Source organism: Topomyia yanbarensis, chromosome 2, assembly GCF_030247195.1.
Source record: "Topomyia yanbarensis strain Yona2022 chromosome 2, ASM3024719v1, whole genome shotgun sequence".
NCBI classification, from domain to species: Eukaryota; Metazoa; Arthropoda; class Insecta; order Diptera; family Culicidae; genus Topomyia; species Topomyia yanbarensis.
Genome location: NC_080671.1, coordinates 368,263,514 through 368,386,561, shown reverse-complemented (window position 1 = coordinate 368,386,561; position 123,048 = coordinate 368,263,514). Strand labels below are relative to the sequence as shown.

General features: G+C 38.1%; 1 protein-coding gene across 2 annotated transcripts; it reads right to left on the bottom strand.

Annotated features, from left to right (window-relative positions):
• Positions 1 to 1,409: 1,409 nt before the first annotated feature.
• LOC131684467 (alpha-tocopherol transfer protein-like) lies at positions 1,410 to 56,733 on the bottom strand. Of its 2 annotated transcripts, XM_058967377.1 has the most exons (4): positions 56,389 to 56,733; positions 43,240 to 43,386; positions 2,806 to 3,110; positions 1,410 to 2,737 (listed from the first exon to the last, which is right to left on the bottom strand). In XM_058967377.1, exons 2-4 carry the CDS (start codon positions 43,294 to 43,296, stop codon positions 2,116 to 2,118), a joined length of 984 nt encoding a protein of 327 aa, XP_058823360.1. In that variant the 5' UTR covers positions 43,297 to 43,386; positions 56,389 to 56,733; the 3' UTR covers positions 1,410 to 2,115. The 2 variants fall into 2 exon arrangements, with proteins under 2 accessions (XP_058823360.1, XP_058823361.1); XM_058967378.1 differs by lacking the exon at positions 43,240 to 43,386 and having other exon boundaries at positions 56,389 to 56,732.
• Between the last annotated feature and the right edge of the window lie 66,315 nt (positions 56,734 to 123,048).

Genomic DNA, 123,048 nt, shown 5'->3' with positions numbered 1-123,048 from the left:
GTCAGATTCTCGTTGGACCTATCCGATTACTTGTCATCGGGTTGGTCATCCAGGAACAGGTGCTATGAATGCTTGCGTTAAGTAGATATTGTCCGCTTGCCTTTGTGAAGTTTGGTAAATATTCTCAGTAGGATATTTGGTCATAAGCCGATGAGGAACGACAGAACCGAAATCGTATGTTCCCCATGATAGGGGCGGTTCTAAACGGCATCTGTTGCAGGTGCTTCTAAATGAGAAATTGCCTTGTAATCTGTACCTACAACTGTCTCGCCAATGCTATAGAATCTTCAATCAACAACTCTAAAAATGCCAATAAAGGGACGATCGGAAAAAGACAAAAAAATTTTTAGCTATAACGAATTGGAAACTCAGAACGAGAAATGGTAAATTCTTGTAGGATACCACATGTACTGCAGTGGCGATGAATAATCAGAGGACAGGGTCGGTATTGCAGTATATGGTAAGCAGAAGTGACGGATCAAATAGAAGTCGGTTAGTGATCGCGTGTTGAGGATAAAAAGTAAGTTTATGAATTACAGTTTGATCAGCACCTAAGCGCCAACGAACGGCAAAAATATGAAAAGTATGCCCTCCACTTCAGACTATATGTAGTATCTACTGAGCGCGAAAGAATATTCGGAAGCATGTTTGGGGATATCCGAATGGTGAAACGTATTTCCAAAACGATCATGTTTAGAGCGACGATTTATATTTCTTTGATGTCATCGATGTTAGGATCTTCTAAATATCGAAAGTTGATTCGGGACATGGTGTGGTGGTGGGCTAAATTCGCGCTAAACTGTCCCAAAACAAACTGTAAAATTTTGTAATGTCGCCCAGGACCAAATCCAGGATAGTTTTCAATTTTACTGAAGAAGGTTCACGCGAAAGAGCCATAGTATTATATATATATATATATATATATATATATATATATATATATATATATATATATATATATATATATATATATATATATACATTTCAGTTTGGAGTCTCTCCTGATATTCATCGCAAGCAAAGCAGTATTTAAACAGTTACTCTTGACTGTTAGATAGTTAGAGATTCTCAACGATATCTCCTTTTAGAGGATATAATCTCTGTTGATAATTAGGTTTGTGGCTGTGCATGTTATGAACATTTATGATAAACGACTTTTTCAAATAACATGCTAGGTTTTCTCCTTGGCTTGTCTTGTCAAATCAATCAAATAACATGTAAACATGTTCTTGTTTGACAAATTTCAACCAACTGAGTTTTCGAAACGAAAATACAAATAAAAAGATTTTTAAGGATAAAAATGCAGATTTCCTTTGGCAACTCTTATAACCGGATGAACATAGTTTATTACTAGTGTGCATTTTTTGAGGACATTTCTTTCAAGTTTCCGTCAAACAAAAGCCAGCCTGTTCAGTTCCTTTTAAACAAGAAAGTCTTTAATAGCAAATACGTACAAAATATAAAACAAAACTGTTACAACAAAAACTGACTGCTCTAGATAGGTTTTTTTTCGCGATGAGTTACAGAATCTCAATTCTCGGTATGATATGTTTTTAGGCCTTCTTTCGGACGGAATGATGACTGGATGCATGCATATATAGAACAAGCTGCAGAACTAGGCACACTACACAAACACAGAGCATATATGTATGCATTATCAACTATAGAGCGCTATCCGAGACCAAATATACATACGCTCCCGGAATGAAATGGACCTAGGGTCCTGAAATCTACCATGTGTCCACCATCTGTGGCGGGGATCAACGCTTTCCAAACAATCGAAAAAATATATATTAATTTGGATGAAGCAAAATTTTGCTTTCGGTCACGAACAGTCCAAGGCTTTGGTTTCTAGGTAGGTTTCTAGGGGCCAAAAGGACCAAGGATATTCTAATTTAAATGGAAGATGAGAATATGGATTCTAACTACGTGGGGTTTTGAGCGTCCTATTGTAATTTGAGTAATTCGGCTAATTAGAAGTATGAGAAATGGAAGAGGTGAAATGTTAGGAGATGAGATTGGTTACCTGTTTTTTTTTTGTTGTTGTTTGGAATGAGTGTTTTTTTGGGAGGGGGATATGAGCGGTATTCGGTGGATTGCGGACGGCTTCATCATTCAATCGATGGTTAGCTGTCTGAAGGTTCCGTCCATACCGAAAAGCTCGTCGGCGGTCTTTGGGGCGCCTGGTCTGAGTGATTCGTTGGCTTTGCTGGCTTCCTGTTCCTTGAACCAGCCGGTGTATTCGGCCAACTTGCTGCGCCATTGCTCGTTCAGGTCCTTGATCGATCCGGCATCGCCGCCGTACTCGGACGGCAGCATCGACTTCGGTACAAACTTGTACAGATCATCCATGCTGCTGTGGATGTGGATGCGCTCACGGATCTTCTCCTTCAGGAAGGGTTTAACAAAGTTGACAATGGTGTCGACGATCGGCGAAACATTGACTACATGGACCTCCTTCAGTTTAACTGGATATGCCTCCTGGACACAGATGAGGAACTTCTTGACCAGTGTGGGAGTGAATTTGGCAAAGTGTGTCGGAGTGGCCACGCTAGCATCCAGGATGTACACGTCACCGGCGACACCGACGGCTTCTTCGGCAAGTCGCACATCGCCGATCATCAACGTCAGCTTCATCGATTCGATGACGTTCGGGGTGGTGATGTCCTTATCGGTACCGCGGAGCATCACCACACGGCAACCGGCTGGGGTCAGTCCTGGTAGTGGTGGCATGTGACTGAAATTGCGAAAAAAGAAATACGTTACTTATATGTTTTCAGCTGTAATCACTATCTGAATACTAACATCACATTCAAAATTTCGGCCGTCTCCGGACGAGTTACGTCCCGTTCGGTGAAGAACTCCGGCACGGCATTACGCATGGTGTAGTACATGTCCAGCTTCTGCTTGACGCGTTCGATGCTGAACTTGCAACCGCGCAGGAAGGTACGCAGGCGGGCATCGTCCATATCCTTTGGCAGATGGGGCTGCTTGCCGAGCCACTCGCGGATGATTCCGATGTCACGCTCAATGTCGGCTGGATTCGCTGGCTCGCGCAGCTCCTCCTTGATCTTGGCGCACAGTTCTCCGGATGGCTGAACGAGAGTCATCTGTTGAATGTGGAGAAAAGATTTTTTTGTATTAGGTGAGGAAGATTTCTAGTTGGCAATCTATAAAATTATATTTGAATCTTATTTAACTTCTACAATAATGAATAACAGATGGAATCTACTAAACGCACCCCGTTTAAGCCACCACCGAAAGCAACCGCTCTTTGCTCAGCTCATAATTGTGCAGGCTAGGCACTTGGGTGAAAATCGCTTCGCAATTTAGTGCTGCTTGATTCAATGAAACATTTCGTAATAGCATTTGCCACGTAGCGGCAGCCTCTGCAGCTGGACTTTGAGATTGTTTCGTCACATCAGCCCGTGGTTGAGCCACTCGCGTGCTCTCAACTGTTGATCGCTTACCGCTTCTACTTGTAACAGTTGTTCGGTTAAAAGAAACGGGAAACAAACGGAGAGCCGCCAGACAAGATCTTCACGAGAACCACCACATACAGGCGCGGAGAACGACAGGCCTTGAAGATGGAAAGTCAAGTGTTGGCTAAATTTGTGTACTCTTGGAAAACACTTTTACTTTTTGGTTCGCCTTTGTCGAGCCCTTTGCACTGGTAACAAAGTTTGAAGAGGGTATGCTGGAAACAGGTTCGGGGTGGTGGGCTGGAAAATTACTTCTTTGATAGCATTTTTCTATTCGATATGGTACCGGGGTTGATTGGTTCGTAAAAGTGTACATAAAAGGGGACGAGCTTTGATTCTTTCTTTCATGGTTCATCAGATATGATTGCGATGGTGGACAGTGAATTGACAAGGATTGAATGGCGCGCCGAAAGGGTGAGGAACTGAGGATGCTGCTGTCATACCATTGTAACCAAAATAATTAGAAAGTATTTATAGGAACTGCAAAATTATCGGAAGCCACATAAATTAATTGATCAGGAAATGAAAAAGCTGCTAATAAAACTGTTTCTAAAAAAAGATTCATGTCATCATAACTTCTCAATGTTTACAATGGTGCCAAAAATATGAAAAAAGTTTCTGTCAACCCTGACCGATAGGTTCATGATCACCAAACAGGTTTCAGCAATTTCATCTACCAAAATTTATCTTCATCAAAGTTTATTTTCATGTACATACAGTCTAAGTCTCACTCATCTTAAGCATTGTTTGCTTTCGACAAACCCGTTCAGCATCGAGACGTATGTCATTGGCATTGGATGGTCTCGAATGGAGCTCGAAAAAGTTGTATAATCGCGAATGGCTCTGTCAAGGACAGAGACGGTACAATGGAGCTATGGTGGTGTCGTAATGTTTCTGCCAAGGTGTAACCAAAATCTTAATTTCACTCCAGCAGAAAACTACTCGACGAACGACGCTTTTTCGGTTGATAATTACCTTTACAATTTCACAGGTTTCATATACCTACTGGCCAATAACGTTGTCCGGCTCATTTTGCGAAAGCGTTTATGTGTGTTGTGGTGGCCTCGGGTAATTATTATTGTCGTGACGGGAACAGGCAATGCATGATTTTTTTGGTTTTATTTGAGAGGTTTTCTTGATTATTATTACTTAATGACTATTGTAGTTTTGCTGTCGTCATTGTCGTATTTCGACGTTCTTAGACTACAGCCTATTGAGAGTACTAAGAGAAACTTTAGTGTTAGCTTATCTCGTAATAATCTGATGTAATTGGTGTTTTATATTATCAAACTGGTAAATTAGATAATCAAAGTTTTAGCTCAAGTGAGGAATCAAGCATGGACGATTTAAGTTAGCAAGATTATTTTACTGTCATAAATCATACTCTTTCGAGCCGATTAATGGTCTAATAAAGAAAACACTAGTCAATTATACAGCCCTGATTGAAAAAAATTAAATCAAATCAAAGGGACATAAAACTATGAGTTTCACTAATCACCAATCACCAATAAAAATATGTACATAAAACTTTACTGCTGGATCGTCATCATTTTAAAATGAGTACTCAAAGTACTGAATGTGAAATTGGAGGGTGAAAACAACACTGACGACTAAGAAAAAAAAACTTTCATAGCTCTCCGAGCGATCAGTAACTGTATGCTATTTTGATTACTAATGATCGAGATAATTTGAAACATATTGCAAATCTTGGTTGATGAGAACATAAAACCGGTTTTGTTTTATAAGTACGAGCAATTTCATTTTGTTTTAACTTCTACGGTTACTGCATCTAGTGGGGCTTTAGCCCGAAGGTTTTTACTGACTTAGAGGTAGACTTTAATAGAAATATGAGTATACGCTGAAACCAGACAGAAATTCGAATCAAAGCGATTACTTGACAATTCACAGGACTTCAATCGTTTTTCTTCAGCTAGTGAATTACAGAGAGACAATATTACACTTTTCATTCCTTCTGTAACTCGTCAGAGAACTGGTTGGAAAGTTATCGAAAAAAACATTTATCGTAGAGTGCCATGTTTTGGCAAAGCATATTATGTGCCGTGCCGTTCACAACAAACTGTACAGGGTGTGCCAGCTGGAAATATCCTTTTTCAACATTGAACAACTCCGCCATTTTCCATGACATTGGCAGCATTTCGTGCTTAATCGCAGCAATTTCATCTCGTATATTAGCTTTGAGTTCGTCAAGGTTCTTAGGTTTGCCAGAATAAATTTTACTTTTCAAGTAACCCCACAGAAAATAGTTTGGTACCGTTAAATCCGGAGAACGAGGAGGCCATTCCAAATCACCATTTTTTGAGACAACGCGTCCTGAGAATTTGCTCTGCAAGAACATGATTGTAGTGACTGTCGTGTGGCAAGGTGCCCCAATCTTTGAGTAAGTTGTACTTTGCATGGAAAAGAAGGAAATCTACCTTCATAATCCACCTTAGAGTAGTTCCACTCACGTTTAACTCCTGAGATCAGCGGCGATAGACGTATTCGGGTTATCGGAAACACTTTTTGACGTAGGACTTCGTCTTTGTTTTCGATATGGGGGTGCACTTCGCAAATTCTACAAAAATGGTATGTAACGAAAAGTGGTCCACTTTTAAACGCATATAATGCAGCCATCTCACGATAAATTTTCAAATTTTTTTGCACATATCGCCCCGAAATACTTCTAAGAAAAGATTCCAATAGATAAACCCAAAGATTTTTCATATCATGGCATTAAAAATTTAAATAATGTGCAACCTAGTCAAAATATCGCGCATTTACACACAGAAGATAGTCCGGCACGACAGATTTGTGTTCCTTGCGTGCTACGCTTCTACGAATGTCGTCATCATCGACTATTTAAAGAACGGATTTGGCCGGACAGCTCAGTTGCCTGTTGAACGGCAGGCGGAGCAGATCACTGCGCTGCACAGTGGCACCTCTTCATACAAAGTTGTGAAAAAATTATAAAAATTGGTTTATGTGGCTAAAAACTGGGTTTTAACTAATTTTGGGTCGCTGAATCCTTTTCTGCCATCAGTTTTTTTTTTCTTTTCGGCTACTTTTATGTTGGTCGTTAAAGGGATAATATACACGTTAATAGTATCAGCTAATGAATAGCAGAAATTGTTGACAAAACTAGTAAAAATTGCAAATTTTTCAGTAGTATGAAGTTGTTTAGGCAACCAATTTGTAAGAAGCTATATGAGCTACAGGGCGTCTCCATATGGGTATTTTTTAAAAACATAGATACAGGGTGTTCGGTTCATGGTTAAAAACCTCTTATTTCGAGAAAAAATCGTTCTACACATACCATTAAATCTTAACCGTTACTGAGTTATTGAACTTTTTGTGTTAAAAACTTAGTTGTTTTAAAATAGCTCTAACTCAAAAAGTATACTTTACATTTCAAATATTTTAGATCCATTGAATAGGTGAAAAAATTTCCCATTGAATGATGTCCTCACATGTTTCAGCTAATGAGGCTAAGTGACCTTTTCACAGTAATTTACTTAAAATTTAACAATTTCGATCGATTTTTCGTTCATTTCGCGAAAATCTTAATAGTTAACATCACCATGTTAATAATAGAGATTTTTTGTCTTGAAGAGCTGCATAATTTGTTATTTGACACGATACACTTATCTTTTCTTGTTTTCATGTATTTGGGTTATTGAATTTTGATATTTTTATCTCATTTTCACTAATACTAGCTCTTATTGAAAAAGTATGGCACTTATTGTGCCTTTTCTTATTTTCATTTGAAAGCCAGAAAAATGTTGCAGAGAAAAATGTATTAATACCTTTCAGTTAAGTGTATTTAGTATTCTTTTTGAAGTAAATTAGTTTAAAATTAATGTTATTTTTAGCATTTTCATAAATTTACTTAAAAAAGTAATTAATAAACATCTCCATTATTATCATCGACATAATGCATCTCAGCAAGTTATACAATTCTTTCTTTGACTCCATTCAATTATAGTTTATTATAGTATTTTAGTTTCGAAGCAAAATCATTTTTATCACCTCGCTTCATGTGCAAAAACAACGATTTCGAACCCACTACAATTGTTGTGAGGTCATGCTGTGTTAACTATTAAATTGCAGCGAAATGAAAAGCGATATGGATAAAGTATCAAACAACAAGTTATAGAGTATATCAAGGGACACCAAATGAACAATAGTAAGGATAAATATAGTTGAATAATAATTAGAATAATTACAAAACTCTCCAAAAAACGCTAATTTTGAGTTATTTTACCAGTAAAGAGCCATTCAGTACATTTAACGAAAGGATATTTGTACATAAATCGAAAGAAAGTTTTCTCAGCTTTCCAATATAGACTTGGAAATAACGATATAAAGCATATTTTTTAGATTAAAGTCTTTTAAACACTTGCAAGTCGATTACACGGCAAATTTAGTAATGAAATTACAAAGAAACGAGAAGAGATAGGAATATGATGTTGAAGAACAAATTATGAATCGTCCTAAAACCCAACTTGTAGATAATAGATATTGCTATAATCATAATTTATTATTTTGAGAAAATTAACAAAAGCCTCATCCAAAACATCAACTTTTAACCACTTTACAACTTAAAGGTAAATAAAACTAAACCCTTAATGAATAAACAACAAAAAATAACGAAAGATATAATTGTGGAATCCCACCGTGTGGGGGAATGCCACAGTATCTGTTTAAGAGTCCATGCGAGCGAGTTATTAAATTCAGAAAAAAAATGAATAACCCTGGCGTTTTTAAAAAGATTTGGATGATTAGCAGGATGTTGGATGCGGAATTAGGTGTTCTCTGCAAATTTATGCTAAAGCAAAAACTCTATTCTACAAAAATGTTTACAAATTTATATGCTTTTCATGAAAAAAGAATTCAAAATACTGGTTTTATTGTTGTTGCTGTCCCAAAACCGCATAGATGAACAGAAAAAGTGAGGTGAAAGGAAAAAAGGTAGGAAAATCAGAACACAAAACAATAAATGGCCTACATTTTTCAATCCCGAAGGAATGGTGGACCCGACTGATTAAGCATTTAGCTCTTCACCACACTGGGTTAGGAACAGTAGCATATCCTTGTATTCCAGCTCCCTGTACATAGTTCATCTATGTATGGAGACCCAAAAATTCGGAAAGGCAATCGCATAGCTACAGGGCAGTTATATATCAAATGATATGATATTCCGTATTCGGATTCACAAAGATCATACGAATAATACTCAGCACGCTGAATAGTAGCCATGTTATAATTGGGGTTACAATGTCCAATCAGTGCCCTTACTAGAATACTGCAATTGTGCTTGGAAAAAAACAACAAATCCTCTGACGTTTTCGGATTCACACCCGCCAGAAACTTTTTCGTTTGAACGCAAGTTTTCAAGCTACACCAATGGCATGTCCGGATGGGGTGCGCGATGTTTGGCATAAATACATTAGGCATAAGTACAGTAGGCATACATAGGGTAGAGAGGGCAACAGTGGATCAGCAGAAACTATTAAACATTCGCAATAAAATCATAATACATGATCAGAATCATCTCATTCCCTCATATTTCACGATTTCTAATTATTTACACGTGTTGCTATATTTTGGAAGAGATCTGATTACTCTATCTCTTTTAATGGATATTTGTTTGTTTTGTGATAACCAGAGTAAATTTGCAATGCAAAACATTATTCCATCTTTATGAGTTACCATTCATTGAATAAATGATTAGTCTATTGCTATTTATAGCAAATTTTATGTTCAACATTTGCCGTAAACAAAGTTTTATGGTAACTTCTCATGGTTCTGTGTAATTTTACAATTTGAATAGAATGAATAAACCCATTGGGTAACTATGGAACGATGGCGTATGGGGAACAGTGATTTTTTTTTGTTTTTGTGATCTGTCTCAAAATGTGAATGGGTTCCGATTTTCCACAGTAAATACTACTCATATAGTGCAAAATTAGTAAATTTGGGCAAGTTTTGTAGAAATTGTCTGTTATTTCAGGATTGCAGCTAATATGCATATATGGTGGTTCGATGTTACGCGATGATATAGTGGATTCTTTCGTAAACAAACGATTTTCGCCTCAATATAACTTGAATTCAAAGCGTTAGGACCATTCTTCGTCAAAACAAAAGAATAAAATTTATAAGTAGAATATTTCACTATAGACGACATCGTGTTTCATAGTTCCTACCGATGGGGCACACTGATACATTTTACCACCGACTGTTTATTATCCATAAAATGTTATTTCCCGTGAATTTTACCAGCTGGATAAAAAATATATGTATTAGGTAACAACAGAGTGGCACTATGTATCACTTTTAGTTACACAAATAACAAGTATTATCATCAAAATTAAATTGTAGAAAAAATGTGTTTCATTGTTACCCTCTCTCCCCTACGTTAGGCATAAGTACGTTAGGCATAATGGACGATAGGCATAATTTACAAAAATATAAAAATAATCGCAAGGCTTTCGTTAGAGATATCGCTTGTTTTTTCAGGTTTGGAAAAATTACGCTTTGCTATACCATACCTTCGCATAACTCTAGCGAGAGACTCCAAAATGAAAAATACCATGCGAGATAATTAACTCTTACAAGTGTAGAGCTTTTTTTCTATTGTTCTGTAGACGAGATGAAGAAAATATCCCTTCAGTTTTGATACAAGCACATTTTTAGCCTTTTAGATGTATTACCAATACAGTTGCATCTAAATATTTAAAAAAAGACTGTTGTAACGGCATTTAATTGGCAAGTGACTGGAAGGTGAAGTATATTTTTCAATCTTGATTCCTGCGGTAGCAGACAAAGGGTTAAGTCGCCGGGAAACTCTAAGCTTGCTCCTATGACCCTTTTCACTCTTTTCTAAACTTTCTTCCTTCAACTCCTTGCTCTCCCTTGAGTACTATGGCTCTTAATATTGAAAAATATACTTCACCTTCTGGTCCTTTGCTGATTAAATGCCATTACAACATTTTGACAAACAACAAATTGACTCAATAGGTTGTTAACAAAGAAAATGCCAAAAAATGAACAATGACGATACCTTTTATTTTTCGGTAACTCATCACAGTACAGGAATAAACTCTCTCACATCAAAGAGTTTCCCTAGTTCTATTTGTGATGGCTTCGAGAATACAGTCACTGTGTTTAAGAATATCGGAGATAATCAGTATAGAACCAGCAATATTCGTATATTCGTTGAATGAATAATAAAATGCATTATTCTTTCTTTCATGAGCTGTTCTTCTAGGTTATATATTTTCTTCTTGGACACTTATACCTTGCATGCATGAAGAACTAATCTATGTTAATCCTTACATGCCCAACTTTTTTCCAGCGTTCATACGGTTCAAGAAACACGAAAAACTCGCTTTGAAAGATGTTTCTTTCGTAGTGCTGGAAGCTGCTCAATATTTATCTTCCAGTGCTCAACACAATTCTCCTAGAAAATTGTGAATATTCTATATCCTAGGAAAAGATAGTCGAAGATACGCTTTAGCATTTTTCAATAATAATGGAAAATAATGAAAATATATCAAAATGTCATTTATCAACGCCAACTGTCAATATCTCTGGTAGTACTGCTTCAGTAAAGTTATATCAGACTAATAGCAATAACTTCCGTTCTAAGTTCTAATAGTCCCAGTTACTGGTCTTCCTTATTTTTGTGAGTAAATTCTGCCTAAATCAAAAGTTTTAGCAGCTTAAAAACGTTACAATCGACTTTTGCCAGATTGGAAATATGTAACAATAAACAAGAATTATGGGAAAAAATAATTTCCAATTATAATGTAAAGGATGCTGCGATTTAAACTTTAAACTCGTTTTTTTCGAAATCAATATATTGTCACTTAGTCCGGTATGACTTAACACAGACCAATTATATATTTGATTTATGTTTTGTTTCAGGTGTGTCAGCCAAAACATGTTGCCTAACAGGTTCGTGACTGTCATGCGCTTAATATATATGCCAAGTCTAATAAATGAACACACTTTTTACACTTTGTAATTAAATTGTCTGGAAAAGTTAATAAATTTGGGTTTCTTAAGTTTAAATAATATAATTTATCAAAAATTGATTTTAGATGTTTTGAAAGGGATGGATTTTGATAAAAAAGTTATTAGGATTCTCTGCAGCTCAATCTTCGATAATTGTTAGTTTATATAAAAGTCCCTTTCGTAAGTTTCACAGTAGGGCGCTTATTTCACTGTTTGACTTCGCGCTGCAATCAGTACGAGCTTTCCATCGCACTGTTACTAAGACGCTCTGAAAAGTTAAGAGCTGAACTAAGCATTTTTAGAGCAGATTTGTTCCACCTAAACCCCGTAATTGTTTTTGTGTATACAGAGATGCAAATTAATTTCATTTCTTGGAAACTCTAGGCACGAGTCGTGCCGCCTATAGAACTACCATTCACGGGTGTGTGTCAGAGGTCAATGGTCGGATACACTATTGAGGCGCAGTCTATCGTTCTGCCACGTTCAGATACAACTTGTCTGGTAAGATTAGACTGCCCTAGTCACCTTTTGCAGCTTGTTATTATCCCGTTAATGCCCTATTGCTCTATAAGCGTCGAAATATGTTTCTAAACATAACTTTTGAATGCTATATAACTACCAGTACTGAATCATAGCCTTGTTTTAAACAAGTCATAATATTTGAAAATTGAAAATTCTCCATTACCACTTGCTTCCGCTTTGAAACTCTACGTTGTATAGAAAAGCAAGGGAGAAACTATATTTTTATATGTAGACCATCCTGTGTAATAACTATATCACATCAAAGTTGTTTCACCCTTAAAAGACCAATAAGCGCAATGATTACAAAAGCGCACTAAAACTCGAGCTGTAAACATTACCGTCATTTAAGGGTTCTCTTCTCCCCCCGACCGAGCAGGGTAATGATTTCCTAGTAATCACCATCATTATAAGGCATCAACAACGTAAAAATGCATTGGAGAAGGTGCTTCTGCTTCTGCTACCTGCTGTACCCACGTTTGTTTGGCCGAAGCAGGCGCCGCCGCCGCCGCGCACCGTTGTAGAATAATTGGACCATGATTGCTTTCGAAGCAATATAAATAGTCTCCCTTCTCGCTGCAGCGCTACCTTCGATGGGTGTGACGCCCGCGGACGGAATTGCAACTTGCCAAATAGAAAAGTTTTTACCACTGAACTGAATGCTGGCTGCTGACTGCTGCTGGAACGGGCCATAAAATAGAGAAAAAAATACGCCTGCTCTTTTCGACCGCGCGCGCTTTCCCGTGCTCCACTACACTGGCACAAAGACTGCAAGACCCAGTTGGACTTACTCGGCGCGGGGTGATTCGGTCTGTTAACATTCACGTGTTAATTGCTTACGAGATGATCCATCTGTTCATGTCTGCTGCAGAGATAACATCTATTGAGCGAGAGAGAGGGGGGAGAGTAGATTGCCATTTTATCGCGATTGGTCATCGAAGTCAGTTTTTCATTTCAACGTTATGGTGGAAAGATACGCTAGTGCAATTTTTATGCACTAATGTACGTCGTGCTTTTAAACACGATATCGTTTAATACAATAGCATAATTTCATTTCAAAAACTAGTTTCAATACGTCCTCGGTACAATTCAAACATGACCAATTTCACGGAGCTGCTGTGTTCGTAATACTTGTTATTATTCTACGCTCTCGAAATGGTAGTTTTTCATTATTTAAAAAAAAGTTCAACCGCAAACCAACCAACAGTTTGCCAAGAAAGCCAGAAATTGCATCGCATTCTTTTGTTTGTGAGTTTCGAAGTAGAAGCCTTTCTGCTATTGTTATTTTATTCAACGTCCGGGAAAACATGTTTAAAGCTTGAATTTGAAAACCTGCTTCAATGAACTCAGCTTTTTGGAACAACAAATATTTGACAGCAGTTTGTTCATTGTGCTTAGCAGAGCTATTGTAGAAAATTTCGACATCTTGCGAAAGTGGCAAAAGAAACCGGCGCGCCCTAGTTAGCGAACGTTCTCCAAACCCATTGTATGGAGCAGTAGTCAATTTAACAGAACAAAATAGAATCCACCAAAATTCAACTGGATTCAAAACAATGTATGTGATGTCATTAGAGTACATACTTTCTTCACTACTTTTTTGCGATAAGAACCTATCCTTATTCATAGAAAACAATCCAATGAAGAAAACTGTTTTTGAAGCACAGTACAAAAGATAAATCATCCCGAGGGAAGACAAAAAGTAACATGCTGCATGTTCCTTCCGCCGGATACAAAAACCCTTTGGTTATCAAATGCATGTTCCTTGCCCAGCTAGCACACGTACAATCAGCAGAGGACCTTAAGTCTTGAATATAGATATGAAACGCGCTCCCAAACTAACTTGGATCTAGTCGGTCAGTAAGACGCCACATTGCATGGGAGAGCGTGTGGACCGCTCGTTAGGGAGGGGGGTCGGTTGGGGATACGTTTATGTTTTTCCCAGCAATTCCATTCGAACGTGAAGATTTACAGTTCGTCCCACCCGGGGAGATCCAACGGACGGCAAGAGGCAGTTTCCAGCAGAGATCACGCTGCGAATGCATCCCTGATGTGGCAGCGAAATAATCGCCATCGTTACCGGGCTTGGCATGTCGGCATTTTTTTTTGTGTTGATACAGGAAGAGAATTTGTTCGGCGACAATCCGAATATTATTGACACTGAACGTTGCGGTAGGGACAGACAGACGGACAGGCAGACAGACCGACGGAATCACAATACAATCGGTGTACACAGTGTCAAATCAAATCCTGTTTCAGTCGCGCACAGTCAACCATTCTTTTCACACGGGAAGGAGATGCTGCGGCGTTTGTTGATCACTTTCCGGTTAGTTGAACTTTGATACCGCGAGTTATGACGGTTTTATTAGTCTGATGTATGCGAACAGGTTGTTATATGTATGTATATGTATACCAAAGGCACTAGTCAGTTCCGATCGACATGAACGAGATTAGCATTAAACAATTGCTTGGAAAATGGGTAGCGTACGGTGAACGGTTATTGAAATTCACGTGAGCTTTGTGCCTAAAGCAAGAGAGCGAGGGGGAAAGGACACTGTTTCACAAATTGACTTCAATGTTGTAAACATCGTACTATGCCGTCTGCGAGCAAGCCGTTCATTCCAAGTCTTCAAGCAACTGAACAGGATGATGCAGCAGAATCTTGTAACCAGGGCCGGCGGAATGCGTGGTTAGTATAGGTAGTACAACTCACTCGAAAAATACCGAGGGGGGAATTACCCACTCGAAAGTTTGGAACAAACCAAAACCTAACATTAACCACGTACGTGTCTTGCGCACCAAATTCTTGCGTTGGAAATCCTCGATCTAAAACAATTGCATATTTTTATTCAGATACAAATTACTTTGCTTTACAATTTATTTATTTTTTGAGAATATGGGATAATAATGAGGTTTTTTTTAAAATTTTGAATTATTTTTCATATTTATACTCATGGGAATGACACATCTACATCTTAAAACAAGGAGTTCAGATCGATAGACAAATAATATTAATGCAATGTTATTCAGACTATGGGATGCAGCAAGAAGTATTTTTAAGCACAATATATACAATTTGTAATGTTGTAACACGAACAATCATTTGATTAAAATTTGGAACAAGGCGAAACAATAACTAGACAATCAGTAGACTTTTTATAAGGAAAGCAAAAGATTGTTGATTGTAACATGAGTAGCAGAGAAAGCAAGAAGAGGGCGGACAAAAATAACAGGGATAAAAAGAAATTAAACTTGTAGCTTTGTAGCAAACGGAAGATCACTATCAGGACATCATGAACCCGATCGCCGACTTGGATCCGCTGGGAACTCTTGGGACCACATTTGCAGGTAGCTGTTTAGCAAGTCAACCAAAAGAGAAGATATAAATAAATTTGGAGGATAGCCAGCACATCTCGGACTAGAACCAGGTCGAAGCGATTCGTTTACCGGAGATCTGACGTTACACACATAGAAAAATCGTGTAAGTTTACGTCTCCTGACCATGACATATACGAGCATCAAAAATTACATAGTTTTACGTTTGATTTTAATTTTGCATGACGTAGAATTTTAATAGCTACGTAATTTTACTCCACATATGACGTTTGTTTAAAATGTCGAGGAGTGCAATTTTGTGGCACTGCGCATGGAAAGTACATCTTTCTTGTAAAATTAAACAGAACACGGTTATATTTCGTGAATTACGGTTTGTTAGATTGTGGCAAGTTTGGAATTACCTCAACGGTAAAATTCAGGTTTTTTTGGTGCGTAGAACACTAGGCGCACGACCCGACAACATGTTTAATGTCGCGATAGCTGTCATCGCAAGCGCAGATAATATTCTCCACCACCCCAATACGCCGGAGATACGCATTCAACGTATAATGATTACCACCCGAAGAAAGTCACGACCTTCATCCTTCCTATTTAACCAAGGTTGGTTGATGCCTTTGGGATTCCTATACTTCCATTATCCTACGAAATTTGCCAATTTTCGAGCGTCCTCTGACAATATATACTAAAAAATCGTTATAGCTGTGCGAACATTCACAAATATTAACTTCTAATGCCTAAGTGTCCGCCTTCTCATTACCATTCTAATCTAAGTGCCACTAATTACCGTAAACCGGGGTGACTTTGATCATCGGGGTGACTTTGATCACTCGAAACTTTTTTCGTAGATCGCTTATTAAACCAGAATAGTCTACCGAATCATTTTAATTTGAAATGATTTTTACTATAAACTTAAAAAATACTGATTTGTTATACTTTTTGAGAATATTATTCGTTATTTGGGTACAAAAACTACAAAAAACCGAAATTTGACTTTACCTTATTTTTACGAAGCTTCGTAAAGTGTCTTTTTTTATAAAACAAATAAATCTCAGATGTGAGCAAGAGTAATTAATTACAAGCGAGTTTTTATTTTCCTTTAGAGTGGGATGTGCCAAATTTATTTTTAAGAGTTTGCTTATTTTAAATACAATTTTTTTGTGAAGCTAGTTGGCAATTATTTCAAATTATTTCAAGCTAAAAATCGCAATTTTTTTATGGTTCAATAGTCCAACGTGCTAAAATGGATGAAACTTTTTGTACATTGATAAAGCACTGAAATAAAATAATTTTAGCAGTTTCAAAGGTTTTCAGAATCATTTATTCTAGTTGGACACAAATTATACGAATTTTGATTACTCGAATTTTACAGTACATTAAAATTCTTTGTATAATATCAATTAACATCGATTTAACAACGAGTATCTTTCCAGAAGTAGTTTAAACAAACATTTGAATGAAAAACATTGACATCAATAACTTAATGTGGGTGAACATGCTGGTTATCAAAGTCACCCCGGAATACGAAAACGGACTTCAATTTGAAATCATTTTAGGAAAAATAGCTGGAAGCGGAGAATTTTAGGTAAAACCATCCAATCTTGTTCTCCATACATCAGCCAGCTTTAAAAATATTAAACTTGAAAAAAATGTGTTGCATCTAAAAATAAGTATTGATTATTTCAAAAAGTGATCAATGTCACCACGGTTTACGGTACCCGGAATAGAACAATGCGAAAGAACTCAAACTCAAAATAATATTTGTATCAGGCAATCAGGAACGATTTTAACATAAAGAATCTAGCAACGCCCATATTTTCTACAGGAAAATAAGGAGTGCTTTCCATGCTTCTTCGATCGAAGCGCTTACTTGGAACTGTAACGATGTGGACATGGTCGTATAAAACCATAAATTTTGTGGGGAGAATGCTTAGCGCGAGTATCTTGCTGTCAGATAAATTTGTGTATTTGAAGAACAAATATTACGTTTATTTACATTATTAAATTTTGATCGCGAAACGTCTATCATTTGAATGTGAATTTTCGTGGAATGCTGTTGTCGCCGATAAAGGGATTCTTAGTTCCATGTATTCCGGTCAAAGACCGAATCGAGGGCCCAGCTGTCAGACGAAATATTGTTTCTCTCGTTAATCCGTTGACGAACCGGTGCCAATAACCACATTTTTTCAGTTTTCATCAAGTTTTTTTTTATTAGCGTTTCCAACGTCGCGAGTATTCGAAAAAAATTGGGCGATCCGACGTTCAAAAAGTCCTCATAGGACCTTATCGCTTACAATTTTGAGCACTCTCTGACAATAACGGAGTGGGAAACCGTCCACGGTTGTTAGCGCCGGATATTCGTTTCGTCTGACCTTTAATCGCAGTGTAGAGAAACCAGCCAGTCAAAACGTTGGACGCTTACACCAGAGGAATTTCTTATTTTGATTCGATTGTTTTGGATATAGTTGACGCGTTGCTCTTTCGGTCAATGAGCACACTAATGAGGTAGAGTACAACGATAAATTTAACGTGATTGGCCGTGCTAGTAGGCATTCGTTTCATTTCCACTGTATTCAAGATGGTCATATTGAAATTGTCGCGAATATCAGAATGAAGACAACCCCATGACATAGCGTGGTAGTTGAAGTCTTCTAGAACCAGCTGAGGTGCGATGTATATGGAAACAATATCAATAAATTTTTGTCTATGATTCGGATTTAACAAGCGATATTTTCCACACTGAATTTTCCACACCGTGCTTTATTGCAACGACGGCAGTCCATGCAGTACAAAAAGGCGAACAAATAGACGAGCCCTGTTCAAAAGAACAAATTTTGGAAGAACAAAATGAGGCTGATGAAAAATAAGTTTTAATTTACTCCTCGATTTTTGCTGAACGCAATTGCTTGCATTCCAGAATTTTCACTGACTGAAGCACAAGGATCAGGAAGGAGCACTCCCTATTTCGCAATTAAGGCCCTTCTCGGAGACTACACTATCAATCTCTACTTCCCGGGCGGGTACGTCGACAAAATACTTTTTCGTACATGGTCCAGTGTTGTTTAGTTAGATCACGCGATATATCGATGATGTTAAATGGCTTGTCTTTGGTTCGGAAGTGGACCATCCAGGGGCCGGTTGTATTAGATATAATTAGCATCGAAAATGAGGCTTATCGGCATTATTTTTGCCATCGGAGAAATATTCAAAACGACCTCCACCACGTTCCCATTAGTCAACACTATCATGCGGGCTTCAGTACCCGCGAAAGGAAGCTTTTATAGCAGGGAACGGAAAATTAATGCAACGAAATTTAAAAGAATGGAGAAATTGGTACATAGCTGTGGAACATTTGTAGTATCTGTATTCAACAAACACATTTTTGCTGAGCCGTTAGACGTACAGCTCTGTCAACAAAGGGTGTTTCCAAATAGCCACCAGATATTACCAGGGAATTTTAATTTTCACTTACACACGCCATAGCTGAACTTTCGTCAGTACGGGGAGAAATCACTCCGAATCTAACTACTCACTCGGGAAAAAGGTGTTCCGCCGGCCCTGCTTGTAACTAGAATTATCGGCACTAGAGGAATTATAGAAAACACTAAGTATAAATGAGTTGAATTCATATCGGACGTCTACTCGCATGAAAATTCGACCTTGATACGTGTCATAAACTGCTGCACAAGTTGCTGCTCGATGCAGCATTCTTAGCCATTTTGCCATCAAAGTAGCATACCCCAATATATTTCGTTTGGCCGATATTTCGGGTTGTCAAACCTGGCAAAACCTGGCACGTTTTTTCAGACATTAGTTGATGTTTAACTGTTCATTCATATTATTGAAAATCTGAGTCTTCTGTCCACAACTACTCCCTGCTAGATTGTCAGCTTACCGGAAAATTTGTCCGCAAAAAGAAATTTGTATTTCTTGGAACCCTTGATTCCTGGCAACGTCTCCTTTGAATTTGATCAGATCCTAGTTTTTGGTTCGCGTTTTGGCCGTTATGTTTTGCTTTACGATCCAATTCGGTTACTTAATAGCCCGATACTTGAGGAAACTTTCGCGAGTTTATTTCGAACTGAACAGCTCCGATTTTGTTGGGCTCATCAGTGTTCACCAATCTTGGATTGGCTTTGAAAGCCTTCATCGTTTTTTCTAGTTTCCTGTACCGCTTTGACGCCTTGATAGTACCTTTCGGGAAACAGATTAACGCTCCTTGAATCGTTTCAGCTCTACACATATGGTGGTTTAGCTATTTTCATCTCCTCTCCGAACTTCTTACCTTGAAAAGGCAAAAAACGAATCAATTCACACAACAGTGAGATTGAACCATTCTGATTTCATTTATCACCCGGCTGTTCGGCCATCTATGGAAGCTGTCCTTCTATGTCAGCTTCTTTCTCGGAACAGCCTAGATAAGCCGTGTAGTGTCGGTCGTGGTTGTTTCAACCGGCTAAGAATTACACCACGGACTACCTGTTCCGGTGGTACTAACCCACCAAACAGGGAACCCCAATTCCATAGTGTCATGCGACCCGTGCTATGGGTGGAATTGTTGAGGGGGTTTAAAATATTCTCAATGGCGAACGGAGCCTGGGAAGAGCTTGGCGAACTCCCCAGTATGCTGCGTTACGCAACGGAACGTTCACTCTACGCACCGAAGTTTTTTCGCCGATGATCCGCTTAATTTTACCGAATTTTTGTTGGCTGGGGATTTGCTGAAACACTCTCGGGTGATGGTAGTTCGGTGAAGTTTTGCTGGGTTTCGATTATCAAATTTCGATGTGTACCGACGAACCTGCCCAGAGTGGTATCCGGCCAAGAATTGAGCCATTGGGTTCCTGCTCCCATGTCGTAGGAGGCGACTGAAAGTAGGACTCCTTAAGTCACGGTGTAGTTCCGTGTCGAAGACTTGATGACTGGAAGGTCTAGTTCGGGCAAAAATGCACACAGCGTTACATTTCAATTTTTGGTTCTGCTACTGTGATTGATTAGCTTTTGTTATGATTCTTGTTCATACTTTGGGGATACACTGCATTTGATTTCTTATCAAATTCCGCAACTTTTCATATATAAATTATGATAAGAATCCCGCGGCGACTAATTAAGTGCCTCTGGGTGTCGCTTTTTGCCCACTGTGCACTGGTTTGTAGTATATCAACTAAAACGATGTTCATGGTTTCATGAGCTTAGTCGCGATTTTCGTAATGTCTCATTACGTTACTGTGATATTATATTCATGAGTTTAATATCAGATTTTTCTGGCGTAGTAGCACGATTTATGTTCATGATTTCAGGACTTTAGTCACGATATTCGTAATTTATATTCAAGCTTTCGTGATATGTTATTCACGAGTTTCGTGTTGAATTTTTCTGGCAGGGTAGTGTGGCTTATGTTCATGATTTAAGTCACGATTTCCGTAAGTTTTATTCACGTTATCGTGATATTTTTTGGTCACAATTAGAGTGATTTGTGTACATGATTTCAGGATTGGATTTTTTACTCGGAGTAACGTGACAATATGATTTGGTTCATAAAAGCGTAATAGATTCGCGGTATCTTGTTTTTGTGAACGATAAAATTTAATATGAATGTCAAAAGGCTCTATAACCCAAACTTCTCGTATTTGGACAAAGGTCAGAAGGGTTCCGTTCGATTTCTGAGATTTTTTCACATTAGAAAAACTGCAAAATATGTATAATTTTCATTACGGAGCAGAAAACTTATTAAAAATAGGGGATTTTGGGGACAAACTAACCTAGTATCCCACTTTCCCGTATTTTTGAGAAATAGAAATATCTCCATTCAAATACTAAGATTATTTTCTTTTAAAATGAGGTATGAATTGTAATTTTCTAAATGACACTTCAATTGTTATAGCATTTAATATCCTTTTCCTCCATATTTTCCTATAGCACCAATTTCAAAAATTTCAAGCGTAGTGGGCGGGGGCCTAGAATTGTTCAAATGATGTGAAATTTGGCATCTTAGCTTACTTGGTCATTTGTTGCAATATGAGAAGGGGGGAGGGCTCTTAAGAATATAAAAAAAATTTTTTTTCGTTGCCCTACAGGACATAACTATGATAAGTCAAGACAAAACCAACATTTCATGAAATAGTTCCCGTAAAAATTACAAGATCTTGTGCACAGTTGCTTGAAATTGAAAATGATTACGGATGTCACAAGCACTCAAAATAGATCATGAGTTATGTACTACGAGTCAGGAAACAGTTCACTAATCCATGAATAATATGATATGATTTTGTGAACTATTTCATGAGCACGAATAGTCCGTCGTGAAAATTATACTAGGAATCATGAGCCAGTTCACGATCATATGAACGATATTTTGTGAACTTGTGAACTATTTTACGGGCACACATGATCAGGTGTGACTATTATGTTTGAAAATGAAGAATAAGACTTCATAAGCCCGAAGCCATAAATCAGTTCACTTTTACATGAATAATATTTTTCGTTTTTGTGAGTTATTGCACAAGCTGAAATGGTAAGTAGTTACTATTATACTAGGAATCATAAACTAGTTCAGCAGTACATAAACATTATTTCATGGTTTTGTGCTATTTCATGAGCATGAATGGTGAGTTGTAACTAATTTGCTAGAAACCAGGAATCAATTCACGTATACATGAATAACATTTTGTGATTTTGGGAACTATTTCATTAGCACGGATATTGAACGGTGACTGCTATATTAGGAATCATGAACTAGTTCACGATGGTTGTAAAGATTCATGAATAATATTCTGGGTTTCATTAAATAGTTTACGAGAAAATATGTTTTGAATTTGTGAACTGCTTCACAACCACGAAAATTATGTTCAAGTTGTTACAATTGAGTAATTGAATAAATGCGTTATCAATCAGTCCACGTCGCATAGTATGACTGAATAATGTTCTAAAAGCTATGACTAAACCTTTAGTTTTATGAATAATGTTCATAAAGTTGTGAACTAGTTCACGTGCGCAAAATCACTTTGGTAATGGTAACCGTGACTGAAGTTCATAGAACAAAAACAAACATCTCCACTAATAAAAGCGTTGTATAGTAGAGATGGTCGGGTTTCAACTTTTTCGAACCCGAATCCGACCGGAATCCGAGAGCTCGAAAATTTAAAAATCCGAAATTTTAAAATTTGCAAAGGCTGAACACGACCCGAGCCCGAAAATTTTAATATTGAAAATCCCGAACCCGACCCCAATCCGAGAATGAAAATTTTGTAAAACTCGAGCCCGATAATTTAAAAATTCAAAAACCCGTACCCGAATTTGAAATTTGAATTTGAAAAAACGCGATCTGAACCGGACTTGTTAATATGGAGAATCAACCGAACATCCCGAATATTTTTAATTCTATGCACCCGAGCTGGATCCAAGGCTCACCAAAGAATTATAGCAATTTTCGAACCTGAAGTAGCATCATACGCGTCCAGTTATATCTGCCTATGGCAAAACGAATTAGTGGCGAGAGGAATTCGCATTTATGTTTACTATTGTTGAACGCCGAATTTGTAATGTTCTGAGAAACTTATAAATAGTCGACGGGGAAACAAAAGGCGTCATGACGACAGATTTATACAACCTTGCCCGTCGTACCTAACAAAAATTTCTATTTTTTTTATTGAAAACCGTTGCTGCAAGGGTAGTTTTGTACAATTTATTACATGTACTAAATTAAGCTATGTCAATTGGCAAATCGTATTTGACAGTTTACACGACGTCACCCGCGTTACTGGTCGGTACGATCTAACTTGTGTTGAAGGAAGTCAATCAAGATTATCTGACGCGTTATTGGTGTCACATTATTAGCTAGTACGGTATGTCATTGCTGTCATTTAAAAATTCGTCTCACGTAGCCACTGTTCAAAAATTCACACGCAAACGAGGAAACATTAAATTTGCTCCAATAACGTTGTGTGCTCATCTTTCTTCGTCCTCCTTAGCTTAACCCTTTTATGCCCAACATTTTCCTAGTACATATAGGGTTATAAAAGGGAAAATGTACTTTTGCATATAAAATATTTAAAATAATCCATAAAGAATTGTAAAACGATCCATAAAAAAGTTGTCCATGTTCCATAAAACACAACTGAAAATCCATAAAACAGTATGAATGATCCATAAAAAGGGGTGATTTGATCCATAGATTATGTAAAATTGAACCATAAAATGGTCGCAAAAGAGCACTAAAATAGTAATAAAAGAGCAAATAAAATCAACTAATGCCCCATAAAAATATTGGAAATGTTCCATAAAATGATACATTTTGCGCCATTAATTTCCTGACATTGATCCATAGAATATTAACAATGTACATTAAAACACGTCGATATGTTCCATAATATCGACAAAAATGCTCCACGGTATTACAAAATGGAGCAATAAAATGTCAGAAAAAGTTCCATAAATTTGATGAAAATGTTTGCTAAATAATTTTTCTTGGTCCATAGAAGATGTAGAAATGAACATTAGAAATGATTCATATATCGAACGTTAAATTATGGTTCATGGATATTTACAAAACGATCCATAAGAAAAGAAAATGTAAAACGATCCATTAATTTGTGCTTATGAACTAGAAAAAATAAATTTAATGAATTCATGCGAAATTTTATGGTAAACTGAAAAAATAAGTTGTGCTTAACAATTCTCATAACAGTGACAGTATTTTAACAAGTGAGCTTATACTGGGAGCTAGTGTGATGCGGCTTGGCCGCATATCCGAGGCCAAGGATCCGTTGGACGAGGCATTGATTAACCCGTAGCTGGAATTGCAAGCAAACCTGTGGTCCTCTCGTTTGCCCGGTTTACTTAAACATAGGGGCTATAGCTAGTCAAAAGCCGACTGAGCGGCAGCGAAGTCGGACAGTGCACTAGAAAGCGATGTGGCGTAGCCACATTAGTCAGTGTTCGTGTATAAAGTGTCCGTTTTCGCTTCAGATAGTTATTCAGATAGTATTTGCGACTCATGCCAGCATGTATCAGTGGTCTAATAACTCTCAGCGCTCTAATATCATAAATACCCTGACGTTTAAAGAGTTGCCATAATGATTTCAGGTTAGCTAAGGTCAGGTAACTGACTAGTGGGATACGGAAGCTGAAGTTTAACTATAATGTATGCATTATTTGTTGTACTTTGACATTACAACCAAATGTAATAAACTTTATTATTAGTTCGAATAGCAACAATTTCGCATGAATTCATTAAATTTAATTTTTCTGGTGCATAAGCACATATTAATGGATCGTTTTACATTTTCTTTTCCTATGGATCGTTTTGTAAATATCCATGAACCATAATTTAACGTTCGATATATGAATCATTTCTAATGTTCATTTCTACATCTTCTATGGACCAAGAAAAATTATTTAGCAAACATTTTTATCAAATTTATGGAACTTTTTCTGACATTTTATTGCTCCATTTTGTAATACCGTGGAGCATTTTTGTCGATATTATGGAACATATCGACGTGTTTTAATGTACATTGTTAATATTCTATGGATCAATGTCAGGAAATTAATGGCGCAAAATGTATCATTTTATGGAACATTTCCAATATTTTTATGGGGCATTTGTTGATTTTAAATGCTCTTTTATTACTATTTTAGTGCTCTTTTGCGACCATTTTATGGTTCAATTTTACATAATCTATGGATCAAATCACCCCTTTTTATGGATCATTCACACTGTTTTATGGATTTTCAGGTTTGTTTTATGGAACATGGACAACTTTTTTATGGATCGTTTTTCAATTTTTTATGGATCATTTTTGTTGTTTTAGCGGCGCAAACTTAGGGCTGCCGTTATAAAACTTGGAAATGGTGGGGTCAATAACCAGGAAAAAGCTATTTGATAAAGATAGGTGCCACCTTCGCAGTGCTAGAAACTGCTCAATTTTTACCTTCCAACGCTAAATACAATTCTCCTCGAATATTTACAATAGTCCAATTGTGTGGAAAACGTTGTCGAAGACAGTCTATATTGATAGTTTCTGTCAGTTTTCAATAATATGGCAAAATAACGAAGATATGTGAAAATTTCATGTTTCGTCGTCAATGTAAACTGTCCCTGGCAGCACTGCTTCATCGGAATCCAATCAGACTAATTGCAATAACTTTAGTTCTAGAGCTGATACTTGTACCTGTTAGTGCTCAAATGAAAGGTAATAGTCACATTAAGTAGCTTTACTTGTTTTTGTGAACAAATCTTGTCTCAATCAAAAATTATAGTTGTTTAACTTTGTTGTCCACAAACAACATGGGCATGAATGGGTTAAAAAATCTCCACAACCTCGGCTGGTATGAAAATAGCATTGATTTTTTATAACTTGTACACAACATCGAGCATGCAATACAGTTATTTGATATTTGTAGGTGAAGTAGGTTGTCTTAGAGGAACGCGTGGTGTGGATATTTGTAATGAAATATGAGATGAATCACTCGAACGATTTGTTTACAAAAAAATCTCCCAATCTACACATACGTCGTTCTAGACACAATAAATATACCTAACGAAATGATATATTTGTGGCTTCTGCGACCATCTAAATAAACGATGAAATTTAGCCAATTTGATTGCGTAGGTAGTTGGGTATTTTTGAAGAACAGTCAATTAATCGTGGATTAACTGCTTCCTTAGCCAAACTTCTGAAAGCTTAATTTCTTAATTTTTGCAAATATTGTACATTTTACGAAGTCGTTGATTTTGAAATGTACACTGTATAATAAAAAGGATAAAACTTCAACAGGCTTCTAAAGGGTGCTTCATTATACAATTCCATTCATTTTAAATAGTTGCGCAACTGTTGCTTCAGCCATCACCTTCATTATCTTTTATTTCCCCGGTCATAGTGCAACTGAGATTACACGTTGCCGCTCGTAAACCAATCGTCAAGCTTCCCCGTGAAACGACTAATTAAAAGGAAAAACTACCCCATTTCATTTCCTTGTAGAACTACATGCTACTCTTGTCACGCTGTGGACTAACAAACCACATTCAACCGTTCGTCACATCAATCCACCATTCTTCACCCGTCGTAAAAAGCGAATCCCCATCGTCAGCACAAACAACCGCATAAAGGACAAGTATGGCTAGCGAACTTATTCGGGTTGTATGTACATACGTAATGAAACGGTCCGAAAGTCCCAGACTGGGTAAAGCAAATCATAACCCGCTTTTTTTATGGAGCACACACAAAACCCATTTCATTACTGTTTTGCACTTAATTCGGTTGATCCTTTTTGGCGAAAAAAAACAACATGGACGATGCAACCTTGAAGGCCGTCGTCACCCCAGCGACGACTGGGTCACCAGTCATCTCTACGTATTTCAACATTCTTACCCTACAAACACCGCAATTTAAACACTCATCCAAATGGAACGTGATGAGTAAACGATGCAATTCCCTTGTTGAGGGTAGTTCGCGTTGTGGGTTGCGAAAAATGAGCCAAATAAAAAGACACCTTTGTGGGAGGACGGCTCATGAATATTTTATATCCCCATTCTGTACAGTTCCTGGCAGAGCTAGTAGGTTAGGTAGCTGTAGATACTTAAAGAGAACCAGTGAGCGAGGGGGAGGGGGATGGATAGAGCGTAGGCGTGGGAAGTTTTCCTGCCAAACAGTATCAGAGCATGTACTTGGTTGGCTTGCTGGGATGGAAGGATGGAAAACTTTTTTCTCCGGAACAGCTGCAGGGTTAGTTGTTGTGTTGTGAGTGATTGTCAATTTTGTTAAGACCCTTGAGAGATACATTCTGACCTACAGATTTTCACTATCTCTGATGGGACGGTAGGATATTTCACAAGGACACGAAAATGATGTGCAAAGTACAGCTGCACGTGCTTTTGAAGTAGAAAAAGTGCTACGGAAACTCTTTGTCTGTGGTTTGCCATCGAATGTGGGACGGTAGAAAGATATGAGCAAAAGCATATGCTTGAATCAGTCGTAGTCGATTCGGAATAAAGGAGAAAATGCATGTACTTTGAGATTGCGGAAGTTTTTGAGGGGAATAAGTGTTTTTGCTGTTTGTGAAACAAACATTTCCAACAAATTATTTTAAAATATCAAACATTGTCGAAGTTTTTACGTTCCAGACACAGTTTAAATAAATGGGTAAACTTGAAGAATTAAACACTTTTCCAAGCATTCGAGTTTGATGTTAAAAAAAACACGTTCTCGGTCTAAAAGACACAACGTATTTTTTACGACAACCAGGCTGCATACCTTCCCGCAGCTGCAACGTTGAAGATCGTCGAGACATGAGGATTATGCAACTTATCCGCCTGGTGGAGTGTGAGTAAATATGATTATGTCGCCGTTGCCTGCGGTACTTTCGAATCATGCTAGTCAGCTCGCAACAACCTGTACGACCGTACACCGGCGCAGCCTCGCAGCCACCATACCACCACCACTAGTTTGTCGACGAGAAACGACCGAGTTTACGATGAGCTCTTCGATTTTGGGCCAGGAAACCCGTGCTCGTGTGGTTCCTGTGTAAGCATCAATGCTCTCTCATCTCGGTACCAGACCAATTTATTATCCTTTGCACGGTTGAGCGCGCGGTGTATTCGGTTACAAAATAGTTACATCCAAAAGCTCAAACCGGAAGGGATACATGGAACGAAATTGGCCTGCCCATTTGGGATGGGGGATGAAACAAAGTTTCTAATTGGGGCATGTTTGCGCGCTAGCACCGGTAGTGCCGGGGCTTCTTTCGGGAATTAAAGTAGGCTTTTAATGTTTCGACTCTGTAATGAGTTTATGACTATTGGGAAGGGGAATGGTCCCAATTCTAGAGGAACGGTAGGCAGACTGCTGGTTAGGTGCCTTGTTTCGTTTCGTGCTAAAAACCAAGGATAAGAATTATGAACCCCAGACTCCATCACATCAACATCAATAAAGGTGGTTCGATTTAATTCGACGTCGGCGGAAAAACTTTATGCGAAGAAAGTTACCGAATTTGCCGGTTGGCGTTTCTTTGGTTTACGAAGAACTTTTAGATGGGGAAAATATTGACTTTTTGATGTTTACTTGAACCTTGCTAGAGGCTTGTTTTGAGTTTAGGAAAGCTTTTAACTTAGTCAGCATTAGTAGCACTGATTGTTTGTATACAACAGCGAAAGGCTTCGGAACGATTCGATCAACACTAATGTTGTGAAGCTCAAATTGTGAGCATTCCAAAAATGTGAACGCTCAGAATTACAATAGGGCTAGTGAAGAAAAAAGTTTTCACGGAATGAACGGATAGATCCACCCAATATCGCACAGTGGTTTAAAATACAAAACTTGAACATTTTTAGAATCATTAATTTAAGATATGAAAAACAGGCCCATAGCAAAGATTTTGATTCACGAAGGGTTTAAAAATTTAATGAAAAACTGAATTATTTCTGATGACATGAGATAAACACTGACAAAAACAGTTTCAAAATAATTCCAATAGAAACTAAAAATGCTAAAACTATATTCCTAGGTACAGGAAAGGTTATAATATACCGTGGACACAAATAATTTTGTGCGTGATTTTTCAAATTTATTTTTAACGATAGTTAAACCAACGGATATTCAAAAATTCAAATAATTGAAAGACCAACCGATCATGATAATCTTTAATGTCGCTACTAAATGGAAAGTGTTCTGAACTTGTCTCAGGAAACTCACTCGCAATTGCTCATCAAACCATATTGCATCGTACTGGGCGAGGTAGCCGGCTTCCTCCAACTCCCAGGACGGGAGCGTTCAAGTTTTCTGTTTCATAGTAGGTTCGAGAGAAGAGAATGTCAAATTTTTCCATGTGGCATTTAGCGACTTTGGCACTGAATAGAAATCTTTGTACATATAAAGAACAGATTAATACGTGTCAGTTCTGTAAATAGACGGCTAATTACGATCAACCCTATTCAGAAACCGCTGCGGAAATCTTATCTACAGAAATGAATTATAACACACAAACGATTCCTATATTTATGGCCACTGATCCTACAATAATGACAACTGCAAATGCTGCATTCAGTACCTCAAAATCAACAGCCAGTATCATCAGTAAGAAAACTACTATCGAGAGCGTAATGCTCACACTCGTGACCCGCAAGGGTAAGAAACTAGGAAAAACATTCGTGAACATCACGGAAGTAAACACGACGATGACACGATTGTGTACAATCATGTATTGCGCGATGCCCAATATGCAGTTGGAGAGCAAACAAATGTTTCGCTGCCATGTGAAAAGATCTCCATGGCCAACGGCAAGTCACACGCACGAATTCTGACGCACAAATATTAATACTCGTGATATTGCTTCATATTTTTACATTATGGCTTCATTTAGCTAACGCATTGTGTCCTATTCTATAAGCGAATTATTGAAAAAATCTTGAAAAGATTATCTAAAGTAAGAAAATCATATTTTTTTAACAAATTATTCTTCTAAATACACCTATATTTCATTGATTAAAACAACTAATGAAACTACTTAGAATTTTAAATTGTTATTATAAATATATTTGGAACCTGTTAAAATTTTAAAATTGTGGCCTTTTATTTAGCCGGATCTTAACGGAACAATTCAGTTGTGAAATTAATTTTCACCTATGTGTGTACTTCATTAGAAGTAATTTAAGCAAAATAGTGATTATTACATTCTGTAAGTTTCAGTTTCCGGAGTGATAGCTGACACTGCTATTTTCAGTGCAGAAGGACAAAATCTTCTGATAAGTTAAAATCTCGATCACAAAAAATACACTTCATAAACTGACAAGTTTAGCAAAAGCGTATTAAAATTTCGTCCGACTAGGTGATGTGATTATAAACGTTAATTACGCTCATTGTACATTGCATATTTTTTGCACTATTCGCTCGTAAATAGTTTTCACGAATACTATAATCAACTCCGAAGAATGTACTACAGTCCCTTGGCGAATTTTATACTGTTAAAACGGGGACATTGACAAAATCGGGACATATATTTTTCTTTATTTTTAAGAAATCGAAGATCTTAAAATATTCTTCATTAGTCCCTAGATATAACCTCATAACCTTTCCTGATTATTTAGCTTAAATGTCTCTTAAGGGCAAACAAAAATAATATTTTTTTTTGCATATTTCGGATCTCAAGATCAGAAAAATATACTCAAGAAAGGACTTACTCGAATTCAACTTGGTTCGTCTGCTAGAGTCCATCAAACTAGCTACTATCAATTCATATGAAGCTGATAAAATCGGGAGCTGATAAAATCGGGTCTTCACTGTACTAGTGCAGAAAACAGAAACATCGATTTTGTGAACAGTTTTGAAACCAACGCTATGATTGGTTATTTCTATTCGCTATATGCACCTATACTTAGTTTCATTAGTTAATCAGATCTTTACGTTGAATACGAGATTAACTGAACTGTGCTGCATAAACTCGATATTGAGAAACCGAAAATATGAAGGTCGCATCTTTCAGAAGTAATTGGTTCCAGAAAAATCCAAGATCTTGCAGATTCGCGTTAGTGAAATTTTAAAATTCGTGTCTTTGCGAAATGCAAATGTGTGTCTGGTAACAAATCAACCAATTTGTCTAAGCGTGGTACAATATCAGCACAATCGGCCGATACGAATTGTGGTCGGAAGTTGCTTATCCCACTATTTGGATACCAATCATTGTTACTTGTTTCCAGTCACGCACAACAAATTTTCTGCTGCAGAAACCTATTAAATGAGTTCAATAGTCGACTCTTCAACAAGTTAAATTTGACTCTGTTTGGCTCAAGAGCATTAGTTTTGCGTGACATTTGTGCATCTGAGAATTTCTTGATTATTGTGATAGTCCCCGCGATATGTCGAGCTCAATTTATTGCTTACGAATGTATTCCGAACATACGAACATTTCTTGCAAAATTTAAAGATCATCGCGTCGAATATTCAACGTTTTCGTACGTTGAATTTCGCTTTCGCATAATTCAAACTCTTGGATAGCAAAGTATTTCAGTACGTTCTAAAAGTTCTAATAATCGTTTCAGTAGCAAGTAGATTTCTACATCACACGGGCCGTTTCCTCGTGTGCGAGTTTGCATCAATGTCGACGACCTAATCCAGAATTTTTTCTGTTCAGAACTTTATCTGTCCTCTCTTCGACATTCCCGCTATATCGTTTATAACGTCCAGAAACCTAGAAGCTTCAATCAAGCTAACGTCATAAGCTAGTCGGATGTCTCTTAGGCCATCCCAATCGGTCAATTCAGTTGCCACTCCGTTTTGTTTCGTTGCACTGAATCGTACGCTGCCTTCGAATCCATGAACTGTGATTGAGTTTGTGAATTGTATTCCCGAAATTTAACCAGGACTTGTTTTCTATGAAAAAGCTTTTGAAATCGTGAACCATTGTTTGTTTGGGTTCATCTTCAAAAAGGCCTTTATTGGTTCGTATCTTTGTAGAAGGTGTTATGTTGAAATTCCAATACAGTTCGTTTCGTTGAACTGTATTTTTAGTTTTTTACATATATTGACACTAAAAAACACTGTTAAACTAAAATGTGTAGTTCTGGTTTTCATTTACATGGATAGCTCAATTTAGATGTCCTGGCAACTTCTTTGAATATTCAATTTGTGACCTTTCCGACAGGAACAATCTGTTGAGTAGCAATCGGTAGTATGAAGCTCAGAAATGCAATGAAATTCCGTCATTGGATCCAACAATGTTTACAACCAAGAGAAAATATATTTTAATAAGCTCCTTGCTGATGGCACTGGCTGACGATTTGGAGGTACTGGATGCAGCTTTTGCGTTTGTTATTATGGGCTGAAACAATAGCTACACATATGGAAACTATTTTTGGTTCAGGTGATAGCAATGTTCCATAATACTTTCTGGGTATTGTTTCCGTGATGTGTCGTTTGGTTACAGAATTGACACGTGGGAATTTGTCCTTGATATTTGCAACGCATTATCTCAGTTACTGTCGTAACTTTTGTGCCACGATCGTTTAAGTATGGGGAAGCTAAAATTTTGACAAGTTATTGCATTACTGCAAGATAGATCCGTTTCAGATAATATAAGCTCCTGTAATCGGATTCACAAAGAGCACGTTGACTAGTAATCATGTGAAAATTGAGTGTGCAATGAGCTGGCAGGAATGCTGCAATAGTGCTTCGTTGTGTGAATAGTACTATTGAGGTTTTATTTGGATTAACTGATAGTTCAACATAAAAAACAATTGCTCAACAACATATAAGGTTTGCTACATCAAACCAAAAAGTGCGCCAATGTAAATTCCGTTGATCATTACATGATAGTCATCGGCGAAACCTAATGTTGGAAATCTAAGCTCATTCAGTTTCATCAACAAGCCATCGGCGACTAGGTGCCATGAAAGTGGTGACAGCACACCCCCTTTTAGACATCCTCAGACAATCAGTTTCCTAATTTCCACTCGTCTTAACTACTACACTGATGTCGGTTTCTAAACACTGCCTGTATCCAGTTTGTTCTGTAATCTTAGTAAACACACTTAGCATCACACTTAATCGTGCTTAGCTAAAATTATTTCTATTTGCCGAAAATGGTGAGTTGAACTTTGTGCTCGTTTTTGTGTAACGAATCATTGAAACAAAAATAAATGACAACCGTATCATATTTGGTAATGGTGCACTAAATGGCCATGCAATAAAATCCTTTGACGTAGACTGTTGTTACGGCATTTAACTATCAAGGAACTGGAAGATGAAGCATATTTTTCAATATTAAGAGCCGTAGTACTCAAGGGAGAGCAAGGAGTTGAAAGATGAAAGTTTAGAAAAGTGTGGGAAGGGTCATATGAGCAAGCTTAGAGTTTACCGGCGACTTAACCCTTTGTCTGCTACCTCATGAATCAGGATCTTTTGCCATTAGAAATGCGAATCATCTGAGTCTACGGCATGTCCAGTAAAGTAAAAAACTTGTTACTTCATGCTGTCGGAACAAACAAAAAGTTAAACCACGGTAAACTTCCACACTAAACATTTCAGCAACAGAAGGTAGTATCAAGGCTGTTCTTTATTTTTAAAGCTGCAGTCCAGAAGCATGGCTTAGATGAACACAAGTCGTTATGGATATACGCTTAGCTACTAATCCAAGTAAAGTGAAATGAAGCTAAAAAGGTAAAAAATCTTGTACTAGTATAGATAGATGCTTTGGATTTTCTAACAATATCATACGTATATAAAGGCAACGACTCTATAGAGGTTTGCTTACATGATTTCACTTCGCGCACCCATAACCTCGTGATCAAAAAACTGACACTTCAAGTAACTTCCTAATGGTGTTCGTGTGGTAAGAATGTGTTCGATTATTCGTACGTAACAATTTTGTGCAGATCAACCGAAAATGGGTCAGCAATAATTTCACGTAACCGTTACGGAGGAAAAGCTAAACAAAGCTAACCAAAACATGACACCTATTCACAGAGCCCTAGCGTGCGGTTGGCCCCCGCCAAGGATGCTAACCTCAAGGAGTGCTAAAATATTGGTCTACTTTATACAATAAGCGAGGTTAAGTCATAAAATAAGTCAGGATAGGAGTATCATTCACAGGTACACACAAAATTACTGTTTGAAAGTTGAACTGAAAAATAAAGCCAAAGCAGATAGCAAAAAGGTGCATAACTGAGACTCTACCAAAGGCGCCCAAAGACTACGATACGGTCCTGTTAGTCCAGATTAAACAACAAACAAGACTAAAACTTCAGATTTCAATAAAAATAATGAAAATTATCGCAACCTTTTTTCACTAGTCGTCTCAGTTTCATAGAAACAAGGGGAACGGAAATGTGGTCATGAGTAGTAAAGCACCTTTTCAAATCTGTAGCAAAGATCGTAGAGTAAACTAGATCAATCAAGATAACCTAATGCCGTACCATGAAAATTGAAGTATTCTCGATTCCGGGAGGAGTTCCGAAATATCACAAAGTTGCCGATTCCCAACCTAGGTCCAACCAAACCTTCACTAAATTAAATAGATTAAAAATCTCTGGTTCATGTCACATGAGATTTTTGGTATTTCTGGAAGCGTTGGAAGCTCTTTGTTTCTTCTCAACTGTCTAAGACCAGGTACTGTTTGCTTCGGATCGGTGGCAGAGCTTTCTTCTGCTGGCATATTTGATGGCCTTTCAAGAGAGAAAAAAGCTATTGTTACAAAGACCCATTTGTCATCATAATAAGGTCGTCAAACGGTGGGATAACAGTTCTCACAAGTTTCCTATCTCATGTCTCCACGCGAGTCTAAGTCTATCGATGACATTTGGTCCTTCGACCGCCGACGACTGGGTGCTATCAGCCTTCTGCCGATAGTAGCAGAATGAGAGGGCAATTCTTGTCGAAGAAGACGCAAAGCGGTCTTGCACGGTGCGATTGTCACTTAAAATCTTCGCTCACTGAAGCAAGAGGTTATTGAAACAGCCAATCCCGTCCTTCAGTAGATCCACGCATGCCATGTTCTAATAGATATCTACACCATCGATCTCAACTTTGTGAACGGGCATGTAAACATGTTAGTTCTTCATGAATGTCTTGTCGCCAGTAACATCATTTGTTTGCTTTAGACAAAATATTACAATTCTGAGCATTTCTAGGCGAACTTTCGAGATATCAGGCATAGCTAAATATTTCTGAGTCTTGCGGAATATTAGAATACTTCGCGGACCCAATTTGATCCGAAATAACGTCGGATATGTTCGAACCCAGTTCAATGTGTTTGATTTTAAATGGAAGCTCGGAGTCTTTGGCGACGAATTTTGTTCGACATCTATTTTAAGATCATTTGGGTCAATTCAGGAGAGTTTATTTATGCACGGACCTAGAGCCAGACGCAAAGTGAAAACTGAAGAATCGGAAGGAAGAGACGGAAATCATGGGGGATATAATTTGAAGAACAATCTGAATTTGATGGTAAAGGAAGAACGTGGTCATCTATCTTCACACGATATATGGCAAAAATACCTTTGTGGTACGAGGAAAATTCCTAAATAGAGATGTGACCTGAGTTTGGAAATGCAGCTTTTTTATTTTGTATGCCAAATGTTTTAGAAATCCATTAAATGTCGAAATCTGGTGTCGATTCGTTTTTTTGGTTTTTTTGAAAATCTCAGGTTAAAAAATAAAAATACCAGGGAATTGTTTACGAGAAGATTCAAGATCCGTTGTTCCGTGCATTTCTAAAACACCTGGCATAGAAAACAAATTCAGCCTTTTGAAGCCCCAGTATCAACTCAAATCCATAATCTCCCAAATTCCACAAAGGCTATCTTAAAAAAATCAGGGTGAATCTCGACGTTGCATTACAATCCATGCAGCATCGAAAATTCGAATTCATTGTTTGAATCTTCTAAGAGTCCTTTTGTGTTTTTTCACCGGCGAAAATTTTTGCACTTTGGCCATTTTGCGCAACCTCTTAATCATGTCCGATTGAGCTAAACTTTTGCAAAGAGACTTCTTTCGAGGTGCGTCCGGTTATTAAATTTGTTTATCACCTGTTTCCCATACATGCCATTGGCACCCTAATGAACAGTCTTCGGAATAGGATGGAATTTACATTCAATAATAGGCAGTCAAACATGAATTAAGTAGGGAGTAGGTGTGCCATTTCCATGTACACAAATTATTGTTTGAAGGTTGAATTGAAAAAGAATGCCAAAGTAAATACAATTGGGGCACAAATCTGAGACTTCGCCAAGGGTACAAGAAGACCACGCTACGGCTCTGCCTATTCATTGTCTTCACTGTTAATATAAATTCGTAAATATAATGAAATCGGTCATGTAATGCACGAATTCATTCGTCGTTTTCTGCAACGAAGGATTTTCGTGCATTGTAAATAGTAGGTTTCGTTCATTTCATGAACAAGAATGGCAGCTTGGTGAACGAAAGCTTTCGTAAATTTTACACATTTAATATACACTGCACGAATGTTATCGTTGATAACAACATTATTTTTCGTGAATGAAACGAAATGTTTTGTTTATTTTAATACACGTTTGTGTATATTACGAACCATTTCGTTGGTCGCACCAATTCATTTCGTTTATTTTAGAAAAGTTTTCAGTCGATCTTTTGGGATCGATGTTTGACAACATCGATTTTTTTAAATTTCAAAAAATCGATGTGGCCAAATCGATTTTTTTTGTAGTACGAAGAAATGACCGCTTGATGAACGAAAGTTTTTGTAAATTTTACTTATTTAGTTTGCATTGCACGAATGTTATCGTTGATAACGACATCATTTTTCGTGTATGAAACGAAATGTTTCGTTTATTTTAATGAACGTATATGTATTAGGGTGTCCCAAAATGACATCATGTTGAAAAAGTCATCGGGCTCACTTCTTAAATGAAAGGTTAGGGTATTGGGACCACTTTCTTCTTCGGAGTGAGTTTGCTAAAACGCTTCCTAATGGTGGCGACTTTTGATTTTTTGAAAAATGGGCCGATATTGGATAAAATTTCAAATTTATGCCAGTTGATGTGGTCCTGAACTGTCTTAGATTTTTTTCAGCATTTTTAATTTTTCTGGAGATCCAAACGGAGAAGTTGGGTTAGTTAGTTTGTACAAATTTGGAATTATAAGAGCGGCAGGGCCATTAAAACTTAGTATAAAGTGAAATTTTTGGTGTTTTTCAGTATTTTTTTCTTCAAAATTGGGTATCTACAAAATTTTAAAAGTACAGAAAACACTTTATATAGTTGAGCCGAATTCAGGGGCGTAATTTTGCTGAAGAAAGTGTATAGCTATGGCTAATGGGGTATGAGTTATTTAGGTTTTTGTTAGATAATTTTTGACATTGTTAGCAATTTATCAAAAATAATGCTGTTCCAAAAAGTAAATCAAGTCAAATGTGCTTTGACCACACATTTTTTTTTCGAAAAATAGAAGAAAAATCATGAAAAATGACGTTTTCTGTACGTCTTTAGTATGTCAGGACGAGGTTTAATGAGCATCTGATGATTTTTTTTGTAACTTAAATTATAAAAATAATAACTTTGCTAATGACGCCAAGTCTCTAATTTTTTTTGAAGAGTTAATTCTCCATAATTACTTCTAGGAGGCATCTTCAACAAAACGATTGTGTCAGAAGATGCGCTGTATTCTGTTGTAAAACTTTTTCAAGGATATTTGCCCAAATTCTACTATTTCGGAATTATATGATCTAAACAGTAAATATCAGTTTTTCAACATTCACCGCACTCTTCTGCATTTTTCTCCACTTCAAAGTTCCTAACATGAAAATTAGACTTTATTTACAAAATGCCTTCAAATATACGCCATAACTTTTCATTAACTCGACATATTTGTTTAATTTTAGTGATTTTCAAACCCGCTAAGTGGCTATTAGTATAGAAAATATTTTTTAAAAAAATCGTCAAATGCTCATAAAAACCGCTTCTGATGTACTAGAGACAAGCGAAAAACGCCATTTTTCATCATTTTCCTTCTATTTTCCGAAAAATAATATGTGGACTAAGCCCACTTAAGTTGTTTTATTTTGTAGAACAGTGTTATTTTTTATGAATATCATAAAATGTCAAAAGGTTATTTAACAAAAACGTAAATAACTTATACCCCATTGGCCGTAGCTATACACTTTCTTCAGCAAAATTACGCCCCTGAATTCGGCTCAACTATATAAAGTGTTTTCTGTACTTTTAAAATTTTGTAGATACCCAGTTTTGAAGAAAAAATACTTAAAAGCACCAAAAATTTCAATTTTTACTAAGTTTTAATGGCCCTGCCGCTCTTATAATTCCAAATTTGTACAAACTAACTAACCAAACTTCTCCGTTTGGATCTCCAGAAAAATTAAAAAAGCTGAAAAAAAATCTAAGACAGTTCAGGACCACATCAACAGGCATAAATTTGAAATTTTATCCAAAATCGGCCCATTTTTCAAAAAATCAAAAGTCGCCACCAGTAGGAAGCGTTTTAGCAAACTCACTCCGAAGAAGAAAGTGGTCTCAATACCCTAACCTTTCATTTAAGAAGTGAGCCCGATGACTTTTTTAACATGATGTCATTTTGGGACACCCTAATATGTATATTGCGAGCGATTTCATTGCTCACACGAATTTATTTCGTTCATCTTAGGAAAGTTTTCGTATTTATTAGCATATTATTTTTTCAATCGATATTTTAGGATCGATGTTTGACAACAACGATTTTTCAACTAACTAAAAGGATCGATGTAGCAAAATCCATTTTATTTCAACCTGCTCACCTCTATTGAGGACTAGAAAGATTGTGGTGTGAAGTAATGGCCGCTTGATGAACGAAAGTTTCCGTTAATTTTACATATTTGGTGTACATTGCAGGAATGTTATCCTTGATAACGACATTATTTTTCTTGAATGAAACGAAATGATTCGTTTATTTCAATAAATGATGAACGATTTCGATGGTTCGATGCCGCACGAATTCATTTCGTTTATCTTAGAAAATTTTTCGTATTTATTAGCCTCTTATTGTTTTCAGTCGATATTTTGGGATCGATGTTTGACAACATCGATTTTTTTTTAATTTAAGAAAATCGATTTTACTTATTTAGTGTACATTTCACGAATATTATCGTCGATAACAACCTTGTTTTGGTGAATGAAACGAAATGTTTCGTTTATTTTAATAAACGTTTATATACATTACGAACGATTTCGTTGGTCGCACGAATTAACTTCGTTCATCTTAGAAAAGTTTTCGTATTTATTCGCATACCTTTTTTCATTCGATCTTTTAGGATCGATGTTTAACAGAGGCAACAACGATTTTTTAACTAACTAAAAGGATCGATCTGGCCAAATCGATTTTATTTCAACCTGCTCACCTCTATTGAGGACTAGAAAGATTGTTGTGTAAAGAATTATCTAGTGTACATGGAACGAATGTTATCGTTGATAACGACACTATTTTTCGTGAATGAAACGAAACGATTCGTTTATTTCAGTAAATGTTTGAATATATTTCGAACGACTTCGTTGGTCGCACGAATTCTTTTCGTTCATCTTAGAAAAATTTTCGTATTTATTATCGTCTCATTTTTTCATTCGATCTTTTGGGATCGATGTTTGACAACACCGATTTTTTTTTATTTAAAGAAATAGATCCGGCAAAATCGATTTTATTGTGGTATCTAGAAATGGCCGCTTGACGAACGAAGGTTTTCGTAAATTTTACTTATTTAGTGTACATTACACGAATGACGTCGTTGAAAACGACATTATTTTTCGTGAATGAAACGAAATGTTTTGTTTATTTTAAAAATTGTGTGTATATTACGAACAATCTCGTTGGTCGCACGAATTCATTTCGTTCATCTAACAGAATTTTTCGTATTTAATAGTACTGCTCCAGTTTCTGGATTAACTGGAAGCAAAAGAGTTTCAGAAAATCTTCCTGAAACCGGCAGACACGGATACGGCTACTGAATAGTCAGACCGAGACCGGCGTGATGATCAACAATTTTCTGACGAATAGCAACAATGACTCCATATGCTACCTCTATTGAAGCTCTTTTGACGTTGACGGTTTGACGGTTTGACGAATGGTGCTCGTAAATATTTTAAAGATATTCGTATATATCAGCGAACAATTCGTTTACCGAACGAAGCTGTTTCGTAATAAGCCAACGAAAATCGTTTCGTGGTTTTCACGAAAAACTCGTAATAAAAAATAAAAGTGTTTCAATAGAACTACGAACGATTCATAATATGTACGAAAAATTCGTATATATTATGAAAACTTTCCGTACGAAACTAATTCCTAGCGATTTACGAATATATTCTATCAGTGTTGTTTTGTACACATTTTTGCAGTTTAGAATTATGCCTTTCCTGATGGCTCTTGACTCTAGTGCAATCAACTAGTTCCAATTTAAAGCTAACTTTTCAGTTCCTAAATATAGCTTCTTATTCAGGGTTGCCAAAATCCCGGAACCTCTGGCCCAATAACCGAGTGTACCAATGCATAGAACCGACACCGGCCTTCGGACCTAAAGCAATTCAATTAATTTGCAATTGATTTAGAATGCATCACTCATCACTTCAGCGGTAGGGTGAAACATTCTCCCCCGTTGCCAAATCAGTTGTCACCGTTAGTTATCGGTACACGTTCCTTCTACTGTGTGCCGTATGCCCCAGAATGTGGCAAGTTCCAAATCGGGACGCGGCACGTACGGAATTTAATTTCCTACATAACATCGACTCTGACAGTGCCGACCGGATGCTCCAACGCCGACAAACTTGTTCCCGGTCACGGTTTTCTAGTCAATCAAATTATTATTAGCCGGGTCAAGTGTCGTTGGTGTGGCGCCTTGTACCATTGTTGGCGACTGATCAGTATTTCCGAATTTCCGCAAGAAAGTCGATTAGCTTTTAAATAATTCAATCAGGTTAGGTATGTACCAACAATCCACCGGCCCGACGATGTTCCGTCTCCATACTGTCCTATCGCCAAACTTTCTATTAATAATAGAATATAAATACATAGCATCGAACATGGATGCAGTGCCGCACAAGCCTCGTTCTAATTGGGGCCATATAACTTTTTCATTGATACGCGTGTGGTGGAACTCGCTGGGAGCAGCCGCGCGCCGCGTGGTCGAATATTGCGCCTCTAACAAGCGTGATTTCAGCGATGATACTGTGCTGGAATAGTGCTGGTGCTGTTGCTGATGATGCTGTTGGTCGGCATCGATTGGTTTGCAGATTGGATATGCTCTGGGGATTTGCTCACTCTACTGGAATCAATCAGTTTGGTAAAAAGGGTTTTAGCAGTGGTTTAAATATTGAAACTATAGCAATCGGATAGCGGCTGTTTTTGCTCCAGTTTGCATCTGATTTGGCCGGAATGGAATATAGTGGGATTATTTTCAGCTATTTGGTTCCTAATGGAAAAGTTTCGGTTTGTTTCTCCACAAAGTGGTTGCGAGGAAGCTAAACTGAAGCGGAGTCAAGTGGAAGATGGTAGTTTATCATTCCAATATTGAGTTGTGCAACTTCACCAAAATTGTGCTAGAACGTTTTATCGCTTTTTCAGCTTGGTAAAACACAGGCCACTTGTCGGAAGTTCTTTGCATCGAACTGATTTTCTGTGAATCTAAAATAGAGACGTTAAAAGCATACCCCAACCCCGTACCTACAATGAAGTACACTCAGGTTTTTTTTACGCGGGGGATACGAGCCGCGTAAATGAAAACCGCGTAAATTTCAAAATCCGCGTAAATGAAAACCGCGTAAATTTCAAAATCCGCGTAAATGAAAACCGCGTAAATTTCAAAATCCGCGTAAATGAAAACCGCGTAAATTTCAAAATCCGCGTAAATGAAAACCGCGTAAATTTCAAAATCCGCGTAAATGAAGACCACTTAAATTTAAGAATCCGCGATAAAGGGAACCTCATTGATGGATACCGCGTAAATTCCAAAATCCGCGTAAATGAAAACCGCGTAAATTTCAAAAACCGCGTAAATGAAAACCGCGTAAATTTCAAAAACCGCGTAAATGAAAACCGCGTAAATTTCAAAATCCGCGTAAATGAAAACCGCGTAAATTTCAAAATCCGCGTAAAAAAAACCGCGTAAAAAAATACCGCGCAAAAAAAAACCGCGTAAAAAAAAATTTGAGTGTATTGCGAGATACTTGCTGAAATGTAGCATTATTTTGGTGAGAAGTGCTGGGTTCGTCGCTTACACAGCTCATGTCTTTGTGTCAGTTTCTATTCGAAACATCATTTTTCCTTTAAATTTTGTATGTGTTTTATCGATTGTCCATGTTGGACCCGAAATCAGCAGACAACTGTACTCCGATCTTTAATATCAGTTTGGTTCATGGAAAAGCAAACGAACTGAAATGATCAAGCGAACCTCTCTCTATCGACTATATTTATTTCCGTTCTCAAAAAGACGTTCTTCTCCGTTTTCCACGCTTGCACATTTCAAATAACCCATTACGCTGCGAACTGGATGGAGTTTTTCGCTAACGCAAAATGGGAGCATCCTTAACGTTTATGTTTAAGCACTCCCCGGAATTTCCCGCACTCTCCAACTGAGCTAGAGATGGATATAATTCCCATCGACTGGGAGATTGCATTCAATTCGACCACCCTTTTGGCCCTTTTTCTCCATTAGCCGGAGAAACTGACGTACGCCCACCGCCAGGCAGCCCTGAAAGCGATCTGCCCCCTTTTGGGGGCAATTTTATATATCTCCCGCAATCTATCGCATGAAAACCGTTAATTGAAATGAAATTGCGAAAATAATTATTTCTTTCACCGCGTGCCTTTCCATCCCATTTGCCAGTACACTATACATATAGCCAGTCTAACCATTATGGACTGATTGTACTTTTTCTCGATTTGCGCTCCATTCGAGGGCAGCAGCAGCTATAGCTTTCCATCCACACGACAATCAAAGCTGGTAAGTGAAATGGTAGAAAGCTAACCGCGGGTGGCGCTGCTACCTACCAGCACCAATCAACCGGATGATGGATTATTACATATTTTATATCATTTCAACTTATTGGGTAAGGTTAGACCAATTTGGCGTTGTAAGCAACCTATTATAGGACTGATATTAGTGGTTAGGAAGGCGAATTAGTGTTTTAATGGTTTTACCCTCGACTCGAGACAGCACTGACTGCAACGATTGCAGTCTGTTAAATTTAATATTAGCTTCTCATACCGAAGATCGGGGTTAATGACAACGACAATTAACCGAACGAAAGCGATTCGGAACGGACTAACGGGGGGGAGCGATTGGTTAGAGGTTTCCGGGTGGTCTGGGCGGGGGTTTAGTTTGGTAGTTTGGGGAATCGGGATTGTCATGCAGGTGGCGCGGACAGTTTAGATAAGATCCCAAACTCACGTACCTTCCACTTGAGATTCGTGGTGGAAAAATTATCCTCCTTGTGAATGGTCGGTGCCATCGCGTGCGGCCTGGCGGGCAGAGATTCGGAAGAGAAGAAGATAAGCCCGTGTGTGTGTGTGCGGCGATGTGCGGCGGGCGGCACCGTGTGCTAGAATAGAAGTGTGAGAGATTGATGAAGTGGCTGCTGCTAGTTTTGTGGTTTGGGGTAACGTGAACTATTGGCGTGAGCTTGTTGAGTAGCTATCGGATTTTGTTGCTGGCGTACAGAGATAATTGGTTTGATCTTTCGGGATGTTGGGGATAGCTGATTGCTATTAGCTAATCGGATGAGGATTTCAAATATACAGATAAACTAACTATAATACACCAGGTCAACAAAACTCATTTCAGATTCTATTCACTATGAGGATTAGAGTTTCTATTGAATAGGAGAAATAGAGCTCACTTATTGAGAATGCAAAAAGTTCAACATCACATCCACTGCATCATGTTTAGAGTTGGTTTTAAATTTTAATATAGGTTTTTCATTTCAAAATTATGCGTTCTTATTAAGCTTAAATGATTTCGTTAGGAACAATAAGTTTGTTTGGGATTCTTAGGAACAATAAGTTTGTTTGGGATTTGGGATTTACATAGAGTAAGCGCACAGAGTTGCATTTTCACCGCTAGGTGACACTGTATTCATCAGCTTATCACTACAGGTAAAAGTAAGAAAGATAATATTATCGTCTACAACTTTGTCAAAGACTGGGTTTGTCTGAATAGAACGTTAAAAAGATTTATAATACATGGTATGAGTCATCTTGTATCTACAAAATTTTAGTTCTACGTTTCACGACATAGAGGGCGCTAAGACTAACTTTTAAAGAAAGAGAGAAACAATATAGATATGTCCAGAAAAATTTCTTGAAAAGGTTTGATCTACAACTTTGTGGAAGGCACCTAATTTCTATTCCTCTACTTTGAAAAGTTAGTATTGAGGGATTCCATGAGAAACTGACCACAAAATGTGAACATCGTCGATTCGAACGAAGTTTTGAAAATGAATTATGCAAATATATCAAAAGTTGTTTTTAGGAAAACTTTTTTATTGAAAGCTTCTCCATGATCTAAATACACTGAAAAAGTGTAAAAGAAACTTTAAAACGATGAACATAATATTTTTGACATTTTTTGAAGGAGTAACGCGAATAACTTTTAAAAAGGGCATAAGCACATGAATTAACTGTTTTTGTTGAAACAAAATTCCAAATATCTCTAAAACTATTGCATTTTGGAAATTTTTTGTTGAATGCATTTTTGTCTATATTCTGTAATAAAATTACAGTTTTGTAAGTCAATTAGTATGAAATATAAAAACATGCATAAAATTATTTTTAGAAAGGCTTTTTTACTGATAAGTTCTCCATCATACAATCACATTCAACATGTTTCTTTTCTCTTTAGATTTTTGTTGACAAAATACAAAAAATTATAAAAAAATGCTTTTTTTTGCAATTAAATTTTTAACACAAATTTTTGGTTTTGTGAAAAATGACACATTTTTTTCTGTGTACATTTTTTTATTTCGATTATAGAGGTTTTAACTTTAAGGTCATTCGCCTCTTCGAGTTAGAAAAACCTCTTATGAATTTTTTTAACCCTATGTGCGGGGTCGGGATTCGAACCCAGGTGCGCTGCGAACAAGGCAATCGATTTCCCAACTACGCTACGCTCACCCCCAGTCAGTGTATATTTTTTTCGTACAGAAATGTTTATTCCCTGTAACTCATTCTCAGAAAGATTTACTGTATAAAATACAGTAATCGAGCAAATAATTTATCAATTTATGGCCGCAGAAATATCTACGCCCTTTTGAAAAATTGGTCTTGAATCAAAATAATCTTACTGATTGTGAAAAATGTTTAGTTTTCCATGCCGGTGAAACGTGTAAAGTTGCATAGGAATTTAAATATTTTCAGACGGATTCGTGGAATTCCTCTGTTGTGAAATGTGGTGAAAGGTGGAACTAAAATTTTGTTGTTAAAAGATTGCTTATATTGTTTATTAAAATCCCTCCAAACATACTATACAGTTAAACCTAATCATTATTTCACAAAAAAAATAATGTTCGACCACTGATGCATCACAATGTACTGTTAGGCTCCATGCAAAACCAACTTAGACATCACTTCATTACAAGTTTAATTACTTCTCCTAAGAAAGTTGGAGTTTTGTAGGAAAACAATATCTTTCTTAACTGATGCATACAGCTCCACCTAGCGGTAAAAATGCAAGTTATGCAATGATGCATTCAAGGCTGATTTCGTAAACAATGCGCTCAGCTATGTATAACTGCGTAAATAATACAACATCTACTACATATGCTATTATATGTCAATAGATACTAATCTTCATTGATAGATGGACTAATATTACTAGTTTCGAAGTCTATCACTTTATGATATATTAAATGCGGACAAAATATGAAACAATTCTCATTTTTCTATTATTTATCTATCTATTGGTTCAAACTGTCATCAGATTTTGTGGGCTTCTTATTCTTAACTGTATTTACGAAAAAATATCCCACGAGTGCTTCTCCGAACGTCACAGAATTACCAAATTTTGTTGAAATAAAGTTCAACGTGTGTTGTGCGTACTCAGTAAATTTTGTGAAATTTCGTTGCATAGTTTGGTAAATTTGGTATGATTTCTGTCTATATACCAATTTTATTTCGACTAATAGGCAGTCACATTTTCTCCTTCACTTTTTAACGATATTCAATTAGCTAAAGATTACTGAATAGGGAAAGTTATGAAAATTAGACCCATAGTACTCAAGTGAGAGCAAGGATGTGAAATATAAAGAACGGAAAACTAGAAGTGGAAGGGGCATTGGAATCAGGCTTAAAATCTAGAAACAGGCTTAAAAAAATTTCTGTCTATAAATTAACGTAACTGGAAAATTTAGCTAAGCAAAGGTTAGAAAATTCAACTCGCATATCACACGAATCCGAAATTATGCCATTGCAAACTTAGAAACGTCTCGGGACATGGAACGCCACAGTTTCGAGAGCACCTGATATTAAACACCAGAGATAAATTTAATATACAAACAAAAAATAAAAATTGGCAAGAATTTTTCTGGTCCGGCAAGCAAGCTGCAGTTGCGGCAAACGAAGTAAACTTTGTGCCACAAGCGTGATTATGAACCAGGGAAGGGAACTTACCACAATGAGTGCCTTCAAAAACGTCGAATACCTCTTTTAGACAAGAGTGTGGTTCTTGTTTTTTACCTGATGTAACATCGTGCCGTTTGGCAAAAGCAGTTCCAGAGTTAAATAGAGTCATCAAGATAAATTTTGTGCTCAAACTGCCCGGAACTAATCGAAAGACATTGGGTAATTTGGAAGCAGCCGTTAAAAAATTGATGTTGTTAAAAATTAAATGTTAATGTAATGAAAATAGAAGAAAGCTGGGGGAGAAGTGTACGTGCCGAGGTTTCGTTTATCTGTTCCAATTGATTATGCATTACAATAGGGCTGACACAACACAATAACAATTTATGAAAAACAAGTAACAATATACCAACATCATTCAACTATTACGAATTACGGCATTTACAAAAGTGTTACTCTTAATATATTGAACGTGACCAGTACCACGTTTCTGACGTGATGTAACTGACACAATATGACTTCGGAAAACCCGCATATTGTTTTACAATAAACATACTACTTCGCTAACAGAAGGCCTTAAACTCAATTTTGTGTTGATGAATCAGGATTATTCATTTTCAAAGTATGGCGCTTCTTACTGCAAAATAGGGAATTACGCTTTCGTTGGCGTTTAACCCTTTCATGCCCAACTTTTTTCTAGTGCATGCAGGGTTTCAAAACTATTTTTTCCTTTAAAACGGTGGAGTCAAGAAACTCGAAAAACCTTTTTTCATAAAGGTAAGTGCCTTCCTTGCAATGCTTGAAGCTGCTCAATTTTTACCTTCCAATGCTCACTACAATTCTCCTAGAATATTTACATTTACAGAAGATAATATAAGAAATACTCATTGCTAAGTTGTTTATACTCAACCTTAGGTTAACTATATTCAAACTTAAGTTGAAGTTACTTGATTTTGAGTAAAGCTCGAACAACTCAAACTCGTTTGAGTTGTTCGAGCTTTACTCTCGTTTTGTTTTTGACAACACTAATAAGTGTGAATGAGATGAAAAACTCAAAGCTACCTTAATTTAAGTTGAAAGACCCTATTTGTTGGATTGTTTATTTTTATATATAGTGTTGTAACTCAGCTGTTCACAAATTACCTAAAGAATGAGCTTATCGGCAATAGTAGACAAAGAGTGCTGCAAATGGCATTTCAGTCGAGCTGGAGCTTATTTTGTCTATTTAATCCGCTGTAATCCAGCTGTTGGCAAGTGTTTACATCATGCTGGTAGCGTGACGATAGTATGCTGGCACTTGATCAGATGGCAACCAGCACTAATGCAACTAACCAAGGGCACTTTCAGCAGTGTATTTCAGTTTAAAATTTAAAACTAGAACTTGCTCTCCGCAGCAGCTGTTTTAGTGGGTGTCCTATTTAATTCGTTTCACTTCATGTTTTCAGAGTCACTAGAGTGAAAATAATTCGTCTCGAGTTTATCGAGTCTGAATGTCTGTACTGGATACTTTCAATGTGGCATATACCAGTTTTAAATTAAACAGAACTGTTCGAACTTATAAAGCAAAGCGCTCTGCTGGGAAGATGTACTTGTTTTAGTTCCAGTTCTACTTTGAAACTCATATATGAAATGAAACGCAGCTGAACATACTCTTATGGCGATTTCGCTTGAACCTGAAACTGAGTCAGGTTCTAACCCCAACCGCACTCAGTCCATACATTTCGACAACAGTCGGGGTTAGGAACTGACCCAGTTTCGCCTCAAACAAAAACCACATTAGGGTATTGCAACAAAATCGGAAGTGATCGCAGTAGTCTAACGTGACGTGCCAGACGTGAAATTTTTCAACTGTCGCTCATAACTTTCAAAATATGAACAACGATTTGCGAAATTAACATATAATTTTAATTTAATAAATGAGTGTACAGGAGTGAAGTGCAAAGAGTTCAAAGAAGATACTATCTCGTCAGTTCCGGGTGTCCACAGTTCACAGAAAGTCATTCGAAGTAGAACAACGCAATCTCTGGGCGGATAAGCATGATTGTGGGGATGAATTCTACCATCACTTGATCCGGGATGACGCACAAGATTCGACGGATCTTGGTGAGAATTTTACAATCCATAGCTATATAATTCTATTGGAACCATTTCGTACTGGATTCTTCGCATTTTTGTAACTGACCTTTTTCATCTGTAAAATCTGTTTCGATTTCCAGTGATGCGATAGGAGTAGTATGACATTTAAACGCTTGTCAAGTACATGGGGACATCACGGTAAACACATACTAGACTAGCTCATTAGAATGCAAACTTTCGACGAACGGGTGTCATCGAAATCGCCAGCAAAAGCAATTAAAGCTTTATATTTGTTTTGCTGCTAACTGATGAACGGCACCTGGAAGATCGCAAGTAAGCAAAACCGATGTCCAAAACTTTTACTATAAGGAGGAAATTTCAGTTACACAGCTAGGCTTTCTGTGGCATGCAGCCAAATCCCCAATTTTTGCCAATAATCACACAAATAATCACTAATTATCCACCGTGCCGCAAGAGCTTAATTATTGTCAATTGTCAGCTGTTGGGAAAACCGAACGCTAAAATGTAATAATAATGGATATGATCACCAAAGAGGCTGAATCTCTAGCATAAAGACCAACCGGTGCCGTATCAATTGTGTGTTGTGTACTATTTATCTGTCAGTGTCACTCCAATCGAACATAATACTTGTCAAAAGCACTTAATCCGAGGAAAGTCGTTTCGAATCCTTCTCGAACCTTTGATAGGATTTCTGCTCGATTAGAATGACACTGACGAATGAATGACAAACAAACGAGATTCAGCATTTGGGTTATAATATGCCTGTATAGATTTTTTTTCAAAGCTAGCTTAAATGCCAAATGTCACATCAATTGAAGTTATTACTATAGCCACAATCAGTGATGCCATTATGGCAGATTTATCTAGCACAGCCAGAGTTGTTTGCAGATTCCAGACAAAAAGACAAACCTCTCATTCTGCCAGATTTATAATTTATAGAAGTGTTTGCACACACATTTTGGAAATTTGGGAAATTTTCCCAAATTTATCAAAAATCGATTGATAAATTTCGATGACTTTGAGGTCGCTGTTAAGTGACAGATTTTGTCAGACATTTTTAGTTGATCTGCCAGATATTTTTTGAAAAATAATGGCATTCATGGCCACAATGGAAAATGTGAAGAACACATTCTATGTAAATTGTTGGTAAGTTGAAGCACTTTGGCGAACATTTTTGATTTAATGGGTCTTAGAAATTTTTAACTTCTTGCATATTTTGAAGTATTAGAATTTTAAGAATAGAGAAATGTAGACAGAAATGGACCATAAGATGTTTTTTAATTTTGGTGACTTCTATGGTAAACCGGCAGCAATTTTTCCCGAAAAAGTTTGTAGGCTTGTTTGCATGAATGCAATTTCTCATCGCATTAAGGGGTTATATACAAAGTTGTGGCGAAAAAGTGAGCTATGTTCGTAATTTTTTTTTAAAGCGTTTCATGCAAATTTTATTTGAAAGAGCAAAAAACAGTTCGTTGGTAGCACTATCGAAGATAGAAAAAACAAGTTGAGTTTAAAAAAATATTCAAGGTTGTCGAAGTTATGGCCCATCCCCCAAAGCGTGTTGTTTTGGCAGAGGTTTGCGGTGAACGCTCTCCAAACCGAACCGCTCGACTGAAATCCAAAAACTAAAAAGATTATTGAAGAGAAATGTATTGTGGTGTACTTGAACGGATCGGTTTCGCAATATTTTTTTTCTTGCATGAAAATCATGCTGGCCAAAAAATTTAGCTTTGTGGTGTACAAAATTTTAAACAAATATTCATTGCAAAAAATCGAAATTTTTTTGACGTAAAAGGAACGTTCAAGTACACGAGAAAATAAATACAAACAATCGAAAAAAAGTTTTTGAAAATCGGATGACTAGTTTTAGAGGTATCACGTTCACTGCAACGGTACTTTTCGAAAAACTCCATTCCAAGATCATTACATTTAAAGTTTGGTGTTACCTTCATTCGTGGAAGAACCATCGCGCTGCAAACGACTGTAATTTTAAATCTAGCGCTCCGATCTGGATAAAATTTCGCACAGATATTTTCAAAAGTATGTACTTTCAGAATATTCAATAAAAAAATTTAGATTTTTTGAGTTTCAACTTTGTATATAACCCCTTAAATCAAAAAAATATGCAATATGTTACTTTTCCGATATCATCTTTTGTAATTCAAAGTGATTTCTGCTCATTATTTATATTGTGTTGTCGTGAAAAAGATATGCAAAAACGGCGCTGGTAAACAGATGGCCGTTAGGTATAATTCACAAAAATATTAAAGTAATCACTAGGCTTTCTTGAAGAGATTTCAAGCTTACGATCATTTTTTCTGTTTATAAACCAGACTACGCTCTGCTATGCCATAACTTTAACGAGAGACTGCAAAATTAAAAATACCATGCGAGATATTTATTCCTTACAGGTGTAACGTTTTTTTCTGCTTTTTCTGTGGATGAGCTGACTGCTTTCTTCTTTCAAGTAAACAGTTTTGGCTCAAGCACATATCAAGCCAATTGCCTTTGGAAAGTTGCAGTATTATGGGCTGCATCCGCAATAGGCTACGGATGTTGCTTTTGTGATACCTTTTTTGTTTCGGTAACTCGCCACAGTATTGGGGAAGATGGTGTAAAACGCACCCCCTAATGTGCTCATTACTAAGCTATAGAACATCAATTGGGAGAATTTAATTAATGATATCGTTTAGCCAACATTTTCCTCTGTAATCAAACTCATAACGCTTTGCAAAATATTCAAAAACATCAAAATAATTCAATTCTTCAAAATCAATAAAAATCACCTTTTGAAAAATAAGCGGGGCAAAACGCTCCTGTGCGGGGGCAAAATGCACCACAACAACGGGGCATAATGCCCTACAACAACGGGGTAGAATGCACCGCAGCAACGGGGCATAATGCACGGCGAACAAGCAAGTAGTTTTGTTTTCTGACGAGATTTCACAAAAGTGTGCCATTAAATAGCCTTAGGTTATGCAATTGGTAGGTTTTCAGAACGATTTTTCTGCTTTCGATTAAAAATCAACAAAATCAGAGAAGAGAGCATTTTGCCTCCGATAGAGCTGAGATATAAATTTAGCAAAAAGTGAATTATTTAGTAGATTTTTCATATGTAGTGCGACAGAATAATGAACAGCGGTATATTTATTTCTCGAGCTGCTATTGATGTACGGTTATCAAACTTTGACAGTGTATGTTTACTATGGCTGACTTCCGACTGGTGTTACCGTTTTCTAAAAATTTTCAGCTGTTTTCGATATAAGCAAGAGGTGCATTTTGCCCCGGGGTTGCGTTTTACCCCATCTTTCCCTACGAGAAAATCAGAAAGTCTCCGTAGTTCTATCTTTGATGAAGAATATCATTGAACTGAATAATATGGGAGATAATCAATATAGAATCAGCAGTAATCGTATATTCGTTGAATGAATAATAAAATGCATCCTTCTTGCTTTCATGAGCTGTTCTTCGAAATATTCTTCTAGGACAATTGTACTACTGTATGTAAGAACCAATCTTAGTTAATGTACATTATTCATAGCTTAATACAAATGAGATTGATTTTAAACAAGAGTGTCGAATCTATTTTAGTCATGTGCAATTCATCGGTTGTACTGCGAGAAATTAATAATTAAATAAAATTTAATTTCCGCATGCCAAGCATTCGGTCTGCTTCTTTTATTTGAGCAAAGATTGCTTCAAATATATACAGCAGAAAAAATATTGGTCGAGTTTAATCCGCTTCCAGAGTAATTCTACGGCATCAGAAAGTTCAAATAAGTGTATTATACGCTGGCGGAAATGGCCTGTTTTGGCCCTATTGTGGAGATACTATTACAATAACTCAGCCTACAATCGACGGAATGCGTATAAATAGGTATCAATTTCTTTGCTTCATTTTTACGTACAAAGATTGCAGACCCTGCTCAAAACGACAGCCTCAAATGCGTAGAGTGATAAAAGTAACAAAGTAAAAATAAGCTCATCACGCAATTTTTTAATTTTTTATTCGTAATTAGCGGTTTCGGAAACCGCCAGATCTACATTTTGACGAATCGCGTTTTCTTTCTTCATTGTAGTCTGCCATTTTGAATCTGTCATTGTGTATTTTTTCGCATCATTTTAAATCCGCCATTTTGAATTTTGAAAATCCAAAAACGGATCAGTAATTAGCTACCTCGAATGCCCAGATCTACATTTAACTGCGTGTATGTGCATTTTTTGAGATGAAAAGCTTTTTTAAAAAACCCAAAAAAAATATTTCAAATGCATATATCTAAATTTTATAACAACGGGAAGTTTTTTGGTCCGCTGGCGATTCAAAAAAAAAAAACTTCGCGAGCATTACGATTTTTAAAAATTTCGCCACCAAAATCCATAACGTGGCCTACCTCTATCGTCATACAGGGTGTTTAGTTCATGACTATAAATTTCTCCAGGGATGATGGAGGATCATGTTTGGGGAACTCTCAAATCTCAACTGGTCATGAGATATTGACCCTTTTTCTGTAAATAACTTGTTTGTTTTTGAATACCGTTAACTCAAGAAGAATGCTTTGTATTTTAAAACGTTTAGTTCCATTGGAAAGGTGAGAAATTTTCCTATTAAGTGGTGTTCTCACATGTTTCAGTTAATGACTTTAAATAATCTTTTATGAGAAATTTTTCAAAAGTATTTTTTACGATATTTCGTCTTTTTCTCGAAAATCTAAATCGTCAACGTAATCAGTTTAGTAATTCAGATTGTTCATGTGGAAAATCTGCTTAATTTGCTCTTCGACATGATGCGCTTATCTCTTCTTGTTTTCATGTGTTTGGGTCATTGAACATAAATCTTTAAAATAATTTTCTTTTATATTAGCTCCACTCGTAAAAGTCTTATCTTAAATTTTTCTTTTCTTTGGATAGAAATGCTAATTTTACACCGAAAAATGTTCTAATACCGATCAGTTAAGTGGATTTAGTATTCTTTTAGAAGTATGTTAGTTCAATGTTCTTGTGGTTATTAACATTTTCATTCATTTTCTTAAAAAAAAGTAAATAAAAACATTACTATCATAGAAATATTGCATGCAACAAGTTCTACAATTCCTTCTTTGAATCAATGCCATTAGCTCACAGCCCACATAAAATGAATGATAATGCTAATTATTGATTTGAAAAATTAAAAATTCTTCAAAAAACACTAATTTTGAACAATTTTATCAGTGAAAAGTTACTTAGTACTTTTAACTAAATGATATTTTTATTTAATTCAGTAGAGTTTTTTTAGCTTTCCAAACAAACTATGGGATGAGGGATATAAAGAATATTTTCAGACTAGAGCCTTTGAAGCACTTACAAGTCGACTACATAAAAAAAGTGTAATTAATTTATAAAGAAACATGAAGAGTTTGTAATATAATGTTTATTAACAAATTATGGATCGTCTCGAAACATAATTTTTGGATAATGGTATGTTCATAATTCATTATTTTGAGTAAATTAATAAAAACCATCTTAAAACACTAATGCTTGTCTATTTTACCACTAAAAGGTTACTTAGTTCCATTTATTGAGAGAAGTGCGGGTTTTATTTAGTTGGGAATTTTTTCACCTTTCAGGTACTGTAAGATAATCAAGTAATTTATAGAAAAAGTTCAAAAACTCTGGTACAGTTGAGATAAGAGTGTATGTGTAGAATAATTTTTACCTCTAATATAATCATCTCGTCGAGAGACTCTTAAACATGAACCAAATGCCCTATATATTTAACCCTTACATGCCCAACTTTTTTCTGGTACAGGTTTCAAAAATATTTTTTCTTGAAAACGGTGGAGTAAAGAAACATGAACAGCTTCCCTCCCAGTGCAAGAAGCTGTTCCATTTTTACCTTCCAATGCTGAATACAATTCTCCTAGAATATTTACAATAGTCCAATTGCTTGAAAAACATAGCTAAACATAGTCAAAATTGCTAAGTTTTTTTCAATTTTCAATAATATTGCAACATAACAAAGATATATGACAAATTCATTTTCAGTGATCAACGTAAACTGTCCCTGGCAGCACTGCTCCATCGGAATCCAATCAGACTAATTGCAATAACTTCAGTTCTAGGTTTGATCCTTGTAACTGTTTACACTCAAATGAAAGGTAATAGTCACATTTATTGGCCTTTCTTGTTTTTGTGAATGAATCTTGCCTCAATCAAAAGTTCTAGCTATTTAAAAATGCCCACACACACCGTGGACATGAAAGGGTTAAAACCGTTCTAAGATTACAAAAGTTGACTAAGTTACTGTTTGTAAAAAGCTCTACGTAGACAAATCTAACTGACTGACTCCTATGGCGCCTTAATCTTTTGGTAGAGAGGACGATCTCAAGGATTCAAATGTAGATATTCTTCTAGAACTTTAAATTTCGATTTCGTCTATGGAACCATATTGACGCTAGTTCCAAATAGAAAACACTACTTGTGGACACACCCAAACGACTTCTAACTTGTGATGTGATTCAGGACTAGCGTCAATCTGGTGTCCTAGTTAGATTCGAAATCGAAACGCAAAGTTTTCGATATCTTATTGTTAGATTTGTACACTTCCCTTACTTTAGAGAGAAACACAGTCTATCGAATGTGAATCTTTTATTAAATCCACATCTACATTTCTCAGTAGAATGCCACTGGGCCCTGCACCGAAAAGTGCACTTATTCGCTTTGCGTTAGTGCGGGTGAAATCACGCTCTGATGTTTATTGTTGATTCGTTCAAAATATATAATCAGATAGGTTGCAAATCATTGCCGGATCCAAAAATCTAAACAATTCTTTCAAACATTATAAGGAATGATCATTGAACAATTATATTCGCCATCAGTGCATCATATGAGTAGTATTGTATCAAGATGGATGAAAACCAAACTCGACAAACTCCATTTTAGATATAACAGAAAATATTATGTGAACAGTTCTTTGAGGTCTTCTTCATCGGGCGTACTTGTTTTGGAAACATTTTTTTTCTTAAAACTTTGTTCTAAAAACGTCGGGTATACAGACAAACTATCTGAGTATTAACTAGATTATTATTGGCGTATTACAGTCATCTTTTTGATAAATCGCAATCTTTTGACATACAGATTACTGATCTTCGGGACAAAAATACCAAAATAAACACTAAAATTCTTTTCCATTTTTTCAGTCCCGTTAGTGTCCGATTTCTTGCCCGGACACGCCTCTTCATAAAACCACTCTGCTTAGCCTTATCTGACAAGTTTATTTTTGGATAGCACCCTCTCCGAACCCATCTGATATTTCGCAACAAAGTTACTGCCATTTAGCGGCCCTTTGAACCACCTTCTGTGTATGTATTAGCCCCCAGATTCTCTACAGGGCGAATAATTCACACCCACACGGCACACTGGCTGTTGCTGCTGCTGCTACTACTAGAAGCTTAGGTTGGTGGTGTCGCAAAGAGGAAAAGCCACCCAGCACCCTCTGGTTTAGTCAAATCCCACACATTCTATTTGCGCCATCCGGCACTCGGTTTACACTGGTCGACGGGGAAGTGGGGATATACTTATGTAGCACAGCAGTTGCAGAAAAAAATAGTCGTGACTTTCGTAACTCCTGCTCGCTTGCTGGGTACAAATGGCTAGATGTAACCGGTTTTCGCATGGAAAAACAGACGGAAAGTTGGTTTGCCGTTTTCGTTAAAGGGTAGAACCGTTTCCCAGCAAGCAGCGTAAATCACTCCACTAAGTCCTTATGCAATAGCAGCCACAACTTTTCTGCGGTTCTGTTTCTTTTTCACAAATCACTAAACCAGTTCTTCGACATTTTCACGCTAGTCGTAGCCAGTTGGCAAAAAATAGTATCATTGTTTATTAAATACACAAACACTACAAATCCATCATACCTTGATTTGGTTTTGGTTGTTTCAAAAACTGGAACAGGAAATATCACTTGTCTGGATGTTTTGTTTTTATGATTTTTTTTTTGGTCAACAAAGGCTGTGGCCCCTTTGGAACTACTCCGAAATTCCGACTGACTTTGGGTATATCACAGAACGGATGGTGTCTGGGATGCGTGTTATCCTTTGGAGAAGATCCAAACTGGTTCGCTTGGCAGTTGTCGCGGGGGAAAAAGTTGATTCGGTTGGGTTTGAGGTTGAGATTGATCGTTGAAGATGGTTCGCCGCACTGGTAGACCACTTAAACTGAACTGAACGATGCCGAGGATGGAACTGGAGGTAATATTTAAGGAACACACCACTATATACGCGATCGCGCTGTGCCGCGATCAGGTGAGAGCGAGAGCGACTGCTGCCGAGACGATGAAGAAAACAACTAACTACATAAGCATCTCGCGTGGCTTGCACCGGTATGTACATAAGCACCGGCCAGGGTTTTGGTGGTGCAGCGTCGATCACGGTTTTTCTTCCTCAACCCCACCCGATCCAACCTTCACGAAGATAAATGCTCCACGCTGGTTTTCCGTTGTCCGCATGGCATGATTAGGCTTCATTTTCTCCTCGCGTTGCACTACAACATAGGCACGCGGTTGGGATTAAGAAAACTTCGGGTAAAAATCTTAAGCGACCAGCAGTGTGTAACGAGCGGTGCAGTATACACACACGCAAACGCATAAGTCACGCTGGCTGCCCGGCTCCGCGATGGTACATAGCTAATGCGCGTGCCACCAAGTGCAGTGCAGTGAGCTGGCAGCTGGCCGAAGTTAACAGAAAAGTGGCATGATAACATGCGAAATTCATGAGCACGTACATTATTACGGGTATATTTCAAGAGACCCAGTTCGGCTGTTTGTAACTGACCAGCTGACCGGTTGGGAAACACGGTGCCCCTATGTGAGATCTGTGAAAAACAATCGTTGGTAAAAAAAAGCCGCAAGCAATACCCAATTTCAATTCGAATCATTCCATTCATCAGTTTCTGTCCGCAACGTAACGGTTAGGCTAGGCCCAAAAAGTGAACAATTCAAACGTATGAGCTTCAACTAGGGAAGATTGTTAACCACATTAGCATCGTGGCCCTAGAATTGTTTTACACGCTAAGATTCTACAGCGAAGTTGCCTAGTCCGATTCTTGGAACTCACAACTCCTTTGTTTTGGAAATATTGCTTGTTCAAGGGACGTGAAGTTATGATTAATGGTCTTCAAGTGGGTGAAAACCAATTCTTCTCCACCAAGGAGAAAATAGGTTAAACCACTTTTGCGCTAAGGGCACAAAACCTACAACTAAATTAGTTATGGAATTTGCATTTCGATTTCATCTCATCAGAATCCGAAACTAATTTATTGATAGGACTAGGCTAGCGCCGAATTCTGAGAACAACCGGCGCTAGCTTAGTTCTATCAATAGGTTGGTGTCGGATTCTAATGAGACGAAGACGAAACGCAAATTTTATAACTAATTTAGTTGTAGGTTTTGTGAACTGGATTTATTCAATTTTCTCCTTAGTGGAAAAAATTGGGTTTCAATCAAATTTTTCTCCTAAGGGAGAAAAATAGCATAGCAAAACTGGGTAATGAATCGAATCCTATTCGGTCTGCGACTCGACCTAATATAGGGTTACCAAATGGACTGAGAGCAAATTAAGGACATCCCTGCCAAATCATTTCGGAATTGGAGCCTGAATCAGTTGTCACTTGAGCCAGAATTCTGAAAAAATTCTGGCTTATTTTCCAGCAGTTGAACTAGGACGTTGAATCTTAATCGAGACAAATTGGAATGGTGTAGTGCCAATATTGAATGAAGATAACCACTTTGGCCAAACCGCATATCGAGTTATCCAACAAATTTTGGTTCCCTCTAAGTAAAAGAACTTTTGGTTGGAATGAGTCGCAGAGAGTATGCTTTAACAAAAACAAGCGCTGGAAGTATTTGAAATTGAAATTGATTCTCTTGGAATAAAGTTGATCTGAATAATTTAATACAGGGTGATTCATCATGACGTTTTTTGATCTTTTTTTTTTTTGAAATTTGAAAATGGAGTAAATCGCGAAATGTTTATTTGTCAATCGAAAGAACATTTTTGCCATTTATTGTTTGAAAACAATTTCGTTTAAATGTTGAACATGTTGGCGCTTGAGGTAATCCATTCAACTGGTCCAATTTTTGAGGACGGATTTGAGTATTTCAAGTGGTATCTGGCTAATTAGTCGAGTAATCTTTGATTGTTTGGTGAATAGTGGAATCAGTTGGCCGATTATGTCCACCGCATTATGGTCGGAGTGCACGAAACACATTTCTCTCACACATCGCTGATTTTGGAAAAATATAGTTGAATAATTTGAAAATGGTGAGCATACTGTGGTGGCATGCCCTGTTGAAAACCATCATGTTGAACCACCCTGTATATGCCAAGGTTTGAGACTAAAAATAAGGACATTTGAAGTAAAATAAGGACGCTTTCCAAAAACCTCGAAAATAAGGACATGTCCTTTAAAATAAGGACGGTTGGTAACCCTACCTAATACTATTGTTTCGAAATGAAATTTAAATATGATAGTAATTAAGATAATTGGTGCTGTCCAATTTTATATACCGTTAGAAAAGGAGTTCAACTGACAGCACTGATGAATATGTCGCAGCTATTAACATTTTATTTTTTGAATCCCTAAGCTTATGCTGTTATTTTGGCGAGAAGAATAAGTCGAAATTTTCAATAGTTCTATTGTGAGAATTTTTCGAATATACCTTTCTGACAATTTGTCTGCATTTCTGACAAAGTAATTTCAGTCTTGTTTTTCACATGTGAAAAAATAATTGAATGTTGGAAATTGCCAAATCGTGCGTTTGATTACATTGTAGCATTGATTTACAAACCTTTGGTTCACGCAACAATCCTATATTTCCAGTGAAAAGCATGGTTAGTCGTGTCGCGGAAAACAAGAAATGTAGCATCTGCGGCTTCGATTAGACGCATCCCAGCGAAAGTGATTCCTAGAGGTGTTCTGTTTTTTGTTTAACGTTATTATTAATTAGACGAATTTCGCGCCAACTCGAACAAATGTTGGCAGTACCCTCTCAGATTTTAATGAAACTTTCTGTACACGAAGACTTTGTCACAAAAAGCCACTTTGCATGCTTTGGTTTTCCAAAAATGATGCAGACTGAAAAAGGTCAAACTTTTTTTACCGTTTTTTTTTTCAAATGACTGTAGTCTAAAAAGGACAAATCCTACAAAAACATGTTGTAGGAATGATTTGCACAAAATTTGTCAAATTTTTGAATAAAATATTGAAAAAATTCTTCATCGACTCCTACACTGAAAAAAATCGATTTTGAAAATTTAAAGTCGATTTGGATGAAATTTTGTTCAAGTTGGGCACTTTAAAGGAAAAAAAGTTATTTGAAAAAAACTTTTGCTTGTCCAAACTGAATAAAATAAAAGTCATAATCATCTCAGAATCCAATTTCCCAACTGCTAGTTGCTTGATACGTGCAAAAAGTATTAGTAACGAATTTGGTATTACATCTTGGACTGGACTGGAACAAGGCCGAAGGGATTCGTTCACCGGAAATATGGTACTAGAACACTTAGCGCACGATCATACAACATGTTTAATATCGCGATAACCGCCACTACAAGCGCAGAAACCGCTCTCCACGACCCCAATACGCCGGAGATGAGCATTCTACGTATAATTATTGTATATGCCCTGAGATATCACCCGAATGAAGTCATGACCCTCATTCATTCTCCAACTCCAACCAAGGTTTGTTGGTACCTTTGGGATTCCTGAACTTCCATCACTCTTCGAAATTTACCAATTTCCTAGCGTCCTCTGAGAAGAAATATTTATAAACTCGTTGAATCCACGCGATCTTTCTTATATATCACCTTCTAATGCCTAAATGTCCATCTTCTCATTATCATTCTAATCCAAGTGCCCGCCTTCTTATTACCCGGAATGAAGCACTGCAAAAGAACTCAAACTAAGGTAATCTGAAATAATTTATCAGACAAAGTACTCAAAAACTTCCATGTTTTCTCCAGGAAATATAAAGAGTGCTTTCCATGCTCCATCAAACAGAGAGCCCCCTGTAACTGTAACGATGTGGGCATGCTCGCTGATAGGTAAATATAAAACCATCAGTTTTGTGGGAGAATGTTGGCAGCACAGCCTCTTTTATGATTACACTCATCACTACTGTCATACTAATTAGCCTAAAAGCTATGCATAGGTGTCATCATATGACGAACGTTCCGGGTATTCCAATCACAGGATGAATCGAATACACAACGTAGGCCCTAGCCACCAGACGAAACATTGTTTCTCTGATGATCCGCCCGTTAATTCGTCGACGAACCGGTGTCAATTATTGCGTTTTTCAGCTTTAATCAAGTTTTTCATTTGCATTTGTAGCGTCGCGTATAATGGGAAACATTCGGGCGATCCGACGTTCAAAAGTCCCTTTCGCATACAATTCTAAGAAATCTCTGCCCACCACGAAGTAGGAGACTGTACACGGTTGGTCACGTCAAGTACTCGTTTCGTCTGACCTTTTATCGTAGTGCAAATGCATTGTGTAAAACCTGGGGGAAAATGTAGGGACTGAAATATAGGAACATTTGGGGTTTTTGATGTCCCATGTGGAAATTCCTACTAATTTCTAAGATTACCGAGACCAGGAACCAAGCACTTCGGTTTTGTAACAACACCCTTCAAGGGACACTCTCAAGCCTTTACGAGGCAGCTTAGGAGAGAAAACTGATTTTCCTTTTTCGGAAATTTAGGAATTAGAATTACCTTAATAACTGGTTTTAATTAAACCTTTTAGAAGATAGTTTAACTTGCAGCATTCGTATTAACAGCCTAAAGTGTACTCTAATTCACTTCGGTTATATCTCTGACAATACCAACCTTTCCCTTTTTCTCAATTCTTCGTAACTATTTTTTCTCATGCTTTAACAATTACTTTTTATGCAAAAATACACCTGTACTAAAACAATTTTTTGAGTTTTGGGATTTTAGATGATCGCTGGACTTGTTTATTTGTTTATTTGTTTATTTGTTTATTTGTTTATTTGTTTATTTGTTTATTTGTTTATTTGTTTATTTGTTTATTTGTTTATTTGTTTATTTGTTGTACCGTCACCAACAGACCCCTTAGCCCCAATGGTGGTTACTTAAACTAATTACATTTCAGAATACGAATTATTTTAGTTTTTATCGAATTCCTTGTCAGGTTGAAGTCAAACGCCGTCGCCACACTGTTAAACACACGCTGGAGTCCGGTAACAGCGCTCTGGCGCCCATAGTTAGTTCTCCTGAATGGGACTCGCAGAAGAGAGTTTGCGCAGAGCTCGAACGCGAGCTTGAAGATCGAGGCGTCCGAGGATTGTAGGGCAATCCACCCTGGCAGACAGTAAGTCCGAGACGAACAGGGCTCGAGAGCAGTCCCTCCGGATGCTTAGAGTATCGAGCTGTATTAACTGACAACGGTTTTCGTAGCTCGGCAGCTGAAATCTGTTTTGCCAAGGAAGATGTCGGAGTGCAAAGCGTATGAACCGGCGTTGGACGGCCTCGATTCTGTCGACACCGTTCTGGTAGTAAGTGTTCCAAACAGCAGAACAATATTCCAGTGTTGAGCGAACCAGCGCACAATAGAGAGATTTTAAACTGTATACGTCCTTAAAGTTTTTCGCTATTCGGAAGATGAACCCAAGCTGTCTTGAAGCCTTATCCACAATGGATGATGTATGTGGTTTGAACGTTAGTGCCGAATCCATGATGACTCCGAGATCCTTGACGTTAGAGTGTCTTGGAATACTCGAGTCGAAGAGATGGTAGTTAAACTGAATCGGATGGCGTTTCCGCGTGAACGTAACGATTGAGCATTTGCTCGGGTTTAAAACCATTCTGTTTAGATCACACCACGTACTAAAGCTGTCCAGTTCCCTCTGAAGAAGCTCGGCATCGGTTTTATCCCGTATTTGTTGCAAAATTTTCATGTCGTCGGCAAAAGAAAGGCGGGGTTTTTGTAATTTGATGTTGACGTCATTAAAGTAGAGGAGGAATATCACTGGACCGAGATGGCTTCCTTGTGGGATGCCGGATGTAGCGAAGAATGGTGTAGATAGACAGTCCTTAATGCTGATTTGGAGTTGCCTTCCATCAAGGTAGGAACGAAACCAGCGCAGAAGTTGTCCATGAATACCGAGTTTGTCCAGCTTCGCTATTGCGATATCATGATTGATTTTGTCGAAGGCCGCAGATAGATCCATGTAAATAGCATCGGTTTGCAATCCGTCAGCGAATCCATCCATTGCATATGTTGTGAACGAGAGCAGGTTAGTCGTTGTCGATCGTTTAGGCATAAATCCGTGTTGATCGTCTGCAATGTAGTGTTGGACTTCCATCGTTATCACCGCACACCTCTTTTAAAAAGGGGGAAAGAGCCATCACTCCACCAATTGTCAATTACTTTTCATACACGCATGCTTGTCATTTCCCAAAAAAAAAAATGCAAGATCCTACAACTCCAATGCAATTAAATAATTGCTACAAAAATTCAAACTTTCTGTAATTTTTATTCAAGACGGTAAGCACTAATGGTCGGAATATCGAGATTTTCTGAGTGATTGCATAACCTTTCTATATCTATAATAAAGTTTAGAACGTTCATAAAAGTATTTCTAACATATGGGTCATTCCACGCGAAGTGATCAAAAAAAGATGCAAACTTGAAATCGACCTTCACGGATTTGAACAAAATTTGGAGGAATTGTTCATCCAGGGCCAATATATAAAAACCCAAATTTTTGTGTCAATTGAACCACCCCTCGGGTCATGGGAGCACCCCCCGTTTTGGCAAATTGCCAAAACCCTTGATTTTCTTTTGATCATATCTCCGGTTCGATTTACTCTAGAATCAAGCCACAAGATGGCTTTTGAAGAAAATTGTTCAAGGAGTCTATAAAAAATATTATTTTTTGCCGACAGTGTTGCCAACTATACAATTTTTTCAGTTAAATATTAAAAGTTAATTTTTCTCAAAAAACGTATATTTTAATTTTGAAAATTTTAATGCCATCGCGTTCCTCAGACATTTTTACATAAAAAACACTTATCATCCCAATATAATATGAGCGCATCCTGAGATATACCGTTTTGAAGGGAAAAACTCCGATTTTCTCATATAAAAATCCATTTTTATTGGCCAAAATTGAGAAAATCTTCAAACTGTCATAAAAATCGACCCAGATCTGCTAGAAGCAAACCAAATACGTAGTTTTTCATCATTTCTCGTCTACTTCACGAAAAATTATGTTTGAACTCAGAATACTCAAGTTGGTTTTTTAGTGTTGTGCGCTTGCGATTTTATAAGGGAAATTGCGGTTTTTTCTCTTCAAAACGGTGTATTTCAGGATGCGCTCATATTATGTTGGGATGATAAGTGTTTTTTATGTAAAAATGTCTGAGGAACGTGATGGCATTAAAATTTTCAAAATTAAAATATACGTATTTTGAGAAAAATTAACTTTTAATATTTAACTGAAAAAATTGCATAGTTGGCAACACTGTCGGCAAAAAACAATATTTTTTATAGATTCCTTGAACAATTTTCTTCAAAAGCCATCTTGTGGTTTGATTCTAGAGTAAATAGAACCGGAGATATGATCAAAAGAAAATCAAGAGTTTTGGCAATTTGCCAAAACGGGGGGTGCTCCAATGACCCGAGGGGTGGTTCAATTGACACAAAAATTTGGGTTTTTATATATTGGCCCTAGATGAACAATTCCTCTAAATTTTGTTCAAATCCGTGGAGGTCGATTACACGTACCTTGATCACTTCGCATGGAATGACCCATATGCAGTTTTGCGAAATGTCATGGTCCGTTTGAATTACCAATTCAGTCTGTAAACGTTTGCAGCTGAATTGGTGGTCTCTGTTATTCTCGTGATATTTAACCCTTGTGAAGGCAAGCTAAAATCCTAACATTAAAGGTCAAGCCAGGCCTCTCAGGCCCGTCTAAATTCAAGCTCCTTTTTGCCGTTCTCAGGGCCGCAGAGAGACAATACGGGCCCGGGGGTCCAACGTACGGGCCCCCACCACTGTGTATTGCCTGAGTACAAAAAAGTCAATGTTTGAAGTCCATTGGAGTTCACTGATATTATGTATAGTATACTGAAATTTTATATTTATGTACCATTTTGTTGCTCTAGTTGTTTGTAGTGCCAATGAAGGAAAAAAACGAAGAGTTTTTTATACTTTAGGAGTTTTTATTACCTCTTCGACAGTTTGGGTGACTTTGAAAAGCACCATTTTTGTAATAGTATTTATAAAAGTAGGGAAATGACAAGATTAAAAAAAGGTAAAAAAAAACAATAGGAAAACTAAATATTAAAAGAATGTACAAAAAAGCTAAAAACAACAAAATCAACCACATAAACAAATGTCAATTGTCAAAAAATGTTTAACCGAGAAAAACCAAAACAAAACCTATAAAAAAATTGTAAAGGAAAACAGGAAACTAGAAAAACATATTGCGAAGATTAAAAAAGTCGAACATTATTGAATAGATGGTGAAAATAATGAAAAATCGATAGAAAATTAGGAAAAAAATAGAATCAATGAAAATGAAAAAAACTACTAAAAAGAATACCAACATTAATATAAAAAATGCATAAAACTGGAAAACTCGATAAATCAAGAATAATAAAATTTATTTAACATTGAAAACAAGAAATATTTCAAGCAATAGAAAAAATAAATAAAACGTTAAGAATGCATAAAACTAGAGGAGTATATATAAAAGACAAGAATAAAATAACCATAGAAATTTTAAAAAAATGGACGAACCACAAAATTTTGAAAAACTGGAAAAGTTTAAATGATGAAAAGACGAAAAAGTAAAGAAAATTGGAAGTATTGAACAAAAACGGAGCAAACAGACAAAATAGAAAAAATAGTGGAAAAAAGCCATACTATAGAAACACAAAAATGAAGATACTAACACGAAAAAAAAATAATAAAATGGATATTATTTAAAGAATAGAAAAAGCACTAGAAATGAAATTTGAAATAAATTCAAACAACGAACTAAATGTAAAATTAAGAAAAAATGCGGATAGTGTCAAGAAAAGGTAAATCAAATGTTTTTTAGGAAAATAAAAAAAAATGTTAACGTATAGGAAAAGTATTTTCGAAACAGGTTAAATGGAAAACATGAAGAAATAACAATAACAAATTAAATCTTAAGAAAAAGGTATAAAAAATTATATTAAATGAACAATTGGAAAAAATAAAACTACGATAAACGGAAAACTAAAAACTGGAAAATGAGGAAGAAAATAGGAGAAAGGTAAAAAATTAAACAATAAGACAAATTGGAATGAATTTGAATAAGTAAAATTGCTTTTAGAAATGCAAAAAATATGAAAAAAAGAAAATAGAATAAGGTTATGACAAGTATAAATGTAGTAAATAAACAAATTCTAAAAACTGGATGGAATGACAAAAGGAACAAATAAAAAAGCAGGATATTAAAATATGAAACAATAAGAAAAAAATAAAGAAAGCAGGATTTTCTCGAAAAATTGCGAATAAAATTAAATAACAGAGAAAAAACTATAAATTAAAGTAAGTGATAGTGATAGCAATAGAAAAAAGCAAAAGTAAGGAACGTAAAAAGATGGATAAAATAAAAGTATGCAAACAGATAAAAAGGCAGAATCTTACAATTGTAGAATCCACAACTTGTATGTAATCAACAACTTGAAAAAATAGATCATTGAAATTTTAACAAAAAAAAAAGAATCCGCGTAGGAAAAAAAATGGAAAAAATATGAGAAACATGTATCAAATTTAAAATAAGGGTTTTGGTTGGATTTTTCGCTATGCTGGTTTCGAAAACATTCATAATCCTATAAAAACATGAATTATTCTTTTATTTGTGTTGGTGTGTTAGCACACCTTAAAATATTTTACGAGAATGTCGTAACTGATTTCTAGAAAATAGTTCAAAAATAAAAATAAAATCGTTAAGTTCAGGAAGCGACGTTCAAAATCTCACGCTCACTCCTCCAAAACGAAAAGATTTTGTATGCGGATTTAACTTGCTACATTAGTTAACTAATCTTGCTAACTAGTTGGTTTAGTTTGAAAACAGAGTTAAATTTTCTCTTCGAAATCAATCAAACACAATTTAGCAATTTAGTTGCTTCTTAGAATCATTGGCAGCAGCAGGATTGTGAACTGAGAGATCTTCTCTTCATTCTCCATGACATATAAAATTTAAAACAAAACTATTAACACTATACTTGTCACGAAAGGGGCTTGTTGTGTACGCAATTTGCTGTTATAATAAAAATGTTGACAAAAGGCCGTATTTGAAAGAATTGTAAAGCGTATTTATTTTTTTGCCTTTCTCATATAAAGAAAGGCTATGCAATCACTGTAAAAATCGACTTTTTAACCGAGGCCCGGAGGGCCGAGTATCATACACCATTCGATTCAGTTCGTCGAGATCGGCAAATGTCTGTGTGTGTGTATGTATGTATGTGTGTGTGTGTATGTGTGTGTGTATGTGTGTGTGTCATTTAAACTCACACAATTTTCTCAGAGATGGCTGAACCGATTTTCGCAAACTTAGTTTCATCTGAAAGGTATAACGCTCCCATAAGCTGCTATTGAATTTTTAGTTGATCCGACTTCCGGTTCCGGAGTTACGGGTTGAAGAGTGCGGTCACACAGCAAATTCCCATATAAACTGGTACCACCATAATGTTCAAATGATGTAAAACATATTAAAATTGATGTAACATTACTCTAGTTTGCGGGTCTGGATCACTAATGATCAATCAAAGCAGCTTTGACCACATTGGTCACCTATGACGGTTCATGACGCCCTCGGGGAACCCGCCAAGTTCCTAAGCTAATATCACACCCATTCCACAACGAATTCTCTACCGATTTTTACGAACTTAATTTCAAATGAAAGATACCGTAATGCCATTGACTGCTGCTGAATTTCATTCGGTTCTGACTCTTGCTGCCGGAGTTACAGGGGTGTTAGTAAGGATACACTGGAATTTCCCATATAAATCGGTACAATCGTAATACCTCAGAGGCTAAAAACTATTGAAATGGTCACCAAATTACTTCTAATCGTAGATCTAGATCACTGATTGCCAATCAAACATTCTTTGAATATATTGTCCACTATCGACGATTCCGGAAGTCCGGAATTCCGGGCATATTCCACAATTAAAGTCACATCGGTTCATCGGTGATGACTGAACCGATTTTCTCAAACCAAGTCTCAAATGGAAGGCAAAATATGCAGTTGAGTATTGCGTAGCCGCCCCTTCCCCCCCTCCCCACCTTGCCCTTACACCTCCCTCCTTCATCACTCCCCTCTTCTTGGATCACCCTCACGCCCAGATTTCCTTCATCCACCCCGTATACCGAAATAAGATGAAGGATTTCTGACGCATCCCCCACACCCACTCTACTAAACCCCCATTCCCTACACGTTCAAACGCATTCCACCAACCTTTGCAAATTATAATCACATGAAGATAACATTGAACTCATGCTTATTAAGCTAATTAAATATTATTCTTTTGCCTTTCTTATATAGAAAGGTTATGCAATTGCTCCAAAAACCGACTTTCTAACCGAGGCCCGGAGGGCCGAGTCTCATATAACATTCGACTCAGTTCGCCGAGATCGCAAAATATCTGTGTGTATGTATGTGTGTATGTAAGTATGTGTGTATGTGTATGTGTATGTGTGTTAACAAAATGTCCACATCGGTTACTCGGAGATGGCTGAACCGATTTTTACAAACTAAGATTCAAATGAAAGGTATAATATTCCCATAGGTTGCTATTGAATTTCATTTTCAACCGACATCTTGTTCCGAATTACAAGTTGAAGAGTATGGTTACAAAACAAAATTTGTTGATTTTTCCAAATCGGTTTCTCGGAATTTTCTGAACCGATTTTGACAAACTTAATTTTAAATGAAAGGTCCATCAGCTGCTGTTGAATTTTGTGTGGATCCGAGTTCTGGTTCCTGAATTACAGGGTGATACGTACGATCACGCAGCAAATCCCGATTCTAACGAATTCTGCAATGAATGTAAAAAGGTGATTTTTTTTTCCAAAATGCAAACACAACTGTTGAATTTGTAGATCTAGGTCCCCAACAGTCATTCAAAGTCTCTTTGGCCACACTGGCCACCATCGACGGATCCGGAAGCATCCAAAGTCAGAATAACGGTTATATTGGTTTCTCGAAAATGGCTAGATTTGCTCAACTTAGTCTCAAATGAAAGGTGTTGCGTCCCCAGAAACTGATATTAAATTCCATCTCCATCCGACTTCCAGCACCGGAGTTACGGGTTGTGGAGGTCGATCACATAGAAAACTCCGATTCAAACCGATACCGCGATGAATGCAAAAAGGTGCTCTTATATATACTTACCAAGTGTAATAAGAATGAAAGACATTTCCATAATGTTATATTGTACGAACCAGCTATTAAATCATAGTTTGGAGAAATGAGAAAGGCACAATTGCACCTCTAGGTGGATTAAAACAGGTTTTTCCATCCCTGGCCTCTTTGCTAGGGGGAATTGGTAGTCGAAAATCGCCGGAAAAGCTGCGTCATTTGAGTATGACCCCTTTACAAAAATGGTTCGGTATCATCTCGTATCTGAATATGATTTTTTATAGATTTTGTATCAATGAACGGCAAACCAAATATATTAAATTTCAAATTTAAATTTTTGGATTAATTCCGAATTCTTTTGGTATATCAAGAGTTTTTGATGGCTCATTTGACCAATTGAGCTCTCAAATAGAGGTAGGGTTTCCACCTCTAGTGGTACTTTGACCAGCAGAATTTTATTGAGCAGGGGATAAACTTCAAGAGACACATGGATATGCGTTGAAATCAATTCGAATTTCGAATTAAAGTGATCACTCGATAGAATTTTGGAGCGCTTCCATTGCTTTTTATTGTATAAAACGCTTAAAAACAAATAAATATGCACTGTTTTATTTCTTATGTAGCTCGCAGCACTACGAGGAAAAATATCTTATTTTCTTCACATTCACCGTAGAGTGTAATATTTTGGTAAAGCACTCCACCTTTCTATGACGTTCACATTAAGTTGTATGTTTTTGCATTTGTTAACAGTTTTGTTGATTTAGTTGGATGTAGTGATTCGCTTTTTTTTTAATTCGTTTATTTGACACGGCTCAATGCGTTAGCTTAGAGGAGCCATGGGTCTTTTATATATTTACGATATGCAAAAAATAAAAAATACAATGCATTTTATTTTGAGCCTGTAGGATCCCGTACGCGCAACTTGCTATTGCGAGCGGAGATCTTTTTTCGCGTCGGGAAGATGTTCCTTCTTTCGTCAACTTCAGGGTTATCCACGTCTCTCTCGTTGTCGTTTACGCCCGTATCATCATCTTGATTACTGCCTTGATACTCGCGATCAGATATTCTTCCTGGCTTCTTGCCCTTGTGGGTCACGAATGTGAACACTCCATCCTTGGTGGTAGCTTCTTCACTGGTGATATTAGTTGTTACGTTCGAATTACTTAACGCAGCGTTTGCAGTTGTCATTATTGCCTTAACTGCAGTCACAAATTTGGCAACCGATTGTGGTTCAGGTAAAGATATTGGGGCTTGGGTGTTGGTATTTTTTTCTGCAACTGAGCTTTCCTTAGCAGTTTCTGGGCAGGGTTGTCCGTAGTGCGCCGTTTGTTCACAGAATTGGCACGTTTTAGCTTGTCCTTGATATGTACAAAGAGTTCGCTGTGTAATGGTATCACCCCCTTCTGTTTTGTACTGCACGGTAAGGTAAGAGGGAATGGGTTGGTCTACCCGCATTCTCACCACAAAGACACCATTTGAAATACCTGGGAAGTAGTTTCTCCATGTGTCCTCCGTAATAGATTCCACTGCTCCGAAATACGACATAAATCTTTTAATTGCCACTATGCAAGTAAGTGGAGATAAATCGTGTAATTTAACTTCTATATTTCCATTATCCATGTATATAGGGATCTTGATTTCAACGTTGTCACAAACAAGCACGTGTTTTAAGATTTTCTGCGAAATGAATCTTTTCGCCTGGGCGAATTTGTTGAAGGTTATCAGCACCGCATGCCTGACGTGCTCAAGCTGTATGGAGGTGACTTCCGAAAACCGAAGCTGCATTTTCACCTTCAGCAGATGTTCCACATCACGAATTCTTGGTCTTATGCGAAAAGACCTAAAGTCAATGGCCACTGTGTTAGGCCGAATAATCACGTTTTGTTGATGAGACTCAGTCATCATGATAGGTCACGCAAGAATAAAATTAACGGGATCCTTTGTTCTTCAGACAATGCATACAAATAACTGTTTTTTTCGTTCGCTTTGCACTGGCTCGGATAGAAGCAGGAGCACACTGAGTATCGTGACCGATGTGTTTGATGGTTGCAAATAGCCTGTAGTGATTCGCTTTCTCGGATATTCACAAAGAATCCAAAAGCACTGATAACGCCAATGACATTTATGCCGGTATCTGAGGGATTACTTCACCGGTTTCGGCGATCGAAGGGATCAGCGTTTCACTGCACTAAGTGACCCACGTGTTGTCTAATAGCACGTGCCCGTGAATTCGACCTGAGTCCAGCTAATTACAAGCTTGCACTTATCTCGTGTTGTGGCAGTCCGGTCTTAGCTTTCCCACTTTCTCACCAAAGTTCTGGAAACGCTTATATGCTGGATACCTGACTGCACTTGGGTGCATATACTTCCAACTCACGACGACCTTGCCAAGGTCGTTTTTTTCTCTTTCGGTAGGGAAACTCGGAATAAAAAAAAACAGGTTGTGCACGACGTATCGGTTTGAAAGTTCAATTTTAACTGTCCTCTTTATTTAAATCATATCCCTGCATCGAGGTTTCGGGTACTCACTAACACTATTAAGTTAACGGTAAGTTCATTTTATGATAATTATTATATATACAGGTCGGACTCGATTATCCGGGGATTTGAAAAAAATCTTACCCCGGATAATCGAATCACCCGGATAATCGAATCAAACTTTTTTTTTGTTATTTCATGAATTTAAGCTTCATTCGTGGAGAAATTGGAAATAAAATGACCATGGCAAATTTTCCTATTATGGTAAATGTAAATGTACCTATTTTGGCCCTAGTCGATTTTTCAGACTTTCAGGGTGTGATTTGTATTTTCAGTTGGTTTTCATTTATTATTCATATTGGTAACGAGTTAACGATATGTATCAGTTGTTTATAGCTATTTGTACAAGAATTCTAAGATAAACTTTTTAATAAGGTGTGTCTTTTGCAATACAAGTCAAACTCGATTACCCAGGGCTTAGATTTTCCGGGGTAACTGATTCGATTACTCGAATGCCAGAAAAAATAAAGTTAGTAAGTAATTGGGGGTCGTCTGTTTCTTGGCTCCAGTTTAATTTACGTGGAGTGTCACATATCACAGCTAACATGTCTAGTCATTCTAATTAGAAGAGTGCGTGTTGCGCACCCACAAAGAGATCCTTGTCCTTGTCCTTGTAGCATCATTTAGTTGACTAATACTGGATTGTCAGGTAATAACTACGCGTGTAGTCTTCGCAAACTGTCCCACTCATACTTGTCACTAGCGAAGGACTACCAGGTTCCCGGGCGCCTCAGCGAGAAGTACTGCTGGCGCCCTCTTTACATAGCCTGTCATCCATCTTTGCTTGAGCTACCCAAGAATTGAAATCACCTCCAGTGACGGTCGGGTCTCTTTTCAGAATCTCGTTAACCATTTCTTGACCAACTTTTTTCTACCGCGTATAGGGTCCCAAAACTATTTTTCCTTAAAACTCTTGGCCTCAAGAAACACGGAAAACCTGGTTTAAGAAAGATAGGTGCTTCTTTTGCAGCTGCTCAATATTTACCTCCCGATCTAGTCCAATTACATGAAAAAGGTAATTGAGGGCAATCTAAATTAGAAACTTTTAGCAGTTTTTAATAATATTCCCAGGCTAAGAAAATATTCCAAAATTTCATTTTCGCCATTAACAGAAACTACCCCTGGCAGCACTGCTTCAGCGGAACCCAATCAGATTAATTGTAATAACTTCTGTTCTAATCATACTATGTTGCGTTTCGGCTTCGCCTCTTCAGAAACCGACACTAACGTATTGTCGGAATAGATTAGCGACGGCTTGACGCAAATCCCTTAAAACTAAAACACACTATGTGTTTCAATCAAACGACTGATCAAACGTGATGTCCCGTTCGAGCAGAAGTTCTGTTTATGCCGATGAGACACAAGTGAAGCCGAAACTTGTCTTGGCTTAGCAGGCCTATGCGAAAGCACTATGCTATATTTCACCCTAAGGAGGAAAATTTGGTAAAAACCAAAATTTCTCACTAGGGTGAAAATTTGTTGGTAAAAACCAGTCTTTGTACAGGAGGGCACAAATCCTTATTTCATACTATGTTGCGTTTCGGCTTCGCCTCTTCAGAAACCGACACTAACGTATTGTCGGAATAGATTAGCGACGGCTTGACGCAAATCCCTTAAAACTAAAACACACTATGTGTTTCAATCAAACGACTGATCAAACGTGATGTCCCGTTCGAGCAGAAGTTCTGTTTATGCCGATGAGACACAAGTGAAGCCGAAACTTGTCTTGGCTTAGCAGGCCTATGCGAAAGCACTATGCTATATTTCACCCTAAGGAGGAAAATTTGGTAAAAACCAAAATTTCTCACTAGGGTGAAATTTTGTTGCATATAGCATAGTTCTGTTCTAATGTTAATATTTATAACATTTAGTGCTCAAATGAAAGATCTTAGTCACAGTTATTAGCCTTACTTGACGTTGTGTAAACCAAAAGTTATAGCCATATAGAAACATGGTTGTTCATCAACCAGAAGGGCACGAACGGGTTAAAGATGCTATTGGAATTCTGAGCAGGAATCACTTATTGAAGGGGATAATGGGAGACGAGCAATATTGTTTCTGTCAAAGTCCACTGGAACTCAAAGCAGGATTTTCATCAGAACATTACACCGGATTCCAATGATAATAGGACCATGATTCTATCAGTATCTGGAATAAAGCATAATCTTCAGCGGAATTCTATCTTAAGAAAGATTCCACTAGACATTTAAGAAGCTTTTCTCTAGAATCCTGCATCAAAATTCAGAGAAAAAATCAGAGAAAATATTGAATCGAAGTTCTGAAATAGATTCCATTGGAATGCTAAGAAAACTTCGATCAGAATCTTGAAAAGTATCCCTACAGAATCCTGAGAAGCATGTGATCATTATCCCAGGAGATGCCAAAAATCGAGCAATGTAGATATAATGACGTTTTATGTGGCCTACTGTAACCGATGTATTACGAGAAAAATGTACTTTTAGTGTAAAATTAAAAAGTTGCATATTTGGCAATATTGGCATTAAAAGCTTTTCATTTTTTTGGAATCCCTGAACAAATCTTTAAAAAAAATATCTCGCTGATTGATTCTAGTGCAAACAGAAGCTGAGATATAATCCGAAAAAAAAAATTTCAAACAATTTGTTAAAATTAACCGTTATGTGTCCAACAAAAAACACCTATTACAGGCCAACGAGGGTACCCGGTTACCCACAAATTAAAATGCTCATAACTATGGCTTCCTTTAACCGATTTTGACACTTTTAGATGTTTTAGATTCAGAAACTTGTTCCCTTTGGATTCTGTAACATTGAACCGGATGAATAGATTTGGTTCTTGGTAATCCGGATTTTCCGGAGTAATGCTACAGTACTAGGGTATGATTTGTAAATTTAAATAATGTCCTAGCAAAATGAGTATCAAAACTCTTCAAATGGTCTCGGAAGTCTGTTATTTATTGTTACGGGACCCTATAGTAGTTTGAAAAATGGAATTGGAATGGAATGGCCATTCATGGCCCTACGGGAACCTGCTCCGGAATGTCCGTTCCGGGTTGAAATCACCAAATGGTTCCAATACCACGCGATACAGCCTATTGATGCTATACCAAGAATTTTGATACCCATATTGCTAGTATTCCATTGAAATTCACAAATAGTATCTAAACACTGGAACATGCTTCCGAAAATCCGGATTCCCGGGAACCGGTTGAAATAACCCGATTCATTTTTACCAAGTCTAAAAGTGGATGAGCTCTTGAATCCAAAACACCCAAAAGCATCAAAATCGGTTGGAAATTGCCTTAGTTATTGGCATTTCAGTTTTGGGGATACCCGGGTATCCACGTCGGCCTGTGACGTAGTAAAAAATTCAGGAGCCCCTCCTCACTCCCCTCTTACTACATCGAAAACATTATGATCCCAAAAGCTGGACTTAATGAAGTTCTAAGACGTCACAAAGTTTCAATTTCCAGCTACGGATAAAACATCGGAATTTCATTATTTGTAACCTAAAAAGGTATCCGGGTGCCGCGTCGGACACATAACGGTTAAGAGTGTTCCCATAGACTGAGGGGCTGTTTAAACGACACAACAATTTAGGTTATTATATATTGGCTCTAAATGAACAATTTCTTCAAAACTGGTTCCAATCCATGAAGGTCGATTCCAAGTTTTGTTTTTTAGGTCACTGCGCGGAATAACCCATATATAAGCTATTTTTGAGGTAGGTTGAAATTTGAGAGGAGGTTAACCCTAGACCCCCCATTTGCCCGAAAAAATGTTCTATTGACTGCAATGATCGAATTAGCACTATAATAAGACATTATAGTTGAAATTTGATTTTTTTCAAAACACCCGGATAATCGAATCATTTTCCCCGGATAATCGAATCACGGATAATCGAATCCCCGGATAATCGAGTCCGACCTGTATACATAGGGAGCACTGGTGCTCACAGTAGATAAGAAATTGAGTTCATTTAATGACATTAGGTTAAGCAAATTTGAATATTAATGTTCTACAATTTGAATTCTCTTTAGTATTAATCAAGCACCAACTACTCTCGCTGTGAAGGATAACTCGAGCGAGCTTTGCTCTGCCCCTCAGTAAACAAACACGGGGTGTGAAATCATACTTCAGTTTCTTTCGAGAATCTTTGTGAGGAACATAGGGCCTGCAACCCGAGGATGATGTTTATGAGGGCTGGGTGCTGGGCGATTCCTGGTAAAGAAAAGGGCAACGCAAAATTGCAAAATAATCCAATGGATTCTTCCGGGCGAATTCAGATTTATCTGAACAAAGACACGGAATTCGCCTCAAAAACCGGTGTGGCAACCCTAAGCAGGGTTTTTTTTCTTTCAATAATTACTTTCGATACTAATCCAGCGCTTTCGAAGATTGGAAATTCAATAAATCAAAAAAATCGATTTCAAATTGGCGAAATTTGAAGACAACCTCATGACTTCTAATCAAATCATTTAATTGTTTAACCCTTACAAGTCTAATCATGTTTTTGTTTCGATTATAAACATTTCAACCTTAAGGTCATTCGCTTCTTCATTCAGGTTAGGAATTTTCCTATAACAAATCTCTATACCTGTGTGCGGGGTTGGGATTCGAACCCAGATGAGCTGCGTACATGGCATTCAATGTACAAATTCCGCTATGCCCGTTCGAGTCTGATTTTGTTTCGATGCGAGATTTACGTTAATATAAACATAGTTGATATCAAATATTCAGTAGTTTAGAATTTTCGCCATTCTAGTTACACAAGATATTGAATTTTTAATTGTATTCTCAAATAAATTTTTGTCGAAAAAGTATTTGTCAAAATTTTAGTTTCTGTTAAAAATCCGGGCCCCCTTCATAACTCCGGGCCCGGGGGGAAACACCCCCCCTCTCTCGGCGGCCCTGGCCGTTCTCATATAGAAAGGTTATGCAATCGGTCGAAATTTCGACTTTTTAATCGAGTCCCGCAGGGCCAAATCTCTTATACCATTCGACTCAGTTCGTCGAGATCGTAAAATGTCTGTATGTGTGTGCAAGGGTGGCAATAATCGGTTTTTTTCCTCATCGCTAAAAATGAGGCTCACTTACTGATGGACTTCACGCCCATCACTGAGCGATAGAAAATAACGATAGTAGAGGGATAGAATTAATACATCGCTCACGCATCGCTTGTCGTGCCATCAGTAGATGAGTTGTAAATGTATGGCTCAGTGATAGAAAGATGAGCGATGTTATAAGATACTATTTTTGAGCATCTGATGTAGATCTGATTCTCATAATGATGGAATTTTATGAGAATGAGATGTATGTACAATGGATGACGAAAAGAGAAGGGAAATAGATGTTTACCGCCATTTTCAAATTCAAGATGGCGACTTCCAGTTACGCAAAATCGCCAACAATCCTATTAATATGAATATTTTTGGAATGGGGTTGATGAGTACACGACGGAAATCGATGTTTGGTGTCGTTTTGAAATTCAAGATGGCGACTTCCGGTTACGCTAAATCCTCTATAATCCCATCAATATGGGTATTTTTGGAATGCGGTTGATGAGTACACGACGGAAATCGATGTTTGGTGTCGTTTTGAAATTCAAGATGGCGACTTCCGGTTACGCTAAATCCTCTATAATCCCATCAATATGGGTATTTTTGGAATGGGGTTGATGAGTACACGACGGAAATCGATGTTTTGTGTCGTTTTGAAATTCAAGATGGCGACTTCCGGTTACGTAAAATCGTCAACAACCCCATCAATATGGGTATTTTTGGAATGGGGTTGATGAGTACACGACGGAAATCGATGTTTGGTGTCGTTTTGAAATTCAAGATGGCGACTTCCGGTTGCGTAAAATCGTCAACAACCCCATCAATATGGGTATTTTAGGAATGCGGTTGATGAGTACACGACGGAAATCGATGTTTAGTGGCCATTTTGAAATTCAAGATGGCGACTTCCGGTTACGTAAAATCGTCAACAACCCCATCAATATGGGTATTTTTGGAATGGGGTTGATGAGTACACGACGGAAATCGATGTTTGGTGTCGTTTTGAAATTCAAGATGGCGACTTCCGGTTGCGTAAAATCGTCAACAACCCCATCAATATGGGTATTTTTGGAATGCGGTTGATGAGTACACGACGGAAATCGATGATTAGTGGCCATTTTGAAATTCAAGATGGTGACTTCCGGTTACGTAAAATCGTCAACAACCCCATCAATATGGGTATTTTTGGAATGGGGTTGATGAGTACACGACGGAAATCGATGTTTGGTGTCGTTTTGAGATTCAAGATGGCGATTTCCGGTTGCGTAAAATCGTCAACAACCCCATCAATATGGGTATTTTTGGAATGGGGTTGATGAGTACACGACGGAAATCAATGGTTAGTGTCGTTTTGAAATTCAAGATGGCGACTTCCGGTTACGTAAAATCGTCAACAACCCCATCAATATGGGTATTTTTGGAATTTTGTCTACCTCCGGTTTTATCAGCGTTCTGACCCGATTGTCAGCCTTATACAGTGTTGGGTGAAACATGTGTAACAAATACCGAACTTTATTAGATCGCGTCAGTTAACTTAATCGTTCTTGAACCGAACCGAAGCAAAGTAAAGCTGCACAATTGGTGCTTCAGAGTTCTAATTTGATTCCATATCGTTATATGGGTAAAAAATTCGTTAACGACGGCACACTGAAAAAAATTATGCGAAGTGCATTTTTTCTTTGGACAAAACAAGTGTAACTTTTCCTTTCCGTTTGGGTTTTTTTGTGAAATAGTACAAAAACATACGGAAAAGATTATGTTTCACAACAAAAAGTTTTAAACAAATGTTATTCTGCCATCATGACGCTAATAACACATACAATTCCTTAAAAACTACAAATAGTTATAATATTAATTATAATTATAGTTATGACATTAAAGTACATGTTTGCACATGTTTTACCCAACACTGTATAGAAAAAATTATGAGCTCTAAGAGCCTAACTAGATTAAATTCAAGTAAACCTTTTTCTGAATCTTTCTTTTCTTGTTTTAAAGATGCAAAATATGCAAAAATAAAAAGATCATTTTTTTTTAAATTTTGCACTGGAATACCCCTTTAGAGAAATGTATACCAAATAATCAGAATAGGTTATATGGTTAATGAAAAGGATAGAAAAAATGTGTCCCAATTTGTCCAATACAGGTAATTTTCGATATCGGGGTATGTTACCCTCGATATAGCGTCACTCGATATAACGTACTTATTTTATAATTTATTTTTCAGGTCCCAATTTCTCATCAATTACGCATGTATTCTATATTTTAAGAATTCAATATGTTACACACAATCTTAAAACGTATTAATTTGGCTTCTAATGAGCATGTTCGCAATTGGTTACTTCAGTGAAAGCTAAAAGAGCGATTTTTTCCAATTTCATTTGCGTATGATCGTAATTTATTAAAACCAACCACGTATCTCAATAAATAATACAAGATCAGTAAGTTCTAACTGAAAACTCAAATGAATAATATCAGATACAATCGCTTCCTGAATCTCCCGAATTCGGTTTTTCGGACTACAGAATCTTTTTATCATTCTCAACATTTGGGTCATCAAATTACTTCAACCACATGATCTACGAATCATATTGAAAGTAATGCGGACACATTTAACTCCGATTTCGGATATTCCTGAATTCAGTTCGCTGGACTCATGATTGTTTTGTCTGTTTTGCATTGATTTTGCCATGATGTGACGCATGAAATGACGTACCCTAGGAATCCAGCGATTTTTATCAAAATTTTACTGCTGGTTTTTGAAACTCCTGAATCTGGTTACTAGAATCGAAAAGTGTTTTCGAATCCTATTATGTGCCACATCAAATTAATAAGCGTGAGAGATCATAATTTTAGTTACTGTGTACGTTTTACGACCGGTTTGGGGTATTTAAGAAACCGGTTAGCGGACTGAAATATATTTTCAAAATTTCTTGAATCGTGGATACAAGTGGATCTTTATAGTCCATTCTAATGATATAAGTTCATGTATTGCTTTTACTTGATGAGGTGCAAGCGGTGGGAATATTAAGAAACACTTTACAAACCCAGACATAATAATAATGACTAATGATTTAATTATTAGGAAATGAGTCAAAATAAGAAAATTTTCAATAAAGATTAACTTATAACTGGGGGTGGGCGTAGCGTAGTTGGTAAATCGATTGTCTTGTAAGCAGCGCACCTGGGTTCGATTCTCGACTCCGCACATAGGGTTAGAAATTTCTAATATGAGAATTTTCAAACCCGAAGAAGCGAATGACCTTAAGGTTAAAATCTCTATAATCAAAATAAAAAAAAATATTGTAAGTAAGAAAAGTAATTGTGACATCTTTTTCATGGAACCACTATAATATTCTTAAGAGAAAAGCTGTTTCACACTGCTAGGTGGGTAAGATTTTCAAAATTAGTTACTCGTTATCAAAATTCTACAAAATAAAGTACCATAGATAACAATTCTGTGAGAATTTTGCATGCTTCGATATAACGTACAATTTTTAAACCGAGATGTATATCGAAGTTTAACTGTGTCCCCATTTCGTCGGTCTAAAATAAACACAGCGGCTGATAAAACAAGTATTCGCTGTAGTGACTCTTAATGCTCAACATTTTTGGAATGGAGTCAATGAGTGTACGACAGAAATCGCTGTCTGGCGCCATTTTGAAATTCAAGATTGCGGTTTTGCTTAAATCATATTCTTTATTTATTTCCTTTTAGTTCCTTGTCTCATAATTATTTCTTATTACTCTATTCTTAAGTTTTTTATGCAAAAGAAATTGTTTTAGAGTTGTAGACCATTTTTCTTAACCAGAAGTCGCCATCTTGAACTTCTAAACGACACCAAACATCGATTTCCGTCGTGTACTCACCAGCCCCATTCCAAAAATACCCATATTGATGGGATTATAGAGGATTTTGCGTAATCGGAAGTCGCCATCTTGAATTTCAAAACGACACCAAACATCGATTTCCGTCGTGTACTCCTCAACCGCATTCCGAAAATACCCATATTGAAGGGGTTGTTGACGATTTTACGTAACCGGAAGTCGCCATCTTGAATTTCAAAACGACACCAAACATCGATTTCCGTCGTGTACTCATCAACCCCATTCCAAAAATACCCATATTGATGGGATTATAGAGGATTTTACGTAACCGGAAGTCGCCATCTTCAATTTCAAAACGACACCAAACTTCGATTTCCGTCGTGTACTCATTAACCCCATTCCAAAAATACCCATATTGATGGGATTATAGAAGATTTAGCGTAACCGGAAGTCGCCATCTTGAATTTCAAAACGACACCAAACATCGATTTCCGTCGTGTACTCATCAACCCCATTCCAAAAATACCCATATTGATGGGATTATAGAGGATTTTACGTAACCGGAAGTCGCCATCTTCAATTTCAAAACGACACCAAACTTCGATTTCCGTCGTCTACTCATCAACCGCATTCCAAAAATATCCATATTGATGGGATTATAAAGGATTTAGCGTAACCGGAAGTCGCCATCTTGAATTTCAAAACGACACCAAACATCGATTTCCGTCGTGTACTCATCAACCGCATTCCAAAAATACCCATATTGATGGGATTATAGAGGATTTTGCGTAACCGGAAGTCGCCATCTTGAATTTCAAAACGACACCAAACATCGATTTCCGTCGTGTACTCATCAACCCCATTCCAAAAATATTCATATTAATAGGATTGTTGGCGATTTTGCGTAACTGGAAGTCGCCATCTTGAATTTGAAAATGGCGGTAAACATCTATTTCCCTTCTCTTTTCGTCATCCATTGTACATACATCTCATTCTATAATAAAATTCCATCATTATGAGAATCATATCTACATCAGATGCTCAAAAATAGTATCTTATAACATCGCTCATCTTTCTATCACTGAGCCATACATTTACAACTCATCTACTGATGGCACGACAAGCGATGCGTGTGCGATGTATTAATTCTATCCCTCTATGATCGTTATTTTCTATCGTTCAGTGATGGGCGGGAAGTCCATCAGTAAGTGAGCCTCACTTTAGGGTTGAAGGAATCAGTCGATTATATCTGCTCTTGGAGCTGATCGAAATCGGAAAACGAGCCTCAGTATTGATTTTTTGCCACCCTTGTGTGTGTGTGTGTGTATGTGTGTATGTATGTATGGATGTATGTGTGTGGCAAGCAATTTCACCGATTTTTCTCAGAGGTGGCTGGACCGATTTGTACAAATTTAGTTTTAAATGAAAGGTACAGCCTTCCCATCGGTCGCTATTGATTTCTTTATTAATCCGACTTTCGGTTCTGGAGTTACGTGTTGAAGAGTACAATCACATAGCAAATTTCCATAGAAACTGATACCACCATGATGTCCAAATGATGCAATATATATTAAAATATGTGCAACATTACTTGGCTTTGCATGTCTATATCATTAATGACCCACCGAAGGCACTTCGACCACATTGGCCAGCTATGGCGGTTCTTGATGCCCCGGGGGAACTTACCAAGTTCCTAAGATAATGTCATACCTATTTCTCAGCGAATTCTTTACCGATTTTTACAAACTTGGTTTCAAATGAAAGGTACAGCATTCCCATTGGCTGCTGTTGAATTTCTAATTGATCCAACTTTCGGTTCCGGAATTACAGGATGATGAGTACGAACACGCAGCAAATCCCGATTTCAGCGTATAAGGCGATGGATGTAAAAAGGTCAATTTTTCCAAAAGGAACTCGGAAGATCACGTTGACTGTCGATTGGTTCTGAGCTCCATTTCGTTTGAACACGACCAATAAATGTTTCTGGGTTGCTATTAATTTCTTCTGATGCATAACCGGAGTACATATTCAGATTTTTCTTCCGAGTCTGCATCAGATTCATCGTCTGAAGCAATATCATTCACATCTTCTTCCTCGCGTTGCAAATCAGTTTCGAAATCGTCTGCTGTTAAATTTGCTCGAATTTCTTCCATTATTTCAGATTCTTTGAGACGATTGAAAACATGGGCATATCGTCTTATAGCCATTTCAATTTTTTGTTGCTTTTAGATCCTACAATTTAAATAATTACGACCACTATAACACAAAGAATAGACAACAAAAATAGACAATAACAACAGAGTTAGGTTATGTTGTATCCAAATAATTGTCAAGTAGACCACAGTGGCTGAAATAAAGGATTTACCAAAAAAATATGACACACGTCATTATCGTATGCTATTTTTACATTTCTTATAAAAGAAATGTATAAGAATTCGCTCAAACTATCAAGATTTTTTTTCTTATAAGAAAAGGTAAAAAGATAAAATCAATCAAAACATGAAAAAATTGTTTTTTTCAGATAAATATTAATGTATAAAACTCGTGGCATTCCTAGTAAATATTGCATACACACCGGGCCTTCCAGACCCGGCTTGCCTTTTTGTGCATGTAAAAAATTCAAACATAGCTGCGCATCACTCCATAGATGAAAATTTCACAATTCTTTATTTTTGTTATAGATTTCAAAGCTACTTATCAAAATTTCCATGCCCAAGCTTATGCTGCATACACATTTTTTGTAACTAAAAAATTGTAACGTGCCGGGCCTCTGAGACCCGCTTGCCTTTTTGAGGGTTAATGCAGTTGGCCCAACGAATAAAAGTTGTATTTCGAGTGCAATGAAAACTCACTGAGAGTTTCGATATTTATTCACATTTTGCTTTCCATAAGTGCGTGCAGTACAAACAGATAACGGAATTTTCGATCCGTCCGTAATATTTATCGTAAATAAATGCAACTTTCAACACACCGTTTCCATTTGAGAATGATATGTATTTATTTGACAAACAGTGAAAACCTGATTTTATCAGTCCACGAATTATGGATACACAAATATTTTTAACATTTTTCTACCCGATTTTGTCAGCAGATTAAACATGACTAAATTTGACGGTCATGAACTAGAGAACGCTCTCAATTTTTCAATTTGATTTGATCAACAACTATGGTTGGGATTTATTCAAAAATCACGACTGGTTTAGAAAAAGGTTAAACGTTCTTTTGAATGTATAGTACAAATCCAAGACAAACTACGAATTACGTGACAAAAATCAAAGAAATGCAGTGAAGATGTTTTTATTAGATCCTTGGTATATTTCAGGCTGACAAAATGGGTACAGTGTACCCGGCACACATTATTTTTAATTAACCGAAGCTGCCAAAATATTCCCCTGTTATCCCTAGAAATAGCCTCATAACCCTTTCTGATTATTTAGTATAAACTTGCCTTTATCTTCAAGTGCAAAATTTAAAAAAAAATGGAAATTTTTATTTTTGCATTGGTATCTTTTAGATAAGGAAAATATGCTCAAGAAAGGATTTATTCGACTTTGGCTTGGTTCGTCTGCTAGAACCCATAAAACGGGTTTTCATCTGAGGTTGACAAAATCGGGCCCAACTGCTAACAAATTCGGTGGCTGATAAAATTGTGTCATCACTGAATAATTAACTCATTTAAAAATAGTCAGATCGTTTACAATCGCGTTTATAATAATATAATTGATATAACTTGCAACTTAATATAAAATATATCACAGCGGCACGTTTGATGGTCTCTAGTTCACAAACCAAGCCGAATTTATGTGCGAATATAATCCGATTTTATCAGTGTCTTGATATAATCTGTCTAAAATACACAAGTGGTTGACAATATTGAATCATCTCTGTACATGCACACATTGGGTTACAGGCTTCTAACAACACACATAAATAGTATATCGTACAGGCATGCATGCGCTGCTGCCGCTCTAGTGTATGCTGGGCGAAAATCTTTCATTTACATGCAGACGAAACGAAAAGTGCACTGTTTACGCTTTTCCCGATTGCGCTTTGTTGGCAAAACTGATTTGGTTTTACTGCAGATGTTTAGAGCTGGCAGCTGACAAAACTCAACCTCTCGGTCGGTGATGTTACGAAATTGTAGATTTTAAGGTTTAAGTTTTAATGGTAGTACCGGTTCAGTTTGAACAAAGCAATTAAGGCTATTTTACTAGCGTGCCGCTGCTGTGAAACGCGGGTCAAAGAAACGTTGTAAGCATGGATAGTTTCAATGGTGCAATGGAAAGCAACATAAGGTCACGGGTTTAACCAGCCTTTGAGTAATGCAGACAAAGCTTAACTGTTGTGTAGTCACGCTGCCAATTCATAATATGTACAGAATTAATGGATTGGATTTTCACTTGGTTGTTGTTCTAGACTCAAAAATTATATAGCTTGGCAGCAGTGGCAGAGAAACAATTTTGCAGAAATTTGCAGAAATACTCATCGATCCTATTATCAAATTAATTAGAAAACATGTTACACAAATGTCTGTAGTCTGAACGAGGTTAGTTAATAGCATGAGTTTGTTATGAAATTTGCGTCTCGATTTCGTCTCATCAGAATCCGTCACTAACTTAGTGGCAGGACTAAACTGATTTTAAGGTTTTAAAAAATTCTCTCCTTGGTGGAGGAAAATTAGTTTTTAGCAGGGCGAATGACCCATCGAGATTAAAACCTCAATAATGAATACAATACATTAGTTTTTAGCCAAATTTTTTCTCACTAAGGAGAAATATAGCGTATTACATTTTACATAGGCTTGCTAATCCAAACCAAATGTTTCAATTTCACTAGTTCTCATCAGTTTAAAAATGAACACTTGATTAGGGCTTTGCACACAGTTCGTGTTTCAGTTTTTGGAGCTAGCGTCGATCCGGCCCTGCCATTAAGTTAGTGTCGAATTCTGATGAGACGAAGTCGAAACGAAAAGTCAATAACTATTTTAGAATATTCTGTTCTACTTTAAAACCTACAAAAATTCAACATGTTGCTGATGAACTGAACGTTTCATTCAAAAGTTTCTGCCTCCACGGCAACCAGTAAAAGATAATAGTCAATTAACATTTCAGTAGCATCCCAGCAGTGGCACGCTTTGCTCATCAAAAAGCCAACACATCAAAAGGCACATACACACCGATATCAGTGTGCAGTCAGATCGAGGTGTTGTAAAAAAGGAAAAGTTCGACCATTTCGACCTCCCAGTTCACAACGTGCGGCTGCTATCGGAAGTACTACGGCCGCCCCCCCCCCCCCCCCCATCAGCTTCCTCTGCTCCACAACGTTTCGACGAGTAATGAATGGTTCGTTCTGCTTCAACGATTTTTTTCGCCGCTCCATTCCATCACGAAACGGTACGCCCACCGCCGACTGCCGATGCACCGGCCGCCGGGACCACCAGTTGCACCTGGCAGTAATGAAGAGCAACAGTTGTGAGTGAAGGATTTTTGGTATTACTTGGAAAATCGTGTTATCGATTGTAAATAAGTGTCTAATTGATGTAATGTGGGTTGCCCTTTATGAGAGACTGAACGAATAATAAGCTCTGGTTTGAAGTCTGTCTGTAACAGCAATTAACCGGTGTGAGGCCTGTCGAAACGGAAGGTCGAAATGCTGCAACAGGATTGTAGTAGGTTGCAAGACTTCACTTTGGTATGGAGAAAGTTCAAGGCAGCTAATTTAGCCGGGATTCGAAAATAGTTGTACATTTTAAACACACCTGAACGGTTTTTTGTATCATCAAAATCAAATACTGAAAATCATAATCAAAGCTTCTTGTTCAAAAGCAAATACCCTCATTATGGCAGAATGTAAATTACATATAAAAATATTATGAATCGTTTGTAGCTAAACTGTTTTAAAAATTGTGTTAATAGGAGATACGTATATGATCTTTGGATTGTATTTTTTTTATTATAGAGATTGATCATGTAATAGTTTTCGTAAAGATTTGCTATGTACAATGATTCCTAACCAATTTGAATAAATTACGCGAAAAAATACTTTTGAAACCTTGAATTATGTGCTTAAACTCAACGTTGTTTTTCAAGCACGTCATGAATTTTAATTTACATATCAATCAATATTTACATATAATAATTGTTACCGTTCGTAACATTTAATTAAAATAATAAATACAGTTTTTGTAAACTAAAAATCCCTAAAATAAAACTATATATTAGAGTAAAATTTATTTTAAATATTACTAAATTAAAACTATCGATAATTATCTCCAACGAATTATAAGAAATATAACGGCCAATTTGAACACGCTACACAGCTTAGGTACTACGTAAGGTATAGTACACACTACACTACAATAAAAACTGCTCGATAAAAAGTAACGCCTGAGACAGTTCAGTGGATGATAAGAACGATGATAGGGACATGCGGAAAATGAGTAAGGGAGGCCGAGTACTACCGGTTTAGGCCCAAGATGGTCTTTTTCTAACCGAATCTTATAAGAAGCAGTCGACGTAAAGTTAATCGGAAAGATACAAGTGAACTTTAATTGTATCCAAGTAATTATTGTACAATGCTATATTTCACCCTAAGGAGGAAAATTTGGTAAAAACCAAAATTTCTCGCTAGGGTGAAAATTTGTTGGTAAAAACCAGTCTTTGTACAGGAGGGCACAAATCCTTATTTCATACTGTGTTGCGTTTCGGCTTCGCCTCATCAGAAACCAACACTAACTTATTGTCGGAATAGATTAGCGCCGGCTTGACGCAAATCCCTTAAAACTAAAACACACTTTGTGTTTCATTCGAACGACTGATCAAACGTGATGTCCCGTTCGAGCAGAAGTTCTGTTTATGCCGATGAGACACAGTGAAACCGAAACTTGTCTTGGCTTAGCAGGCTTAGCATAGTGCTTTCGCATAGGCCTGCTAAGCCAAGACAAGTTTCGGTTTCACTGTGTCTCATCGGAAGAAACAGAACTTCTGCTCGAACGGGACATCACGTTTGATCAGTCGTTCGAATGAAACACAAAGTGTGTTTTAGTTTTAAGGGATTTGCGTCAAGCCGGCGCTAATCTATTCCGACAATAAGTTAGTGTTGGTTTCTGATGAGGCGAAGCCGAAACGCAACACAGTATGAATTATTGTACAGTTTTATAGCACAGGTTGTTATAACTACCAATAGCCAGGAAATTGTGATAATTGCATTTAATTAATTGCAATAGCGAATCAGGACCCGTAAATTGTTCCCTAGACAAACCGCTAATCCGTCGAAATCACCAAGTCCGGCTCGGACTTCGAGGCACGAAGGTGGCCTTAAGGAACGCCCCTACGGTACACGTGCTTGAAGCGAACGGTTGTCGAACCTTCAGAACCGTACCCGACGCCCAGCATAGCAAGAAGGTAAACTGTACAACGAACGCTCCCCCACTAATCGTCGTCCCCCAGAACCAACTCATCAGTCGAAGTGGCCATCAAATATCGTCCCACGAAACGGTACCGAAACCGTGATATTCACCGAACCGGAAGACTATCAGAGAGTAGACGCCGGCCGGCCTCCAACACACTCAATTTTACTGACACACACAGGTAGTAAAGAAATGTATTTAATAAAATTAGGATATTGTAATCAGATCTTTGCTTACACACAACACATATCCGTGAGTCCCTGATTAGCTAATTCCCGTTGAATAAAGCCGACCTTGAGATATAGAGTCTCTAGCTCGGGCTAGGGCAGTTAAGAGGTCGTTGTATGACCCACCCTCACGTGACCTGCCGTGGCTTGACCAGTAGGTCGAGGGCTTAGAGAAAACCCACGTGGTCTTTCCGACTGCCACCCTAACATAATTTATTGATATCTTTCTCGATTGTCATTACAGTTTTCAAACTCATTTTCATAACCAAAATATTACTTCGTTTTACTTTTCAAATTAAACCATCGCCTATAACGAAATTATTAATGCATTTGCGAAAAGGTAGCACAATTAATTGATTTTCAACATTGCTGGTAGGGAAAAGGCTCTCCGATTAAAATTTTAATCCGGGTCAACTGAAATCATCAGTCAATTATCAGCATTCCGGCAGTGTTTGTAGGTGCTCATCCCACTTCGAAAAATCTCGCTGTACCTTCAACTTTTCAGTTGGCGAAATGCAAAACCTGCATGCCTACAGGGAGCACGAAACCTCACCGGAGTTTAGCGCTCCAATCAACCAACCAACCAACCGATATGGATCGCCGCCACCTCTATACCATTTCCCCAGCCCAGCCCGGATGGCGTCAGCCGGCGGAATTCGATCACCACCATCAGTGTTGTGAATTGAAAAGTGCACTGGAAAAATCGGTGCCGTTTGCAATGTTCAATCATCGAGCTAATTGATTATTGATTCATACCAAAAAGTTGGAGCAGTGAAACAAAGAAAATCACTAATAAATAACGCCGTAGACGTGGCGCATGGAGAAACGGAATGCCGATGCATTTGGCGGGGAAGCAGGCAGGTTGTGGTACGACGGTTGAAAATGGATGAAAATTGAAGTGTTGGAAAATTGGCGTGGGCCGAGCGTGATGTGGTAAGCTAATGTGGGTTATGAAATTGAAATGTTTCCTTGTGAGGTGTATTATTTTGGTGCATCTGGGATTTTGCGGAACAAATTAACACTACACATCATCGTTTTATACCTAGTATGCATGAAGATACAGTATGTTCAAGCATATTACTGAAGTACTGATCGATTAACTTTCATCGTAAGAGCTGAGAAATTAGAGTACTATTATTTACTACTATTTTATACTACTCTAAAAACTCATGTCTGAACTGATTCATTTTGGACTATAAACATGTTGTTTTAAGTTAAATATCGATATTAGATTTGCTTGTTCCGCGATATTTTGCGTATTGCAGTTAATAATTCTGCTGTAAAAGGGTGTGGAAAGGGGAAAGAAATAAATGATCAAAAGCGACTATCAGAGTGGGTATACGAAAATATTTATCGTTTGTTCAATCGTCGAAGAGACAACATCACTATAAGAATGAACCACTTTCGTCGTATTACACGAAGTTTGCGTATTGCTAAGTTCAAAATGATTTATACCTTTTATTAAAAGCGTTTATTTCGTTATGCGTGCATAACGAAAGAAATATTTCCAAATAAATTTTACAACGATCATCTCACCCCATGGTTTCGTTGTCTACTTTGGCCTAATAAAGCATCTTACAAGAAATTCACAAAAAATGCAAAATTTTAGAAATAACATGAATCTAATTACCTCATTGTGCTCATCATTATATTTCACGCTGAAAACATGCACTTAAAATAAAAATGATAGATGAAAATAACCCATAAAAACATTTGGTCCATTAGCTACTTTACAATTAATTTCAATATTCTCAAAATGCAACAACAGCCATTGCAGTCAACTTATCACATGTATAGAGGATAGGGCATCGCAAAAATTGCGACAAATGTCAAAGTAAGCTCAGATGCCAAATTTCACATCATTTCGCTCACTTCGCTTGAAAATTTTGAAATACTATGGGAAAATATGGAGGAAAAATATATTAAATGCTATAACATTTGAAGTGGCACTCAGAAAACTACAACTCATACCTCATGTTTCTCGGAAAATACGGGAAAGTGGGGGTACTGGGTCAGTTTGTCCCCAAAATCTCTCTTTTAAAAAAATAAATTCTGCTCCGTGATGCAAATCATACATATTTTGCAGTTTTTCTAATGTGAAAAGTTCTCAGAAATCGAACGGAACCTTTTTAACCTTTATCCGAATACGATAAATTGGGGTTATAGGGACTTTCGGCATTCATATCAAATTTTATCATTTTCTCGTACATATATTTCTATTATTCTTCAATCAATTTTCATAAAAGTAACTTTTTGAGCGTAGAAAATTCTTAGAAATTAAACAAAAATGGGTTCGTTACTGGTAAAATTCAGAAACATAAAATGTTTTGTCATTTACTATATAAATCACTTTTTTTTCATTAAATGTCCCAATACCTCAACTTTCCTTATTTTTCCAGGAATGAAACTTTTCTCATGTGATCCCTAAGAGTATTTTATACTAACAGTAATAAGTTAAATAAGAATTTATTGTTAAATAGAGTTATTATGTACGATTAAAGGATAAAAATGTGAAATTGAGACCAAATGTCAGAAAATTTCATGCTTGTGAATTTTTCAAGTAACGAATAGGGTTTCATTGTGTTCCTGAGGATTTTCCACGTTCAACAAGTTACAGTTTATTAAAATTGACTGAAGAATAATAGAGAAATATGCACGAGAAAATGATAAAATTAAATATGAATGACAAAAAGCTCTATAACCTCAACTTCTCATATTCGGAAAAAGGTCTAAAAAGTTCCGTTCGATTTCTGAGATTTATTCATATTATAAAACTGCAAAATATGTATGATTTGCATAACAGAGCAGACAAATTATTGAAAATAGGGGATTTTGGGGACAAACTGACTCAGTACTCCACCTTCCCGTATTTTTCTAGAAACAGAAATATCTGCATTCAAATACTAAGGTTATTTTCTTTAAAATGAGGCATGAATTGTAGTTTTCTGAGTACCACTTCAAAAGTTATAGCATTTAATATATTTTCCCTCCATATTTTCCCATAGTACCAATTTCAAAAATTTCAAGCGAAGTGTCCAAGTACAAATGATGTGAAATTTGGCATCTGAGCTTACTTTAACATTTGTCACAGTATGAGAAGGGAGCCTTTGAAAATAAAAAAATGCTATGCCCCAATAGTGGATTAACCCCAACATTTGCGTTATGATAGGCTGTCACACCTTGTAGACTGCCTCATCCCGCTCTACTTGACAGTTTATACGTCCACCCACTATTTGAAAGGATTAACAGGAGCGTAGCTAGGGTTATGCGGTGAGAGGCTGCCCCCCTTCTCACACAATACTCCCCCTCAAGTCACCCCCTCTCAAGTCTCTCGGCCATATCAAGCCACCTCCCCTCAAATCCCCTCAACAGATCCTCCTCAAACGACCATCCATTCAGCTTCTTCAGGTCCACTCTTCTCTCATCCTAATCATTTTCACCCAGTTGGAATACCAAAATAGGCTGGGAGGTGTTTCGGTTGGAATCGTAGTTTGGACAAATGAAAAGGCACAATTTCACTACTAGGTGGATTAAAACAGGTTTCGTATATACATATCACTGATCATTCATTCGTTTTCGTGTGCTCGATCGCGACAGAAGTGTTTTGTTCCAGTCCGTGAAGTGTATAGCGACAAAGAATAGTGCTAATCCGCGTTCAAAATTATCTTGCGCGTTGTCTGCCTCTTCGAGGTTTTCGACTTTCTTATTCTTTTGTGCGTGTATTAACCGTTAGGCCGCATTCCTCAGCCTTTTGTTCGCACAGTGAGGCTTGGATAATAGCCAGCTGTATTAGCTGGACTAGTACATCGTGGGAAACAAATATACAACAGATAAGTGAAATCTATCTTTTTGACACATTTACGGCTCATTCCCGTCTGGGCGGGTGCTGACCCCGTGCGTTGACGATGTCGATGGCTCCCTCCCCGGACGGCCAAATGGAGATCGAATCGACTCCCAAGGCTCTCCCCCGACCCAAAGCAATATCCAGAACTCTCGACCGGTCCCTTTGTGGTCTTCTTTCGTCCCTCTGAATCTCTTACAGATTTCGAAAGACCTGACGGAACGGTTCTCGGCTGCGACCGAAATAAGAAAGGTCCGCTCAGACAGGCTGAGGGTCGTGTTGACTAATTCAAAGAAGGCAAACGATATTGCTTGCTGCAAGCACTTTACGAAGGACTATTACGTGTATATTCCAGCTGTAAAAGTACAGTCTGAAAGCGTTGTCACCAATGAGAGTTTGACATGCGAGGATCTGCTGCAGTACCGGGTTGGCCGTTTTAGAGACCGCTTATTTCAGCCAGTGAAAATACTTGAATGCAAGCGTTTGCATTCAGTAGTAGTTGCGGGGGATGGTTCAGAAACGTACCCCCAATCAAACTCTTATCGGGTGACCTTCGCTGGTACCGCTTTGCCGAACTACATCCTCTTGCACAAGGTTCGTCTCCCTATGCGTTTGTTTGTACCGCGGATCATGAATTGCACTAAGTATAAACAATTGGGTCACACAGCCACCCATTGTAGCAATAAAACCCGCTGTGGAAAATGCGGTGAGAATCATGTGGATGATTCGTGCAGTAAGAATGCTGAGAAGTGTCCTTACTGTGCAGAGATTCTGCATATCTCGGCATGTCCCGCGTACAAACTACGCGGGGATAAACTACAACGTTCCCTTGTGGAACGATCCGAACGAAAAAGTGATAAAGAAATGCTAAAGAAAGCTGCGCCACCATCCTCAACAAACATCTATGATCACTTGCCTCCAGACGAGGGCTAGGCTGATTACCCACAAGAGGAAACATCTATTAGGTTGCCTAAAAGTTATAGGAAGACGAGGAACATTTCCTCTCGTAAAATTCTTTGTAAAGGCCAGAAGGTATATCCCTTGATGGGGCTCCGAAAGTGAAACCTATTGGAAGTGTTGCAACCAAACCGAAGCAAGTAGCTCCTGGTCTCGAAGGATTTAACTCAGAGAAGAAGTTCCTAGCACTTCCCGGAACATCAAAGACCCCAAGTGTTCCTTTGGTTCAGTTTGAGAATAATCGTGGCACTGAAATTATCAAACTCTCGGACATTGTGGACTGCATAATGAAAACTTTCAAGTGGAGACCCGATTATATCAGCCCCCGATTTTATCTACCCCCGATTTTATCAGCTTCATATGAAAAATGATAGTTGGTAGTTTGATGGGCTCTAGCAGACGAAACAAGCTAAATTCGAGTAAATCCTTTCTTGGGAATATTCTTCTTATCCAAGAGATCCGAAAAATGCAAAAATAAAAATATTATTTTTTTATAAAATTTTGCACTGTCAGACCCCCTTAAGGGGAACTTAAATTTAATAATCAGAAAAGGTTGAGAGACCATATCTAGCGACCAAAGAATAATATTTTAAGAGCTTCGGTTTATTAAAAAGAGAGAAAAATATATGTCCCGATTTTATCAATGTCCTTGTTTTATCAGCATAAAAGTCACCAAGGGGCTGATAAAAACGGGTCTTTACTGTATAACTGATCCTATTAAAAGTCTGTGGTTAGCTCTTCTACCTACAGTAAGAACATTTTTAAAGCAGTTGACTGCGAAATGGCCCCTAGATTGCGCGTGGAAGGTGATCCCTGATCCTCACGGTAGCGACCAACTGCCGATCGTAGTCTCGATTACCAACAGCTCAAAACCATTGGAATCAATCAATATTTCCTCACACGAAATATCGATTGGATATTTCGAATATGACCTCACACGAAATATTGACTGGAAAAGCTATGCTGTCGCGATATCCGACAACATCGGATATACTCAAGAATTTCCTCCGGATGAAGAGTACAGCTTTTTGGCTGGCTTGATTCTCGACAGCGCGAATCAAGCTCAGACTAAGCCAGTACCCGGCGCGAACATACAAAAACGCTGTCCTAATGCGTGGTGGGACAAAGAGTGCTCAGACGTGTATGCGGAGAAGGCCTCCGCGTATAAGACTTTCTGGGACGACGGGTTACCCGTTAGCTATCGACAATATGCGACGTTAGAAACGCGAATGAAAAGTTTGATGAAAGCCAAGAAACGTAGTTACTGGCGCCGGTTCGTTACGGACTAATAAGAGAAACATCGATGAGCACTCTTTGGGGCACGGCCCGGCGTTTGCGAAACCAAAACAGTACTAATGAGAGTACAGAATATTCAAACCGTTGGATATTCGATTTCACCAAGTAGGTTTGTCCGGATTCCGCCCCTCACGATAGCGCGAACGAAACACCTTTTTCGATGGTGGAGTTCTCACTTGCTCTCTTGTCGTGTAACAATAAAGCTCCAGGGCCAGACAGAATCAAATTCAACTTGTTGAAGAATCTGCCAGACTCTGCCAAGAGACGCTTGTTGAACTTATTTAATAAGTTTTTTGAGGCTAACAGTGTCCCACACGATTGGAGACAAGTGAAAGTAATCGCCACCCAAAATCCAGGAAAACCAGCCTCCGATCACAATTCGTATCGATCGATCGCAATTGTCTTGCGTTGCTTTCAACCGAAATCCAAATAGCCTATGCTAGCAAAGAGCAGATGGCATCATTGTTCCTAGATATTAGGGGGCTGCGAGGACAACTAACGCATTGACAAGGATCATGCCGAATCACGGAGGAGCAAGAGGCAGCACGAGACGACTCCTCAGTACTGAGGTATGGCGTACCGGCCTGGACTGTTGCGCTGAACTCAAAGCGGAACCGGACGAAGTTGTCAAGCACGTTTCGCCTAATGGTGGTTCGTGTCGCGAGTGCGTACAGAACGATATCGTCGGAGGCAGTATGCGTTATCGCCGGGATGATACCCATCTGCATAACTCCGCTAGCGAATGACGGATCTCAATAGTAGCATGTCTGTAATAATATACGTACCTGGAACTATTGAGAACCAGAGCTACAGCTCCAAAGCCCTGGTAAAGGAGGATGGTTGTGATGATCTGGGCCGCGGTCACCACGTAAAGCAAGATAGGTCATAACCCCAATTCCAAGGCGTGAAGCGACCCGTGCCGAGGGATGAGTGATCGAGGGGGTGAAAAAGATGCTCGATCGTTAACGGAGCCTGTGGGGTACCTGGGCAACCCCCACAGTAAGCGTCCCTTACCACGTTACTGCGGAACTCTGGCGTGGCGGACATTTATTCTCGTGCAACTCGTGGGTATTACTATGGAGATGAACATAAACAAAACAAATAAACAAACGGAGGTGCCAGACCCCTTTGCTAGATGTGGTTTGGCGAGGTCTCCCACCCGTGGGGAGAGTAGTGGAGCGACGAGTGCTGCATCTGATAGCACCAGTGACCCCCCAGCAGTGGTAGGAAATAGCCCTACCAACGCACTGGACGGGCCACTATCCGCGATGCGCAAAGTTGTGGAGCAGCTCGATTCAATAATCGAGTTCACTAGCGCAAAGCAAAATATAAGCAAGGAGCTGAAGCAGAGCCTCCTGGTGCTCCGGAAAGCTGTTCGTGTCGCAAGACAGGAACAGCAGGCTTAGGCCGAGAGGGTGGAATGTCGGGAGAATTCCGACAGAGAAACCCAGACAGTGGCCTCCAAGAGGAAGGGAAGAGAGAAGGTCGACATAGGTACCCAGACAGGGGGTTTCACCTTCTATGGAGCAGCCATGTCGCTCGAAGCGGCGGCCGAGTTCCCCTCGAAGGGCAAAGGCAAGGGCAGTCGCAAGACGGCGTCGAACGCGAAGCGCCCTAGGAAGTCGCCAAGCGAGGGTGCAAAAACCGACACCACACGGCGTGCAACCGTTAAGGCCAAACGCCGTTTGGTCGAGGTAAGCGAGGGCGAGAGTGACCTCGCTGGGCAGAGCGGTGGAACCAGCAACCCGGCGCAGCCGGGACAGGGGGGCGTAAACCCCTGGACGCTGGTCACCAAGTAGAAGTCGGCACCTACACCGGAGGTACCGCGGCCCGCGAAGAAGGCCAAGGACAGAGGCGAGGCCTTGTGGTTAAAAACCGGCAAGGACAAATACGCCGACGTCCTAAAGTCGATGAAAGCGGCCGAAAGCCTTTCGACCCTTGGGCAAGATGTGCGTAGCGTGAGACGCACCAACACAGGAGAAATGCTTCTGGTACTGAAGCGAGGCACACAATCTAGTGCGGTGTACAAGGCCTTGGCCCAAGAGGTCCTTGGTGAAGGCGCCCAGGTCAGGTCGCTAGGGGCGGAAATGACTCTCCAGTGCAAGCATCTGGACGAGTTCACGACTGCAGAAGATGTCGTCGCAGCCGTCAAGGAGCAATGGGACGTGACAATCGAGCGGGCCTCTGTGCGTTTTAGAGGGGGACCCTCTGGTGCCCAAGTAGCCTACCTCAGGCTACTGAAGGCGGATGCCAAAAAGGTAACCGAGAAAGGTAAGCTGAAGATCGGCTGGTCGGTATGCCCAATTAGCATACCCCAGCCGCCTTCAGTGGATAGGTGCTATCGGTGCCTTGAGTCCGGCCACAAATCCTACGAGTGCAAGGGCATAGACAGGAGCAAACTATGTCGTCACTGCGGCGAAGAGGGGCATAAGGAGCAGGGTTGCACTAAGGCGCACAAGTGCCTTATAAGCACCTCTAAGACGCAAGCCCATAAACATGCTATGGGCGGACCTTCGTGTCCCTTCGGTGAGGTAAATAAGAAGAAGCCGTGAACGTCACACAGCTAAATCTTAACCATTGTGTAGCAGCCCAACAGCTGCTGTGGCAGTCGGTCTCGGAGTCGAGGACAGATGTCGCCCTCCTATCAGACCCGTACAACATCCCTGCCGGCAACGGCAATTGGGTGTCGGACGGGTCTGGAATGGTGGCAATCTGTACAACGGGACGGTTCCCGGTTCAAGAGGTAATACACTCCTCCGTCGAGGGTGTTGCGATTGCCAAGATCAATGGTTTGTTCTATTGTAGCTGCTACGCTCCACCAAGGTGGCCAATAGAACAGTTCAACCAGATGATCGACAGGCTCTCGTCAGACCTAGTGGGCCGGAAACCGGTTGTCATAGCGGGAGACTTTAACGCTTGGGCAGTGGAGTGGGGCAGCCGCTGTACAAATAGCAGGGGTCAAGCGCTAATGGAGGCGCTTGCGAAACTCGATAATGTGCTAGCTAATAATGGCTCCGCTAGTACATTCCGTAGAAACGGGGTGGAGGCGTGGATTGATGTAACATTTGCCAACCCGAGTCTGGTTCCAGGCATGGAATGGAGGGTAGACGAAGGCTACACCCATAGCGATCACTTAGCAATCCGCTTTAGGACCAACTACGGTGTGCAGCATCCGAGGGTGGGAGATCCCTGTCGGGTACGCGGGTGGAAGTCCAATCACTTCGACAGTGAAGCTTTCACCGCGGCCCTGGGACTGAAGGCCAACACCGACATTCTAAGCGGGGATGCGCTGGTAGCTGTTCTATCACGCGCGTGCGACGCCACTATGCCGAGAAAAGCCCTGCCAAGAAACGGCAGATGCCCGGTATACTGGTGGAGTGCCGAGATTGCAGCTCTACGATCAGCCTGCCTCAGAGCTAGACGTAGGATGCAAAGAGCTCGCACCGAGGATGCAAGAGAGAACCGCCGTGAAGTGTATCGAGCTGCGAAATTGGCCCTTAACAAGGCCATTAAAAGCAGCAAGAGAGCGTGTTTCGACAACCTGTGTGAGAGTGCCAACGCGAATCCGTGGGGTGACGCCTACAGAATCGTGATGATCCCCAGAACGGTCTCCGGACCGGTTGGCGACGATTAGCGAATTACTCTTCCCGTCTCGAACCACAAGTCCCTGGCCACCTGCACTACGAGACAGTGTGGGCACGGCCGAAATGGTGGCTCCGGTGACGAATGAAGAACTACTCGCAGTGGCTAATTCCCGAAAAATGAACAAAGCTCCAGGGCCGGATGTAGTTCCAAACAGCGATCTCAAGGCAGCGATCATAGCGAACCCGAACACGTTCAGGCTAGCTATGCAGAGATGCCGTGACGAGTGCCGTTTACCCGATAGATGGAAAAGGCAGAAATTGGTGTTGTTGGCGTAGCCCGGGAAGCCGCCAGGAGACCCATCGGCGTACAGACCAATCTGTCTGATCGACACGACATTCTCCGTCGGAGTAGGCTAGATCTATTGCCGGGGACTAGACCGAGTAATTCGCGGACAAGGAAGGGCATGAGCTGAATGGCTCACCGGTGAAGTGGAGCAAAATGGAACGAGAGGGGAACCAAAGGTCCTAAAGGAGTTGCGGTGCAAAATGACACCGGACAGGAGGCTAAAGGGCTCAAGAAGTTGTAATGCAGAAACCAAAGAAGAATCTCTATCGCGAGAGCTTTCTTCGCCTGGGAACTCTCCGTCGGCGTAAGCTAGATTCACCGCCGGGTACTAGACTGAGTAGTCCGCGACGAGACCCCACCAGTCGCAGGTCGTCTGGGCACCAGCGAATCGGACGCCCTGCTCCACAGGAATCGCCGAACTGACCCCGACACATGGTTGGTTCACTCGGTTTCGGGAGAATTTCTCTCGCCGGGGAATACACCATCGGAGTAGGCTAGGTCCATCGTTGGGGACTACACCAAGTAGTTCGCGAACAAGTCGGGAGCTCAACAAGTAAGTGATACTGAATAGTATGAGAAGGGAGTTGCGGTGCTGAATGGCACAAGCGAGCCGAGTCGTGGTGCTGAATGGCAAAAGGGAGCCGAAGGACTCGGTAAATTGGACAATCAGAAGTTGCCGCCGAGATTGTCCTCGTAGGGAAGGAGCACTGAGTCTCGACTCACAGCTAGCTCTCCGACTGCCATGGTCTGTATGGATGGTGGTGAACTGGTGATGTGTCGAGGGGTGATGCTGTAACCCAACTGAAGGAACTAACTACTAAGTAGTTAAAAAGAGTGGGTGCTATGCATATAAAAACCCCTCCCCGAAGTAATGTCATATGATAGTGCTGGGGAGAAACCGGGTTCTGGGCAAGAGAAGTGGATTTTAGCGGGGTGGCAAGCCTAAACCCGTTTGCTGAGTAGGGTTTTGTACATTTTTCCTGCATTCTCAGTGCTTTTTTGAAAGTTTTTTTTCTGCTCTCTAAAAAAAATCACAGACATTTGCCATACTTGACGAACTGAATCGAATGGTATATGTCACTTGGCCCGCCCAAGTTACAAAGTCGGTTCTCAGAGCAATTGCGATACGATTCTATTGAGAAAGGAAACTCTGCCCTTCGGGCCTCGAAAAAAAATTTGAGCGAATCCTACAAATATAAAAAATATATAAAACTTCACCATTAACTATGCTGTCAATACTGCTAAAGCTTTATAAGTTTTCTTTTAGGCAGGATTTAAATTAGAGTGAGAGAGATTTTAGGTCAAACTAGTAAATATTCTTGAAGCATATCCACGACACAAAATAAAATGTTCTGCCAAAAGTATCAGCCACATAGGCCATAAAAAAGCCCCGATGTCCAAACCAAACTGATGAAGAAGGCGACTCCAAAGTTACGTCAAAGTCTGCCACGTTGCAGCCCCAATACAATTATCAGTGTGACCTAACCTACAGAAGCCGCTTGTTACTCCGTTTGCCGGAAAATTTATTTCGTCTGCGGTCAACCACGAAGAGCACATGAAAATTCAATTAAGTTTTTGGTTTGCTCTTGTTTCGATTATACTGCGGTTTTTCAATACTTGTGTGTATAATTGAAGTTATTGCTTTCTCTCCTATGTGCTGCTGGGGTCGAATTTTCGTACAAGTGTTAATCATTTCAGTTCCAAATAGAAGAAAAATAATATATTAGAAACTTATAATGTGTTTCGCCTTGGTGGCTTTAAAACTCGTAAATAGCAAACTTTTGTTTTGAATCGCTGAAATGCTTGTTAAAAAGCAGTTATCCGCAGTGTATACAATCCTATTTTTGAAGTGCTTAATTTAAATACTAGGTTATATACTCTAGAGAACTGTATCAATTTTCCTTTCACTCGTTTACCTCAAAGCGCTCCTGATTTGGATTTGAACATTTAGTAATAGGTTTTTGATACTAGTATACTTCTACTATTTATACCAGATAGTAGAACAAGTAAAAATTAAAGTCATTGATTTTTTTTCTCTTCCTTGTTTACAAAAAAAATTTCACCGTATCCTCTTTTTTATTTTTATGTAGAACAGCTTTAATATACGTAATCCTCCGTTTTATCCCGTCAAACAATTGCCTAATAAGGACCTCGACAAGCAATTCTAGATAGCGCACTCTGCTGTTATAAGCACATTTCATATGCTGTATTGAAAAACCTCCAACCAAAAAGAAAGAAAAAATAACCGTCGACGTTGGTGAACTCTCATTATTATTCAACAGACACGCCGGACTCCAAATTTGCAACTGCACTTTGCACCGAAAATAGCCTGTCAGACATGCTCGATGCTCATAAGCATATTGCATCACCCCGGCAGTGCCGAAACGAAGACCGGCGCACCGTGGTGTGTTACGATTCCCCGTCGGAACTGACCTGACCATCCAAATTGAGCCTGTTCGACGAGAAGAGAGGGAGGTTCGGTCTTAGCCAAGTGATGATGACTCAGTTTGGTGGTACCTACAGCAGCCGCCAATCGAGATTGATTCGATTGATATAATTACCAACCACCGACCGAGCGGGGCTTCGGGCAAGGCGGTGATCCGTAGCATACCGTTACGGTACAACGCTGGCCGCGGTATTGCGCCTTCCTACAGCGTCATCACAGGATTGCGCAAATTGTGTCGACCTCTGCCGGTTTTCGCTGTTGACCAGTGAAATCGTGCTGGGTGTTGCGAAAAGCTTAATTGAGACAGAGCTCTGTGAAGCGAGTTGGTTGGAAAAAATTAACCTAGTTCTGAGTCACTGAACGTGAAGATAGTGGAATCAGCTTTTCTTATTACGGTTAGGGATCATCCATAAATGACGTAGCATTTTTTGAGTGATTTTTAACACCCCTCTCCCCCATCGTAGCATTTCGTCACAAACCCCGAAATACCCCTGGTAATTACGTAGCTTGATGGTAAACCTCCCTCCCCCCTTGACTCCGCAAAAAATTAAAAAAAATGGAAAAACGATGTTAGTTAGATGAAACGGGTAAAGCTACGTTACATTACATGACCTCCTACCCCCCCTGTCGTCACACATCATCACAAAATACAAAACTCTCCCCTCCCCCATATAATGCCACGTCATTTATGGATGATCCCTTATCTCAATCGAACGTTTCTTTTCTATTTTAGAATGATTCACATTCTTTTCAGGAAGAGATGAAACCAATGCAATTGGTGTAGAATTCCATTTCTCAAAGCCTAGATAAATATGTGATATCCGAAAATGATGATAAAGAGAAGTTTTTTTGTGAAAAATCTAATATAAATCTTCAAATACCACACTTAGCTCAATTTTCAACTCAACGAGGTGTTTATCTTGTTCTAGTTTGTGATTTGCTTGGATTTTTACCAGTTCCTACTCTTCAAGCTTTGCTGGCGAGACGTCAAATTTGGTAGTCCAAAGGCTTTTCATTTTACAAATAATGGTTTATCTGTAAAATGAAAAGCCGAAGGGTTTTGTCCGAAACTATTATCTTGTTTCTGACAAAACCCAGCCCAGAGGCCTAGAGTGTGTGGCATTAGAAGCTCAGAATTAATCCACTCGGTTCCTGCTTAAGAGTTAGATCAGGTTTTTCTTCTTCACTTTTTGAATCTTACCGCTCTAGGATGGTTTTGGCTGAATTTCCCAACTGCACTTCGTGACTTCCGAAGCGATATATTGGCAAATTAATTCTTATTCTTCTTCCTATCCATTTGTAATAAACTTGCTTGATTCTCTCTCTAGTAGTGAGAGTAATAGTAAACGACGCGCACGTGAAGTTGCTAGTCTGTCCTTCATTCAAAGAAAGGTTTTCAATGCAGACAGTGCTCATTTTGGGCCACTCAAAATTATTTCATATTCTCGTCGCGAAAACAATCGTAGCATACCGTTACGATACCGATACCGCCTTCCTGCATCATCATCGCAGGATTGCGCCAATTGTGTCGACCTCTTCAGGCTTTCGCTGTTGACCAGTAAAATCGTGCTGGATACTGCGAAAAGCAGAATCATGAGCATAGTTATGTAAGGTATTCAAACTAGGCTCGATGCACCATCCAAGTCAGTCTTGGATCACATACATTTGTAGCACCATCAGATGTTGCTTCAAGCTGTTCGACAGTTTTCATGGCGCCACCCGCGTTACGGCTTAGTTGGGCCAAACTGATGTCGAAAAAGGTCAATTAAGATTGTCTGATGTTTGATGGTCTCATAATTAGCGTTTCTGCATTAGAGTCGGCAGCCTTAGTTGATTATAAGGTTGGGGAATTTGTTTAAAGTGATATATGTCCTTCTCGTTTTAAATAGTTGGTATTCGCGCCAATAAATCTTCCTAAATGTATTATTTGTCCGTTCCGAAGCAAATGTCGGATTCGATGACAAATTCGATTTCACTTCTGTAAGGAAATCAACCAACGGTGTCGAAACTCCGGAAGAGATGTGCAGCGGTAAGTGGCTGTTTCCTACGTAGCGACACATCCAGACTTAAAAGAGTGAACTTACTACCACTTACTACCCCACTAGTCGTATGGTACGGCATGGGGTTGTTTCTATGATAATACGGTCTTCCATAACTCACGATTTTTGAGATAACTTCAATTTAACAATTTTGAACACGGGGACAATGACACGGATTCCTCCCCCTGCGCACCCGAGCGCCTTGGATTTGTTTCTCTGCTTGACATCCCTGTGGTTAGATTGCACGTGGATATATGATCTCTACGGTAATCACCATCTGCCGATCATTGTCTCAATCACCAACGGCTCAAAGCCATCGGAACCAATCAATATTTCGAACTAACCTCAAACGATACATTGATTGGAAGAGCTATGCTGCCGCGATCTAAAATGAAATTGAATCCACTTAAGAGCTTGCTCAGAAGGAAGAGTACATGTTTTTCGCTGGCTTGATTCTCGACAACGCAAATCAAGCTCAGATTAAACCAGTGCCCTGCACAAATACAGAAAAACGTTCTTCCCATCCGTGGTGGGACAAAGAGTGCTCAGAATTATACGCGGAGAAGCCCGTCGCGTGTGAAGCCTTACGGAACGACGGGTTACCCACTAGATACCGACAAAACGCGAAGTTAGAAACGCAAATGAAGAGTTTGATGAAAGCCAAGAAATCTGACCACTGGTGCCGGTTCGTTGACGGATTAACGAGGGAAACATCGATGAGCACTCTTTGTGGCACGGCCCGATGTATGCGAAACCTTAACATTACTGACGAGAGCGTGGAATATTCAAACTTTTGGGCATTCGATTTCACTAAAAAGGTTTGTCCGGATTCCTCCCCGACACAGAAAACCTACCGCTAGGCTTGTTATTTGCTCACACACCGAAATACACAGATGAAAAATAGAGCAGTACAAAAACACTGCGATGTGCAGAAGGACCGCACAAAGAGAAACTTGAAAACTTGGTTGCCTTCTCTGCTTCTGTGCGCGTGGGACCAAGATTCACACTAAAGAGCCTCGTTATTTCTACTCTTTGAGGTGTGCAGCCATGGAGTAGAATGCACGTATGGAAGCAACACACGTCGAAGTGCGGAGGTTTACTGTGAAAGTGAAGAGCGGTGGTTCGCATGAATAGTGCAAAGAGCGTTTTTTATTCTTCTCTTTATTTGCTCTGAGGTGCATTACATCCCTGCCTACCGCGCAACCTCTCTTCCTGATACGGCGAACGAAACACATTTTTCGATGGTGGAGTTCTCACTCGCTCTCGAATCATGTAACAATAAAGCCCCAGAGCCTGATAGAAAAAAATTCAACTTGTTGAAGAACTTACTAGACCCTGCCAAAAGCCGCTTGTTGAGTTTATTTAATAAGTTTCTTGAGGGTAAGAATGTCCCACACACTTGAAGATATGTCAGATTCATCGCAAAAAAACTAAGAAAACCAACCTCCTATCACAACTCGTATCGTCCGATTGAAATGTTGTTTTGTATCCGGAACTTATTCGAAAATATAAACTTGTTCCTTATCGACAATTGGGTCGAAGCGATGGCTTCAGGAAGCAGGATTCAGTAGCGACTGCACAAATGGCAAAGGATCGGAGATTTGTGCCTTACCATGAACTCTTCAAAGATGCCTTGGGATTCCACGTAGTGTAATATCTTATTCTGACAAAGGCTATAAGATTCGTCAATAAAACAGAAGTCCCATGCCTTCCCACTTATCTCCTCCAATATCTGTTTCAATGGTTGCACGGCTTTGTTCGTTATCCGGAGAGAACCAAAGAATACCATACCTTAACCACTGAACCTGGGGATGAATGAGTTAGGAGGGATTTAAAAGTGAAGATCTCTTAACAGATCATCCTTCAGCGCAATCGAAAAGTGACCTTTCCCCTTGCTTTCAACCGATAATTATTGTGACTCGAATAATCTATACAATGAGCCGAAGAATTGCTGAATAGAGCACCTCTGCGATTGTGTTTATTTTCTTTGATTTTGATAAAAAAAACGCTTTTAATCCACCTAACAGTGTGATGAGACATTTCTTATAACTCTTATCACTCTCTTCGGATATTATATCGTTTGAGAACATTTAGAACTTGATGCTTCGCGATGTTATTGATAACACATATTACATGGGATAGTGGCAGGACTCAAAGAATCGCTCAAATCAGCATAGGACAACATCAGTGCTAGAAATCTCAAACCAAATCAATGGGAAAGCGAAAAAATGGCCCATAAAATATCTAAATATCTAAATTGTGGTGGGAAAACTAAATTTATATATTGTACAGAGCCAAAAAAATCGATTTTTTTTAATCGATTTGAAGTTTATACTTTACTCAAATTTCCAACGCGACTGAGAACTAAGAAAATTTAATGAAATCGCAGCTCCTGATATCACGCTATCTCTGAAGTGCATGCGTGCATAGTTCCAAATTTTACTTCGACATCGACTTTTTCTAAAGGTGACTTCCCAGTAGTATCCTTGATTTGAGTTATTATCGCTAATCCTAATGACAAAGAACAAATAAAAACCTCTCGAAAACGAACCGTTTGGGAAAATCATCATCATTACTGAAATTTTCATTTTCGCGAAACTTTTCGATAACCTTCCGTCACTTGCGTTAATACACTGGGTGCACAGTGCTCTGAAAATCTAGCGAAATCGTCTTAGGGCACCAGCGGGTCTAATTCAGAGCTATCTGCGCGGCTAGTTAAATCTGTAAAGAATACTAAAAATTAATTTCTATTCCATAATTTTCAGTTCAGCAATTCGAGAGATCGTGCTCACCGCAAGCCATGAGAAATAGACTACGTTGTGAAGCGATGGTCACTATTTATTAAAAAATCACGGTTAAATAAAAAAATAAAACTATTTAAAAATTTCAAATAGTTTATAATTTTCCCAAACTTATTAAGAAAAATTGCTTTCGTAATATTGTGCAGGAAAAAAAAATTCAGTATTTTCTCTATCTGCAACATATAAACCCTTAAGTATACCAATTAATTGGTATACGAATTGGAATAGGTTCGCCAAATTTTGGAAGAAGTCTATAAAATAACCCCTTGAAAACTACCTAAAAATTGTTGTAGTTCGATGCAATAAAAAAATCCCCAAAAGTGAAATATACCTATTAATGTGAAACACAGTGAATAATACATGCAATAAAGACCCATTTTTATCAGTCTCATGGTGTATTTTAGGCTGACAAAATGGGTACATTGACTAAATCGGGCAATTTTTTTCTTTATAATAAACTGAAGCTGTTAAAATATTCTTCTCGTCCCTTGATGTAGTCTGATAACTATTTCTGATTATGATGAACTTTTTACTTTACATATTTCCATCTCCATGATAAGGAAAACGTGCTCAAGAAAGGATTTACTCGAATTCAGTCTTGTTCGTCTGCTAGAGCCCATCAAACAGATGTTCATATTTGGCTGATAAAATCGGGGTTTTAATGTATTATAATAGATATTCAGCATTCGAAGACGTTTCTTATGAACGAGTGTAGAACGACTTTGTTTTTACTTACTGGAAGTCAGCGGTGTAGCCAGAAATTCGGTTTGGTGGGGGTTTGGTGAAAATCGATCTTACTGTCCAAACGGCATAATTCCGAAACCGTAATTTTTGAAGTTATAAAATTATGCAGAATTAATTTTTCAGAAAATAGTAACAGAGTTCGTGTCTTTAGCGAATTTGTTGAGACTTGTCATGAATATTAACCCGAGAAAATTCACCATAAATACTTCTTGGACGATATATCGTCAAAATTATTTTATCAAATGATGCGCTGTTTAACGTTTGTAAAACTCATTGAAGATACTAAACTTCCGAAATTGGCGGTTTCAAAATGATGCTATCTTGACCTTAAATTACTGTTTTTGAACATTTGACCTATACATATAATTGGTCATACAACAAAAATCAAATGCCCATCAAAATCGATCAGGACCTGCTAGAGTCGAATGGAAATCGTCATTTTTCATAAATTTCTCTCTACATTCGGAAAGTGTTATCCTCGTTATTAATCATATTACGTTTTCGTCTCAACTCGACGCATTCCCAAAATAAAAACCTGTTTTAATCCACTTAGTGGTGCAATTGTGCTTGTCTAATTTGTCCAGACTACGATTCCATGGCTGGTTATGTTCAATACAATGGTGGAAATGAATATTACATGTTCAGTACGATTTGCACATACATACAACGGATCGACAGCTACGATCTTGAGATACTATGTGATACTGAAACATCGCTTGAAACCAGCGGCGGATTATGGAGAAAGATCCGGGAGATCCGGGTCCTGCCGAAAATTTTCAACTTGTTAACAAATTTTAAACTAGTTTTAATTTTAAGTAGCAACCCCTCACTGCATATTCTCTCCGGGCCGGTATCATTGACGATTTTTAGAGTGATTGCATAACCTTGCTATATGAGAAAGGCAAAAATGTACCAAAGTCCAAAAAAGTCAATTTTTGTCATGCATTTTAATGTTTCATGCATTTTAAAGTCATTTGGCATCCAAAATACAAATTTGATTTTGAAAAATTTTCATTTCAGTTTATATGGGAATTTGCTGTGTGATTGCACTCTTCAACTCGTAACTCCGGAACCGGAAGTCCAATCAATAGAAAATTCAATAGCAGCCGATGGGAAGGTTGTACCTTTCATTTGAGACTAACTTTGTGCAAATCGGTCTAGCCATCTCTGAGAAACAGAGGTCAATTTTTTTTCCACATATACACATACACGCATACAGACATATACATACACACAGACATTTTCCGATCTCGACGAACTGAGTCGATTGGCATATGCCACTCGGCCCTCCGGGTCGGGATTAAATTGACGAATTTTAGAGTGAATGAGAAAGGCAAGAACATTTTTAGCAAATGTTGAAAGTTATGCAATGTTTTGGTGAGCAATTCTATGTTTCATAGACATTAAATCAATTTTAACTTCGCTTTCTATTAAATAAAGACCCTTATTACAGTACATCTCTACAAAAGCGCGCTCAATTTGAAAAGAAATCTGAGGATTATTATTGATTACAGAACTCTGGAATTTTCTATTGGAATGTTTTCAGGCAGGAATTTGATATTGATGCTATTAGACAACTGTGAAATCAAGACCAATAAATCAGTTATCAGTTACATATCAGGACCCCATTCCGACAATTTATCAAAAGTCCTCATGATGTTTACAACAACAGGTTATCAATCTACGGATCAGATAATTGTTATTGTATTATTGAATTAAATCAGTCTGCATCAATAAATTTTCAACTTCAATCCAATATTTTTTTTTGGGTGTGGTGGGGGAGGGGGGTTGTATGGTGTTAAACTCCAAAACCTTCTCTTGGCTATGCCGTTACTTGGGGTTATTTATTTCGCTTTTCTTTTTTCGATATGTTTCAGATCGATCCGATGGTTATAAGTTAGAAAAATTGCAGTCAGAAGGTTCGCACAAATGAACATTTTTACACTGATAAGTTATCAAGTTCCTTCCAGACAACTTGGAAGTGTTCGGTGATTATTTCTAGCGGTTGTAGATAGAAAAATGAAATAAAAAATTCGTTTTATCGAAATAATGTTTGGCTTATTTCAATGGATTATTACTATATTGAACAATAAATAGCCAACAAAGAGTAAGCAACAAACAACAACCCATAACTTTTAAAGTATTCAAAATAGATATTTGAAGTCTTCAGTAAAGTTATTCGCAAAAGTAAGAGCTACAAATTTGCTGAAGGCATCATTTAGATATAATCACTTCCAAGAAAATTTGTGAAAATATCTCACTCATAGGGGGATTAATCAGCAACAGCACAATACCAAAAGAAAGGGCATATTACCTCCATTAAATTATCCGAAGATACAATTGACCTAAAATAAGCCGTTTTGGCGTTAATAATAGATTATATGTTTTTGGTCATATTTCTGGCAATGGGAAATGATAAAAATCTTTCGTCCGTATTTAATGTTTAATATCTCTTTTGATAATAGTCCGATTTCAACAATCTATAGCTTGTTCGAAAGGTATTCGTTAAAGCTGTCTAAAAACATATAAATTGTAATTCTGTCATGTCAGTTTCGGCAGATAATTGAAAAAACTACAAAAAACGCCATTTTTACGCATTCAAACATTCATATCTTGGAAACTAAACATCAGAATCAAAAACAAATTAATAGCGTTCATACTGTTTTTTAGTTCTTTCATTTAAAATTGGTTTGGATAAGATCGGTTCAGCCATTGCGGAGAAACACGAATGAGAATTTGTCCGTTACATACACACACACACAGACACACACACACACAGACATTGTCCCAAATCGTCGAGCTGAGTCGATTGGTATATAAGACTCGGCCCTCCGGGCCTCGGAAAAAATCTTGAAAGTTTGAGCGAATTCTATACATTTCTTTTATAAGAAATGTAAAAATCTCCTATTTTTAAGGAATTAGAAGGAGACCGTTTCTTCCAACTACCAGTATTACCACCTAATGTTGTGGGAAGTGACTCAATTTTCGATTTCCCGAAAATCCGAAAAGGATCTGCACGCATCAACAATTCAATCAAAAAGAGTGGGGATTTACAATGCAGCATAGTCCACGCAATTAAATCCAATTGTTTGAACCACTTATTCAAAATTGAATTATCAAACAGTAGAACCGCAAGAGCTTGCTGCATCTAGACGTTTAAAAGATCAAAGACGGTGTACTTATGATCAGATAACGACGGTTCGAGTTCGTTGAGTACGAGCCAGTTTGCCAACTCATGCGTAATACCGTCAGAACAGAGAGTTACATCTAACACCTCTTCTCTTGCCAGATCGTGCAAATTTGGGGTGATTTCCTACATTAAGTATATGCAAAATTTTGCTGCTTGAATAGTCCATCAAATCGATGCTTTTCAAATCGATACCCTCAGCTGGCCCAAATTATGTGGTGGGCGTTCGCATCACTGCCGATTGTGAGCGGAAACCCATTTCTACTGCAGAATGATATAACCATTTTGAAATCATCAGAAGGTTATGATTCATTATGCGGCAAATATGCCGAATAATAGACGTATTACCTGTTTATGTTATCATATTGACTGTGACATCGCAAATATCGCGAGTTGTGATGTCGGATATAAGACATTCGTCAATAGTACAAGCACGAGGCATTTCACGTGGGTTTCTCATACCATTATTGTTGAAAGCCGCGAAGACGGGGTTAAATAGCTTTTCAACATAGAAGATTCCTTTATAGTTATACGGTTCTTGAACCAAAGCTACAAAAAAAATCCTTGCTGCACAAGGCGGGATAGATTCAATGTTGCTGTAGGTTTGTGCTGAAGACTAATTTTCGCTACTCTAACCATACTCGATCACAGCACTACATATTTCATATTCAGCACTTATTGTTCAGCACCTTTTATTTTTTCGGAATTCTCTATGTGAAAGTTCAAAGTAAACGATTGACGAGATTTACAGGAGAAAAATGTTCTTGCGTTGAAGTAAATTTCAGTAATAAAAATAATTCGAGATAGATAAATGAACAATACCGATATACTTAAATAAAAGCAATACTCCTTATAGTCGGCTATCCGGAGTTCAAGTTGCTTGTTTGGCTAATCGTATTCATATAACAAATGATAAATTTCCCAATGTCTTGGCAGCCGGCTGCCCAAAGCAATTGTTATGTTATATTATAACGCTATTGACACACTTACTAACAAATCTTCCATTCCCGTGATTCACGTGGAAATGCAGAGGATTCCACCACTGCTACAACGGCTTCATCGGGCTGACATTCCTTCTTTCCCAAGAAGATCTACATTCGGACGTGGTCGGCGTCGGTACTGATCAGCATGGGAGTGGGATTGGTCAAGCAGAAATAATGGTCAAATGCGAAGTACAGTGGACTGTTCCATTCTGAAATCAGGACTTCACCAAATCACTGGCATAACTGGTGAAACTGCCCATTTCGGACATCGATATTAATTGGATGGAATATTCCTACGCATCAGTTTTCTGATTTGGAGTTTAATAGATAAAAGCCGCTCGATTTAATTGGGTAGTTTTCGATTTCTTTAGTTCTGAACAATGAAAAGGATTGGGTAGGGGTGGTTGCTGGAGAGTACAACAAACTATCCTACCATTCAGAGTCTTCAATTTGGCAACAACGTCAACCTTAGAGGAGTTTCTGCACCGATTTTGGACCAGTGAGGAAATCGGTTGGGCTGAAAGGAGGCCCGATCCGAAGAACAACTTTCAAGGATAGTCAAAAGAGCTCTGGATGGAAGGTATATAGTAACGTTACTGTAGGATGAGAAAGTAATTGCGAAACTGCGTGAATCCAAGTAAACCTCATAAAATTGACTGCATGAATTAGAACGGTGTATAGGAAAGGATAAGATACTTACGAAAAGGTACGCCGAGCTTCTGATAGAGTACCTGAATTTGGGACATATTAAGAAGGTGAATGTCAAAGAAGATTCTCAGATCAATCGAGTTCTCTTGCCACATAGTCCCGTCGTGAAAGAAAGGAGTACAACTACCAAGGCCAGGGTGATATTTGGCGCATCATGTAAGATCGCCACAGGTATTTCGTTGAATGATTGCTTGATAGCTTGCCCGGACTTTAAGGATGCCCTTCGCTCAATAATATTTAGAGGTCGAACACGTCAGATCGTGATTATTGCAGATGTCGCAAAGATGTTTCGCCAAGTTATCGTAGCATTGGTTGATAGGTGGTTACAGAACATACTTTGGCGATTCTGGTCGAAAAAAAACTCAATCCACGTACAATACGGTAATAAGCCTGCTCCATACCTAGCTATTGCATCTGTGCAACGACTAACGACAGATGAAGCACACAAACACCCTCCAGCATCTAAGTTTGCCCGAGAGGACGTGTATATGAATGATCTTATTTCGGGGGCTGACGACAGGGACTCGGCTTCGGAATTGTATGCAGACAACTATTTTCCACGATGCATAAAGGCAGTTCCCACGAGGACGTTCTTCAGGACATGCCTTAAAAAGATATGACGATACAAGACATCGCAATAGGGTTGGACCCTGATTCGGAAGTGAGTTCTGGTTGCGTGGTACCGATTCATTGAAGTTTCATTTTAATGCTATTTTTGTGATGGCATACGAAGCGCAACGTGCTCTCCATAATAGCGATTCTTTTGCCGCGTTGGGATTTGTTGGGCCAACAACAGGAATGGCCAAGTACTCCCTGGCGAAAACAGTGCCCACTTTGAATGGAACGATTTCCTCCCAGCTGCGGTAAGAATAAATTGGAGGATATTTCACGCTCAATTGTCAACTCAATGCGTTATGCTACCAAAAATGATTGATCAAGAAATTCACGTTGTCTGCGATGCAAGCGAGCCTTCTACGGAGTCTGTTTTTATTTGAAAAGTGTAGAACCTGGAAGGATAATGGTTTCATTGATGGCTTCAAAGTCAAGGGTTGCTCCCATGAAGAACCAATCCCTTCCAAGATCGGAGTTACGTCGGGTCCTAATTTCAGAAGAATTATACTTTACATTAATATCAGGTGAGATATGGTTTATTTAAATTGTAAACATTCGTAGCATCAAATTTTGTAAGAAACCCTCTCAATGATTCTGCCACCACAAATAGCTATTCGAAAATCCATGAGGATTCAGCAGTGACGCAAATATTGCATCAAGACGGTGAATTTTCGTCTGATTTTTTTCCGAACCCCTCACGCTTATCATCATCGCTACTGCTGACTGGTCCGCAAACTGCTGGATGATGAGATTCGCAATGCCGTAACGGACGGACAGATGCGTTACGCGAGATCCACGTGCTTTCAGCTACCTACAAAGTGAGCGTAATACTATCGCTGCTGGCTGGCACTGGAATGCATATATGTACATAAAGATACATACGTAAAAATTTCGTTACGAGAAGACAGAAAACGGCGTGATAAAAGCGTTGCTCTTAAGATGAACAAATGCGTGGCGAAAAAGGAGAAATTGTTCGTACAGCAGTGGCTGAATAATGGAATGGCATAAATCTGACAGACCGTGGCAAATGCTTCTGGTACCAAATATAATTATCTCATTAACAGGATGAACATAACGAGCCTTCCGACGATGACGTCTACGTCGACGAGAGGATTGAGGAATTTATGTATCAAAAGATACGTCTGGAAACAGTTTGGTAAACGACCGACAAAGGCTTAACACGCGTGCTTTCGTTCTGCTTGAATAGAGCTGCGTATTTCGCTGAGTTGGAGGTGCTCGGTGCTGTGGTTCAATGGAAATCCTTGCGGCTTAGGCTCATGCTATCTCTTGAGCTGTGAGGATGTGAAAACTGACTACATGACTAATAGGATGAAAATCACGTTTTGTGAGTCGAGCTGAAAAGAGACATGGTTGTGGCAACAGTTAGTTCCTGATACGGTCACACTTAACTACAATCGGCTCACTATATTCGTTGTGGTGAAAATTTCAAGATGAACTACGCAATTAACCAACAAACAAGTGCAGTTTGATTTTGATGCAAGTTGATTGAAGGTTAATTAGTAAAAAAAACGGATGGGAACTGCAAAATATAGCCAAAGAAAAACTTACAATGTAACATTACTTTCATTTAAACTACAATCCAAGAAAATTTACAAATTAACAACTCATTTTCATTGAAAAGATTTTATTCGGATTTGTTATATGCGTATAACCGAATTTTGCGTTTGGTTCCACCCATTAAGTTCTGCACAATCATATTCACCAGTCGGGGAGCATTTTCTCATTTTTAGCCAATCTTTCGCTGCACAATGGAGTGTTCGGAGAATTGCGGTCCTTTGATAAGTGTTGATATCGTGTCCTGCATACCAATTATGTGCCTTTTTTTCAAGAATGGCAAGAAGTCCAATCGCGATATCCAATCTGCGCATTCTCTCTGAGCGTAATCAAAAATTCGATATAAAAAATGGGTGTACCACTCGAAACAACGACCCGAAGTTATGGTGACCTCTGACCAATAGCACAAATGGCTGAACAACCAAACATAGAACAATACCGGCACAAAAAATAACAGTGCCCCCAATCAGAAACACAAAACTTTCTAGCATGAAATCGATCAGAATCTATCCTTATATCATCGTCGACGACTTTCGCCATCGAATGGAATATCAACGGCCCTCGAACCCATCGGAACGAACTGCAAATCCTACTTAACAAGTATCAACCAACAGTAGTCTGCCTACAAGAAACAAATGCGGAAGAAAACAATATCACAACAAACTACGTAGGTATGTCCTACCATCTCCTGTTAGGACCATGTTCCACTCACGGCAGACAAGGGGTAGGGTTGGCAGTGAACGATGGAATCTCGGTCTAACGAATTCAGATACACACCAACATACCGGCTGTTACAGTACAACTCCACGCACCTTCAAAACTGACAGTGGCCCCACCAAGAGACAAAACGCTGCTGAAAATCTGAAATACCTGTTGGAAGAACTACCGATACCACTGATCGTCTTGGGTGACCTCAATGCGCACCATTCTGTTTGGGACAGTCGTCTAATAAATATAAAAACTGAAGCACAAAAAAGAGTTAATGCGAAAAACTCAGCAGCAGTACCATTCGTTCCAACTAGAAAATGACAGTTGATAGCTTCACTAAAACGTTTTAACAGCAGCCGAAACCAGTATTCCTAGAGGTAGCGGAAAATCCGGGCCCAAGACAGTTATCTGGTCGATCCCCGAGGTAGAGCAAGCAGTGAGACTCCGAAAAAAGAAACTAGGTGCCCTCCGTCGTATGGCGGAAGTGAAGCGGCTGCCCTCAAATCTTTCCACGAAGCCCGATCGGCCTGCCGCAAAGTCATTTCAGCAGCTAAACAGAAAAGTTGGGAAAATCTAGTACAGAGTATCAATCCCGACAGCCCCTCAACACAGATGTGGAACCGCATCAATCAACTACAGGGGAAAAGGCGCACTAACACGGTCCTCATAAGCCTTCCAAGTGGTATCACCAATAATCCACAAGAAATCACTGAAGCATTTGCGGAGGAATATCAGAAAAAATCCTCAAATGCCAACTATAACAAAAAAAATCGTAAAAAGAAAGCCGGAATGAGGAGACCAGCCATCGTTCGAACTCTCGCCAGCTGGAAAATATCTGGCCATATGTTCAGCATCGCATCCAGTTTCCTATCTGATAGAACCTTTCGGGTCTTAGCGAACGGAGCAGCATCCAGGCAGTCGTGTGGTAGAAAACGGTGTCCCGCAAGTATCTATTCTATCTGTTACTTTGTTTCTGGTTGCAGTGGAACCGATTTTCGCAATTATTCCAACTGATGTCGAAATTTTACTCTACGCGGATGATGTACTACTTATAGTGAGAGCAGTAAGCCCCGGGCAAATACGATATCAGCCGAGAAAAGCTGTCGAAGCGGTCGTCTATTGGGCAGTTAGTGTTGGCTTTGAGATTGCACCTACAAAGTCTAAGCTACTGCACATTTGCAACATAAGGCGCCGTAAACGCGGCCGGGCCATCCGAATAAACAAGGCTCCCATCCCCTATTTAAGAAAGATCTTAGGAGTACTGGTTGACTCCAAACTGAACTATTTACAGCATTTCACAATCATCAAGAATAGCTGCAACAGAAGAATTAACATATTACGGATTTTGGGTTCCCGGCTAAAAAAAAACTACAAAGAATCATCCGAGCTGGCACATCATGTCGGATTGCTGTGCCTATATTTCAGAACTTCATAAATATTCAGTACCCCACTGTCTTGCTGAGTGTGCTCTTGCTTCTGTCCGAGCCAGTGCAAAGCGAACGAAAAAAACAGTTACTTGTGGGCATTATCTGAAGAACAAAGGATACCGTTATTTTTATTCTTTCTATCAAGATGACTGAGTCTCATCAACAAAACGTGAATATTCGGCCTAACACAGTGGCCCTTGACTTCAGGTCTTTTCGCATAAAACCAAGTATTCGTGATGTGGAACATCTACTGAAGGTGAAAATGCAGCTTCGGTTTTCGAAAGTCACCTGCATACAGCTTGAGCACGTCAGTCATGTGGTGCTGATAACCTTCAACAAGTTCGCCCAGGCGAAATGATTCATTTCATAGAACAACTTAAAACACGTGCTTGTTTGTGACAACGTTAAGATCAAGATCCCTATTTATATGGATAATGGAAATATTGAAGTCAAATTACATGATTTGGTTCCACTAACTTGCAAATTGGCAATTATAAGATTCATGTCATATTTCGGAGCAGTGGAATCTATTACAGAGGACACATGGAGAAACTACTTCCCAGGTATTTCAAATGGTGTCTTTGTGGTAAGAATGCGGGTAGATCAACCCATTCTCTCCTACCATACCCTGTAGTACAAAACAGAAGGGGGGTGATACCATTACACAGCGAACTCTTTGTACATATCAAGGACAAACGAATACGTGCCAATTCTGTGAACAAATGGCACACTAAGGACAACCCTGCCCGGAAATTTTTATGTTTTTCATCTTGTAAATTTATAAAAGACCCATGGCTCCTCTAAGCTAACGCATTGAACCGTGTCAAATAAACGAATTAAAAAAAAATGGATTGATTTTATTAATTTCATTAATTTTATTATTTCATTAATTTTTTTAATTTTTTTATTTTTTTTATTTTTATTAATTTTATTAATTTTATTAATTTTTTTTATTTTATTACAATAGGATTCCGTTTTTGGCAACAATTTAATTTTTTTTTTTAGTTGCCAAAACCAGAACCGTGCCAAAAATGGAACCTTATTTTTGAAGTTTGGATTTTCAATTTCCGACTTCAAAAATATTTCAAGGATTTTTAATTATGTGTGAAATGGAACGAGATGAAAGAAAGAATAAGAAAATTCAATTTTATTCATGTTTTTATCAAATTCAGTTGTCGTACAGTGATCATACAAATGTCGGACAAAACCTCAATAGGGGTCCACGGTGTTCCTAAAACCGTTATTAACTAAAAAAAATGACCATAAATTTGGCTTACGGCATTCGAAAGATACAGTATCCAAGCATATTCTCAGTGAATTTCAAAATGATCCATCGAGGGATTCGAGATATATGGCGATTTGAAGTTTTATGATACGTTTCATAAGGCTACCAGCAAACACCCACGGGTTTGGTCCAATCTCTATAACGGTTTGGATGTGGTATGCGGTCATAGATGGGTTTTCTACCAGACTTCAAGCGTGAATCCATGTTTGTCCATTGACTATTTAGATCGTTTATACGTGTCGCGACTTTTGAAGGAAAACCTTACCATTTAATTACATAAATATAATGCACGAAAGGTGTTATTTTATTACTCTATTTTATATTCTTCTTGATGAAAATTAACGATGAAACGTCTACCTGTTCAATAATGAAAAAATAATTAGAATCAGTCAACATACCATTGAGATATGGCCTTTTGAAGTAAACATTCCAACTTTCATCTATTTTTTTTTAAATTACACATTATATTTAACGTTTGGTAGACAACCCTATTTTCATATTTTTTCAGTGCACCATATTAATAACACCATTTGTACATTATATTTATGTAATAAAATGGTAAGGGTTTCCTTTAAAAATCGCGACACGTATAAACGATCTAAATAGTCAATGGACAAACATGGATTCACGCTTGAAGTCTGGTAGAAAACCCATCTATGACCGCATACCACATCCAAACTGTTATAACTTTCGATTCCGTCAATGAAATATTTCCAAACTTGCAGGGGATATACTTGATTACTATAGCTTTTGAATGCCATGTACTAAATAAGTAGACAAATATTTTTTTGTTCATAGAGATTGGACCAAACCCGTGGGTGTTTGCTGGTAGCCTAATGAAACGTATCATAAAACTTCAAATCGTTATATCTCTCGAATCCCTCGATGGATCATTTTGAAATTCACTGAGAAGATGCTTGGATACTGTATCTGTCGAATGCCGTATGCCAAATTTATGGTCATTTTTTTAGTTAATAACGGTTTTAGGAACACCGTGGGTCCGAATTCGATGAAAACTTCACATTGGGGTAATTTTACGTCGCTGAATTCATATTTGAGGTTAATTTTTTATTTTTTTTGCCTCGAGCCACTTTATTTCGTAAATTCAATTTTTTTACTTTACCACATTATTTCGTAAATTCAACATTTACGTACATAAAATGCACTATATCTGAAAATTCATTTAAAAAATTGGCTTAGTGAATTTTTGCAATTGTTGATAATACTATGATCGATTGCATACTATTCCCCCGAAAATCATTCCCCAGAAAGCCATTCACCAGAATTCAGCCCCCAGAATACCATCCACCAGAAAATACTATTCCCCAGTAATTCATTTCCCAGAATGTACCATTCCCCAAAATGCACCATTTCCCAGAAAGTCATTCCCCAGAAAAGCTTTATTTTTTATTCATTTGATCTTTTTAACTTACTACAGTCGTGATTAGCTGGTTGGTCACTTTTGAATAGGACCGCTTTTTAGTTGGATCTCTGCTAGTTGGACCATTGTCCAACTAAAAAGTATCTTAATGTCAAAAACCTATGTCAAATTCACCTTGACAATTAAACTGAAAATAATCAGAGATGTGAATAGAAGCATTTACACTACTAACGTCTCCTTTGGATAGTTTTGGACGTCTGTCAGTCGGTCCAACTAACGAATCAAATTCGTTATTGGACATAGGCTGTGGCCCAACCAACGAATCACGACTGTACTCGTTCCCACTTCCATGAAACGATATTCTTCGCTTTCGGTTCGTGCACATTCCACACAAAATAAAATACTGAAGTGTTTTCACCAGAAAGAACTATTGTCCAGGAAACATGTAGAACAAATTGCAGAATCTAATACAGGTGTGTTTTGAGAGACATTGGGCAGCAATCATAGGAAGCGGTAGCGCCCTATCGTAGGATTCAAAAGAATGAAACAATGTTATGTAAGTAAGATTATATGGTGAAACCAAAACTTTGTGCAATATCGAAGTAATTGAAGTGGTGTAGTGTTAAGTTGCTAAGGATAACCTGCCGAAAGCGATGGCTCCTCGCAAGTAAGCCAGTTATCCATTCGCTTACCCGATTTACTCAAACATAGAAATTGATTCCTTCTTTCAAACATGAGCAGTTCATTGAATCTTCATGAAAATGACTCTTTATGTCTGCCCAGTTTACACTTGAAGAATTGACCCAACTTTTGAGCCAGTCTATCTTGTTCGGCGTAAAGTCTTTTGGCACAACATCGTCTGGCATGAGACATTATATGGTAGTTGGCCATTTGACCTAACAGTCGTGTAGCATAAGCACAGACAAACAGACATAACACTATGATTAATTCTTTAAAAATATCGATCCGTCAAACACTATACATGCTTCTAACCACTCATTTACAAATTAGTTAACCCTTAGACCCAGGAACTTTTTTACTAGTGGATTATAATCGTAAATGCTATCACCGTCCCAACTAAAAATATATTTAAAATGACCACTAACATTGGCGAAGAATTGTTGTCGAGTATTATGTTTGTTAGTCTGTGGTATAAGTACTATTTGGCATAAGGTATGAAAATACTTTCGAAAGTATTTCGGGTAGATCGTACATTTGCGTACGAAACATTTCCAATGCAAAAGAAAGATAAATCTCGGCAAACATATGATTACGGCGATTAAGCCAACTGTCAAAATTCACTTGTAGCGGAAATTATGGACAAACCGTTACTCTCCAACCACAGATGTTGGTAGTAAGCAAAAGAGAAAAGTTTTCCTTTTCATTAAAAGCTGTGAACTGTGCTGTCATATGTTTCTCGAGAAATGCTCTAAAAACACACTAAACCGTTTGTCAAAATGAGCATTTATTTTGATTTTAATATAGATTCAAGGAAAGTTCAAAAGAAGAAATTAACACCTATGTTTGAATAAACCGGCCAGACGAAATAATGACAAATTTGCGTGCAAAAGTTATTTGGCATACAAAATCAAAAAACTGCTCATAATTGAAAGAAGGAACCAATCCCTATGATCGAGTTAACCGGTTATACGAGTGGATAACAGGTTTGCTTGCGAGAGGGAGCCACATTCGGCGGCATGACCTCAGCAGCTCGACACCGCATCAGTTCCTTGATTTAGGTAATGAGCAAACCTTAGGCTCCACCACAAAAAAATGATTACGAACATTAACTTTTCTGGGGAATGGGGCATTCTGCATAATTGCTTTCTAGGGAATGGTATATTCTGGGAAATGTCTTTCTGAGGAACGGTACATTCTGGGGGATGGAATTCTGGGGATTGGCTTTCTGGGAAATGGCTTTCTGGGGAATTGTATACAACCCTAAGAAACATTTATAAATTATATTGCGAACCCTGGGTAATCCAACATTACCATGCGTCTCCTTCAGACATATCATAAAAAATCACCATTTTCATACCTCGGGGCAGTAAGGGGCAAAACAAGACATTAATTTTCGAAAAGTGCACTAATTTTCAAGAGTCATGAACTACAAGCGATCTTTCAGAACTGTTTCGAAAAAAAGTACTGCCACTTTGAATAAATAATTTTAATTTAATGCAGGATTTATTATTTGTTCTTCAGAAAGAGTGACTGAGAAGAAAGCCTTGTATTGACTAAATTGAATGGCATATATAACTCCACCGAATAACTTTACTAATGAAATCAGTTCGACCTTAATCGAAATCTTGACTAAAACGATATATTCATTTGAATAACATAGGTTTGAGTACAGTTTTTTTCAGAACTGATCATCTTTTCCACCTTTAAAGGTCTGTAAAAAATCTATCTTTTGTACTCAAGACATTATTTTGAGAAGACTATTCAACCTGTTTACAAACAGAGAAAAATGTTAAATCATGAAAAATCCAAAATTTGAAAATTGAAAATTTAGTCCAGAACTTGTCTTATTACGCAGTGTAGCGCATTCCTCTGTACTTGACTCTTAAAGTGCATAGACTCTGGGTCTTACTATAAAAATTGATTCCGTCAGACACTAATTACACCGTTACCAGTTATATTATACATAAATAAAACATTTCTATACTTATTGTAATCATTACATACGTCTCGTATAGTGTAAAGTATAGTTAACCCTTAAATGCATAACGCTGTTTTAAAACAACATTGCGAAAAACATCTCAAGATTATCACAGTAATGTATTGAAACTATGAGACAACAACAAAACAAAACAAAATTTGAAAAAAGTGATTTGCACCTTTGAGGGTTAATATGACTGCCATGTTTGAATATAAAGTGAAATGTGATGTCAATTGATACGAAAAAATATCTTCTGCACATTTTTCAAAGACTTATTATGTACAACAATAATGTTGCCAAAAACGGAACCCTTTTGTTGCCAAAATCGGAGTGTGCCAAAATGGGAGCATGCCAAAAACGGAACGTGCCAAAAACGGATACTTACTATTATTAATTTTACAAGTTTAATTTTTTTTAATTTGATTATTTTATTAATTTTATTATTTTAATAATTTTTTTAACTTTATTCATTTTATTTATTTTACTCTTTTTAAGTTTACACATTTTGTTCTGCTTCGTAATTTTGTCACTATTATTAGTTCCGTTCGGTTATTTCTTTTATTCATTTCAGCCAATATATTAGTTTGACTCAATTCATTTTATTCTGTTAATGTTTGTAACTTTGTTTCGAACTATTCAAATGTTTATTTAATGATAGCATAGCACGAACACCTGCACAAATCGTAGATGGAGTTGCAAAATTGAGCGTATCAGAATTCGCCACGATCTACAATGACGTAGACCCGCTCAACTCCACACGCCTGACCACGTCCTTATAAGCGTTTTTATTTCATAATAGTCCTATCGTCTACTTACGGAAAACTCTCGGAACCGAAACAGTTTTTATAGTTGACGGAGATATAAAAAGGCAAAAAATGTGAACTGGGGATAATGGAATTGCAAAGAAAATATTAGCAACGATCTCACCGGTATCCAAAATGTGAAACTCGTCCCTGCTCAAAAGCTTCTGAATCTTAGGGATGAACGCTGTCGAATCTTCATGAACTCCGGTCGCTTGAGACCATACATGCTGTCCATCCACAAATGATGACTGCACTTAGGTGGCATTCGGAAACACGGCAAGATATTGCTTTGTAACATTGCTTTCCGTTGACTCATCCATCCAGTCGGTAGTAGCTCGATACCAAAGGTGATACTGATCATTATCTGGTACCCCGCAAGAAATGCCTCGAAAACTATAACTTGCCATTACTGTAAAATCTTCTCGCAACTTTTGGAACGGGTTTCTCTCGTTGAACAACACTTAGACTTAATAATAATTTACAAGCGAGTGTCACTCAATAAACTACATAGCAATTAGAGGGAACAAGTGTAGAACGATAAAAAACTTAGCAGTTTTGAAAAATTGACAGGAGTGTAAAAATATTCAAATTTTTATTTAATGATCTAAACTAATTTGATTTATGTTTTTTCTCATTTTTAATTTAATTTAATCATGCTACTAATTGTATGAAATTGGTAACTCGTTTCTTTTTTTTGTTTTACATTTTTTAATCCATTTATTTTATTATTTTTTTATAATTTATTCAGTTTATTCGATGTTTTGTACGTGCAGTACTAATAACTGTTTTGATTACATCTCTAGTTGAGTGCCTACTTTGCATAAGATCTGCAAACTAATGAATATGCCAACAGTGATATATGTAAGAAATGTCTCATTTCACTGCTACGTAGATTACTCCAAAATTTTTATAAAAAAGCAGCATATGGTTTTTTAGTTTTATTTTTTTATTTCGATTATGGAGGTTTCAACCTAAGGATCGTTCGCCTCCTTTTTCGTGTTAGAAAAATCACTTTAAGAAAATCTCTAACCCTATGTGCGGGGTTGGGAATTCAACCCAGGTGAGTTGCGTACAAGGCCATCGATTTACCAACTACACTATGCTCGCCCCGCCAAATAATGGTTATTTCGATCTTGTTGTCCCATGCAGTATTTTTAACCGCAAACCGTTAGAAAGGTACCTTGCTTCTTCTCTTTAAAACAATTTAAAAAATGAAAATTGGTTGAATAAAGACAACGTAGCAAATTTTTTTTTGTCATAAATCAAGATTTTGATGGTAGATAGCATTTTTTTAAACAATGTTTTGAGTTACATTGGACGAGATCTACAACCTATGTTAGGTCCATTAAAAATACAAAATCACTGAATCACCGTGTTATTGTCGTATCTACTCATTTGTTCACAAGTTGGAACATATGTTGAAGGTAAAAATGAAAATTACAAGAAACTTGGCAATAAGATTAGAAATATGGTTCATAAGGAATAACTATGTGAAGCAAAGATGAGTGCCACAATCATAGAATCAAGATTCTCGGGTACATGCATGACAACAAAATCGAAATATTACTACCCGATCAGTTACCAAATACTACAACACAGGCTATTAAATATTGCGTGTCACGATAAAGAATTTTTAAAAGCGTTATTGTAGTAATAATGCGACAGGACCTACCAATTCCTTCCAACCTGTCTTAACGCACTCAAATACAAGATGCTATCATTGCTC

Bases quoted from the DNA above. Each gene is read 5' to 3' on its own strand.
- LOC131684467 (XM_058967377.1), bottom strand. From the start codon at position 43,296: ATGGCACCGACCATTCACAAGGAGGATAATTTTTCCACCACGAATCTC. The intron at 3,111-43,239 runs GTACGTGAGTTT...CACATTCAACAG, and splicing joins CCACGAATCTCAAGTGGAAG to ATGACTCTCGTTCAGCCATC. The intron at 2,738-2,805 runs GTTAGTATTCAG...TCGCAATTTCAG, and splicing joins GCCGAAATTTTGAATGTGAT to TCACATGCCACCACTACCAG.